General features: G+C 42.2%; 1 long non-coding RNA gene, 1 other non-coding gene and 1 pseudogene across 2 annotated transcripts; all 3 read right to left on the bottom strand.

The window, feature by feature from the left end:
* Positions 1-75,212: 75,212 nt before the first annotated feature.
* On the bottom strand, positions 75,213-102,645 carry LOC142436570 (uncharacterized). The gene is made up of 3 exons (XR_012782012.1): positions 102,583-102,645; positions 101,923-102,000; positions 75,213-75,262 (listed from the first exon to the last, which is right to left on the bottom strand). It is a non-coding gene; the product is annotated as an uncharacterized LOC142436570 (long non-coding RNA).
* Positions 102,646-107,117: 4,472 nt separating this feature from the next.
* Positions 107,118-142,020, bottom strand: LOC142436571 (ninein-like protein; annotated as a pseudogene).
* On the bottom strand, positions 111,327-111,458 carry LOC142436572 (small nucleolar RNA SNORA84). Its single transcript, XR_012782013.1, has one exon. It is a non-coding gene; the product is annotated as a small nucleolar RNA SNORA84 (small nucleolar RNA).
* Positions 142,021-144,179: the final 2,159 nt, after the last annotated feature.

Below are 144,179 nucleotides of genomic sequence, written 5' to 3'. Positions count from 1 at the left end.
CGTGCCATCCTTCAGGGGGCTCCTTACAGACCCAGCTTGGTTCTTCTCCAATGTCTTCTCTTGGAGTTGTACCTGATTTTATTACCGGTTTTCATTCGAATCCATTGGGGAATGGGCAGATTCTGCTTCTGTTTCTTGGCCAGGAATCTCTGGATCCTGAAAGTCTTATGAGATGACATGGTGAAGTCGGAGCACCACCACACTCGGGGTGGCAGAGAGACGGAGAGGTAGATGTATTTTTTAATATCATTTTACTAGGGGCTCTTACACCTCTTATAGCAATCCATATATCAATTGTATCAAGCACATTTGTACATATGTTGTCACCATTATTTTCAAAACATTTTCTAATTGAGGCCTTGGTATCAGCTCCTGTTTTATTTCCCTCCCTCCCTCCCTCACCCTCATGACTCCTTGTTAAATTATAAATTATTATTATTTTCATATTTTACACTGTCTGCAGTCTCCCTTTACTCTGTTGCTTGTCCCCTGCAGGTGGGGAGTGGCTTATATGTCGATCATTGTGACTGGTTTTCCTTTTCTCCCCTTCCTCTCCCCTCTTCCCCTTCCCCTCATGGTATTGCTACTCCCATTACTGTTCCTGAGGGATTTATCTGTCCTGGATTCCGTGTACCAAGAGCTCTGATATGTACTAGGGTACATGTTCCTGTCAAGCCAGATTTGTAAGCTAGAATTGGGGTCAGGATAGTGGGGTGCCAAGGTCAATTAAAGAGCTAGAGTAGTGTGTATTTTGTTGGTGCTAAACTTCACCCTGACTGACTTGACCCTTCTGTGAGGAGATGTCCAATTGTTTACAAATGGGCCTTGGGTCTCCACTCCAAACCCCCCCCTCAATTCATATCTATATGATGGTTTGTTTTGGGTCATCTGATACCTGATCCTGTTGACACCTTGTGATCACACAGGCTGTGTGCTTCTTTCATGTGGGTTTTATTGCTTCCCTGCTAGATGGCCGCTTGTTTAACTTCAAGCCTTTAAGACCCCAAACACTGTATCTTTTCATAGCTAGGCACCATCAGCTTTCTTCACCACATTTTCTAATGCACCCATTTGACTTTAGCTATCATGTCAGGAAGGTGAGCATCACAGAATGCCAGGTTATTAGAAGGAAGTGTTCTTACGTTGCGGGAGGACTTGAATAGAGAACCAATATTCATCTGTAACCTTGATATTAAACATAAATATATGAACATAGACCCATATCCCTATAATTATATAAGTATATTTTTATATATGTGTGTATATTTACACCTCTATAAATGTCTTTTGCCTCCAACAAACAATCCTTGAACTAACTACAAGTTTTCTTTCTTGATGTGTTTTGTTTTGTTCTTTGTCAGTGATTTGTTGTTGTTTTGTTGTCTAGTTGTATACTGTTGCTTTGTTTTCCTCTGTCTTATTTTCGTGCATGTTATTGTCTCCACAGGTCTGTCTAAATAAGACAGGCTGGATGAACTATCTGGAGGAAAAACAATGGACCGACAGTTCCGGGGGGGGGGCTTGGGATAGGGGAAGTGGGGGGGTAAGGAAGTGGTGTTAACAAACCCAGGGACAAGGGAACAACATGGGACCCAAAATGGTAGTGAGGAGGGAGTGGCAGGCCTGGTAGGGAATGATCAAGGGTAAGGTTACATAAAGAAGAGGTATAGCTGTAACCCAGGTGGGGATGGAGCTTGGTAGTAGGGCAGGAGGAAAGTCAAGGGAGATGGAGGAAAGAGCTAGGAGTCAAAGGGCATTTATAGAGGTCTAGACAAAGACATGTACATGCAAATATATATATGAAGATGGGGAAATATATCTATGTTTCTGTATTTATAGGTTTAGTTTTAAGGTGGCAGAAGGAACTTGGACCTCTACTCAAGCACTCCTTCAATGCATGAATACTTTCTTTTATTAAGTTGGCACTCTACGATGCTCACCCTCCCTACACAACTGCTGAAGCCAAAGTGTGTGAACAAGTAAATGTAGTGAAGAAAGCTGATGGTGCCCGGCTATCAAACGAGATAGTGTCTGGGGTCTTAAAGGCTTGAAGATAAACAAGCGGCCATCTAACTCAGAAGGCACAAAGCCCACATGGAAGAACACACCAGCCTGTGTGATCGCGTGGTCCTGAAGGGATCAGTTATCAGGTATCAAAGAACAAAAAAATCATATCATTGGATGCACACCTCCATGATACGATCACCAATGACAAACGGGTGCATAAGCAAATGTGGCGAAGAAAGCTGATGGTACCCGGCCATCAAAAGAGATAGTGTCTGGGGTCTTAAAGGCTTGAAGGTGAACAAGCGGCCATCTAGCTCAGAAGCAATAAAGCCCACATGGAAGAAGCACACCAGCTTGTGCAATCACGAGGTGCCAAAGGCATCATGCAAAATATATATATATATACGACAGTGAATGAAGGGGGAAGTGCAGAGTGGAGACCCAAAGCCCATTTGTCAACCACTGGAGATCCCCTCATAGAGGGGTTTAGGAGAGGAGATGGGTCAGTCAGGGTGCGATGTAGTACCGATGAAGAACACAGCTTTCCCCCAGATCCTGGATACTTCCTTCCCCCAACTACCATGATCCGAATTCTACCTTGCAGGACTGGATAGGGCAGAGGTTGTATGTACACTGGTGCATATGGGAGCTGGAGACACAGGGAATCCAGGGTGGATGATACCTTCAGGACCAGGGGTCTGAGGGGTGATACTAGGAGAGTAAGGGTGAGTGGGTTGGAAAGGGGGAACCGATTACAAGGATCCACATGTGACCTCCTCCCTGGGAGATGGACGGCAGAGAAAGGGAGGAAGGGAGCCTCCGGATAGGGAAAGATATGACAAAATAACAATCTATAAATTATCAAAGGCTCATGAGGGAGGGGGGACCGGGGAGGGAGGGGGAAAAAAAGAGGACCTGATGCAAAGGGCTTAAGTGGAGAGCAAATGCTTTGAAAATGATTAGGGCAAAGAATGTAGGGGTGTGCTTTATACAATTTATGTATGTATTTGTATGGATTGTGATAAGAGTTGTATGAGCCCCTAATAAAATGTAAAAAAAAAATGTCTTTTGCCTCCTTTCCTCCTCTATTTCCCTTTACTTTCCTCCTGTCCCACTATCATGTTTGACCTTCATTTGGCTCTCAGTAATTCCTCTTTCAGCTACATTGCACTTGATCTAACCCCACCAGGCATTCTACATCTTCCTCTCCATCAATTTTAGATCTCTTGTTGTTCCCTGTCCGTGGGTCTGTTGGCTCCCCTCCCCCTTCCCTAGCTCTCCCTTTCTATTATCCCCTGGAACCGTTGGTCCCATTTTCTTCTCAGGATTGTAGGATTTGAATTTTTCTAATATGGTTATAAAGTTCTTTCCTGTTGTTTTGTTTATATAGTGAATAACATTGATTTTTTTTCTAATATGTAACCATCATTGCACCCTTGTTATGAATTCATGTTGGTCATGATGATTTACTTTACTGAGATATTTATTGTTGGCTTTATTAGGTAGGGTTTTGTTGAGATATTTTTACATTTATGTTCATAAGGGATATTGCTGTATTATTTTCTTTCCTGGCTATGTTTCTGTCTGATTTGGGTATAATGATTTTACAAGTTTCATAAAATGAATTTGGGGACTTTCCATTTTTATTATGTCCTACAATGGTTTGAATAAAATTGGTGTCAACTCTTCTTTGAATGTATTGGGAGTTTTTAATTGCATGACTCGTTTCTCTTTTCAATATGTATGTTTACTTTTCCTGCTTCAGTGTGTTCGTGTATGATAGATGGTGGTGTTGTTGCTGTTATTGGAAGGTGCTGTGGAGTTATTCCAACTCAGTGTTCCTATGGACAATAGAGCAAAACCCTGCCCCATACTGTGCAGTCCTCACTATTGTTCTTATCTTTGAGCCCAGTGATGCAGCTACTGTGTCAATCCATCTTGTTGAAGGTCTTCCTCGGTTCTAAAACCCGGTACTTTTATCATGCGTGGGACACGTCTCCAAGGTCTGTCTCCCTGGACAACATGTCCAAAGTACATTAAACCAAGTCTCGTCATTTTCTGCTACAGAGCCTTCTGGATGCACTTTTTCTTAGACAATTTTTGTTTTCAGTTCCTCTTTTTAAGTAACTTATTTTTTCTCAATTGCTGTCAGGATTCCTGTCATTTGTAACTTTCATCATGATATGTCATGATTATTTTATTTCAGTCAGGCCTGCTTTTGGTTTGTTTAGCTTCATGAGTACATTTTTTACCATGTCATGATATATTAAGGAAGTTTCCTTCTCTCTGCTCTTTTGATTGTTTTGTTTGTTTCTTCCTGTTTTTTTGTCCAATCACACATAATGTACTTGATGTTGTCCCACAGAATTCTGTGATTTTCTCTAGATTTTCTTGTCTATTTTAAAAATTATTCCTTTACCAAATTAGGTTGAGAGATTTTCTTTAATCTCACTGATGAACTCTCTCTGATTCAATTCTAGTCCATTTGCTCTTTTTTAAAATTAAAAGATCATACTACTGGGGACTCAGTTTATTGTGCCAACCTGGCCGATAAACACATGTGGGGTTAATTGAAGGGCAGAGGGATAAATGGCTCAGTGAGCCTCACCTTTCTAGTTCTCGGGTCTCTTGCTTTGTGGTCACACCAGGGTGCAACTGCTTTCGCAGTTCCCTGCTACAGCCAGCTTGCAAGACAGACTTCCTGCAAGACATCCCCAGGGAGAAGCCACATGAACGTACCCCGATGCAGCCCTGGGTGCTGGAGCACCCACGTGGAGACCCCTGCCAGCGCTGAGATGCTTACATATTCATTGACTCAGCTTTCCTCTGCAGTCGACATCATTGTGTCTGTTTTGTGAGATGGAGCAGGACTTTGTGGACTGTTATTGGACTAATGGGTTAATGTTGGACTTGTGGGCTTGGGCAGCACTGGGTTGGGATATTTTCTTGATGCGCACTTAACCTTTACATACAACTCTCTCTTATACACAAGTTGCTGTAGATTTACTTCTCCAAAGTACCTAGACTAATAAAGGGGCTCTTAGAGCTCTTATAACAATCAATACATCAATTGTATCAAGCATATTTGTACATATGTTGCCAAGATTATTTTCTAAACATTTACTTTCTATTTGAGCCCTTACTATTAGACCCCAGGGACTCTCAAGGGGCAGGATTGTACTAGGAGGCCAAGAGGTGCAGTCCTTATGCCCTTGTGATGATACTGGCCTTGCTGTGCCCCAGGGTCAGTTAGCCCCTAGGGCAAGGCAGGGCATGAAGTGAGACCAGTGTTAAGAGCTCCGCTGGTGTAGGCAGTCCCCAAAGGAGAGAGGGCCACCGTTGATCCCAACCCTAGCGAGGTGATCTCCTGGCTGTCTTTTCAGGCAAGTGGGGGAGATATGTCAGTTACGTGGGCGCTGACAGAAAATGAACCACCCATGTGATGGACATGGGGCTTAGAGGAGCCAGCAGAGAGCAGGCTGCCACGGTCAGGCCTTATCAGGGGTTTAGAGGCCAGGGTCAAAATATCAGTCCCTCTTTTTCCCCTCCCTCCCCACCCCACCTTGACCCCTTGATAAATTATAAATTATTATTATTTTCATATCTTAACCAACCACTCTCTCCCGTCACCCTTGGTTTCTGTTGATCGTCCCCCTGGGGTGGGGGTGTGGTTATGTGTCAATCATTGGAGTCACCTTTCTCCTGCCCTCCTGGTATCACTACTTCCATTGTTATTTCTTGATTCAGTGTGTGTCGAGCTCTTATCTGTATCTGTGTACATGTTCTGGTCTAGCCCGCAGTGAAAGGCAGGACTGGAGTCATGGTAGTGGGGGGTGAGGAACCTCAAGGAACCAGAGGAATATTGTATATTTCATTGGTGTTATACTGCATCCTAGTTGACTCATCCCTTGTGACCCTTTTGCAAGGAGATGTTCCATTATCTACAGATGGATTTGGGGGGGGGGTGTGTGGGGTGTGTGTGTGTGTGTGTTTTGGGTCTTCTGATGCCTGTTACCTGATCCCATCTCATGATCACACAGGCTGGTGTGCTTCTTCCATGTGGGTTTGTTTATCAGCTAGACAGCTGCTTGTTTAACCTCAAGCCTTTCAGATCCCAGATGCTATATCTTTTGATAGACGAGGTACCATCAGCTTTCTTTTTTTTTTTAATATTAGCATGGTGTGTTTTATTTTTGCAGTACTTTCACATATCCTGCTCCAATTAGTGATACTTATTTTCCCCAGAGATAAAGAAAACAAGGGAATGGGTTATTAAGCTAAACTGAAATAAGGTATGAATAGCAAACTAGTAAATGTACAAGTAATTTTCTCACATAACACTTGATCACTAGAGTATGAATAGCAGCTTCTCCAACTCTGACACCAAGCGATTACATTTAATGCGATGGAAAGTTAATGTCCAAGCCTGGGTGAGCAGCATCTGACACTTGTCAGAGCCAGTCTTAGTTTTCTGTTGTTGTTGTGGTCGGGTGCTGTCGAACCAGCTCCACCTCACAGTGACCCTCTAGACAAGAGAGCACACCCCATCCAGTCCTGAACCATCCCCAGTATCGCTCTATTTTTGCATCATTGTTGCAGGCAATCCATCAGCTTTCTTTACCACATTTGCTTGTGCACCCATTTTGTCTTCACCGATCATGCCAGGAGGGTGAGCATCACAACATGCCAGGTTCTTAGAACAAAGTATTCTTGTATTGAAGGCAGGCCCTGAGCAGAGACCTAAAGTCCATCTACTACATCAATGTCTTGCCATATATGATGTACATAGACCAATACCTCTATTTTTATGAATTAATGTATTTACATAGGTACACACTTATGCTTATACTTGTATCTATAGCTTTGCTTCCTAGATCTTTCCTGTTTCTTTTTACCTTTCTTCTACCTCACCATCACACTCACCCTTCTTCCACCTTAGTAGTTCTTCTCAGCTAAATTGCTGTTACCCCAACACCACCAGGATCTCTTTATGTCCTCCTCATTGTTGATTTTAATTCCTTAGTTATTCCCCTGTCTTTGGCGTTGTTTGCTTACCACTCCCTTCCCCTGCCTCCTTCTACTCACAAAGTCCTTTGCTCTTCTAATGTGTTATCTGTTTCTCTCATCTTAGTATTAATCTTCTGAATTTCTCTTTGCTGTGGTGTACGGTTTCTAGTTTCAATTGATGTGTTATTTTAGTGCTTTCCTGAATTACTCTAAAGTGTGTGTGTGTGTGTGTGTGTGTGTTCAGTTTTTCTTTAGCTTCGCAATCTTTCCTTTCTCCCGGTTCATTGATAGTATAAAAGTATAATTTTTAATAGTTTATCAGGTAATTTCAATGCCTTTTCTTCCTGAAAAAAGGTCTTCTAGCTCTATATTGGTCATGTGCTTCAGCTGTTCTGTCTTGTTTCTTCATATAAACTTAAATTGCCTTTGCCACTGAGATGTTGTAGTATTAGTGTTTTTGTGTTTAATTGATCTTAGTATCTTGAGACTGCAGACACTCCACCTATCTACTGGTTGTTGTAAAGGATAATTTGAGAATGTGTGTGGTACTGTTTGTTGTTATTATAGCACAGTTAGCAATGGTTTGTTTGGTGGTCTCACTTACGTAAAGATGATCAGGTGGTACAGGAGTATGTAGTGTCTGTCACTGTATAGGTATGACTACAGGCATAGAGGTGGCTAGGCCTGCGATTGCTGTCCACTGTCAGGTAGAACAGGAAGGGACAAAAAAAATTGCCAACGAAGAAATAATTTTTGAAAAAGAAACCAGCAAGAGACAGCGGACAGACAAGAGCAAGTGAAAGGAATTTAATAACTAGAAGTGTGTGTGTGTGTGTGTGTGTGTGTGTGTCAAAAACCAAGGTAGAGAAAAATAAAAGAGAAGCTAATCAAAACATAAAAAAGGAAAGGAAGGGAACTGGAAAAGTAAATTAAAATGGAAAGAATAGAAGTAGAAGCAGAAATAAAGAAGAAAGCAGAGTGCAGAAGTGATTAAAATAAATAAAAGGAAGTGAAGGAAAAGGAAAAACAAAGAGAAAACTTGGGGTGAGGACCTTTTTGTATAGGTCACAGCCTCTAGGGGGTTGAATATTGATTCCAGATGGAGCTTGGCAGGCCTATCTGTTTTCTGTGGTCCACGCACCTGATCCAGTAGGGTGTTTTTACAGCTTAGGTGATAGCTGAGGGGAATCTTTCTGGTAGAGAAGCAGCTGGGTCAGAATGGCTAATCATGGGGGAACTTTCCACGTGTCCAAGAGCAGCGAGGGATCCAGCATTGTATTTTTTGCTAGTGCTATGAGGAGAATCTCAAGCATTTCTGGGCATGGGGGTGATAATCCATCTCTAGGCATGGGGATGTTAAACCATGAGGGCATAGCTTTGTCTTCAAGCAGAAATGGACTTACAAGGATATCTCTGTCTGGTGTATGGGTGAAGGTAGGGGCTGGCAATTGTGATATCAGGAGGGTGTGGGAAACAAGTGAGGATCCTTTCTTAGTGCCAGCTACCAATGTGCCAGGCTTCTGTCTGGATGGAATGCGTCAGGCTAGCTGACAATTCACCTGTCTGTTCTTGCACCACTTTTGTTTCCCTTCATCTTCTAGTTAGTTTTCAGTCCACTTTTCTATAATTTTTTCTGAAGCTCAAGGTTCCAAGATTACCTAGTTTTACTAGATCTCTTGTGTCTTTGTTGTAAGTTGTGTGTATAGTTATTCATTATACCTGATGTCCTTAATACATAAGTTCTTCTTTTTTAAAAAAAAATATATACTAGTTACACTCCTGGAAAATTCAGGGTTTATTAAAGTTGGGCAAAAAACCACTTCCGTGTTTACAAGTTTCTTATTGAATTTAATTTAAACTATACAATTCATTTAAGTAATTCTGATTAAAATACCAATAGCTTTAACAAAATTTGAATAAAGCAATAAATATAGTAAAGTTAACTTAATTCCCTATTAACTACTTGTTACTGTTGAGTTGATTATGATCTATCACTGTTGGAATTTTAAAATAAGCTATTAGTTTGTTTTTTATTGATGTAAAATATAATCCAAGAGGTTATTTTCCAATAATTTCTTTTCTGTGTCCCTTTTTTCCCTCAGCATTTTTTACCTCGTTGGAAGTGTGAACAGTTAATCAGACAAGGAATTCTGGAACATGTGCTGTCATAGCTTCACATTTAGACAGAGTCCAGCTCTTGGAGACATCTGTACATCTTTCCATCTACCTGACACCGCTGTTTAATTGTTAAAATTACAGGCATTCTTTATGTAAAACCAGAATTACTTGACTACATAGTTTTAGTGCTCATTTCTAAGAATTTATTAGAATCCTAAGAATTCTCATCCTTGCAGTAATCTCTATCCATATATATAACATTTTATATTAGTGGTTTGTTAATTACCTTTGAGTCTTTTTCCTCTTTTCCCCCCAAACACAGTTGCATTTGGCTGTACAAGAAGAAGGCAGACCCTCATGGGTCTTACATTCGGCAGGGATGCTGTAGCATTCCTGGTGAAGCCAAGAAGCCCAAGATTCTTGAATATTTATTAATGTTTCACACAAGCAAGTTACGATGATGTGTAAGACCTCTTGCTATATTTAATGTGTAACCACAATTGTTTATCATCTGATTTGCGAAGGCAGACAGTAATGGTTAGCCTGGCACATGACTATCAATAAACTTGTGCATCAGCAACAACTAAATGCCATAAGCAAGGTAGCTTAAAACAAAGGGAAGTTTATTCTCGGTTCTGGAGGCCAGAATTCTGAAGGCAAGTGTTGACAGCACCTTGTTCTCTCTCTGAAATAAGGGAGGTCCGTATATCGTTTTTCTCAGCTTTTGGGAACTGCCAGCAATTCTTAGAGTTGCTTAGCTTGTAGTCAATCATTCATTATCTATTTACTTGTGTTTTTGGATTCAAATGCCTTTTAAAGATACCAATCACCATTTTGAAATAACAGTGAAAGCAAATAATAATTTATAAGTGTATGTATATATATAGGTAGATATGAGTTGAACCGGTGGTCTGTGGGAGTATACCTGTGTGGCAGGGACTATTTTGATATACTTATTTGTACTGTAAATATGTCAATATGTCCACGTATGTGATAGAGCATACAGGGTACAAAGTTATGAAAACTTATTCATGTCCAAAAACACCTTCAAGTTCTGAGGCACTGGACTGGAAGGGTAAAGACCATAGTTTGGAGACTGTCTAGGTCAATTGGTGTAACAGTCTTTAAACCAAATGTTTTGCATTTTATTTGGATGAGTAGCAGTTACAGGGAGTCTTATAAGCTTGCGTGGTGACCAGTTAAGTTCCAACTGTTAGTCTCTTTCCATTTGGAAAAGAGTTGAAATCAAAGACCCAAACAATTAGGTTAAAGAACAATTGGACCACATGAACTCCTACCTCCTGAGGGGTACCAACTCCCACAATCAAACGGGTCCAGTTGTGTAATTGAGGGGTAAAATTAAAGAGACAACAGACAAAATAAAGTATACAATTGCTCACCTTCAGGACGGCCATGATCTCAACAGCCAGGTCCACACACAGAGAGAAAATGTATCATATTTCTAATCATGCTGTATATACATTTTGAGGACATTCAAGTCCCCTAGTGACAGGTAACCATATGCGTAACAGGAAGGGGCTGTACAATAGGTTTATGCGTGACAGAAAGGGGACGAGCTAGGAATACACACACAATAGGAAGGGGGAAACACTGGGGATACACCTGTGACAAGATACCCGCTAAGCAGCTGACCTCCAAGTGTACAGTCATTTACCATGTGTCATAATAAGGTTGTGACAACCTGGGGAAAACCTTTCTGTATCCCACAACCTCTCTAACCTTAAGACGAGGAGAACTGGAAGGTTCCTGGCTACCACTCTAGTAAAAATCGAAGATCCTGAACAGAGTAGGAGAGAAAAGACCAGCTTCACTGGTCTGATAAAGACAGGTAGAGAATCCCCTCTCCCCCTAAGACTATAACCCTTAAACATCCGTCAAACCTGAAAATGAACCTATTCCCAGAGATCATTTTTATGCCATACTGGACAGACCTGTAAAATAGTAACACTTGTGAGGACTCATGAGAACAAAGTATACTGACAATCATATGAGAAGAAATGTTGCTAAAAGCCAAGTTCAGAAGGCAGGAAGAGGGTGAAATGGGAACCCAAAAAGGATGTTTAAGGGATTACAACTAATGTCACAAAAGAAACAAATTAAGAATTGTTGAATGCGAAACTAATTCTGTAAACAGGTACAATGATGAAGTGTTCTTTAATTAAATAAAAACTTAGTATTAGATTGTTGTTGCTGTGCATGTTGGGTGCTGTTTAAGATTTTCAACTCAGCAACCCCATAAGTGTTTGTTGGGGCTGTAGTTTTGGTCATCTCTACTATATTTTAAATTATGAAATGATGAAATGTTAAGTAAGTGAGTAAAGCTTTTCCAAAAAGTCATGTGGAAATAGAACTAAAAGATAATCAAGAAGGACTTCTGCCAAGATTAAATAGACACCGAGAGATTGAGACAGAGTCACAGAACAGAGGCAGGGTTCAGACAAAAATGAGTGAAAGAGAAAGATTTTATTGAGGGAAAAGAACTCCCAGATGGATTCCGCAACCCAACAAGAATAGGTTAAGGAAGTCGCGCATGGTGCTAGGGTGGCAGGATATATACATATTATATGAGCTTAAAGGCATATGGGCCGGTAAGGGGAAGGGAGGTTCTTTGTACTGCGGCTGCAAGTTTCGGAGCAGGAGATGACCTGTCCATAAATCATCTTGTTCTCAGCAAACTTGCTTCCTGGCACGCTGGGGGGGAGTCTGTGTTCTGCCCGGGGGTAAGCTTTGTGACATGCTGGAGGCAGCTGCTTTGAAGTTCAGCAGGTCATTTGTCTTCTTGAGAGGCTGGTGCAAGGGGCTGCCTGGTCCGGACCTGGCCCAAACAGACACACTACCAAGATCCTGTACAAGAAATATGTGAAAGACCAAATAAAACACGAATGAAAATCCAGGGACCCTCAGTTTTAGAGGAGAGGATAGAGAGATTATTTGAATGCTGACTACAAGAAGCTGAATAAAATCTAAATATGAAGACACGAGACTAGTAAATTCTCAACTGACATTACAGCACATCCATTATGAAATTTGTGTTTAATGTGAAGTCATCACTATAATCAACATTGGAAGATTTTCTTCTTGTACCCATTGCTGTTGAACATTATGAAGTTTTGTGAACAGGGTTTGATCAGAACAATGAGCTGACAACTGCCCCATATCAATAGCTGGCAGCCCAGGTGCCCAGCCCTCCCCCTCCCCCCACCCATTTACCATAGGTGTTCTACCTACAGGTGGGGGCCACTTTTTGACTAATGATAGTGGCCAACATCTTCTAAATCTGTTCTCAACTGCACTCCGCAGTGAACAGAGAATTATAGTCATTCCCGTTCTGTGTCACACCCATAAGGAGACAGGTGCTTAGCACCTAACAACATATAATCACCAATTAAGTACAAATAGTACCATTACAGTACACTGAAAAATTCAATTTCATTTCACCCAAAGAAACAATTCACCAAAATAAAGATCTAGAAACCCTTTCTAAGGAAGAAATGTCATGGGAACTTCCTAATAGTTAATAATTGGGCATTTTACATAGAGAATATTGCAAGGCAAACAAAACTTTGGGAAAATTCAGGGACGACTACAATAACAAAATTAATGAAACATTAGAAATTATACCAACACAGCAAATTAAAATCCAAAAGATTACAGAAGTAGGTAGCATTGAAGGTAAGTCAATGAAATGTAATCAAGAAGAAACATTCATCAAGAGAAGACAAAGCTCATTAAGCTGATCATTTTTAGGTGCTATTTAGTTGGTTCCTCATAGCAACCCAGTGTACAAAAGAGCAAAATACTACCATCCTGTGCCTCTTCACAATTAGGTTTGAACTTGTAACCATTTTATCAGTCCATTGTGAGAATCTTTTTTACTACCCTATTTTAACAAGTCTGATGTCCAACAACTTGAGACAATATGTTCAAAGTATGTGAAATGAAATCTTGTCATCTTTACCATTAAGGATCATTCTAGCTGTATTTGTTCTAGAATACTTGTTCTGCCTGTCCCTGGTCTTCTCACTGTTCTTCATCAATACCATGATTCAAATGTATCCATTCTTCTCTGGTCTTAATGCCCAAATGCCACACTCTCTTGGGTCAGACAGGTCTCAGTCTCAAAGTGACTCCCTTGCTCTTCAACACTAAAATGTCTTGTGCAGCAGATTTGCCCAGTGCAATACTGTTTGTTTTCTTGACTGCTCCTTCCATGGGCATTGCTTGTCAATCCAAGCAGAATGACATTTTAGATACTATTAGTCTTTACCATAATGTTGACTACTGATTATAATGGTTTTGGTTTCCTTTGCATTGAGTTGTATTCCATACTGAAGTTTGCAACCCTTGATCTTCATCAGCAAGTGTTTCAGGTCCTCACCTGTAGCAGTTGAGGTGTCATCTGTATATTGTAAGTTGTTAATAAACACTCTCTCCAATCCTGGGCCTGTCTTCATATGTTCTTAGATTATTATTTCACCATACATTTTGATTAAATATGGCGAAAGAAAGCAGCTCTGACATGAATATTAGTTGCTTTTAAACAGCCCCATATTGTTCTATTCCAATGAATGCCTCAAATACCACTTGGTTTGTACAGGGATGATCAAGGGTTGAGGAATTCCCATTTTTCCAAATGTGATCAATAGTTATGATCTATGTACCCTGTTACCTTTACAACGCAAGTAGCAACAGTTGTTATCTTTGTTCAGCCAAGATCCATCTCATATAATCAATGATAAATCCTTTGTTCCACATCCTCTCCTGAATCTGACTTGAATTTCTGGCAGCACTCTGTTGATTGTAACCATTGATGAATTTTTTTCAGCAAAAGTTTATTTAACAGATATTAATATAAGAAGTTTGATAACTTCTGCAGTCTGTTGTGTCACCTTTCTTTGACGTAGGCACAGATTTTCAGTTGGCCTTGTAACCTTGTGCCAAATTTCTTAGGCATAGACGAGCCTGTATATTACTTCGCTGAAGAAACATTTCCATTGACCAATTGCAGGAACTTTATTTTTTGCGAATGCCTTTGATAGGGCTTGGACTTCTTCCTTCAATACCATTGGTTTTTGATCAGAAGTTACCTCTTAAAATAGCTGAATGTACTTTTCAGTACAGTGAGTGTTCTTCCCATCATCTTTGGGTACTTCCTGCTTTGTTCAATATTTTGCCCATAGGAATCCTTAATGTTTAACTCAAGGCTTGGATTTTTTTTTTCAGTCCTTCAGCATGAGATATGTTGAGTGTGTTCTTCCTTTTTGGTTTTCTAACTTCAAGTCTGCATATTTGATACTTTGTCTCATTAATCTGCCCTTTGTGATTTTCTGTGAACTTCATTTCTTAAATTTATTACAGTTGATCTATGATCAACTGCAAGTTTTAGGGTCTCTTCTGATATCTGCTTTATTTTCTTTTTATTGGCATATTGCTTTCTTATTATATAACCTTGTCATTTATTTCATCCCACAGCATATCAGTTGTCATCAGTGTTGTTAATATTTAATGCTGTTCTTGATGTGTCTATAAAATTGAGGTGGGATATATGCAAGGTCATATTGGGGCTTTTGTGGGCATGTTTTAATTTTCAACATCAACCTGAACTTTTTTGTGAGCAATTGATGTTCTGTTTCACAGTCAGCCTTTTGGCTGCTATTACTGAGCTTCTCTGTCATCTCTTCCCATGGAGGTAGTCAGTATGAGACCTATCTATACATTCTGTATGCTGTCTATCCAAGTACACATTATGTTGTTGAAAAAGGTATTGCATTTAAGTCCATCTCAGCAAATTCTATCATGCAATCAGCAACTTTTGTTTCTCTGAAGCCATAGTTTCAAACTATTGTCCCTCTTTGTTCCAGCTCTCATTCCAATTATCAATAATGCATCTTGATTATATTTGTGATCAGTTCAGACTGAAGTTGGTAGAATTCAATTTCTTTATTCTTAAATTAGAATAATAGTCATACTAATTGGGCTTCCTTGTAGGTATATAGATATTTTCATATTACAGAAAGCATTGTACTTTAAGTTTTGAAATTCTCTTTAATCCACATTCACACAATTCAATAGTTCAGTCATATCAAGAAGAATTGTACAATCATTACCACAATTTCAGAATATTTTCTCTATACCCCCCCACTCCCATGGTTAAATCATCTTTAAATTGAGTTGTGTAATCACCTTGAGTCCTAGTACTCACTCCCCCTCCCACCTTCATTGTTTACTCCCGAAATAGCCTCACCCTCCCCAATCCCTGCTCACCCACCCCTATATCTCCTAGAAACCCTTTCATCAGTTAACTATATTTATCCACTCCTGTGCTTCAACTGGTAAATCCAACAGAAATAATAACAAAAAATAAAATGATATGGATAAGACAATAATATATAAAGACAAATAAAAAGCACCAACATCATTTTTTTTTTCCTAACCCACCACCATCAATATTTTAAAGGCCAGGGAAGAAGTTTTTATCATGGAGTAAGCAAGAGATCCTTACACCTAGAACAAATTCAGGATGGATCTAGAAGGTCAACTGATCAAATCCCAAGTTTGATCCAGCATAATCAGGATGACAATGATTTTTGTTTGGTAGTAAGTATTTCAGACCTTTGCCTGTAACTAGAGATCTGCCAGTGGCTTAATTTGTCTTGATATTCTGCAGATGGATTTTGGGCTCCCACTGTCCTCCATAGCCTTCCACAAATTGGGTGTTCATAATTTTAGGTCTGATATTACTTCTTTCATCATATTTGAGTTTATTGTCATCTTTGACTCATACGAGCTGGTTTTCTTCCATGTTGGCTTAGTGGACTCCTTACTTAGATGGCTTTTTATTTGAATACACACCTTAAAACCACAAACACGATTCCACTTGAGAGCCAGGCACCATCTGCTTTCTCACCACAATGCATAGGACACTCTTCAGTGATCTTTTCATGTGAGTGAGTATTGAGCAGGGCCATGTTTTCAGAACTGACTATTCTTGGGCTGGAGCTAGAGTTCATTTGGGGCCCATAATCTAGCTGCTTCTCCCGGGGATATTCATGACTCAGGTTTACTGTGGTGGTTGTGTGTTAGTCCAGGTAGAGAGATCCAGGGAGACACTCGTGTATAAAAAAGAACTTTATATAAAAGAGCAACTATATATTGAGAAAACATCCCTGCCCAGTCCAGATCAAGTCCATAAGTCTGATATTAGTCCATATGTCCAATACCAGTCTATAAATTCCTCTTCAGACTCAAGCAACACATGCAATGATGTTGAATGAGGAAAATCACAGGCCAGTGGGTGAAAAATCCGGATCCAGTGGTGGTGGAAGCATCTGAGCGATGTCATGGGTCTCCATATGACTCCTCCATCTCCAGGGCCCTGGCTCCATCGGTGTAGCTCAAAGTGGCTTGTCAACAGGAATGTCTCACAGGGAGACAAACAGAGTGAATCAGATACAGAAAACCTTAAGAGTAGAAACAACATTGTCAGAGATGGTGCCAGAAGATGAGCCTTCAGTCCAGAAGACACTCAGTATGACTCCAGGAGAACTGCCTTCACAAAGTAGAGTCTATTGTGATGTGGGTGGAATACACCCTACATGAGTAAAGCCTTCAGGACCTTCATTTACTGATGGGACATGACTCAAAAGGAGAAGAGATAGCTGAAAACACCAATTACCATATATTCTTGAGTGTAAGCCACGTTTTTTGTTTTTTGTTTTTTAATTTTAACAATTTATTAGGGGCTCATACAATTCTTATCACAGTTCATACATATACATAAATCAATTGTATAAAGCACATCTTTACAGTCTTTGCCCTAATCATTTTTTCTCCTCTTTTCTTTTTTTACATTTTATTAGGGACTCATATAACTCTTATCACAATCCATACATATACATACATCAATTGTATAAAGCACATCCATACATTCCCTGCCCCAATCATTCTCAAGGCATTTGCTCTCCACTTAAGCCCCTTGCATCAGGTCCTCTTTTTTTTTCCCCACTCCCTCCCCTTTCTCCCCTCCCTCATGTGCCCTTGGTAATTTATACATCGTTATGTTGTCATATCTTGCCCTGTCAGGAGTCTCCCTTCCCCCCTTCTCTGCTGTCCCTCTCCCAGGGAAGAGGTCACATGTGGATCCTTGTAATCAGTTCCCCCTTTCCAACCCACTCACCCTCCACTCTCCCAGCATCGTCCCTCACACCCTTGGTCCTGAAGGTATCATCCACCCTGGATTCCCTGTGCCTCCAGCCCTCATATGTACCAGTGTACAGCCTCTGTCCTATCCAGGCCTGCAAGGTAGAATTCGGATCATGGTAGTTGGGGTGAGGAAGCATCTAGGATCTGGGGGAAAGCTGTGTTCTTCATCGGTACTACCTCACACCCTAATTAACCCATCTCCTCGCCTAAACGCCTCTATGAGGGGATCTCCATTGGCCGACACTTGGGCCTTGGGTCTCCACTCTGCACTTCCCCCTTCATTTAATATGGTATATATATACATATATACACATACATATACACATATATACACATACATACACACACTTACATCTTTTTTTTGCATGATGCCTTATACCTGGTCCCTTGGCACCTCGTGATCGCACTGGCCGGTGTGCTTCTTCCATGTGGGCTTTTTTGCTTCTGAGCTAGATGGCCGCTTGTTCACCAAGCCTTTAAGACCTCAGACACTATCTCTTTTGATAGCTGGGCACCATCAGCTTTCTTCACCACATTTACTTATGCACCCATTTGTCTTCAGCGATCCTATCATGGAGGTGTGCAATCAATGATATGATTTTTTGTTCTTTGATGCCTGGTAACTGACCCCTTTGGAACCCCTCGATCACACAGGCTGGTGTGTTCTTCCATGTGGACTTTGTTGCTTCTGAGCTAGATGGCCACTTGTTTATCTTCAAGCCTTTAAGACCCCAGTCACTACCTCTTTTGATAGCCGGGCACCATCAGCTTTCTTCACCACATTTACTTGTTCACCCACTTTGACTTCAGCCGTTGTGTCAGGAGAGTGAGCATCATAGAATTCCAATTTAATAAAAGAAGGTATTCATGCATTGAGGGAGTGTTTGAGTAGAGGCCCAAGGTCCTTCCGCCACCTTAATACTTGACTTATAAATATAGACACATAGATCTATTTCCCCATCCTCCTATATATATTTGCATGTACATGTATTTATCTAGACCTCCATGAATGCCCTTTGACTCCTAGCTCTTTCCTCCATCTCCCTTGACTTTCCTCCTGCCCTACTACCATGCTTCGTCGCCACCTGGGCTAGAGTATACCTCTTCTCTAAGCAACCTTACCCTTGATCATTTCCCACCAGGCCTGCCACTCCCCCTTCTCTACCATTTGGGGTCCCATGTTTTTCCCTTGTCCCTGGGTTTGTTAACACCACTTCCTTATACCCCTCTACCCCCCCACCCCAAGTCCCCCCGGAACTGTCGGTCCCGTTGTTTTTCCTCCAGATAGTTCATCCATCCTGTCCTATTCAGACAGACCTGTGGAGACACTAACATGCACGAAAACAAGACAGAGGAAAACAAAGCAACAGTATACAACCAGGCAACAAAACAACAAAAAGAAACCACTGACAAAGAACAGAACAAAACAGTTCACAAGAGAAAAGCTTGTAGTTAGTTCAGGGATCGTTTGCTGGCCCTTAGGAGCGTTTTCCAGTCCAGTCTTTTGGGGGCCATGGCATTTTTAATCATCTCATTCACATGTAAAAATTGGACATTGATTAAGGAAGATCAATGTAGAATGGATGTATTTGAATTATGGTGCTTGTGAAAAATATTGGAAGTAATTGGACTGCCAAAAAACAACAACAAATCTGTCTTGGAAGAAGTACAGCCGGAATGCTCCTTAGATACAAGGATGGCAAGATGTTGGACATTGGACAGGTTTTCAGGAGAGACCAGTCCCTGAAAGAATGCTTGTTACAGAAAAGGCACAGCAAAAAAGATGGATTGACATGACTGAAATCATAGGCTCAAAGAGAAAACGTGTGTAAGGATGACACAAGAAACAAGCACTGTTTCCTTATGTTGTCGATAGGGTCACCGAGTCTGAACTGACTGGGTGGCACCTAACAAAACAAGATTGAATATATGCCATCAGTTATATCTATTTTTTATGTTCAAATAAATCTTTATTTTTTTAAATCATTTTATTGGGGGCTCATACAACTCTTATCACAATCCATAGCACATCAATTGTGTCAAGCACATTTGTACATTCGTTGCCCACATCATTCTCAAAACATTTGCTCTCCACTTAAGCCCTTGGCATCAGCTCCTCATTCCCCCCCCCACCCGTCGCTGCCCTCTCTCTCATTAACCCTTGGCAATGTATTATTTTGTAATATCTTGCACTGTCCAACATCGCCCTCCACCAACTTTTCTGTTGTCCATTCCCCAGGGAGGAGGTTATATGTACATCCTTGTAATCGGTTTCCCCTCCCCCCCCTCCTTCCACCCTCCTGGTATCCCCACTCTCACCACTGGTCCTGAAGGGATCATCTGTCCTGGATTCCCTGTTTTTCCAGTTCCTATCTGTACCAGTGTACATCCTCTCATCTAGCCAGATTTGTAAATTAGAATTGGGATCATGATAGTGGTGGGGAAGGAAGCATTAAAGAACTAGAAGAAAGTTGTAAGTTTCATTGTTGCTACAATGCACCCTGATTGGCTGTCTCGCCCCACCCCCCAACCCTTCTGTAAGGGGATGTCCAGTTGTCTACAGATGAGTCTCTCTTGGTTCCCTAATCTGCACCCCCCTCGTTCACAATGATAATATTTTTTGTTCTTTGATGGCTCCTACCTCATCCCTTTGACACCTCATAATCCCACAGGCTGGTGTGCTTCTTCCATGTGGGCTTTGTTGCTCCTCAGCTAGATGGTCGCTTGTTTACCTTGAGTCTTTAAGACCTTAGACACTATATCTTTTGCCACCATCAGTTTTCTTCACCACATTTGCTTATGCACTCATTTGTCTTCATCGATTGTGTTGGGAAGGTGAGCATCATGGAATGCCAGTTTAATAGAACACAGTGTTGCATTGAGGCAGTACTTGAATGGAGGCCCAATGTCTATCTACTACCTTAATACTAAACTTTGAGGGCCCCCCAGTCCCTTCAAACCTTGTGGATCTGTGCCTACTTATCTTTATGATGCGCCTCCTGCGACCCAGCAGTGTTGAATTTCCCTCTTACTAGCTCTCCTGGGTTGATTTCTGTGGAGTCCCTCTGGTATGTGTTACTCAGTCACCATCTTCCCTCCAAGATAGTTTTTTTAAAAAACATTTTATTAGGGGCTCATACATCCAAGATAGTTTTTATTGATTGTGTTATTAAACTTTTTTTGGTCTTCATTGCCTTTTTCTTGACATTTTTTTTTCTTTGAGAGTGGTGTATTGAAGTCTTCTGTTCTTACTGTCGATGTGTCTTGGTCCTTTTTCAATTCTATGAGGATCTGATGTATTTCAAAGGTATTTCATTGAGTGCATAGATGACTATTAAAGTTATGGTTTTCTGAGCTATTTTTCCCTTTATCAGTATGTAGTATTCAATCTTTTCTCGTTATGTTGTTTACCTTGAAGTTTATCTTCTTGGAGATTAATATTGTTACCCCTGCTGAGTTTTGTTGCTGTTTGCTGGGTATGCTTTTGTTCCACCTCTGATTTTTAATTTCTTCAAGTCTCTGTTTGTGAGGTGTTTTTCTTGTAGGCAGCATATTGATGGGGCTTGCTTTCTTATCCATTCAGCTTCTCTCTGTCTCTGTACTGGTGTATTTAGTACATTAACATTCAGTGAAATTATTGACATGTATGTGTATTTGTTTCCACCATTTTGGTTTATATATGCGTGTGTTGTGTGTTTGGATGTGTATTGTGTTCAGTTTCTTTGTTCTTCCTGTGTCGTTCCCTTGCTCTGGGTGTTGTTCCGTGTGTGCTGGTTTTTGTGAGGAATTGTCTTGAATGTTGGTTTCAGGTTTGTGTGTTGTTGCTGTTGGTTTTTTTGGCCACAGTACTTCATTGAGTATTTTTTGTAATGGTGGTCTTGCTTTTGGCTTTTCTTGTCTTGAAATAATTGTATTATACCACCATATTTAGTTGCTGAACCTTTGTGTGTAATTGATCTTTTTCTCTAGGTGCTTTTAGATTGTTTGTTGTTTCCGTTCTGATGTTTGACATCTTGACTACAATATGCCGTGGAGTTTGCCTTTTAGAATCTCTCCTGGCTGGGGTTCTTTTGGCTTCCTAAATAATCGTCTTTTTCTCTTTTAGACATTGAGCAAAGTTCTTTGGCTGGCGCTCTTGGACTATTCTCTGTGTGGATGTAACTTTGTTTGTTTCTTCCTCTTCTGGAATTCCTACAAGATGCAGGTTGTTCCTCTTAATGGTGTCCCACATTATTATCAAGCTTTTCTCAGTCTCTTTTGCATTTTTTGGTTATTTGTCCTTCCTTTAGATTGGAATCTATAGATTTGTCTTTCAGTTCACTAATTTGGGTTTCTATCTCTTCAATTCTGTATCTCTATTTTTTTTTACAGCCTCCCGCTTTTCCTTTATAGCAGGGGTGTCAATCTGGCCCTGTCGGCCGCATGTAGCCCCTGAGGAGCTTTTTTTGTGGCCTGCGATGCTCTGAAATAAAATGAAAATAGAAAAAAATTGTTATGAAGAAAATAGCACTTAGGGGAGATCGAGGCAATACCGTACACACAATTCCCTCGTTAACCCTTTATCTGAAGATGAGTATACATGTGGCCCAGTGCTTTTTGGGGGGCCTGTGGATGTGTATAAATGCACTGACCTAGTTCCAGTGATGATTGGAAGCGATCTGTCTGCCACTCTCAGTGTCACATAATGTAAAGAGATCCCAATAGTGAAAAGGTGAAAAATAGCACTCTGGGTTGTGCTGTTATGATCATACCTAGCAGCAGTGCTAGTGACCATTTTTAGAGGGAAGCCATTACAATTGTGCATCACGTTTGTCAGCTGCCCAAATCTTGGTGTTTTTTATTAGTTACCTTGTTATATTTTCCGGTCACAACATAAGACGTAGTGAAAACTAGTAGAAGGAAAGCACTGTCAAGTTAAGGGTAAAACAATAATTTTAGTTTTATAAATACATTAAATAAAATAAATATTTAAATAAAAGCTATTATAGTATTTTAATTATCCTATCCATATTCCTGAATCCTCACTTCTAAATAGAAATTGAACAAAATTTGTAAATGTGATGTGGCCCATGTGAATCTTGCCTGTTGCACCAAATGGCCCGCTTTTTAATTGAGTTTGACACCCCTGCTTTGTAATTCTGCTATTTATTGTAGTGTTTGATTTTTGTGTTTCTGTTTGTTTCTCTAATGAGGTTATAGCTTTTCTATTGTTTTATTTTTCCTTTCAGACTTCTTTCAGCTGTTGCATGAGCACAAACATCATTCTTTACATTCTTTTTCTGGGAAATCCATAACTTGTACAGTTTCAGGTATTATATTTAAGTCTGATTGCTATTTGGTTATTTGTTTATGTTTCTATTGTTTTGTGTGTGTGTGTGTGTCTGTGTGTGTGACTAATATCTTCTGTTGTTTCCTTGTCATCTTGGAGTCTATTGGGAGTGTTATGTAGGCGATGTTATTTGGAACTGGTTAACTCTATTAGCTGGTGCAGTAGAGGGCTAATGGATAGTTTGTATTAAGTGTCTGAGGGAGGTTGCTAATTTATGTGTTAAGGGAGTCATATGAAATTTGGGGAGGAAATGTTATGAGTGTTGGGAGAGTGAAAGAAGCAGTAGGTTAAAAAAGAGGGTGGAGGATCAGGTAGTGTTATATAGTAGGTTAAAGGAAGGGGTATTTGGCCCTGAAATGCCTCATTTGCAACGATGGATCAATGGGTACTAGTATTTGAGAGCAAAAACAATTTTAAATATTGTGATAGTAGTATTAGTCTTTGGTTTTATGAGTCTGAAAATGTAAGAAAAATTTTGATGATCAGTACAGTGAAACTAAAAGACAGGTTAATGATGTTATGAAGTAAAACTTTGGATATTTAGACTAAATAAAGGAAAATGAAAGAAAAGGGGTAAGAGATGACAGTTTTAATAATAGTAATAGGAAAAATCATACTAGCATAAGATGCAGGAGAGCTGTTAATGTATGTTTGTCCGGGACACTAAGCTTCACACAGAGCTTAGTCTCTGTTGTGGGTGCGAACTAGTAGGTAGATGGGGTGTTAGGGGTCTAGGAAATAAACCAATGAGATCGGAAGGAAAAAACATAAAGTAATATATCATACAAATGATATATATAAACTCCCTTATATAAATTCCTTGCCTGGGCTTGTAAAACCTGTTCTGCCTGCCAAACCTGCTCCAGCTTCTTGTTTTGTGATGCAAATACTTAGTCAATGAGTCAGGTGTATGCAATCCAGGTATGTGTAACAAGTAATATGAAAATAAATCCTCAGAGTGGCCCAATTATTTAAGGTACCAGGCCTTTGGGGTGTCTTCCGATCAGGGGTTGTGCTGAGTGGTACCTCAGGAGGGGGCTGGAGCTCTTGGTGTTAATCACTTAACACCTGCTTTCAGCTGCCCTGTTCTCAGCCCTGTGAGGCTCAGTAAGCTGTGAAGTACCCACTACTAGGAGTGAGTCCTAGATGGGGGATCTCCACTGGCAGTCTTCTGGTCTTGGCAGGAAGCCAAAGAAATTTATATTTTTATTTTCCCTGGTCCCAGTCTGGTCACTTCGAATTATGATCCTTTTGCTCCATCACACCCCACTGGCACGTACCCCCCACCCCCTCAGCTAGCTTCCCAATTCAAAGACCCGGGAATCTCCCCTCAGGCGGCCGAGGAGATGCCCTAAGCGGTTCTAATTGGCTGGTGTTTCTGCTCTCTCGTTGTAGTCTATTTGTGTCTACCTATCTTTATGGTGACAATCCTGTGGTCTGGAAGTGCTATCCCTTTCAGTAACTCTTTTGCGCTGTTCTCTGCAGTGTGTGCTGCTTGGTCATCCTCCTCCTCCCAGCTGACCCTCAATCCCCGCTCAGGTGTTGCTTATCTCCTCTTGCTGCTCTCATTGTCTTTCTTATTTGAAAGTTCATATCCCCTAGGAGGAGTCATCAGGCTGTAACCTGTTTGATAGGTGGGACTAGTGCTACAGTTTCCCACAGGGTCACGTTGACATAACATCTAACTGCCACAACAGCTAAAGGCAAACTGCTTGTGCTGCTCCTTTAAAACTGGAATTGAGAAAAACACATTTGCCCAATTAGTAGCTGCTATCAGATACTAGAAGAGATATTAATCTACTCAAGCAATAAAACCATTTCTGGGACAGCAGCTGCAATTGGAGTCACCACCTGGATAAGTTTCCAGGCACCCCCTGCCATTCTCAAAGATCCATCTGATTTTTGCACTGACCAAATTGACAGGGACAGAAGAGGCATTTTCTGCCTGCAATATGGGAATTAACAGAAGACCTTGTGAGAACAGGTTAGTAAGCAGGTCAACCTTGAAGCTAGGCCCTAATGAATGTCCTCACACAGCAGTGCTGCTGGAGATAAATCTGACAGCACACTGATCCAGAGACAAAAGCTGAGATTGCAATTTAAAGAGCCTCAAGGGTGGTCTAAATAACTAATTAGAAAGCTAATTGTACATCTGTGGAGTGGCAAACTCCTCCCCTTTAAAACTGTCTTTTAGAAACTAGGAGTCTTCCCCTAGACAATGAATGACCCTTCTTAATTTGTGAAAGGGGCCCCCACTACATTCCGGGAGCAAAGCATATTTTATCTATGCTTAAGGTATCCTTTTCACCATGCCAGAAGGACTCACATACTTTCTTTGGAAATGATTCTATCTATGCTTTAATAAAATTGTTGCCCAGCCTGTGTGATCACAAAGTGTAGATGGGATCAGAAAGTGTTAGGGAGCTAGAGGCAGAAACCTCTACCTCTACCTGCCAAGGCCTCCCTCCACCCTTACAGACTGTGGGAAGCTGCTCCAGGCTGGATAGCATGAATAAATTCAGGCAGTTGAGACGAAGCTAGTACTCTTGGGAGGACCTCAATCTAGGCCAGGTGAGCTTAATTGAGTCAATGGAGTCAACCAGTACTGTCAACCACGCCTCCCAGTGGAGGGCCCTGAAAAGTCAGAATTGCAAGGAGATGACAAGCAATTCTCCAGGTCTCCAGACCCCATATGCTAATTGCCATACATTCCTCACTACCCCTGTAAAAACCCTCGCCCCCAGCTGCTGAATGGGACTTCCCTGACCTGTCCGCCTAGGTCACGAAACCTCGGCAGGGAGCCGCAGGAGCCGCCCTACTGCCCCACCTAATAAAGCTATTTCTGTTTCTGCTTTCCTTGTCCTGTCAGTTATGTCTGTCTTCCTCCCTGTACCTCAGTTTCACCTTTACACTTCTATCCTTTATAAAAATTCACTTGGATCACAAACCAGGCTTCGGTGTGAATTCATTCTCATGGGAAGCCAATGACCCAGGTATTTCCACCTGAGGAATCTAACAGTATCAGACATCAGGAGACCCCAAACCATCATATGATGTGAATGAAGGGAGTCGGATGGAGACTCAAAGCCCATCTGTAGACAATTGGACATCCCTCACAGGAGGGACAAGTCAGCCAGAGTGCAGTACAGCACCAACGAGACACACATTTCTTTAGTTCTTTAGTGCTTCCCGCACCCCACCCCACCCACCTATCATGACCCCACTTCTACTTTACAAATCCCAGTTCTAGCTTACAAATCTAGCTAGACCAGATGGTACAGATAAGAGCTCTTGTCACACGGGATCCAGGACAGATAAACACATCAGGAACAGTAATGGGAGTAGCAATACTATCAGCGTAGGCCACTTAGGGGGAATGTAGGGGGAGAAGGGGGAGAAACAGAGAATTGATTACAATGATGATGTAGACATAACCCCCACACCCTGAGGGGGACAAACAACAGCAATGTGGGTGAAGGGAGACAGAAGATGGTGTAAGATAGGAAAACGATAATAATTTATCAAGGGTCTTGAGGGTGGGAGGGTGGGTGAGGGAGGGAAAAAAGGAGCTGATATCAAGGGCTCAAGTAGAAAGAAAATGTTTTGAAAATGATGATGGCAACATATGTACAAATATGCTTGACTCCACTGATGTATGGATTGTTATAAAAGAGATGTAAGAGCCCCTAATAAAGTGATTAAAAAACCCCACACTAAAAACTGGCTTAACCGCTGCTGGTGCTTGTGTGTGTGTAAGCACAGCTTATACCTGGACCCTTACAAACCACATAGGTCTAGAGTTTGCTAGTCCCCCCCATAGACAACAGCTCAGTTCGGAAGTAATGGTCTCCAGCCCTATATTCTTCAATTCCTTGATGGTGCAATCTTTGCACCCTGATCTTTGCAATCCCTCCAGGAAAACATAATTGCGTTGGCTTTACCATTTTCCTAAGTAGAGGTAGCTTTACTAGCTTCCACTCCTGCCCCTGCCATAGTAGTCCATGTTCTAGAGTCAGGTAGCCATATGGGGTACTGGCAGTCAGTGAGTCTGTCTATTCCATTTATGTGTTCTAGAACAGGGAAATTACTATAGGATAGGTTTGGGCTCATACTGGATCCCCTGTGAGATCAACCTGAGCTAAGACTCCATTATAACTTGACCTTTATATGCTCCTAGTCTGATTGTGGGACCTTAAAATTTAGGGTCACTTAGATTAATGTCAGTTTGGAGCCAATGTCCAGTAACCATCCCCAACGTCTGATTATTTCCTTTCTCCAATGAATTGTCACTTATAAAAGGCGCAGTTTCCACTGGGCAGGCCTGGGAGAAAGGCTAACTATGCATTTTTTTTATTAGTGTAGTGGGTGCCTTCCTCAAAGGGACCTGGCTTCCCCGTAAATGAAGGGTTTGTGAACTGGCTCAATTTTTGGGAATTGATCGAGCATTTGCGACTCTATATCTGGCTATTTGAATTAGACTGCTATTCAACTGGCCTAGAATTTTTCAACTTGTACAGATCAATGATAGATTTGGTAGGTTTCTCATTTATTTCACTCCTAGGGACACTCTGCTTAGGTATCCAATGCCATACAAATCAGGCTATTCTGTTACTACTTTGACTCTGCTAACCATTTGGCAACCACACCCACCTTGTCTCTGTTAAATGCTACTGCTTACCGCCTACTACCATGGGACCCAATCAGCCATGTTATGTGCAAACGTCTTAATTAGGGTATTTTCCACTGTCAAAACTGGCTCAAAATAAAATATCAATCACAGCAGTCTTTAGAGATACTTAAGATCCCTTCAGAAATTTGTTTCCCACTGAGAGAAAAGGTGTGTCCTCAGTGCATTCCATTTGTGAGTCTATGGGTCTGCCCTGAAACACGCCCATTCCCTTAATCCTCTAAAGTATACCAAGCTAGGTCTGGTACTTCAACTTAACTTGCTCTAAGCCACTGCAGAAGCTTTGCTTCAGTAAACCAAACAGATAAACTATTAGATTCTGTCCTAACGTCTGGTGCTGAAACACTGACTGAAGGATCAGTGCTTAGTTGGTCCACGTCAACACATTCAGAGTGATGCAACCGTTCGCTCCTTGCATCATCATCTCACTCCCGCACACATTCCTCGGGTCTCTGCCTGTACATACTAGAAAATGCTAGCAGTCCTTTAAGAGGATAGCACAGCTCTTTCTGGATCAATATTTGGAGGTCACCTTTGGGATTACTGAGACAAGTTTAGAGGCAGTGTCGAAGCAGGCATGAGTGTCGAAGGTGTTTCCCAGCAAGTGTCAGCATTATCTTGCAAGGCATCTGCTGCAGGGAATGCTCCAGATACAACTCGAGGTTCCCTATCAGCAGGGAAAGTTGGGCTAAGCTCAAGTGCAGGTGGAGGGGACAATGGCTTTACTAATGACGGATTAAACTCTTCAGATGTGAGTGGTAGTGTTGTTGGCTGAAGTAACTCAATGGCATGTCAAGGATCCATGTTCTGATATTTCTGAGAATAATCTTTCCATGTGTCCCTATGATGGTTCGATTTTATATCAGTTTGATGCATCTGTGTGAAAGTATGGGTAGAGTTCAATCTCAATAAGGCCCTCTCCTTGGAGGAGGTGCCCAATTTAGAGAGATGCCATGGACAACTTTCCTTCCCTCTCCCTCCATCCTGCTTACCTTGATTCTGCATCTCTAGGATTCATGGCCGAGCCGGCCTGCTGATCATAGGAGCTGCAGTGCCCTGCCCTCTTCCTGCTGACCTTACATCCAGATGCTCTTGCCCCTACTGGCCTGTGATTTTCCCGATTCCTGCTTTGCCTTTGCTTCATTGGCTGGAAGCTGGGTGAGTCTAAAGGGGACTTCATCTAGCATCTGACCCATGGACTTGAGTTGAACTGGGCTGGGCTTCCTGATGTAAATTTATTTTTGCTATAAAGTTATTTGAGTGTAGTTTGATTTATTTCTCTAGAAAACTCAGCGTAGCACAGTCCTCTCCACCGTAACTTTCAGGTTCCCATTTAGTCCCAATCCATGCTCTCCTGTTAACATCAGAAAACATTCTAAGTAGAGGGTTCAGTTAGTGTTGTAATTCAGCCACTCTTTTTTTTTAGATTTAGTACTTTTTAAAAAAACATTTTATTAGGGGTTCATACAACTCTTATCACAACCCATACATATACATACATCAATTGTATAAAGCACATCTATACAATATTTGCCCTAATCATTTTCAAAGCATTTGCTCTCCACTTAAGCCCTCTGCATCAGGTCCTCTTTTTCCCCCCCTCCATCCCCGCTCCTCCCTCCCTCATGAGCCCTTGATAATTTATAGATTGTTATTTTGTCATATCTTGCCCTATCCAGAGTCTACCGCCCCCCCCCCTTCTCTGCCGTCCATCTCCCAGGGAGGAGGTCACATGTGGATCCTTGTAATCAGTTCCCCCTTTCCAACCCACTCACCCTCCACTCTCCCAGCATCGGCCCTCACACCCCTGGTCCTGAAGGTATCATCCACCCTGGATTCCCTGTGCCTCCAGCTCCCATATGCACCAGTGTACAACCTCTGCCCTATCCAGTCCTGCAAGGTAGAATTCGGATCATGGTAGGTGGCGGGAAGAAGCATCCAGGATCTGGGGGAAAGCTGTGTTCTTCATCGGTACTACATCGCACCCTGACTGACCCATCTCCTCTCCTAAACCCCTCTATGAGGGGATCTCCAGTGGCCGACAAATTGGCTTTGGGTCTCCACTCTGCACTTCCCCCTTCATTCACTATGGTGTGTGTGTGTGTGTGTGTGTGTGTGTGTGTGTGTGTGTGTGTATATATATATTGCATGATGCCTTATACCTGGTCCCTTTGGCACCTCGTGATTGCACAGGCTGGTGTGCTTCTTCCATGTGGCTTTTATTGCTTCTGAGCTAGATGGCCGCTTGTTCACCTTCAAGCCTTTAAGACCCCAGACACTATCTCTTTCGATAGTCGGGCACCATCAGCTTTCTTCGCCACATTTGCTTATGCACCTGTTTGTCTTCGGTGATTGTATCATGGAGGTGTGCAGCATATGATTTGATTTTTTGTTCTTTGATATCTGTTCCCTTCGGGACCATGCAATCACACAGGCTGGTGTGTTCTTCCATGTGGGCTTTGTTGCTTCTGAGCTAGATGGCCGCTTGTATATCTTCAAGCCTTTAAGACCCCAGACACTATCTCTTTTGATAGCCGGGCACCATCAGCTTTCTTCACATTTACTTGTTCACCCGCTTTGGCTTCAGCAGTTGTGTCGGGAGGGTGAGCATCACAGAGTGCCAATTTAATAAAAGAAAGTATTCATACATTGAGGGAGTGCTACTATCTACTTTTTTGCGACACTTCGCTGTAGTACCTTTATCTTCAGTGATCATTTCATGAAGGTGAGTACTGAGCAGGGCCATGATAATTCTTTTTAAGTGTGAGCCCCCAAACCATTCCTGAATCTATGCTTTTTAAAAAATTTGCTAACTTAGGAGTTAATACAAATGTCATATTATTCCATAGTTCAATCACCTCAAACAGAATTGTAAAATTGCTGCCACAATCAGTCTCCACACATACATTTCCCTCCTAGACTACTTGACATCATCTCCCTCTTACTTCCCCCGACCCTCTTTATCCTCGCCCCCCCACAAACTATTGTTATATTTTCTTTCTCAAAGTCTCTGGGTCTCATTTACTAAAAAGCAGAAACAAATAACAGCTTCAAGAAAGTGACCCCCATGGTGCTGCACCCCTGAGACACACCTTAATATACCCAAGCACATGCAACACACAGTAGAGGGGCTGTCACAAGATTTCCAGAATAATAGATATCTTAACCTAGCATAAAGGGGGTTGATATAACATGACCTTATTTGTCCACCAACCATCAGTACACCACTCTTGGTACAGCTGTTTTCTGCTTCCTCAGGCACCATGTATTTCCAGCTTAAGTCCTCATGTTACAAGTGTGTCTGAGGTAGAGTCTAGTTCACCCAGTGGGATTCCCATATGGGGCTCACTGATGTAGCCTCTGGAGCATGCATACACCCCAAAGATCCAGGATTTGGTGTCCCAGCATTTTATGGCACCTGGTCTGCTTTCCTGGGATACCCCCCCCCCCAGATGCCCTACACCAGTTCTGCCCACCCATTGCATGCCACTGAAGACACCTCCCATTTATTGTTGCCAAGAGCATCCTCAGTCTTTTGTCCCCCACCTGGAGGTTAGCTCTCCCTCCCCTCCCTTCAACAGGCATGCACCTATGTACCCCCAAATTTGACCATTCCCTTTCATCTCCTGTGCGGCACCTCTCATCAGTAAACCCCATTCCTCCGACGGGGCTACCTCCCTCTCTGGGAGACCTCACCACAGATCTAAATGGCTACTATTCAGCGAACAGCCACTACCCCCTCGCACCCTCCATTTGATCCCAGCTGTCGTGAGGTGACCTCCGGCCAAGTGACCTACACTATACTCACCAGGAGCAGATGAGTGGAGGTCACTGGCACTGGTCCAGCTCGTTAGCGGCCTGTCTGACCCCAGCCAGACGACTGCATGGCCTGCACGCTTGAGCTTGCGCCCCTTCTGCTGCTTGTTCCTGCTGCTCTGGACTCACACAGTGCTTGTCCTTTCGTGCTTCACTCGCTTCCCTCAGCATGTCTTCCAGAGCCCTCCACGACGTGAGGGGTCTCATTGCTGTTCTTCAGGCATGCGCAGTACTCATCATGTTTATGTACCAGAGGTTTTTTATCCATTGTTGGGAATGGAGGCCGCTTCTAGCAATTGTGAGCTGTGCTGTGATGAACATGGGGGAGCAAATGTCTGCTTATGATGTTTTTTATTTCTTTGGGGTATATGTTCAGTAATGGTATTGCTGGATCATATGGTAGTTCAGTTGCCATCTGTTCTAGGTATCGCCATACTGCCTTCCTGAGTGTCTGTACATATTATAAGTCCACCAGCAGAGGATAAGAGTTCCTATCTCACCACACACTCTCCAACATTTGCTGTTCTCAGCTTTTTTACTTTAACTGGGCTACAGTTATGGGTGTTAGGTGGTATCTCATGGTTGCTTTGACTTGCATTTCCTGGATAGCTAATGACTGAGAGAACTTACTCATATGTTTATTAGTTATTCGCGTATCATCCTTTGTGAATCATCTGCTCCGGTCCTTTGCCCACTTTTTCATAGGGCTACTAGTTTGTTTTTCTTGCCACCTTGTAAATTCTGTAGATTTTAGTAATTAGTCCTTTGTTATGTCATTACTAAATATCTTTTCCCAGTCTATGGGTCTTTTTACTCTTTCAATGAAGTCTTTTAATGTATGCAAGTTTTTTATTTTTTAATATGTCCCACTATTTTGTTTTCTATGGATTGTGTCAGCTTTGTTATTTCTGATAGCCCATCTACTGCACTAGGGTTCCTAGTTTTGTCCCAGTTTTCTGATCCTGAGAGCTTTGGGTTTTACATTTAGGAATTTGATCCATCTTGATTTTGTTTATGTGCATGGGTGAGGCAGTGGTCTTTTTTTGTTCTTCTGCAAGTGGATAGCCAGTATTTCCAATAGCATTTATTGAAGAGGTGTCTGCTTCCCATTTAATGTTTTTTAGGCCTTTGTCAACAATAAGTTCTCTGTCTGTGGAAGCTAGAGGGTAGACAGGTGTTATTTTTGTGAAGGGAAGACAATATAAAACAAGAGATTGGCAAAAAATATTGGAAATGAAAAGACAATGGTAGATTTAACGAGTTATTTAATGTAAAACTGATGTCTGCTCTATAAACCTTCAGCTAAGTAACAATAGAAAATATTTTTAAAAACTTAAAAAAATTCTCTGTCTCTGAATTCTATTCTTTAATGACTATTTTAACACAGACACACACACGTTCTATTTTGTTACCATTAGACTCACAGTTTAATGATAAAAATTACATTAAAACAGAACAGAAAAGTTGGTGAAGGGAGACGTCGGACAGTACAAAAAAAATAAAAGGAATTTTTTTTAATTTATTTTTTTAACAATTTATTGGGGCTGATACAATTCTCTTCAAAGTTCATACATATACATACATCAATTGTATAAAGCACATCTGTACAGTCTTTGCCCTAATCATTTTTTCTCTTTTCTTCTTTTACATTTTATTAGGGACTCAAACAACTCTTACCACAATCCATACATATACATACATCAATTGTATAAAGCACATCCATACATTCCCTGCCCCAATCATTCTCAAGGCATTTGCTCTCCATTTAAGCCCCTTGCATCAGGTCCTCTTTTGAAATTTTTGTTTTTTAAAAAAGTGACTTAAATAAGAAAAACTGTGCATGAGCAGCCAGTAGTAACTATTGGTCTCTCTGCACTCGGAGGAAACAAGAGTGAAGTCAAAAGACATGTTGAATACAATTATTACAATAGAATGATGAACAACCCAAACATTAGTCTCTATAATCTTGAGCTTGGAAAACCTAAATGGTGCCTGACTCCCGCTACCTATTACTCTGAACACAATCACATTAGAAGGTCCTCAATGGAATGGGGGTAAAATGAGGAACAGAACTCATGATCATAAAACAGACTGGGTTTACTGGTTGAATGGAGTCTAGTAGCATACCCCAAGAATATAACCAATGTCCTCTAGGCGTGGAACTGAAATGACCTTTTTTAAAACCATCAACAGCTTAAAACCCAAAGGGCAGCATTTACCCAATGACAAAGTCCAGAGGGTTACTAAAGAAGGAGTGATGGTAAGAGAAAGCCCAGTGGGGAAGTAGGATGGCACATGGAAGGTATTGGAGTGGATGTGCAAAATCAATGTGTATGAATTTTTCGATGTAAAACTGATGAACTTCTCTGTAAACCTTCACTTAATTGGTAATAAGTATACTTCCCTTCCCCCACCCTAACAGTTTCAGAGTCTCAAATGTTTTCGTGTGTTATATCTTCATTTTCATTTGACTCTAAATATTCACTGGTTGTTTGTATAATGGTTTAATTTCCATATAATTGTGTATTTCAGTTTCATTGTGTTACCAAATTCTGTTTACATTCAATTGTGATCAAGAAATATACTTTGTCGCAGTCTGCTCCAGCAAGGGGACAGCATGCCACCAGCTGTTGTCAGTTGTCCAGTTCCCTCTGTGTCCCATTAGCTTCCCCCAGGGACGCCATCCTCCGAGCCTGGCGTGCCAGCGTGGGGTCTAGTCCCGCTCTCTTTCTCTTCCTCTCTCCTGGCCTGCCTCTGTGTGGGTGTGGCATGCTGGCTCCTCTCCCTAGCCTGTAGCTCTCTCTCTTCATGCATCCTTCCATGTGACCATGCTGTCCTCATGGTTTGGTGCTTCATAGTAGGGTCTACATGCACTCCAGGCTGGGAGAGGCAGCTCCTGGACAGTCTTGAAGGCCAGCGAAGAGACCCAGGATTTTTGTATAGTTCTTTTCTCTTTTTAAAAATTTTTTCTTATTGATTTACTATTTTTATTTTAAAAAATCAATTTGGGCTATGTCATAGTCGGTGTACCTACCTATATAGGATAGGTATGGGAGGCATGCTTGAGGTGAGAGCATTGGGACCAACGGTTCCAGGGAGACCTGGGAGGTCAGAGTGGTGGAGGAAGGGGGTGCTGAGCAGGCTGCGCCATGGACAGGGGAACAACTGGGGTGTCAGAGCCAGTAATGAGGATATAGGGATCCAAGGTGGGGGTGGTGGTAATGTTGGAGCAACAGCAGACTAGCTAAGGGGGTTACCAAGAGGCAGAAATAAGGGGAAAGTGGCAGTGGGACATGAGGAAGGTAAAAGGCAACAGAGGAAGGACCAAGGAAGCAAAGCAATGGATAGAGGTATAAACATAGTGGTGTGCATATGTAAATACATTAATCTACAAAAATAGAGGTATTGGCCCATATACATATATTTATATGGCAATACCCTGAGGTAGGGGATGGACTTTGGGCATCCACTCATATCCTCCTTCCATTCAAGAACACTTTGTTCTATGGGGACCCAATGCCCATCTGTAGACAACTGGACATCCAGTTGCAGAGCGGTAGTGGGGAGATGAGTCACTCAGGCTTCAGTGTAGCAATAACGAAACTCACAACTTTCCTCTAGTTCTTAAACACTTTCTCCCCCCAACTATCATGATCCCACTTCTACCTTGCAAACCTGGTTAGACCAGAGGATGCACAGCGGTACAGTTGGGATTTGGAAACAGGGAATCTAGGACAGGTGAACCCCCTCAGGACCAACAGTGAGAGTGGTGATACCGGGAGGGAAGGAGGGGTAGAAAGGGGAAACCAATCACGGGGATCTATATATAACCTCCTCTCTGGGGAATGGGCAAAAGGAAAGTGGGTGAAGGGAGATGCCTGGCAGTGTAAGATAAGATAAAATAATAATTTATAAATTATCAAGGGTTCATGAGGGAGAGGGGAGCGGGGAGGGAGAGGGAGAGAAAAAAGGAAAATGAGGAGCTTATTCCAGGAACCAAAGCGGAATGCGAAGTTTGAGAATGATGAGGACAATGAATGTATAAGTGTGCTTTACACAATTGATGTATGTGTGGATTGTGATAAGAATTGCATGAGCCCCAATACATACATTTTTTTAAAAAGAGAAAGTTTTGTTCTAACCAGTCAGCAGCATGAGATGTTTACCCTCCTGACACAATCGCTGAAGACAAAATAGGTGCATAAACAAATGTGGTGAAGAGGGCAAATGGTGCCCGGTTATTAAAAGATATAGTGTCTGGGGTCTAAAAGGCTTGATGTCACACAAGCTGCCATTCAGCAGTGAAGCAACAAGTCCACATGGAAGAAGCACATCGCTGGTGCGATCATGAGGAGTCATAGGAACTGGGCATCAGCAGACACGTAACAAATAAAAACGAGAGGGCTGGAGCAGACATCCAAAGCTCATCTGTAGATAGTGGAACAATCTCCCCACAGAGGGACCACAGGGAAGGATGAGTCAACTTTCCTCTAGTTCTTAAATATTTCCTCCCCACCACTATCATGATCCCAATTCTATCTTAAAATCTGGCTAGACAAGAGGATGTACACGGGTACAGAAAGAAACACAGGGGATCCAGGACAGATGAACCCCTCAGGACTAGTGGTGAGAGTGGCGATAATTCAAGGGTGGAGGAAAGGTGGGATAGAATGGAGGAACCGATTACAAGGATCTACAATATAAGCCCCTCCCTGAGGAACAGGCAACAGAAAAGTGGGTGAAAGGAGATGTTGGACAGTGTAAGACATAACAAAATAATAGTAATTTATAAATTGTCAAGGGTTCATGAGGGAAGGGGGTGGGGAGGGAGGGGAAAAATGAGGAGCTGATACCAAGGCCTCAAGTAGAAAGAAAGTATTTTGAGAATGATGATGGAAATAAATGTACACATGTGCTTGACACAATGGGTGTAGATATGGATTGTGGTAAAATGATTAAAAAAGAGAGAAAGGAATATAGTCATTGTACAAAAAATAAGAAAAGAATATAAGCCAGGTGACATTCCACCATTTCCAGATCTAGCTCTTTCTTTTTTATTAAATCAGTTTTTGGGGGGCTCGTACAACTTAAAAAATAGTTTTATTGGGGGCTTGTATAACTCTTATCACAATCCATAAATATATCAATTTTCAAGCACATTTGTACATTTGTTCTCATCATTTTCCCTTTTGTGTTCAACTTTGAGTGACTTTCTAGTATCATTCCTTCACATTTCTCACGTTGGAGGACTGGCTTTAAGTTTTCTTGTATGGGAGTCTAATAGCTATGAACGCTCAGCTTTTATCTTGGAATACTTAACTTTTTATTGAAGGACAATTTTTACAGTCCTTAATTTTTGAAGGACCGCTTTACAACTTGTACAGTGTGAGCATTTTTCATAAAACAAGTATGGATAGATATAATCATATTTATCATATGAGCAAGGGGAACACTGCGGAGCATGTTTGGGAACATGGCAGGGCTGAAAGAGACAGGTTTTGTGCTACATTTTATTCATTCCTAAACAGTGTTATATGAAAAAAGAAACTTTTAATTAAAAATATCTTTTGAAAGAAGGGCTTGGCTCCCCTCCTTGACCCCAGTGAAAAAGCCTATCACTCATACCTGGCCTGCCCTCAAAAGATCAGGTGATATTTTTACATCATTTACCACAATTCATATGCATTCTGATTCAACCCAATAATTGCAGCAATACCGTCAATGTACCATTTGAGTTCAGTTCCCGATCTGCAGGGGAAGAGTGCAAATCTTGGAGGTCCTGCCTATCTCTGTTCGATCAGTAAACCTGGCATCCTTTAGGGTTATGTTCTTAACTTCTCCCCCACTCTAGACAGAACCTTCTGTTGTGATCCTTTTCATAACACTTGGTCATGGTAGCTGGGTGCCGAACAATGTTTTCAATTTCTAGGTTGTGAAGACTGACGTTTTCCTGGTCCTTCAGTCTGGGCACTTAATTCGGAGACCTGGGTTTGCTGACCTGGGTTTGACCAGAGCCTGAGCTGAATGTCTTTGGGTTGAGGCTCATAGCAGAGTTGTATGCCACTTCGGTTGTTTATTAGCATACCTGAAACTCTGTAATGTGTCCTGTTAAACACCTACCCTGAGCATTTCTCTTGGCACTATAACTTATTGAGTTATTAAATTCTTTCATCACACATTTTGTCTGTGAGTTTCTGTTTAGCCGTTGCAATGGATACATGCAAAAGTAAAAGAGTGGACACTAATCAAGACTATATAATGCATATATAATAAATGTACAAAGAGACCAGGAGACTTACTTACCATCTTTGGGATAGTGCGTGCCTTTAGGACGAGTAAAAGGTTGCAATCAATAGAATACGACCTTCACCTCTATCTAAAATATTTTATATCTTTTAAAAAGAAAAATTTCAAAATATTATATTAAATGTATCTAGTTGATGGGTATATGGGTTTTCTCCTAAAACTGTATTTTCTAATTATTTGAGATATTTTATAATTGAAGAACAAAGGACAAAATTGAAATATAGATATTTTTAATTGAAAAACTGCAAATACAGTGACTCATTTCACATTACAGTAGTACATTCAGATAAACAAATGACCATCAATTTTGGTATAAAACTATATTTTTATCTTTTTTTAACATATAGTTCAATTCCCAGTGCAAAAACACTCCAATGAAAAAAAGATTAATGTACAATAAATACAAGCCTACAGGTGTAACCACAGTACCAATATTTACATGTGGTAAAGTGGTTCCAAACGAACAAGAGTCCTCTCCTTTATTGTCTAGAGGACACTCTGCTTACAGAGGGAAGCCCTTCTGGAAAGTCTGCACTCAGCAGCCATTGGGAAGTGTAACAGAGGACAGAGCTGAATAACCAGACAGTAAAGCTCTTAGGTTCAGGGTAATGGTTTCATGGGACATACCATTATTTGGCTTATTAACATGTTTGGTGCTTCTGTTCTACCTCCTCCTTCAGTTGTCAGGCACAGTTGGTGTCGATTCATGTGGAACAACAGAATCGAATAGAGTAGGATTCTGGAATGCATGGCTAATTAGCTGCCTCCATAAACAATGCCCTCCTTTGTCACGAGTCCAAATGAACTGCATGGTGCCTGGCTACCACTGCTGAGCATTTTGATCAAAGAGTTCAGAGAAGGATCCTGAACAAAATGGGGCAAAAATACAGACAAGAATAGAAAATTCTCACAATTCCCAACTTTCTGGAGGCATGGAGGGTGGCTGACCTCCTAAAACTATTGCCTTAAACCAGAAATGTACCATAATGTCTTCTTGAAACCAAGTAATAGTTTGGCTTAACTAGTAAAAAAAAAGTCTGCTTTGAGCTTGATGATCTTTTAACAACTATGTATGTGGAATAAAATGGAAAACAACTTGAAGTATTTGCCTGGGACTTTAAACAAAAAAACAAAGCCAACCACACTGCCATGAAATCAATTCTGATTCACAATGACCTTACAGGACCGAGTAGACCTGCCCCTGTGCGTTTCTGAGACCGCAACTCTTCATGGGAGCAGACAGCCATGTCTTTCTCCCAAGTCTGTTGGATTTAAAGTGCTGCTTTTGTGGCTAGCAGCCCAGCGCTGTCATCACCATGCCACCTGGACTCCCCTGGAACTCTAAGGGGAGTGAATTTATGCTAACAGATGAGCAACAACTCAAAAAAGCTGAAAATGGCTACAGACCGGAGGAATATAATCCGTATCAGCAAACTGTATACATTAAAAACTGCTGAAGTGATGTATGTTTTGTTGTGTGTCTGCTTAAGAAAACATAAATGAAATTTAAAAGGAAAAATATGATAAAGCTGTCTAGAGCCCTACTTTACATTTTAATCTTTGAAGCCAAAGTCACTACGAATTGTAATTGACTCGATGGCAATGAGAGCTTAAGGCGAAAATGCAGTATTGGAACTGCATTATCTTAACCCACTTTCTCTGTCAGGCCTGACCAAGTGTTTCCATCATGTTTTCCCAGTGGTAAAATTGGGAGTTTTATAAAAATGTGCTCTTGTCCAACACGTGTATGTTCCCAGGATCTGGCACAGAGCAGATGCTGCTGGAACGAGCCAGACACCACAGTCGCCCTGTTTCTGAGGACCATGGCCAATAAGCTGCAAGTGATTAAGGCATCACAGTGGCTCAGGTTTTTAGATTTCCTTTTCAGAATGAATTCCAAGAAAGCAAGCAGTCTTTACACACAGAGGGATGCCGGAGAAATTTTACTGATTAATTTGTTGAGAGCTCTGAGTTTTTCTTCCAAGATGAGGCTGTTTTTCTCAGCTCCTCTTTGTCTCTCTTCAGTAACCTGGAGGGCTTTTAGCAGGTGTGCGTTCTCCACATAAAGCTCCTTGAGCAGCAAATTGGACTTCACGCTGTTTTCAAACTAGAGAGGGAAGAGAGCCACCCATTACTGTGAGTGCAGGGAAGGGGTACATGCGCCCGACCCTGTTCATTCCACGGTCGTTGAAATGATAACTTTAGGTTCTTAAGGATATAACAAAATTATTGCGTGTATGACACTTCTTGTTACCCTGAAGTGAGACCTCCAACTGAGGGTGTGATGAATTATGTACTGGAGAAAATTTACGGGAAATTGTGGGAATCAGTTTAACCGGAAGACCCAAGAGTCACAAATCAACAGTTCTCAGAAAGGCTATTGTACGATACAATAATGAATTGCAAAGAATGACAACAATTTTTGGTTCTTTACTGCCCCTTGCCCTAGGAATCACTGTGGCCCTGACCCCCACTGCTGTTTCCTGGGTCTGAGCTTTCTGCCAAACCCATACGGTTTCACAGATGTGAATGACAGGAAACACTAGCAATGACCTCATTCAAAATACAAGGGCACAAGAATCCCAGCATGGGGTCCAGTCAACACCAAATATCACTTGTAGAACATAGTCAGTAAGCGCCCACATGCCAGGTCTTGCTCTAGCACTAGCGAAGCAGTGGTGAACGTAGTCTCTGTGCTGTGCGCCACATATGCTAATGAGAACCAAACTTAGTATGCCATATGGGGGAAGTGCTGAGAAAACCAAGCAAGGAGCAAGAGGGGTGCAGCTAGTTGGTTGAGGGAACTGTAACGACTAATGTAAACCTCAATTTGACTAGACTATGATTCTCATCAGTCTGACAGGTGCTTTTTCATAATGGAATCAACTTTCATTTTTGTGATCTGATATGAACAGCCAATCAGTTGAAAGGGAAATTGCCTCGGGAGTGTGGCCAGCTTCCTTTATCGAAGTGGAAGTTGTGGCAAAGTTTGCTCTCTTTCTTGACCTGCACTCTAGTTGCCTGATCTGCAGTTCCTGTGTTATAAACCTGAAGAAGTCTCCAGCCTAACCAGCAGGTCGTGGATTCACCAGTCCTACAACCCCACAAGTCATCAGAAATCCTTAGCTTCCACTGGACACATACGGTAGGTTTGGGACTTGCCAACCTCTACAACTGCATAAACCCCTACCATGCAGCAAATCTCTTTATATGTATGTATGTGTGCATCTCATTGATGCACCCCTCTCGAGAACTCAGACTTAGCTATTTGGCACCAAGAGTGATTCTAGAAGAACAAAACTCAAAGAATAAGTGGTAGTTACATCATTTCATGTCAACTTGAAGATATATGAAAGTGTAAGGGTAGAGTTTAGTCTGTCAATCAGGTCACACCCTGATGGTGACTCTCTGTGGGCGAGACTTTCTCATAAGCAGGGTCCTGGGCACCTCCCCCACTCTCTGTGCCTTCACTTTCCTGGCTGCTGCAAGCACTACGATACGGTCAGTTGGATCCACATAACTACACCCACTGGCCTGTGATTGTCCTGCATTCTGCATCATTGCATGTGACTTAATGAGTCTGAAGAGCGACTTATAGACTGAAGAGCTGGACTGGGATGGAATGTTTTATTGATCCATAATTACTTCTTGAGATAAAACTTTTTCTTATACATATATGAGTATCTCTGGATTTGTTTCTCTAGTCAACCCGGCCCAACACAGAATGCTTTCTTTCTTTTTTAGTTATATACTTTCCTTGGGAACTCTTACATCTCTTATCACAATCCACACAATCATCCATTGTGTCAAGCACATTTGTACATCTGTTGCCATCATCATTCTCAAACATTTGCTTTCTACTTGAGCCCTTGGCATCAGTTCCTTGTTTCCCCCCTCTCCCCAGTCCCCCTCTCTTATGAACCTTTGATAATTTATAAATTGTTATTTTGTCATGTCTTACACTGTCCGACATCTTCCTTCACCCACTTTTCTGTTGTCTGTCCCCCAGGGAGGGGGTTTTATGTAAATCCTTGTGACTGGTTCCCCCTTTCTATTCTACATTCCCTTGACACTCCCGGTATCACCACTCGTCCTGAGGAGTTCATCCATCCTGGATTCCCTGTGTTTCCATTTCCTATCTGTATCAGTCTACATCCTCTGGCCAGATTTGTAAGGTAGCATTGGGATCATGATGGCGGGGGAGGGAGAGGAAGCATTTAAGAACTAGAGGAAAGTTGTATGTTTCATCATTGCTACACTGCACCCTGACTGGCTTGTCTCCTCCCCATGATCCTTCTGTGAGGGGATCTCCAGTTGCCTAAAGATGGGCTTTGTGTCCCTACTCTGCACTTCCCCTAATTCACCATGATAGGATTTTTTGTTCTTTGATGTCTGATATCTGATCCCTTCGACACCTCATGATCACACAGGTTGTTGTGCTTTTTCTATGTGGGTTTTGTTGCTTCTGAGCTAGATGGCCAATTGTTTACCTTCAAGCCTTTAAGACCCCAGATGCTATATCTTTTGATAGCTGGGCACCATCAGCTTTCTTCACCACATTTGCTTATGTACCCATTTGTCTTCAGCGATCATGTCAGGAAGGTGAGCTTCATGGAATACCAGCTTAATAGAACAAAGTGTTCTGACATTGAGGGAGTACTTGAGTGGAGGCCCAATGTCCATCTGCTACCTTAATACTAAATCTATAACTATATGCACATAGATCTATTTCCCCATCATCATATATAAATATATTTACATATGTACACACCTGTACTTAGACCTCTATAAATGCCCTTTGCCTTGTAGTTCTTTCCTCTTTTTCCATTTACTTTTCTCTTGTCCCACTATCATGCTCAGCCTTCATTTGAGTTTCAGTAATTCCGCTCAGTTACATTGTCCTTGATCAAGCCCTACTAGGCCTCTTACACCATCCTCGTCACTGATTTTGGAGCACTTGTTGTTCTCTTGTCCCTGGGTTTGTTAACTCCACTACAGCATGCTTTCTGAACTTATTCTCAAGTCTGGCTGGATTTAAAAGTACTAATTGCTCGACTTCCAATAGTAAAGAGGCATAGTAATCCATGGCATGAGGTGGCAATAAAGACAAGCATAATATCCCCACCATTAGATCAAACATCTGTGAGAGACAATGCTGTGAGTGACTACTATTTCATTATTATCTTTCAACATTTTTGTTACACCCACAAGCATAGTGAAGCTGGCTGGTTCAGCTTTCAGATACACAACGCGGAAAGAGAAAATGATGAGTCCAGAGCTTCAAAGTCCTGGCTCAAGCAGTACATAAAGGACCTGAAAGTTGCTATTTGGGTCTTGAAATAAAGTCTTATTTCTTGTAGCAGTGTTGAGATTGCTGAAAACCCATCCAGAGTCTTATCCTCACTACCACTGAGTTGGCTGCAATGCACAGTGACTGCACAAGCCAAAATCGAATGTCCTCGAGGGCTCTGGGGGCTATAAATATTTATCGGAGCACAAACTTCATCTTTTACCTGGGGCATGGCTGGTGCTTTTAAAATCGCTGACCTTTAGCTAACAGTCCAGTTTGTAACCCACACACCACCATCATTCCTGAGTCCTAGCTGAAGAATAGTTAATTACACCATCAACTGAATCCCTTATGTTGAAAGGTTTGACGGGGAAGATGTGAGATCCTGAAAATTGAGATGGGAAAATGTGGACAATAAAAGGATCAAGCTAGGGACATGGAGCCCTTATTGTTGAATTACCTTTTTTTATTTTCAGAAGGACCAGCCTCCTGCCCCCATCTGAAGGGATTAACCCACCTTCTTTGCCTGAATCACCTTCGAGAGTAAAATCAGCCCTCTTATCCTCATCTGACCATAGTCCCACAGCTGTGTCCCAGGAATCTTTGTATGAGGCAAATGCTTTGCAAGATGCACTTTTTGCTTTTAGAACAATAACTAGTGTGAAGTCCACTGTCCCGTGACACGACTTCTTTGAGGCATAAAGTGTGGCCCAGGAGGAGGTATGGCATACTCCAGACAGAGACTGCTTGCTTTTCCTACTGAACACAAGGAGAAACAAAGGCCTCGGGATTAGGTGTGGGAACTGTGTCAGTCTGAGTGTAGTGCTATGAGCCTGCCAAGTGGCAAGTCTTCATTCGATGTTTCAGCTCACGGCGTCAGAAAAGTACCTAGTAGTTCCATTGTTGCGGGACGACAATGAGGACTATGAAGTGGCCTATACTGAATGAAGTTGAATTGCTTTTATATACTGGAAAAGGGATCTAAAAGCTGAAGTAAATTGGAATGTTAGAGTAGATTTATCAAGATGGACATACCCACACATGCAGGGGATGCTTAGAGGGCTCTATCAATTCCAAGATGAGCAAGTGTATAGGCCCACAACTCCTATGAATCCTCTGAGGTAGAAATCCACTACACTGTCAGAATATAGATAGTTAATATTTCTCAAAGGATCCCTATGGCACTAAACTGACACTCATTCTAGGAGGCCCAAATGTCAGCTCATGCCTATCCAACAGTGGGTACAGTGGTCTCTGAAATAATCCTGTAATAATCTCTCCAGGTCCAGAATATGCAATTGGCAGAATTTTGGATCCCTGACACATGGAGAAAGGGTTATTACAGTAAGAAAGGCCAAGTGGAAGCCATTAGAACTTTCCTCAAAGAAATATTAGACCAAAAGCAGTATTACATTGCTGGAGAACCTGCAGAGATTAATGTCACCATAAAGACTTGAAGAATGGAGGGGGATGATTTCCACCACAATCTCATTCAACTTACCTATCTGTCTTGTGCAAAAAAAAAAAAAAAAGGATCTTAAGAGAGTGACAGTGAATTGATATAAACTTAACCAGTGGTGGCTCTGATTGTAACTGCTAATCCAGATGTGGTTTCACTGCTTGAGCACATTAGTACATTTCCTGGAAGACAGCACATAGCTATTGCTTTAATCAATGTCTTTTTCTTGATACCTGTCAGAAGCAGTTTACCTTTAGCTATCAAGGTCAAGAATACAAGGGGGCTTCAAAAAGTTCTTGAATGAGATCAGGTCCCTTAAGGGTAGCATTGGTGAAGAAATTAGATGGTGCCCCACTAATCAGACAGAACAGCATCTGGGATCTTAAAGGCTTGTTTCCAAACAAGCAGCCATCTAAGTGAGATGTCAACTAATCCACATGGAAGAAGCACACCAACATCTGTTATCCATGGATTGTAAATTATATAATCCAAATCGGAAGAAGGGAATAGTATCAAAGCTTAGCAGGCGAGATTCTGGTTTTCAGAAGGGAATGGATGAGAGCGGAAGGCCAAAATACATTTGCAGGAGCTACTCAGCGAATAAGTCTCCAGTGATTTTCCGATGAAACTGAGGAATGGGAAGAACCTGGTTACCAGATGAGAGTACTGAAGATGACTATAGGAAATTAAAATGATAACTCTGACTTGAATAGCTAAAATCTCGAACAGTTAAAACTATGGGGGTTTATTTCTGTTGTATTTTGTCATCGTGGTTAGCCGTCTCGATTCTTTGTTATGTTTTTGCTTAACGCCTGGCCTGCAGTTCTAGTTCATAAACCTGCAGACATCTGTTCCTCTGCTACCCCATGAACCAGCAGAGGTCTCCAAGTTGCCACTGGACCCATGGATATGGGACGTGCTAACCCCCCCATGTGTGTGAGTCACGAAGTACAATTTTCTCAATATATTTACATACATGTTTTACTGGTTTTGCTTGTCTACAGAAACCCCGAGGCTGTTCCTGTAAGATGACATGTGAACGGAGTTCTGAGTAAAATGAGAGTCCAGAGACTATCCCAGTTTTTCCCAAAGGGGGCAGTACTGCCCGTTGGGTAGCAGTGAAACAGTCCAGTGACGATGTCTGGGCCTCAAAGCATCCAGGGGCGCTACACAAGCAGACACCCAAACCGTATCCTGAATTAGGGGCAATAGTACAAAAGATTTTAATGGTCAGGTGGACAATGAGTGATTTTTTTTCCTGTAAAAAGGGGTGGTAGGCCAAGTAAGTTTAGGAATCTAGGGGCTATGTGAACACCAGGTAGCAAGAAGAGAGATTACAAAGACCTTGCAGCTGGTCAGGGCCTCGGGTGACTAGGTAGCAGCAGGCAGCCACCATAGCTGAAGGTGTGTGCTCCTGAGGAAACATAGACAGGAAGTCAGGGCAGGAGTGGACACTAAATCTAAGAGAGCCTTAAAGGACACCGTGACAAGGTTGACTTTTACTTTGAAGAAGATGGGAAGGTGTGAGGCGCGGCGAGCTGAGATCTCAGAGGTATTGCAGCGCCTGTGCTAAGAAGAAATCAAGGCCGGTATGCAAGGCAGAACCAGGAAGGCCAGAGAGAGGCCATAAAGTGAGGGGGTGTGGACCAGAGTGAGATCAGTGGGGTACGAGTGCTTGGAGTCTATATCCATTCTGAAAGCTGTGCTGCGAATTAGGTGTAGACCCAGGCAGGGGGGACGAACAGTGGCTGAGCCATGAGAGGAGCATGGAAGGGAGAGAAGCAGGGTTGTGAGCACAGAGTCTTTGAAGGGCATTTAAAGAGCAGAGAGGAGGGCTGAGGGCTAGGCCAGAGGGCCAGGCTTCTTTACAATGGGCTTACATACTTATGGCAAGGAGGGCTCCCAGTGAGTGGGGGAATAAAAAAGAGCAAGGCAGGATGGAAAGAAGAGGAGAAAGGGGACTTAAGAGGAGTAGGGGAGGGACAGGAGGAAGTAAAGGAACAGTAGAACAGTGACAGGCATGGTGCCTGGCACTCGGTAGAGCAAAACCTTTTACAGGGCCGAGACTATTTTCCCACAACCACGAACAGGGAAGTGTAAGTGTGTGGGTGCCTATTTATGGCTGTCTGGTGATCAGGAAATGTTACCGGTATTTAGCACCTGTCAGGAAGGATTCTCAAGTACAACACATGTGATATTCCACCAGTGAGCAACATGCTTCCCCCAATGCTAATCTGTTTTCTACTTGAGGTATACGATGGGGTACCCCGAAAACCTGGAATTTTGTTTCAAAGCTTTGTATTTAAAATTTTTTACAAAACAACCTTATCACCTTCAAAGTACTCTCCATTACACCTAATACATTTGTCAATTCTGCGCTTCCATTCTTGGAAACATTGTTTTTTTTTTTTCAAATTCAGCTGTTTGGACGGCTGACAGCACCTCTCTCATTTTTTTGCTTCATCTCTTCTATATCATCAACTAGCTGTCCTTTCATGTTCCTCTGCATTGGTGGAAACACAAAGAAGTTGCATGGAGTGAAGTCAGGTAAGGTGCATGGGACAAGAGAGGCATGCTGTTTCTTGTCAAAAATTGGCACACTGAGATGGCATGTGAGCAGTTGCATTGTCATGATGGTAAAACCAGTCCCCCATCTGCCACAAATCAGGTCTTTTTTGTTGCACATTGTTACACAATATTTTCAAAACCTCTAAATAGAAAGTTTGATTAACAGTCTGACCTAGTGGAAGGAACTCTAAATGCACTATATTATGGACATCAAAAAAATCAAATGAGCATAATCTTGATCTTTAATTTCACTTGACGAGTTTTTCTTGGGCAAGGTGATGACGGTGTCTTCCCCTGGCTTGACTGAAGTTTGCTTGTCACCAGTAATGACCTTGAGAAAAGTCTGGATCACTTCAGAGTTGTTCTTTCCAAGAATGACTTGTTTCCAGTTGACACACCTTCTTGGTGGCCTGTCACAAATCTTCTGTTAAACTTCACTGAACTAAGCTCCAAGATAGTCCAGATAACTTCCCCATCTTTTTAATGGTCCATCATTGGTCTTCAAGCAAAAGTGGATGAATTTTTTGGACATTTTTGTCTGTTTGGAAAGTTGATGGACATCCAGAATAAGGTTTGTTATCGATCGACATTTTACCTTTTTGGAAATAAGAAAACTACTGGTACACTTGAGTTTTTTTCAGAGTGCTATCCTTGTAAGTTGTATTCAACATCACAACAGTTTCTGTGACATTTTTCTGGAGCAGAAAGCAAACTTTCACAGCCACACGCAGTTCTCTTAAATGAGCCATCACAAAAAACAAGGTGTGAGCAAAACTGCTTTTATGAAAAAATTCACTGTGACCAGAGAACCTTCCCAGGTGACGCCGCTGGGTGCACTAACTCAGAACAAGTTGCTCGATGCTCAGCTAGTAGGAACAATGCATCCTATGAAAGCTCCACAGAGTGGAGTTTTCCTGTTTTTCTTTTTTACCCACTCATATATGTTAGGTCATGATTAAGGGGCTGCTCAGATACCTTATCTGTGCAGTATAGTCTCCCCTAACACCCTGACTCTACAGTCCAGGAAAATGTGTTTTCTTCAAAGCCCTTGGCCAACTACAATCTTATTATTAGCTCTCATCAGCTCTAGAATTTAAGTTCCATGAGGGCTTATTTATCTCAGGTCTACCTAGAAAAATGCTTTCCTACACAGTAGGTGCTCAGTAGGCAATGTGCTGAATGAAGGATGCATGAATAAATCCATAACCTTCCTGAGGTTATGTGGCCATCTCAAAAAAGAAACCTTAAAATGATACCCAAAAGAAAATAAGTACAATAAACAAGCTAGTTTTATATATATAATAGAATCTTTTATTGACTGCTATTAATTATGAATCCTGTGGAAAATTACTTCATGTTCAAGTATAAGGTGTTGACAGAGGCTCAGTCTGAGGGGTAACTAATGAACATGGCCTCTCGGAGTCTGTGACCAGACAGTCTCTTACTACACCAGCTGTGTGAATACCCAGGAGGTAGAAGTGTGCAGATATAAGATGTTTGTGAGGAAATGACAAGAACTTATCACTCACCTGGTCCTTCTGCTCATCTACTTTTTCTTGTAGAAGCATTTCCATATTCTTTAAGATCATTTCCACTTTATCCACTTGCTTTTCTGTGGTATTAAGTTGTTTTTCATGTATTTCCTGACAAAAGGAGGTTACCAATCAAAAAATTATGTTTTAAAAGAACTAACTTCAAGACATTTAAAATGGTATTTGGGCGAAATGTACACATCTACAAGTTACTAGCTACGAGCCTCTGTCTGAACATGGGATGCTAACAAGCTCTGTCAGGAGTATAGGTGTGGCGCAGGGCATAGTGTTTTGCATAGGAATCCGACAGTGGCAGTTTCTTACATAGGCTTACAAAAAAACAAAAACAATGCCATCAAGCCAATTTGACTCACAGCGTCCCTCTATAGAGTTTCTGACAGGATTTCTTTATGGGAATAGATAGGCTTATCTTTTTCCCTCGGATCATCTGGTGGATTTGAACTGTCAATCTCGCTGTCAGCAGTCCAATACTTATCTGGTAATGTAACCACTATTCCAAAGGCCTGTCATATGTTTTAGCAGTTGTGTTCCTAGGTATTTACTCAAATGAGTTGAAAATCTGTATCCACATAAAAGCCTGCATACAAATATTTATCGTAATTTTATTCATTATTGCCCCAAACTGGAAGTAATCAAGAGGTCCTTCAACAGGTCAATGGCTAAACAAACGAGCATATCTGTATCATGGAAATATTATCTAGCAAAAAAAATAAATGAGCCATCAAGCCATGAAAAAAATATGGAGGAAACTTAAGTACTTATTAAGTACAAGAAACCAGTCTGAAAAAGCTACATAATGCATGATTCCAATTATAAAGCAAAATTAAAGAGACAGAAACAAGGTCAGCGACTAGCAGGAGTTCAAGGAACAATAGAGGAACAAACAGGTGGAGCAGAGAATTTTAAGGGCAGTGAAATTATTCTGCATGAAACTTTAATCTTGGGTACAGGGCATGCCTACGGGCAACCCTAAGCGTCATCCTGAATGGGAACAAGAGACAGCAGTTAATAACGAAAACTGATGCTGTGGAGTTAGTTCTAACTCAGGGCAACACATGTATTTGTCAGAGTCGAAGTGCTCCATGGGGCTTTCTTGGTCATGATCTGACTCTGTAATTCTAACATCCCAGAAAACCTGATCTGATCTGTAACCACATGGAGTTTCTTTCTATCTCGTTATTTATTTTTCAATATGAAAACCGTTTGCAGTAGTGGTCTCATACAATATCTGTCTCTTGTGATTGACTAATTTCACTCAGCATCATGTTCTCCCGAATAATCCATATTATTGTTTTGCATCACATCTTTTAAAACAGTTGTATTAGCACTTCACCCACGTCATACAATTCAATCAGATCAAGAAAAGTTGTCCAATTGTTACAATATTTAATTCAAAACCTTTTTCTTCTTCCTTGTACTCATTGTAATTCATGTACTTATTTTTTTCTAACTGTGGCACAAATATACAGAAATATTTTCCAATTGCACAACTTCTAGTTGTATAATTCAGAGCGAGAAGAGGCTCAATAATATTCTTCATGTTGTACAACTATCATTGTTATCCTTTTTCAAACTATCGACCACAGTGACAGAAACTCAATGCTCCCTAAGCAACAGATCTTTCCCCTTCACCCATGGTAACTGTTGGTCAAGTTTGGTTTCTTTTTTTACAGTATTTTAAAAAATCATTTTTTAGGGGCTCATACAACTTTAAAAAAATTTATTATTATTTTTTAAACAATTTATTAGGGGCTCATACAACTCTTATCACAATCCATACATATACATACATCAATTGTATAAAGCACATCCATACATTCTTTGCCCTAATCACTCTCAAAGCATTTGCTCTCCACTTAACCCCTCTGCATCAGGTCCTCCCAAGAGCAACCTCACTGGACACCCCTCCCCCACAATGTCAGCCCTCCCTCTTCTCCCCTCAACAGGCATGCACCTATGTTCCCCCAAATTTGACCATTGCCTTTCTTCTTTCCTGTGCTGCCCCTCGCATCAGTAAGCCCCATTCCTCTGACAGGGCTGATTCCCTCTCTGGGAGACCTCACCCCAAATCCACATGGCTACCTCTCAGGGACCAGCATCAACCCCACCCCATCCATCTGATTCCAGCTCTCATGAGGTGACCTTCGGCCAAGTGACCTACATGATACTTACTTTGAGCAGATGATGTGTGGCTCTTTAGCGGCCTGCCTGGTCCCCAGCCAGACGACTGGATGGCCTGCACACTTGAACTTGTGCCCGTTCTGCTGCATGTTCCTATTATCGTGGACTCACACAGTGTTTATCCTTCTGTGCTTGACTAGCTTCACTCAGCATAATATCTTCCAGATGCCTCTACAACTTGAGGTGTTTCATTGTTGTTTTTAGGGATGTATTCCATTGTATGTATGTACCAGAGTTTTTATCCACTCTTGTACTGATGGTAATGTAGGCTGTTTCCAGCTTCTTCCTGCCCACCCACCAGCTTTTTGCTACTATGAACTCTGCTGTGATGACCATAGGGGAGGGAAACATCTGTCCGTGATCTGCTTCTTATTTCTTTGGGGTACATACCAGCAATGGTATTGCTGGATCATATGGTAGTTCAGTTGCCATCTGTTTTAGGTATCGCCATACTGCCTTCCAGAGTGCCTGTACATATTTACCAGTCCACCAGCAGGGGATAAGAGTTCCTATCTCACCACACACTCTCCAACATTTGTTGTTCTGTTTCTTTTGAAAAATCATTTTATTGGGGACTTGTACAACTTATTGTAATCCTTCCATTGTGTCAAGCACATTTGTTCATTTGTTGCCATCATCATTTTCAAAATATTTTCTTTCTACTTGAGCCCTTGGCATCAGCTCCTCATTCCTCCCCCTACCTCCGCCCTATCCTCCCTTTCACATTCTGTTTTTTTTAATTGGGCTAGTTATGGGCATTAGGTGGGATCTTATGGTCATTTTGACTCGCATTTCCTGGGTGGCTAGTGACAGGGAGCATGTATCAGTATACCAGTATCAGACTGTTTTGACAACTGTGGCTGTATAAGTAGGTTTTGGGGTCAAGTAATGTGAGATCACCTGCTTTGTTCTTTTTCTTGGGGAGTTCTTTGCTTATCCTGGGTTTCTTCCCTTTTTATATGGAGTTAATAATCAGTGTTTCCATTTCTTTGAAGAATGATGTTAGAATTTGGATCGGCAATGCATTTTATTTGTAGATTGTTTTAGATAGTATCAACATTCTCACAATACTGAGTCTTCTGATCCACAAACACGGAATATGCTTCCATTTGTGTAGATCCCGGTTGGCTTCTTATAGTAATGTTCTATAGTTTTCTTCGTACAAGTCTTGGTTTTTGGTTAAGTTTATTCCCAGGTATTTCAGCTTTTGCAAAGGATACTGATTCCTTGGTATCTTTTTCTGTACCCCCATCCCTGGTATAGAAGAAGTCAATTGTTACTCTTGTATACTGCTACTCTACTAAACTCCTCTATGACTTCCAGCTAGTCTCTTGTGGACCCTTTAGGATTCTCAATATATAAAATCATATTATTTGCAAACAGTGAAGTTTCACTTCTTATAATGAGATTCTTGAGGCTCTTGCTATCTATATTTTCAACTTGTCTTTTCAGAAAGGTTGTAGGAATTCACTCTCTTTTTAAGATTTAATTCCTTTATGCTACTCTTCTAAATAAAGCAGATTTATAAAAAACTATGATATTCCATGTTCTTTTCCCCCAGGCTTCCTGGCTATGTGTGGGGCAGTGTATGTCTCCATATCTTTAAGTTGTTGCTCTCATATTCCCACTCTGCACTGCCCACTCACCTGCTCTTTCACCTGGTGACCAGCCCGATCCATCTTCAGTGTCAGCAACTGAATGGGTACTTGATTTTTCTCATTTTGAGCCTTGTGGACAAAGGCCTCCTCACCCAGGTGAAGGATCCTATGGTTGAGCTGAGATAACTGATCCTTGTATTTCTGACTCTAGAGCAAAAAAGGGTAAAACAATGATTGAAAACAAAAACGAAGCCCCAGCAGATCCTTTCAGTGGTTAATGAGGGGTAATTTTGTCTCACTGTGGGACGTGGCAACATCTGGAGGCATTTTTCATTGTCATAATTGGGGTAGGTAGGGGTGGCTACTGACATGTAGAAATGCTACTAAATATCCTACAGTGTATAGGACAGCCCCTATACAGACTTATCCAGTCTCACACAGCAATGATGCTGAAGTTGAGAACTCTGCTTTATTCCTGAGAAGAAGTGAGAATACATCTAGACCATTAAGAACATTTAAACCACTGTTCTGAAGGCCTCCCACTTTTATCTAAGTTATTTAAAACATCGTGTTAAGGGGGGGGAGGAAGAAACTTAAAGCATATGAATCTCTTCAAAAGGACCTCTGACCTGTCCCTGATATCCAAATCTATCTGGCAGTAAGTTGTTGATATTCTCAGTACCACTGGGCCAGGAAATTAGAGTGTCTGACAGATGTCCTCTTGGTGTATACACAAATGGCCGTGTGTTCCAACAGTTGCTAGAAAATTTCTCAGTTTTTCACCATAGAGATTTCAGTTACTGTCAACCACTGGTCAGGAGCATCTTTCAATAAATTACAATTTAAAAGAATCAAATTACATTTTTGTTGGATTGCCTTTCTTTTTTTCTCACAACAATTAGTTTTCAGGGGAGAGATCAACCACAGTTCCAAGGTATTCCCACGTTGGTGTGAATACCTATGGTTCAGCAATGAGCAGAATCATATCATTTTTATCTTGTAGGTTTAATACGCACACACAAGGGTAAGTATAAAAGCATTTTATAATAGAAACTTGTTTAAAATGATTATGGAAACATATGTATGAATGTGCTTGACACAATGAATGTATGTATGGAATGTGATAAGTTGTATGAGCCCCCAATAAAATGATTAAAAAAAGAAACCTTAATTAAACAAAACTATCAAAATATGAACTACTGTTTCATGTCATATCTTTATCTATGCCTATATGCTTCTGAAGTGTTTTCATCTTTCTATTCATTTCCCAAAGAATTCTCACTCTTCAATTTATGTCATGTCAAATGGGAGTTTTGTCATGTTCAAGGGATGCAAATCATGTTCGTTTTAAATGTCCTCTGAGCTTGGGAACACAGAGCAGTGTGGAAGGCAGATAAGGCTGCGTCAGGTGGATGGGTCGTTCCCAATGAGGAGCTCGTCAGACAGTCCTTGCTACCCTCCAGGAGGAGCAGGTATGGCGCCGTAACAGAACACACGCCGTGGTACATTTTCCTGTCCTTCTTCCTCCTCCCCAGCGCAGCTTTCCATTCTCTTCAGATGTCTTCCTGAGAAGTCTCTGTGATCATCCTTGAGAAAATATAAAGAGGATTCCTTTGAAACCCAGAAAGAGAGTCTCCAAAGCCTTCTGAGGTGACTTGCCTTGAATTCATCTTTGAGGTCTTCCCGACCTTCATTAAAACGCTAAAAAGTATTGTGTTATGTGGAGCAGCAGCATTCCTGTAAACTTGTGGGAAAACTTAATTAATTTGGGAATATTCACTTGAGTTTTGTTAAAAATGTGATAGCCCTGATGTAAATGAAAATTGATTTTTTAAAATTTATGTTTTTCCCAGATCATTTTATTAGGGCATAATCCAGACATCATACCAATAGCTCTATCAGATCAAGCAGCGTTGTGCAATTACTGCATATAATCAATTTCTTCCTTTTCATACTACGTGATATCAGCTCCCCATTACCTCTTTCCTCCCCATCAATACACCCCAAGAACTCTTACTCCAGTTATTACCTCTACAGATTCACCCAATCTGGGTTTGATAAACCCCCAAACACAGAAAGATACATAACAGAGAATCAAGAAAGGTACCAAAATAACAAAATACAGCAGAGATAAGACCTAATCTAGAAAACAACAGCAAAACCCAGAAAATATTAAAAACTAGATAAAAGTCAAAGTGTATCTAAAGGGAGCTCAAATAACAAGATTTTAACCATTCAAGCCCTATTTATCATTTTAATTTACTATAATCGTCTTTCCAATACCAGCTGCCTGATAACCAGGTTATTCCTATCCCTCAGTGATAGTCAGAGGGGGGCCACTGGAGGCTTATTCCCTGTGGAGAACCTGAACATGTATTTTGGGCTCCCACTGTCAGCCATAGCTTTGTGAACACCAGAATTTCACAAATTTCAGCTCTGACAGCACGCCCTTCTTCAGATCTGGTTTATATAATTGATAATCCTTGGATCATCGATGATCGTGTGCTTCTTCCAGGTGAGTTTACTGACATCTCACTTAGATGGGTGCTTATTTGAAACAAGCTCCAATTATTTCCAACAGGGTTTTGTGGAGACCTTGGGTTTTTCTCTCTCTATAAAATCATACCATCTGCAAATAACTAGAGCTTAATTTCTCTTTGCCCAATTGCACTCCCTTAATCTCTTGTTGCCTTTTGATTCTGGCTAGGATCTAGCACAATGCTGAATAAAAGTGGGGATAATGGGCATCTTTGTCTGGTTCCCATTTTCAATTGCAATGATTTCAGCTTTTCTCCATCCAGTATGATACTGGCTGTTGGATATTAAGACATGGACTTTAGTATATTGAAGAATTTCCTTATATTTAATTATTGTTTTTATTAGGAATGGGTGTTGGATATTGTCAAATGCTTTTACTACATCCATCAATATGATCATCTGGTTCTTCTATATTTTGTTTATATGGTGGTATGAATCCCATTTGGGCATGAAGTATTATTATTATTTTGATATGTTGTTGAATTCTACTGGCCCGGATTTTGTTGAGAATCTATGTTCATGAGAGATATTGGCTTGTAGTTTTCTATTTGTGTGAGGTCTTCCTTTCATTGTCATTGGTTTAGTAATTTTTTCTCCATCTTTTGACTCTCAGTCTGTTTTTGTCTGTGAGTTTGAGGTGTGTTTCTTGAAGGCAGCAGATTGATGGATCTTGTTTCCTAATCCAGTCTCCTACTCTGTCTTTTGACTGGGGTATTTAGCCCATTGATTTTCATTGGTATTAATTCCAAATGCAGGTGAGTTACTATCATATTGTATTATCTGTGTTTGGGAGGGAGGAATCTATTCATGTCCTTGTTTCCCGTCTAGATCTACTGTTTTGGGTGTTGTTTTAGTGTGTTGACTTCTGGAAAGAAGCACGGACTGTGGCGATCTCATAATGTTTTTGTGCTGTTGATTTTCTGACCATAGAGATATGGTTAGTGTTTTCGGCAATGCTGGTTTTGTTTTTATGAATTCTCTATTTCCTTGTTTGGGAATACCTTTATTTCTTCTTTATATGTGATATATCGCTTTGCTGGATACAGGATTTTGGTTGGCAGGTTTTTACTTTGAAAGTTTGATCTATGTTGCTCCATTTTCTTATTTCCTGCATATTTTCTGCTGAGAGCTCTGAGCTTATTCCAATCTGATTACCTCTGAAGGTGACTTTTTCCCTCTCTAGCTGCTCTCAAGATTCTCTCCTTTTCCTTGAAGTTGAATATTTTGACTATCATATGTCCTGATGCCCTCCTATACATGTCCCCCACCCCCACCCCCCGGGTCTAACCTCCTTGGAGTTCTCTCTGTCTCCTGAATGGTTATTATCTCCTCCTTTATAGTACTGGGGAAAATTTCCTCCACAAATTCTCTTACTAATTTATATGTAGATTTGTTTGTTTCTTCCTGTTCCAGTATTCCAAACAAGACATTCATTACTTCTGTTCATGGTTTCTCACATCATCCTCAGGTTTACTTCAGATTATTTTACTCTTTTGTTTGTTTCTCTCATTTGCTGAAGTCTGCATGGTTGTCTTCAAGTTCATAGATTCAATTTTCATTTTCTTCCATTCTATTGTTCAGTTCTTTTTTGGGGGTAATTATTTTATTGGGGGCTCATACTACTTTTATCACAATCCATTCATACATCCATTGTGTCAGCACATTTGTACATTTGTTGCCCTCATCATTCTCAAAACATTGCTTTCTACTTGAGTCCTTGGTATGAGCTCATTTTTTACCCTCCCTCCCTGCCCCCCTTTCTCATGAACACTTAATAATTTATAAATTATTATTAGTCATGTCTTACACTGTTCAACGTCTCTCTTCACCCACTTTTCAGTTGTACATCCCCCAGGGAGGGGGTTATATGTAGATCATTGTAATTGGTTCTCTCTTTCTACCCCCACCTTCCATCCACACTCCCAGTATTGCCACTCCCACCACTGGTCCTGAAGGGTTCATCTATCCTGGATTCCCTGTGTTTTCAGTTCCTATCTGTACCAGTGTACATCCTCCGGTCTAGCCAGATTTGTAAGATAGAATTGGGATCATGATAGTGGTGGGGAGGAAACATTTAAGAAATAGAGGAAAGTTGTATGTTCATCATTGCTACACTGCACCCTGACTGGCCCATCTCCTCCCCGTGACCCTTCTGTAAGGGGGTGTCCAGTTGCCTACAGATGGGCTTTGGGTCCCCAATCTGCACTCCCCTCATTCACAATGATATTATTTTTTGTTCTTTGATGCCTGATACCTGATCCCTTTGACACTTCATGATCACACAGGCTGGTGTGCTTCTTCCATGTGGGCTTTGGTTGGCCTAGAAGGCCACTTGTTTACCTTCAAACCTTTAAGACTCTAGATGCTATATCTTTTGATAGCCGACACCATTGACTTTCTTCACCACATTTGCCTTCAGTGATTGTGTCTGGAAGGTGAGCATCATGGAATGCCAGTTTAATAGAACAAGTGTTCTTACATTGAGAGAGTACTTGAGTAGGGGCCAAATGTCCATCTGCTACTTTAATACTAAACCTATAAATATATGCATAGTTCTATTTCTCCATCATCATATATAAATATATTTACATATGTACATGCCTATATTTAGAGCTCTATAAATGCTATGTGCCTTGCAGTTCTTTCCTCTATTTCCTTTTATTTTGCTCTTGTTCATGTTCAGCCTTCATTAGGGTTTCAGTAATTCCTCTCGGTTACATTACCCATGATCAAGCCCTACCAGGCCTCTTACACGCTCCTCACCACTGATTTTGGATCACTTGTTGTTCTCTTGTCCCTTGGTTTGTTAACCACTTCTTTTCCCCAACCTTCCCCTCTCTCTTGTCCCCCTGGAACTGTCAGTCCCATTGTTTTCTCCTCCAGATTGTTTATCCCACCTATTTTATCTAGATAGACCTGCAGAGATAATAATATACACAAAAACAAGACAGAACAAAACAAAGCAACAAAAGAAAATAAAATAACACCACCAAAAAACAAATGACAAAAAAAAGAAAAGCCTGTCAATAGTTCAAGGTCTGTTTGTTGACATTTGCGAGTGTTTGCTGATTGAGCCTGATGGGGTGCCATGCTCTGAACCCAAAGTCTATTTTTGATAATGCCTCGGGACTTCCTTGCTCTGCTTCCCTTGCTGTTCTGTTGCATGCCCTTCATGTTTTGCCTCAGTGTGGTGGGGTCAGATCGGTCTAATTCCCACACTGTGTCTCCAGTGTTGTCCCCTATAGGGCTATGGGTCAGTGGGGGATGTCCTGTCTCATAGTGGGACCAGCCATATGGTCCTCTCTGTGCATTGGCTGTTCTTAGTGGGGATATTGTCCTTAAGGCTTGGTGGGCCAGGATGTGCTCCAGTCTCTCTTCCTCCCCCTTCATTTGCTTCGATTTGCTCTGATCAGACATGTCCCTCTCTCGGAGCTGTAGCTTCAATGCTATCCTCTGAAGTACTTTCTTCTGGGGGCAAGGGCTGCTGTCCATGTAGTTGGGATTGGGGCCAACCCCTCAGACCTCTCTACTGGTTCCTTGCTTCATGCCAGTATGTTGCATTCACATCTTGGAGCATGGGGTAGAAGTCTGGTCCTTCTTTCCCGGCGACGATATGAACAAGACCCTCCCTTTGGATGGGTTAGTTCCCTGTTCCCCAGCTACCCATTTATTTCATTTTCTTCCCCCCCCCCCCAACCTTTTTAATTGTCTAACATATGTATCCCTGGATTTGGTCTGGCCCCTGCCATACTACCACCCCAGGAATGTTTGTATACAGTAGCTTTTTCCTTATGTCCCTTTTGCATTTTTTTTAAGTTTACCTCAGCGGACTCATGTTGTATTTGTGTTTTGTGCTTGGCTTACTTTGTTTAGCATCATTTTCTCCAGTTTTTCCCATGTGGCAAGGTGCTTCATGCATTCATCACTGCTTTTCAGTGATGTGTAGTACTCCAGTGTATGTATGTACCATAGTTTTTATTTAAATCATTTTATTAGAGGCTCATACAACTCTTAGCACAATCCATACATACATCAATTATGTAAAGCACATCTGTACCATAGGTTTTTAATCCATTCATCTGTTGATGGAAATTTGGGTTGTTTCCAACTCCTTGCAATTGTAAACTGTGCTGCGATGAACACCGGTATTGCTCAGTTCTCATACAATGTTTTTTAATTCTGTTATCTCATTGTTTTGTTTCTCGGTTTCTTTGGGGTGTGAGGTTTTTAGTATCACACTTTCTTCCTTTTTTCAGAATTGATCCCCAAATCTCTTGTATGGTCACAAACATCATTCACCTGTATTCTCTTTCTGGTAATTTAAGGTCTTCACTTTCTGTGTATTCCAATGAAGTTGCGTAATCTTCAGTTGTTGACTTTTGTTTATCTTGATTTTTTGTGGTTACTACTGCTGACTGTTGTTTGCATGGCATAGTGATCCAACTGTAGATGGTATGTAAGGTTCTGGATTGTGTGTGAGTAGGTGGAGGAGGGAGGGGCAGGACTTGCTCTTTGGGTTAGTGGAGAAAGTTCAGATAGGGGCTGGAAATTGTATTCTGTTGAGATGAGGAAGAAATGATAGAGCTGACTGGGTAGAAGGAATAGGAGATAGGAATACATGAGTAGGATTTAGGTGACAGAAATAATCATAAGTGGTGTTCTGGTTATAGTGGTTTTCTGATAAATTAAAAAAGGGGATTTTAAGGGGTCTGCTAGTACTTGTTAGTTTATGTGAAAGTGTGTCTCACTGTTAAGATTCTGGCTGAGACTGGCTGAATTCCCAAGGAGGTTCTAACTGGTGGCAGTTTCTAACATTTTATATTTTCTTTTGGTTGAGGTTTTTCTCTGTTTTGCTTTGTCATTGTTTGTGCTTTGTGTGATTTTCTGTGTATGAAATCCAGGCTATGTAAATCTCTAGAGACAGTAACTGGAGTGATAGTTGGCTAGGGGCATGGCAGGAAGGTTGCGGGAAGTGGGAAGCTAACAATGAGTGGAAGAAGGAAGAGTTCTGACATTGATGGTGCTGATGACTGCACAACTCTTACTCTTGTACTTCTGCCAAAGAAGCCTCATCTCAATCTAATTATTATCAATGACTAGACAAACCCAAACTTCAAGACACGGAACAAAACAATTGCATGTAATATTCAAAAGTGCCATGGTCTCCAAAATAAAGAATAGACCGAGAGAAAGAGACAAGAAGACATGATATAAATGCCACATGTGATTCTAAGAATTATCAGGATGGCTGGCAGCACCAAAATGGGGTGTCCCTGACGGCAGTAATGTATCCACACGAACTTTCTGATTTTTGACAAGGGAGGTAGTTACTGCATTCTGAAATCGTTGAGGAACAAAGTCCTCTATAATATTCGAAAATAGTTTTTAAAGAAAGAAAGAAAGAGAGAAAGAAAAGTTCATTAGCTTCACATCAGGTGGTAATACTAAACCTGACTGTTGATCATTTCCATTTCAAGGCAGGCCTGATATTTCTCTTTCTTTAAAATATCAATTTCTTTCCTGTTGAAAAAGCAAAATTAACAATATCATTGCCAATTAATGTGTTTTCTTCTTCTAGTAACAGTCCACCATGGCTTGGACAAAAAGGCCCACCCCTACCTCCCCTCATATTCTACGGCCCAGATCCCTCTACACTACTGCTACTGCTATGATTGATAATAGTGGTGATGGTTCAATCTTGATCCCAAGCTCCTAAAGCCAGAAGAATTTAGGAAAGTTTACCCTTAGGACTTCAAACCGATTCATTCCAGTTCCAACCCCTGTTGATAATTTGAATTTTTGACCCAAATATACTGAATCACAATCAATATTTTAGCAAAGTTCTCAGGCGATTCTTTAATTTTTAAAAAAGTTCTATTGATACATAATTCACATATATACAATTCAATAGTTCAATCATATCAAGATTGTATAATCATCACCACAATCAGTTTTGGAACATTTTCTTCATTCTTGTACTCGTCGTTATTAGCTTTCCATTTCCTTCTAACCAACTGTGTGAAACTCCCAAAGAACCAGTAATCCAGTTAGGGTCTGTATAGATGCACCTATTCTGGACTTCATCTATAGGAAAACATACTTTAAAAACAACAGAAACAACTAACAATAACAAAGTAAAACAGACAAGAACATTTAGAAAAGAAAGCAGAAAGTATTAAAAACTGGAACAAATTAAAAATGGAACTTAAGAGAGATCAAAAGACAAGGTGCCAAATTTTAAACTAACTGCATCTCCAATAATCCCCTTTCCAATGCATTTTACATGCGAACAAGGCTGGTCCCATCCTTGGTCTAGGGTCAGATGGGATTCGTCAGGTGACTCTTTTTGAGGCGGAAATGAAAATTTTCAGCAGGGAGGGTGAAACCAAAGCCAGGTGTCACCTTGGTTTGTGCTGGTAACTGCCAAGGTCAATGGTATAGCCTCCCACACCCCTTAACGATTCAGTCTTAGAAACCCTCTACAGACTCAATGAGAGTGGGTTTAGTTTTCGCTTGCAAGATTTTGCCAGATTGTACAAAAGGAGCATTCTCCGTGGCAATCCTTAGTCAAGCAAATTACTACGGATTTAGCAAAGTATGGAACTAGCCACCCAGCAACACAAACACAAACCATCTTACCCTCACTGCGATCTGCTGGGAATGGAGTCTGGTAGTAAACTTAGGAGAAAATGGTTTCAAGGGAAGACCTCCTGGATTTCAGAACTGTAATGATGCAAATCCCCGCTGGTACCTTCCCCTGCCATCCATATTCTGACCGTCATGGCTACTCCATCAACTATGCTCCATGCTCGCAGCAGGTCAGAGTTGACTTTATCTTGAACTTCTTATTTGGAAGAAAAATCAAAAGGCAGACTGCCCTTGGATATGGCTACAGCAGTGAAAACTCACTGACCAGTGTTAGCACTCCACTCCCTGTCCCTTGTTCCTGCCTCAGTGTCCTAGGGCCCAGACCTACCCCTAATGCCGATATCTACATACAAATATAAACCGTGGTGAAAAGTCCACCTGAAATTATTACTGAGTCATGAACATAGATATTGTATTTGTCTAGGAAGGCCCTAGGATCATTTCACTGTACTAAACTATGTCCACCTGTCCTCACCATCAGGTGTGATGCGGAGTACTTTCATACAGGGAATAAGGTGGTATGCCACGATGGCAGAGGTAAGAAGGATGGGTGTAGCAGCTGCTCACTGTGGGGTGGTCAATGCTGCCACATACATACGTGTTCTACCTTTTACGTCTGAGACCAGGCATTCAGGTATGAGAGGGGCTGCCTGCATGTGGAGGTAGGCCAGGGCCCTTTACATATGTGTCATGTCATGGTCAGAGACCAATTAGGTTCATCCACTCTTGGCTTTCTGGAAAGTGAGGTTGATTTGAGAATACGCCCCACTTTCTATCTCAGTAACTTCTACACTCACTTTACTGAGAGGAAACCACTCATTCTGCTATGTGAAAACTGGGTCACAAGCTCAAAGGTCCTAAGTTGAACCTGGACAAGCCTTTACCTCTGTACATCATTTGTTCTTTCTGCAACTTTAAGTTCTTGCTGAATCCTTCCCAATTCATTTGTCAACGATGTGTTTTCTTCAGAAAGCCTCTGTAGCTCGGCTCTGCAAGCACAATTGACAATCAGAAGTAAGTTGGGAACCATGTGCCCATGGTTGGTATCAATGCGTAATACTGAATGTGAGACCTTGGGGCATTCCAAAAGCTATTCCCTGCTAGTGAATCCCGGCAGGGATCTAAGAAACAAGAATGACCAGAGCTTAAAATATATGCACACATTTTCCTCTTTAGTGAGACTGTCACCTGCTATACTCCAAGGTCATCACTGGAAGGAAAAACTGAGGAAGAAACACATATTGATTTATGGAGCGGCCTGATGCACAGTGAATACCTCAGCAGAGAAAGGCAGGTGTCACTATCTACTCCATGACCAAGGCTACCCTGGGCCACATTATTTCCTGACAAACAATTCTTAAAGAATCTCTGCCAAGACAACACAAGTGATTTATAACAGGCAAGTATTTTTACCAACAAAAAAATCCCTAATGAGCTTTGAACCCATACTTTCTGTCCTGAACACATGTCGATATTTATCCCCCCAACTACGTCTTTGTCTGGCATCTTGTTAGATTCTAATTTTCCCAATCTAAGTAATCAAGGTACTATATAACCTTGCCATGCTTATCTTATGCATTATGTTCTAGTATCAAGCACAAGTATGTCTCATCTGACTTCATTTGATCTCATGGGGCACTAAGGGAAAAATAGAGAAAAAGAAGTCATGGGAACTTTAAAAGCAGCAAAGGGTTTAGAGTAGGGCTGTCAAATAAATGGGACATGAAATTTGAAATGGTCACCCTGGCTCTAGTATGGGAAACAGACTGATTCTAGGTGTGTACACTGTGTTAGGTGGAGGTGTAATTCTACTTTTGGCTGCTTGGAGCGCAGATACACTGAAGATTGCTCATCCTATCTGCTGAACAATTAAGAGACTATGTGAAGCCAAGTATGTAACTGCCCTCACAGAAGTAATGGAGAACACACTCAGAGCAGAAGACAATGGATGACTAGGGGCTCCGAAAACGTAGACAATTGTGTGTGTCAAGAGATTCCACCAAGAGTTAAAAGAGAAGCTAAAGGCTGTGGAATTTCATATTGGACAATGACATACTGGACAAGAGACTCATCTCTAAAATTTACAGAAAATTGAGTATCTCAACAGAAAGAGATAGGCAATCTAATTTAAAAAATGGTCAAAGGATGTGAACAGATCCTTCACCAAAGAAGACATTCAGGGGGGCAAAAATATATGAAGAAATGCTCTTAATCATTAGCCATTAGAGAAATACACATCAAAATGAGATACGACCTCACCCCCCAAATTAACTGGAAGGTTAAAAAAAACAACAACAGATAACAACAAATGATGGTGAGGGTGTGGAAAGACTGGCACTTTCATACACTGCCGGAGGAACTGGGAAATGGTGCAGCCACTGTGGCAGGCAGTATGGTGCACCCTGAGAAAGTTGGGAAGAGAAATACCATGACACATCAATCCCTCTACTTGGTATGTGTCTTCGAGAAATAAAAACTATGACACAAATAAATAGATACAGACCCATGTTCATCATAGCATTATTCACAATAGCAAAAAACAGGAACAATCTAAATGCCCTGCAGTGGAAGAATGGATGAACAAACTTGGGTGCAATAAACACACAATGAAATGCTATGCAACGTCGAAGAATAACGATGCACCTGCAAAGCCCTCACAGAGGGATGGACACGGAGGACAGTACGCTGAGTGGAATTAGTCAAAAACAAAAAGGACAGATATCGTATGAGACCACCACTATAAAAATCAACAGTAAGTTTTCTTATGGAAATAAAAACATTCTTTGATGGTTGCAGAGGATGGAAAGGAGGGGGGGGGAGGTGCGGCTAGAACACAGGCAAGTGATAGCCTGGGCGGAGGGGAATGCAACACACAGGAGAAACGATGGAGGCAGGCAGGCGAGTACACCGGTAGTTTGCAAGAGTGAGAAACTACAGACGCAAACACTGTTAGATTCAAAGTCCTACAACAGTGGGGGATTGGGGAATCTACAAGTGAGTACTTGGACATACACACAGGCTGAACAGATAGGAGACTTTTACAAACATATATATGTGTGTGTGTGTGTGTGTGTGTGTGTGTGTTTAAAAGAGAGTATTTGTATATTTACTTTTACTGCAAATATATCCATGAATGTGGTGGGGCGAACAGAGGACAAAATTATGACAACTTCTTAAATATAAGCAGATACTCTGAAGGAATAAGGTACTGGGCTTTGGGGGAGTGGTATCACAATAGCTGCAGGGGACAAAATGATCCATTAGCATATCATAGTTCACAAAGACAGTGCTCTACATTCTAATCTGGTAAGTAGCAGCGGTCTTAAAGGTCTCTGAGCAGCCGTCTAGGGTGCAAGGACTGATCTCTCCCTGTCCAGGGCAGAGCAGCGGGGTGGCAGTTAAACAGACACAGGGAAAACACTTAGTTGAAGGGACAGTGAGAACACCGGTCTCCACAATCCTGGGCCCAGAAGAACGGGGTGATACCTGGCGCCACCACCACCAGCTCTGCATAAAATCACACTAGAGAGTCCTGGAAAGAGAAGAAGAACCTGTCAATCAAAATCCTAAAAGAAACCAGGCTTACTGGTCAGACAGCGTCTGGTAGGGCCCCTAAGACCGTGCTCCCTTGGGTCTGGACTTCAACTCACTACTGTGTTAGAAAAGTCAACCGTTAAAATGAGATGGGGAGCATTCACCCAAAGACAGAAGGCTAGGAAGGGAGGAGAAAAGGACACAGAAAACAGGGAAGTCGTGGACTAAGGGAGGGCATATTAAGGGGACTGGAATGAATGAATGGCATCAAAATATGTATGAATTGCAGAGTGTTAAAGTATGATCTGCTCTGTAAACCTTAATTCACAATAAAAACTTCATTAAAAAAAGAGTTGTAGTTGAGTTTTGCACAAGACACATTGTTTCTTATGTCAATAAAAAGGTAAACATTATTATATCTTAAAATCTAAAAAATTCCATTCCATACAAACATATTGCATTGACCCAGAACTTTCATAGCAGTAGAAAAATGCAGGCAAGAGAATGAAAAATAAAGTGCAAATGAAATAACTATAGCTCTAAGCAACAATATGGAAGAATCTCACAAGCAACATATGGTAACAAAGGACGGATGGTATGCTTCTTTTATATAAAGTGCAAAAACAGGCAAAATTAAGGAGTTAGAAGTCAGGATACTGGCTATGTGTGGGGAATCCAGGAGGGTTCTATTTCTTGTTTTGGGTGCTGGTAAAACGATCTGATCAATTTCTTATAAAATCATAGCAGTACACTTTTTTATTGCATATAACATTAGAATATTTTAAAAAATACACACCTAAATACACCAAAGATATGTGATCATGAATGTATCAGAGATAAAAAACATCCAGATCACTACTGTGGTTGGCAGATTAATGACCTCCTAAAGACTGTTCTGGGAAGCCATGGTGGTGCAGTTGGTATTGTATTCATCTGCATTTCACTCTAGGTTGCTAACTGGAAAGCCAGCAGCTAAAAGACCCACCCACTCACTGCTCTAAAGGAGAACGATGGGGCTTTCTGCTTCTATCAAGATTTATAGCCTCACAAACCCTAGGGATCAGTTTTACTCTGCCCTTTGGGGTGGATATGAGTCAGAATTAACTCGATGGCAGTTGGTAAAACATTATTCATGTTCTAATTCCCGATTGTGAATATTATGTTACATGGCTAAGGGGAATTACAGTTGAAGATGAAATTAAGTCTGCTGATCAGCTGACTGTGAGATAATGAGATTATTCTGGACTATTCTAGTGGGCCTATTGTACAGACTAGGGTCCTTTTAAATGAAAGAGGCAGAAGAGGCACAGCCTTAGATTCAGCCAGCCATTGGACGCTTTGAAAAGTGGAAGAGGCCACGAGTCAAGAAATGTGAGTGGCTTCTAGAAGGTGGAAAAAGTAAGTACATGGGTTCTCCTTAGAACCCCTTGGAAGGGGCACAACCCTGATGACACCTCGATTAGAGTACAATTTAGCTCTCAGTTCTAGCTAACATGCAACTAAGCTGTCAAGAAATTAGCTAAATTTTAACCTATTTCTGACCTGTAGCGTCTAGAACTGTAAGATATTAAATCTGTGTTGTTTTAAGCCACTCAGGGACATGGGTCCATCTATGGAAAATATTGGGAAAGGCCTTCCTATATCCCAGGCTTTTGAGATAGAGCATTTGCCAGCCAAAGTCCTCAAGCGAGAAGGCCAGTTCCACCTGTGGCCTTTCAAGCAGCCTGCCCAGCTGGTGGAATTAAGAACTCCCTCTCAGCTCAGCTTTCTCTAGAAGGCATTGGCTTCTGCGGCCAACATCCGAGTGTCCCAGTCAGTTCTTGGGGCTCTCACAGAATTCACGAAGCAGTAGATCTGCGCCAAGGACACTTTCAATAAATACACACAGTGGGACTAAAGGAAGGTGCTTGGAGCTGGCAGGCAGAGACCTTCAGAGACCCCAAAGGAATGAAATGGGGTTCAGGGCAGTCTTTCGTGGGCCCCGTGAGACAAGCACAGATTTCCTGCTGACAGAGATAGTGAAAACCTGAGTCTAAGCCACAGCAGTCCTCTTGGTGAAGTTCTGGGGGTTTCTGTATGGAAAATTTCTCTTTTTGCATTCACACAGCACCTAGCAACACCACGGCCCGAGTACAGGCCAGACTGGGCTTGTAAGCTTGGGCACACCTGGGCTACGTGGTATTCTCCTGGTGCCGAGTCTACCAGCCTGCTAGGAGGAAAGGGGGTTACGCAATCAAGTCATCAGGGACTGAGATGACTCAGTTCCACTTGTTTAAGAATGGATAGAGGGCAAACCTGTTATTCTCTCTCGAGTCTGCTTCTTTCTCCCTAGCCAGAAGCTTATCTTCCAGCTGTAGGAGCCAGGTTTTCATGTCATTCTTTTCTCTCTCCAGCACAGTTTCTACCTTCTGTTATCGGTACAGCATCTTCTAATTTCTGCTGTCCTGTCCTAGTGGTCCCTACCCCATGCTCACCTTCCAAGACACAGAGGCTCCTAGAGGGGCAGCTTGTGTCCAGCCATGTCCAGTAAGGGCTGCTCTGTGGCTTTGGACTCCTGCTGCTCAGATGATCTTTGCTTCTGACCAGCAAGGCTGCTAGCCAAAGGTACGGGTTTCTCCAGGAACATGGGCCTTGCCCCTCTAGGGGATAGCATAGATCACCCATGTCTCTAAAGGAGCAGGAGCCACCTCTATATCATTCACCAAGATGGGATGGCCCTGATAGTGAGCTATGCAGAGGGTCCTCTGGGCTGTGGGGCTGCTCTCGGGACCGGGCTCTGGACAGGATCTGCAGTGAGATGCCTCCCTGGCATACGCAGGAACTCAGCCTCTCCACGTTCTGACCCTGCTGGTCCCGTCTCCTTTCTGACTTCTGTGGACCTCAACAGGCCTGGAGGCAGTTGCCTTTCCCTCCTTCAAGAAGGCTTTCAGCCCCTCTGCCTCCAGGGAAAGCCCTTTTAATTGCTTCCTATATGTGGTATCTAACTTTTCAAGTGCAAACACTTTGCAAATTTTAGCTTGCTCTTTACTCATCAGCCCTCCCTGCCACCCTCCACCCTCCACCCCCCACCCAACTTGCGTTGCTGCTTCTTGCACTGGGCTAGCATCTCCTTCTGCCTCTCTTCTCTATCCCTTGTCCAAGTCCAGCTGGGCTCCCATGTCTGTCACTAGCTGCAGTTGCCTCTGAAGCATCTTTTTCTTTTTACAGTCCCATTGCTGTAACAAGTGCGCTGCTTCCATCCACAGGAGTTTCTGGCTCAGTTCAGCCTTTGCCCCCTTTCTACAGAAACTTTCACATGGACCTGGCTCAGAAACACGAATGTCACATGTATCACAGGGTTAGAAAGGCCTGCCCAAGCGCACGTTCTAAGTGCACAACTCCTCGCTACTCGTGCCAGCTGTGCTCAGAGAGTGCATGCACAGGATCTAGTTGATAATGCAGCAGACACGACTTGTCAAATGGGACTAAATTTACATTTAGACGGATTAAAATGGAATAAAATCAAAGCTCAGATTCTTGGTCACATCAGTCACTTTCAGTGACCCCATGTGGCCAGTGGCTCCTGTAATGGGCAGGCAAACACAAGATATGTCTATCACTACAGAAAGCTGTATTGGGCAGTACTGGCCTAAAGTTTAGTGAAAAAAAAAAAAGTACCTTTAGTCGAAATTACTCTAAAAAGTATTTTAAACATCTAGGAAAGAGGCCTTTAGAAGCCCCAGGAAAATAACACTGAGGTGGAGTGAGGCCCAGCTGAGAGCAGTCAGCCTGGGAGAACAAGAGTAACTCAGCTCATCAGAGTCATGCAATATGGCTCGACTCACAATCATGACATGGGGTGGGAATGGGGGTGGGAGCAGCCTTCCAGCCAGTTAAGGAAACTCCTGGGACCAGACATGTCCCTTTGCTGCTTCTTAGAGCCTGAAAGGGCTTGGGAATAGTGGCAATGGTCTATAAGTTGTTCTGGACAGTAGCCCGCCCTTTACCAGACAGTTCACAGGTTCAGATACTATGAAGCAAAATTCTCAGGAGGAAGCTCTGGATCATCCTAGCGGGCAGTATGTGTTATTGCAACGCCCAGGTCTGAGGCCACTGTGTGGTCATCTTTTGGGGAACAGAAAGGCAGGGTACAGAAGAGGGTACAATTCAGTAGTCCAGGATTTTCTTTACCGCCCATACTTAAGCTGCCTCAATTTCCTTGCACCATGACAGAAAGGCAGACTGGCTCTGGGATCATCAACCTCCCCAGGTCACAGGACACGGGAGATGGCTTGATCCACTGTGGTCATCGTAGTGCCACTTCTAACCCGAGCCATGTTCCCAGCTAAGAATGCTTCCCAAGGAGGCTTTGCAGGTCTGGTCAGCAGGGCTCTAGCCCGCTTGGTGTCCAAGTTGGCGAGGGCCAAGATTCTCTGTGGGAGAGTGAGGTCATGATAAATAGGCATGGGCTGGCAGCAACCAGTTATCATTCCACTAAGTGAAACCTACTTGATACGCTCAGTTTTCCAAAGAAATCTTTCATTGCTTTTCTTTGTGATGACACAGCAACTCGCTGCCATGAAACCGATTCTAACTCCTATGCTCTGCAGGATGGAGCAAACTGCTGCCGAGGCTCTCAGATGGTCCCTCTTCTTGGAGGAGCAAGTCTGTTTTTCTCTCACAAAGCAGTTGGGAGGTTGGAATCACCAATCTTGTAGTTAGCAGCCTGATGCTAACCCAAAGCCCCAGCAGGGCTCCTTTCGCTTAGGACAGCTTTGAAAAGCTACCTTCGCAGATAACTGGCCTCCCTATTGCAAAGGAGCTTTTAGCCTTTTTCTCCATTTGCCCACATACTACCGCGTGCACTGGAAAATTAGAACATGACATTAAATAAGGAAGATGCTTTGCTACTTTGTTCCTTTGCTACAGAGAAGTCTGAGGCAGAAAATAAATATGAATGTGTTAAAAGTAGTCTACATACTAAATTACTTCATAACTTAAGTTTTAATATATATATTTCTAATTTAAGTTAAAACAACTCATACAAAGCCCTATTTTTTCCTACCTTCCTCTCTGTGGCCAGAGAAAAACTACCCACTTAGCATGCACTGCAGTTGAGTCATTTCCTGAATTAAATATCTAATGTGGGTTTTTGGGAAGAACTTCAGACTGAAGGAGGACCCAGAAGAAAACAGGGCAGCAGACCTGATTTGTGGTAGTCCGTGCTGGTGTCTCAGGCGTAGCTTCTCGTCTGGCCACTGAGCTAAGGTGGCCAACTCCTTGGGGCAATGTGGGCCCCCACTCCTTATCTCCCACAGCTGCCCCTGCAGGCTGCAAAGGGCATCCTGAGACTGTGCATGGAGCGCCTCTCTAGCATGCTGACTTCACTTTTGAACATAAGCTCCATTTCCCTTTTCTCCTTCTCAAAGTTTTTCTTCATTAGTTCAATTTCCTGCTTGTAGTTTACCTGGAAAGAGAAACATTAGCCCCTGACAATATGACATGGAAACAGCAAGGTTGTCGGGCATGCCAAGGAGCTGAGGCCTGCAGAAGTCAGGGATGAAAAGGCAGCGGTGACATCCCCAAGACTCAGTGCTCAAGATGTAGGCACAGCCTTGTCTGGACCAGTTGGATAACCTCCCGTGGGAGAAGATATTGTCTGGCCGTTGGCTGGCAAGCTCCGTTTAGGTAAGTAACTTGCACCCAGGAGCTCAGAGGTCCCGGTGGAAACAGGGTGGCTGGCTCTCTGAGTCCTGAAAGTAGAAAGAACGCGGCACATGGCAACTGTGTGCGGACATTCTCTTAGTCACCATCTAAGGAGAGGCAGGAGCTAACTTCATCTGAGAAGACCTTGTCAGCCAGGGTAATCCTGGCTGAGAAACTATGCAGCATCCCACGAGAGGCAAAGCCAAGGATAAGTTATGCTAAGAATGAGGTAGGTGGTGTGAATTCCCACACAGCAGTTGGCAGGGCTGCACTCAGCATGCCAGCCCCCAGCGACTTTGGGCCAGGCACTGACAGTCATTTCTCTTGTATTTCCCTCAAACTGTCTTCTTAGTGCCCCCGCTCACCAACCAGAGAAATCCAAGGCAGCTGCCTGGAGAAGGGTCAGCACTAAGCACGGCTCTCTGTGCACAAAAGGAAGCCCCAGGCTCCCCCTCGGGCACCCCTCACACCTACCTTCATCTCCAGCTGGCTCTTGACATCTTGGTAACGTTCTTTCACCTGCTCCATCATGAGTTCCGTTTCGAGGCTCACTGGAGTAGGAGCTGTAACGCATGTGAAAAAGCCTGCGAAGAAGAGGAAATCTCAGCTTAGCTCAGTGAGGACATTACAGGTTTCTTACAGCTTTCCTATTCCCAAGGGACAACAAAGCACAGATTCTACATGTGCTTTTTCAAGGGAAAGGCAGTGATGGTGGAGTCCTGCCGCACTGGCGTACAACAGCACGCATCACTGGTGATCTGCTATGTTGTATCCATGTAGAATAAAGGATCTCAAACTTATTTGGTCAGCTGTCCAATTTTCAGAAAAATAGTTACCCAGCAACCCTCTGGCAATTAACTTTTATACAATAGCCCATCCCTAATCCAGGATAGGGTGTAGGTTATTTGCTTTGGCAGCTCCCACGGATTATTCCAGTGCCCCCCAGGGGGCAGCATTGCCCACGTTAGGAAACACTCATTTAGAACCATTTCACACTTTCACCAGAACAGATTGCTCAGGAGGCTCCTGCAGCCCATCACACCCTTCAAGTTCCTACAAAGTGGCAGTGATATCGTGTGAAGGGACTTCAAAAAACCTCCAGAACACGGAAGAAAAAGATAATGGAATTGTCCATGAATGTAAGGCCCCCTTGTACTTCACTTCAAGTTTATTCCCTGGTGATGCCAGGATCATAGAGGAGGTGGGGAGATGGAAGAAGTGGGGTGACCTGGTGACACATGCCTCTGGGCAGTGTGATGCCTGGGAATGAGCCTCACTGTGTATGAAGGTGGCCAGACACACCTCATGGCCTGTTTATTAGCTAAAGACTTCAAATTGGCCTCCTCCTCCTCACACAAATAATGCTGGGTTTCAGGATATGTAGGAGCTCTGGTGGCATGGTGTTTATGCATTGGACTGTGATCTGAAATGTCAGCAGTTTGAAACCACCATCAAGAGTTACAGTCTCAGAAACCCACAGGGGCAGGTCTCCCATGTCCTATAGGGTCATTATGAGTTGGCATCAACTTGATGGCAGTAAGTCTGTGTGTTGCTCGATAAACTGGTCAGATGATTGCTGAAGCCAAAATGGGTGCATAAGCAAATGTGGTTGAAAAAAGCTGATGGTGCCTGGTTATTAATAGCATATGGGGTCTTAGATGCTTTGCAATTAAATAAGTGCCCAACTAGCAGGTAAGAAACAGCCCACAAGGAAGCACACCAGCCTGTGTGATCATGAGGTGTTGAGGAGAAATGGTATCAGAAGTTCAAAAGATAAGCAACCAAATTGATGTGAAGGGGCATGGATGTAGTAGAGACCCAGAAATCACAGCCCCTCTGGTAGTTGGACAGTCACGCTCAGAAGGGACACAGGAAGGGATGATAAATCCAGGGTGTGGTATAGCACTGATGAACTACATAATTATCCTCTAGTTCCTTAATATTCCCTCCCCTTTTGATTATGGTTTTTATTTGTTTTGCCTCTTTAATCATATCAGATTTGATGTAGGTTCATCGTATATTTAATATCATTTGATACATGAAAGCTAAGATAGATAACCCTTCAGAAACAATAAATGGAGTAACGGTTCCCTGAGGGTACGGGAAGGGGGGAGGAGATAACAGGGAGCTGAGAGCACTGATGACTGAATAACCCCACTCAATGGGATCGAACAACAGAATTGTATGTGAGTGGATATATTGGATGTGCAAGATATGGAAAAAAATAAAGTAAGGTTTCCTGGGGCGGGGTATGGTGGGCAAAGGAGGGAATAAATGGGGAGCAGATATCAAGGAGTTCAAGAAAAAGAAAATGTTTTGAAACGGATTGTGGTAGCAACTGTACAACACTGTTTGATGTGATTTAACTATGGAATGTTATACTTGTAAGATGTCCCAACAAAATGATTTTAAAATACAATAATAATAATAATAATAAATAAAGCAGTCAGGCACATTCCATACGTGTGGAATGAGGAATGGTGCTTGAGAGCACTGCAAGGACTTGCTTTCCGACCTGAATCACCACTCCGCACACCAGGCACACAAGGCACATCTTTGAACTACGTGTGTTGCTAGGGCTTGGAAGAGAGCTGGTCTGAGACTCAGAATTGCATTTATGCCATGACTCAGTCTTCATTTTGCAGTGTCAAGGATGGGACGTGGCAAAGTCATCCTCTACTCTCATTGTCACCCTGAAAATGGTGACAAACTTTGACATAAGGGACAAGACAAAAACCTGAATGAGAACCTCTGGAAAGAATTACTTTGCCTTGGAAACTGAGAACTGTCAACTTGCGCAGTCACCTGGGCTGACAGGAGGTCCGTGAGGCTGGACAGTCCACATCACTAGGCTTACTGCAACCCAGCTTCTTACTATTCTCTCAGCAGCAGACAAACATCGGAAGGGTCAACTGAGCCTTGGTGCTGCTTCTAAAATGGTTTCCATCAGAGGGATGGGAGGACAGTACATAAAAAGGCCACATTGTGAAACTGCTAGGTTTCATTAGCGATGGCATGAAGCCTAGGTCTGTGATCTGGTGCCGCAGTCCCCAGTCTCGAGCAGACCCAAGACTTCAGGGCCCTGTCTCCCAGGTTTTGGGTCAGTGGTTCGTGCTGAGGGCCGTAAATTCTGTGTAGTTGAGGGGACACAGTGTCCATTTCCCTGGGGATGGCTGACCTGTCTGTTGTGTGGAAGAATACGTAGGATGCCTTAAATGGATGTCACAGCACCCTTGGCATCTCTGGATGTGGTGCAGCTGGCTGTGTCAGGCTCCATCCCACATTTCCCAAATGAGTCTAATGGCCTTTGACTGTTGACTCACAGGATTTCAAGACACCAATCTGCCATTTGCAGGTGAGCAGGTTATGTTGGGGTCCAAAGACGCTGTACCCACATTCAGAGAAAACTTAAGGTTCCCAGGTTGGCTCTTTTAGCTATAATTCATTTACATTTTATTAAATAAATAGCTTTAGAGCACTACAAAACTGGGAGGGAGGAGGATGCAAAATGCTCGACTGCCAAAGATCCACAGGTCAGTGTCCACAGATCTCCCTGGGGTGAGGGAATGGCCTGTCAGTGTCCACAGATCTCCCTGGGGTGAGGGAGTGGCCTGTCAGTGTCCACAGATCTCCCTGGGGTGAGGGAGTGGCCAAAACGTAGCACACAAAACCACTGTGTATCAGAGCTTTGGCAGCAGGGCTGAGAGACTTGCCACGGTGTCTGCTGATGCACAGTTGGGGGCACTGATCCAAGAACCAACCCCTGGCTATACAGGACTATGACAAAACTCTAGGGCAGCTGTGTTACCTCCTTGTTCTTGTCTTTTGAAGGAGCTGAGATTAATCAAACACAGTCTACACTGTAGGTGGAATTTGTCATAAACCTCAGCACTAAGAGGATCCTGAAGCCAGAGATATCTACTTTTAAGCAGATATGCACGCCTATGCACACAGGTCCCAACTGCTTCCAGTGCTTGACCTGTGTCCTGCGCAGGCGCCGCTGGCACAGGTCTATTCTGACGAATTCTGACACTCAAGGGGACAAATCTCAAGCTCTCTCTGAATATCAGGGAGTCATTAATATGTTTTAGATATAATTTATCTCTTTTATTAAAAGAGTTTTCACATCAACCAGCTTACAGCTCAGAGGACAATCTGTATAGAGACTGGTCTGTGACCTGGGCAAAGGAAATATAGCTCCTTTATTTACTGTCACATACCCTCACTCTCTCTGTCTCTAGCCTATGCTGAAACCTCACCACCAAGTCCCTTCATCTTAATCACAACTCTGGAGGTGGCTTTGGAACATCTACGAGTGATGGACATGCCTCTGATGAGGTCATTGTGAGATCACATAACTGCTGCCATTTCATTACAGTTGATAAAGCCCCCATCCCCTTCCATAAATTCCCAGCTACAAGGAACTCAGCCGGGTGGTGCCAGTGTGTCTGGGGCAGGTGTTTGTGCCTCAATATACCCTATGATGCTTGGAAGTGGCCCATGACACAAACTACGGGTAGGTCTGAGAGATAGCCCAGTTTGCTGGAACAAGGACTCCACCCTTTCCCCAAGAAGATCCTCTACCTTCGGAGCAATCTGCTGGTGGCAGGCATCCATCTGGCTGGAAACTAGATGGGCTACTCTGTGTCTTGTGCATCCATGTCTTGTAGGCCTTCCAGCGCAGCCTGCAACTCATCATTGCGGTCCTGCAGGTCCTATAAGCAGAGTAGAGATGGCCCTGCAATCCCCATGCTACACAGCAAGGCCCAAGGAACAATGCAGCACCGCAGGGTCTGCAGGATGCCCAGTGGAAAGGAAATTCAATTCCTGACAGCAAACATGTAACATTCAAACTATAAGTTTCCAACTATGCAGTGAGTTAAACATGACAGGGATAATTCAGCTTTCTTAAATCCTACATCGCCTTCAATCACTAGAATCATAGCAGGGGCTAAATTTTTTTTTTAAAGTGAAGTGAATGTGGAGGAGAAATGCAGATCACCAACACCTGACTCAACAGGAATGTGTGCAAGTCCACCACAGTGATGGGGTGTGGGCAAGAAAAGCAACTCACTGGTGTCCTTTCTCCAGAGGGTTCTGCAGCTTTGACTGTCAAGGCGTTGCCATCATCTTAAAACAAAATGCCACCCAGCAGAGCAGAAGGGCCACATGGATGGCTGAGGCCCAATGAGGCACATAGAGTGGGGGCTGCAGGACAGACAGGCAATGCTGGGAGGCTGCCCTGAATCTGCACCTGGCTGCAGTGGTCTGTCTGCACAGGAGTTGAGGAAATGCACTGTAAAAAGCACACTTGGTTGCCAGGGTTTAGAGGCGAATCTCCCAAGACACAGCTCTCACTTGTAGATTTAAGGGTAAGAAGGCAAGAAGTGCCTGTCTGTGGGACTATCGTGGTGTGAAGTCTCTTGGCATGGCTCTTCTGTCTAGGTCTTTGTGATTCCCATTGATGATTAGGTGGGACTTTGCAAATAGGGCATGTCTAACACAAAACAGAGTGGACTGGTTCATTTTCGTTGCCACTTCCCTGGCCATAGGGATGTGTTATCTTAGAACAGGAACAGAGAGGAATCCCATGAACTTAAGGGATAAAGAACTACCAGTGGAGAACAAATGAGATCTCTGTCTAAAGACAAGAGGAACCAGAGGCTGTGAAACAGAAATTACTGGACAGACTGAAAGAACAAGGCAAAGTCAGAGGCTGAGGCAAGGAGACACGAGACATTATTGAAGAGCAACACAGAGACTAAGGACTAGAGAAAGACTTGATTGAGGCGAGATGATACTGTGGACCAATGACTGTATCCTTAGTGTTTTCTGATCTTGGCTTGTAGTAACCCATTAAGTTCTCTAAAAAGCTCCCTTAATTGTGAGTATTGCCTGTGAGCTCTGTGCGACCAGTGCAATGGATTATAGAACACAGCACAAAAGTAGAATGCTGTGGAAGAAACAGTTACTATCAGAAAAGGGTAAAGAATGATGGAGGGTGGAGGCATGCCTGATCTCTATTTCGTGGCAATCAGCCTTGATTGATGGAGCTACGTAGGATTCTTCTCCTTGATGTAGCCAGAGGTCAGCTATGCACTCCATGTGGTTTACTCAGGGACCCTAGATCCCTTCGTGAAGGAATGTGAGGTGTGTGGTCACTTTCCCTTTTGTGCACCTGGGGATGGGGGACTTGGGACTCTTCAGACCTAATGAATACGGCAGCAGTGCTCCCAGGGACTATAGGAGTATGATTCTACCTGGTTTCTCCTTTAGGAAACGTACTCTGGAGGGACACTAGACATTGAACTGTGAAGAAGCCCAAACTGGCCCATCAGGCAGCCACATGGTAAGCGAGCTTTCAGACATTTCTGGTCTAGCCAGTAAGGTGTGTAGCTGAGGCCCTGGCATCATAGGGCAGAGAAGAAACATGTTTGTTATGCTATGTCTGAGTTCTTTCCCACAAAATATAAAATCTATGAGCATATTTAATTGCTATTTTAAGCCATTAAGTGTTGGCGATAATTTCTTATGGAGCCATAGTAACTGGAATAACATGTATGAGTGAGCCACAAATAACTCATGGAAATAGGATTAAAAGGTAAAGGAATTTTCCATGAATTTTTGAAGCCATTTTTCTGTAATTTACAAAGGTAAATTACAGTCTCTTGAGGGGAAAAGTATATTAATTTTAAGTGGGAGAGAAAAAAAAGTTCTCACAAAAATCTGTTAAGAAATGGATGGTAGAGACTTCCAGGAAGATGGCGACTGAGTAACACATAGCAGAGGAACTCCACAGAAATCTGTGCAGGAGAGTCACTAAGAGGGAAATTCCACACCACTAGGTCGCAGAAGGAGCATCAGAAAGATAAGTAGGCAGAGATCCAATAGGTTTTAAGGAGCTGGGTCTTTTGGCTTACCACAATGGAGGCCAGCTAGGGTTTGACCTTAGCCTAAGGTGACCAGACGTACCGCTTTTTAAACATTTTTTCTCGTGTCTATGGTGTTTTTAAAAAGTCCCAATTTTTGGAAAGAATGCACAACAAGTGAGGGTATATACGGTTTTCGGCTGCCATGTGGCAATTTCACCAGGATATGAGTTTTATCAATGGTGTCCCGCTATACCAATGTTAAAATCTGGTCACCTTACCTTGGCCCGGCCACTGTCTTGGCTGGAGCCAGGATCATTTGTAGGCAACACAGGGGCTTTATCTCAACACAGCCACAGTTTGACACCATCTCAGGGCAGGGATTAAACCCCTCCAGCCCCATGGTCAAGGATCAGGTTCATTTATATTGATGCTTCAGTTTCCCTCTCTTCTCTCTATTCCCCCCTATCCCCCTGTCTCAGTGGGCTGTTTTTTTTTCCTTCTCTTTTTCTCTTCCCCTTTCTCTCACACAGCACTGCCAACATCCTGACCACTACCCTTAGCCTAGGGCATTAATGCCTGCACTCAACCCTGCTGGGCGAGCTCCTCCCTCTGCAGCATAACCGGAAGCTGGGAAAGCCGACCCACACTCCAACAGGGGATATCCTGCCCAACTTCTTCCCTGGAAAAGCCCACCTGCCGGTCCTCTGTAGTGCTTAAGACATGGCTGGAGAAATTCGGCACCCCTTCTTTGGGGGAAATCCTGCCTGTGTGCCTTGGGGAGCTCCTATCCATCCTCTGTGGTCCCACGTTACTGAGGGAGCTTCCTCCCGCCTGCTGTAGTGCCTCACAGACTAAGAAAGCTTATCAAACACTCACCAGCTTTCCACGGAGCAGTGGGAAACTCTGCCTAACCTACGCAGTGATCTACCTGATCAGGGAAATTCCGCCCACCATTCACGGTGCTCTATACCAAAGCAGGCAACCAACCAGATTTCTGTGACACTCCTGTTGCAGCGGGCATCTTTGCATGCCACCTGTGACAACCCAAGCCGTCATGGGCCACACCATCATGGATTCTTGTGAGATCACCCAGTAAAGCACCATCCTCGTGGATCCACAACAACCCAACCAGCATCTCCGGAGAGGCCCATCCAACTTGTTGACTAGGGAAAGAGTGAAGCCACAGGAGGACAAAGTGGTTGGCTAATTCCATAGTGAAATTAGCTGTAGCAGTTCGAAGAAGCTTTCCTACGAGTCTCCCAGAGAGAGCCAGTGCTCTTTGACTCCCTGAAAAATGGCACCTGGCTCCTCTAAAACAAACAGCAATCAGGCCCAATGACCTCAACAAAAAAACATGAGAAACAAACTTCAATGGCAGAGATGTCCTGAACCGAACGACATGCATAGAAGAAGCAGATATTTATCTGCCACATAAAGAATTTTTCAGAATACTTCTTGCAGTAATACAGGATATGAGAAAAACAATACAGAAAAAAGATGAAATGAAAGAGGAGATTAAGTCCATACACCAAAGGGAAATACAAGAGATCAGGGAAGAGATAACAAAAACTAGTAGCAGACACACAGACCTCGAGAATCGACTAGAGGAGGCAGATAATTGCACCAGTGACCTAGAGGACAGCCAAGGAGACTTTAAATGCGAACAAAAATCTAATAAGATCATTAGTGAAGCTGAAGAGAACCTAAAAGCTAGGTCTGATGCTATGAAGTGGAACAACATTAGAATTATTGGATTACCAGAGGAAGACACCACAAAGAAGTCAACTGCAACAGAGAGGAAATTCTTGGAGGAAAACTTCCCGAGCTTAATGAATGAAAACCTGGCAACCATTCAGGAGGCTGAAAGAACACCAGTCAGATTGAAACCCAAGAAGAAATCAAGGCACATCATACTTACTATCCAACTTTGAGGAAAAGGAGAAAATCATGAGAAGAACTAGGGAAAAACAAGCAATCACATAGTTTCCCAAATAAGAATATGCTCAGACCTATCATGTTTCCCCAAAAGTCAGACATCCCCCCAAAATAAGACCTACTTACAGTTTTGCCTCGGGCTGAAATATAAGGCATCTCCCAAAAATAAGACCTCCCCAAAAATCAGCACCCCCGAAGCTACCGTAACTCTGGACTCTGGATCATAGTGGTGGGCACCACCACGCAGCTCACTATTGGCTGCAGCGCAGTCAGAGCAGACAGGTAGTACGAGGTCTCTTTTAATAAAACAATAAACAATAAACGTGTACCACATTCTTCTCCATGGAAAAATAAGATATCCCCTGAAAATAAGACCTAGTGCATCTTTGGGAGCAAAAATTAATATAAGACACTGTCTTATTTTCGGGGAAACAGGGTATCAGAGAACACTATGAAGATGAGGAGAGAGTTGTTGAGCAACATTGCAAAAATTGAAGTAAAATAATGCAAACCCAAGAATACTCTACACAGCCAAATTATTGATCAAGATAGATGAAGAAGTAATTGTCTTTTAGAGAAGGAAAAACTCAAAAAATACATTAGAAGAAACCCAGCCTGGATCCTTGTCGATCCAGTATAGGCAGAAGAACAGCACTCACCAAGCATAAGTAAGAGACTGCCACAGAGAACAACCTCACCCAGAGGGAAACAAAGAGAAAACAGCCCCCAAGATAGCATTGGATTAAGGGTGAAAAGAAGTCAAGAATGAAACACACACACACACACACACACACACACACACTACATTAAAAAGAAAGGGAGGTGGGAAAACACCCAACACAAAAGGTGTAAGATGACATCAGAGTCCACGGATGGAAATAATACCCCTGAATATCTATGAACTAAACTCAGGCATTAAAAGACTGAGGCTAGCAGACTAGTTTAGACTAGTTTAGAAATACAACTAATCAATCTGCTGCCAACAGGAGACACATGTCAAGACTACAAACAAAACTAGGCTGAGAATCAAATGCTGGAGAAAAACATACCAAAGAAACAGCAATTAAAAAAAAAACCAAGTGTTGCAATCGTAATCTTGGATAAAACTGACCTCAAAGTGCAAACCATAAAAAGAGATGAGGAACACTATATAATGCTCAAGGGAACAGTAGGCAAAGAACCACTAAGCATTGTAAACATATTCCCCAAATGACAGACCTGCTGAATACGTCAAACAAATGCTTCAAAATATGAAAAAGGAAGTCACAGCCTCAACAATTATAGTAGGTGACTTCAATACACCACTCTCTGAGAAAGAAATATCACAGGGAAAGAAACTCAACAAGGAGGCCAGAGATCTAAACACTACAATTAGTCAATTTGACCTGATATATATTTACAGAGCTTTTCATGAAAATACAAAATATTTCACATTCTTTTCAAGCCCACATAGCACATATTCGAAGATAGACGACATGCTGGGGCATAAGTCAAATCTGCATAAATTTAAGCACATTGATATCATATAGACTTCTCTCACTGACCACTGTGCCATAAGGCTGGAAATTAGCAAAAGGAAGATGAATAAAACAAGGCAAACAATTGGAGGATGAATAACTCTCTACTGAAAAAGGAGTGTGTACTGGCTCAGATCATAGATGAAATTAGGAAATTTCTAGAAACCAATGAGAATGAGAATAAGACGTACCAAAACTTATGGGACACAGCAAAGGCAGTTATCAGAGGAAGTTTCATAGCAATACATGCACACCTGAGAAAGGAAGAAAGCCATATGATTGATATGCTGGGACAAAATTTACAGCAACTAGGGCTGAGTCAACAGCACAATCATGCTAATAGCAAAAGAAAAGAAATAATAAAAATCAGGGCTGAGATTTAGGAGAGGGAAAATAAGAAAACTATGGAAAAAATTAATGCTGCTAAAAGTTGGTTCTTTGAAAAGATAAACAGAATCAACATATCGTGGGTAAACCTAACCAAAGAAAGACGGGAACAAATTTCAATAGCAAGAATGAGGGATGAAAGAGGGGACATTACAACAGACTCTAATGAATTCAAAATGATAATTAAAGAGTATTACGAAGGACTGTATTCCAATGAATTCAACAACTTGGAAGACATGGTCAAATTTTGAAAAACAATCCCTCCCTCGAATTTCCCAGAGGAACATCAAGAATGTCAATAGACCCATAGCAATAGAAGAAATAGACAAGGATATCAAGGGATTACCAACCCCAAATTCCCTGGACCAGATGGCTTCACAGGACAATTCTACCAAGCATTTAGGGAAGAAATGACACCAATCCTACACAAAATCTTCCAGAACATAGAAAAGACGGCAACCTCTTGAAGCAAGTATAAATATGATACCCAAACAGGGCAGGAATCCTACAAGAATTGAGAACTACAGACCAATATTCTTAATGAACACAGATGCAAAAATTGTTAACAAAATACTTGCCAATAGAATACAAATGTATATAAAACGAATACCATATATACTTGAATATAAGCCGACCTGAGTATAAGCCTAGGTACCTAGTTTTTACCTGGGAAACTAGAAAAACTGATGACTTGAGTATAAGCCTAGGGTGGGAAATGCAGGATGTGAATTAACACAGAGACCAGAGGGGAGAGACGGAGCGCAGCCACGGACACATCCTGACCAGTTCAGCTGCCAGCGTAAGTGAATCACTATGGGTGCTTCTGCAAATTGGAGCCTTCCACGTCATAGGATGGCTCTGATTGGTTAGATGTGAGTAACAAACATTCAAAGCCCTGCAGTATCAGTGGGGCTTTGAATGAACAGCGGAGGAACGACAATCACCTGTGAGATATTACACCTCGTATAAGTTAAACCCCAGTTTTTCAGCACATTTTTTGTGCTGAAAAATTCAGCTTATACACGAGTATATATGGTAATTCACCATGACCAAGCAAGATTCATACCAGGGATAGTTCAACATACGAAAGACCATTAGTATCATGTGCCACATTGACATGAAAAACTCTAAGAACCACATGATAATATTGATAGATGTGGAAAAAGCATTCGACAACATCCAACACCAATTCCTTTTTAAGACACGTCAGGAGATAGGAATGGAAGGACAATTCCTCAAGACCATACAAGCTATATATGAAGAACCAACAGCCAACATGGTAGTCAATGCAGAAAAGAGGAACACAATTCCACAGAAAAAGGGTCCAGACAAGGATGCCCCTTGTCCCCACTCTTATTTAACATCGTACTGGAGGTTTTAGCTCGCAGCATAAGGCAAAGGAGAGACATCAAAGGTATTCGTCTGGGGAAGGAGAGGTAAAACTATCGTTATATGTAGATGACATGATTTTATAAATGGAAAATCCCAAAAGATCCAAAAGGGGCAGAGTGGCAGGATACAAGATCAACAAACAGAAGTCCACTGGACTGCTATACATATCAGCTAAAATAACAGAAGAGGAGGTCAAAAAGGTGGTACCCATCACAATAGCCAAGCACAAATTAAAATATCTAGGGAAATAGCAGACTAAAAGAACAAAAGATTTATATGAGGAAAACTATGGAACACTATTACAAGAAACCAAGAGTGATTCAACAAATGGGAGAATATCCCATTTTTGTCGATCAGAAGACTCAATATAGTAAAGATGTCAGTTCTCTCCTAGGCACTATATAACTTTAATGCAATCCTGAGAGAATTACCCTCATCTTTCTTGAAAGAAATGGAAAAACTGATTACCAAATTCATATGGAGAGGGAAGAAGCCCAGAATTAGCAGAGACTCCCTAAGAAGGACACAGTGGGAGGGCTTGCTTTACCTGACTTTAGCACATATTATAATGCCATCATGGTCAAAACTGGGAGGTATTGGTATAATGACAGATACTTAGACTACTGGAAAAGAACTGAAAACCCAGAAATAAAATCATCAGCATACAGACAACTCACTTTTGATAAAGCCCCCAAAATATCAAAAGCAGGTACCCTCTTTAACAAGCGGTGTTGGAAAAAATGGATATCTACCTGCAGAAAAATGAAGCATGACCCTCATCTGACTCCATGCACAAGAATAAACTCAAGGTAAATCACAGACCTTGAGGTAAAACTCCAAACTATTAGGTCCATCAATAAGGGAACTGGGACCAATCTGAGAATTTTGGCACTGGGAATACATGGGATAGCAGAAACAGGGAAGGACACAAATGCACATGAGTCACAAATTGACATGTGGGATACACTGAAGATAAAACATCTGTGTACATCAAAATAATTCACCAAGAGAGTAATAAGAGAGCCCACGGACTGGGAAAACATCTTTAGCCTGACACATCAGACAAAGGCCTTATTACTAAAATCTACAATACTCTGCTAGTTTCCAAAGAGAAAAAAACTAATTGCCCACCGAGGAGGTGGGCAAAGGACCTGAACAGCAGTTCCACAAGGGTACAAATCCGAATGCAAGGAGTTGGAAACAACCCAAATTTCCACCAACAAATGATTGGATTAAAAAACAGTGGTATATACATACAATGGAGTACTACACATCACTAAAAAGCAGTGATGACAAATACTAAGAGGACGCCTGGCCCTCCCACCAGAAGAACTTATTTCAAAAGACGGCATTGAATCTGCAGCTCCAGGAGAGGGACATATCTGATGGGAGCACATGGGTGATGATGAAGGGGGAGGAGGAGAAAGTGGAGCACATCCTGGCCCACCAGGTCTTGAGGACGATTATCCCGATTAGAGCAGCCAGTCCACAGAGAGGACCACATGGCCAGCCCCACTATGAGACATGACGCCCCTCACTGACCCATAGCTCTACCGGGGACAACACTGGAGACACAGTGTGGGAACTACGCCTGATCTGATCCCGCCACACCGAGGCAAAACACTAAGGGGGTGCAACAGAATAGCAAGGGAATGGAACGGCGAGGTCCTCAGGGAATGATGAAGGTGGACTTTGGGGCTAGGGTGTGGTACCCCAATTGATTGAACTGGAAAACACTCCTAAAGGCCAACACACAATCCTTGAACTAACTACAAACTTTTCTTTCTTGTGCTTTTTTTTGTCATTGATTTATTGTTGTTGGTTGGTTGTATATTGTTCCTTGGTATTTTTATGTCTTGTTTTTGTGCATGTTATTATCTCCGCTGGTCTTTCTAAATAAGATAGGCTGGATGAACAATCTGGAGGATAAAACAACAGGACCGACAGTTCAGGAGGGACATAGGAGAGGTGGGGGAAAAGGTAGTGGTGTTAACAAACCCAGGGACAAGGGAACAAGTGATCTAAATCAGTGGTGAGGAGGGGCTGGGAGGCCTGGTAGGGCATGATCAAGGGTAATGTAACAAAGAGGATTTGCTGAAACCCTGGTCGGGACTGAGCATGATAGTGGGACAGAAGGAAAGTCAAGGGAAATAGAGGAAAGAGCTAGGAGACAAAGGGCATTTATAGAGGTTTAGATAAAGACATGTATATATGCAAATATATTTATATATGAGGATGGGTAAATAGATCTATGTGCATATATTTATACGTTTAGTATTAAGGTAGCAGAAGGACATTGGGCCTCCACTCAAGTACTCCCTTAATGCAAGAATACTTTCTTCTATTAAATTGACATTCTGTGATGCTGACCTTTTCAACGCAACTGCTGAAGACAAAGCGGGTGCATAAGCAAATGTGGTGAATAAAGCTGATGGTGCCCGGCTATCAAAAGATATAACGTCTGGGGTCTTAAAGGATTGAAGATAAACAAGTGGTCATCTAGCTCTGAAGCAACAAAGCCCACATGGAAGACGCACACCAGCTTGTGTGATCACAAGGTGCCAAAGGGATCAGTTATCAGGCATCAAAGAACAAAAAATCATAACATTTTGTGCTTGCCTCCATGATATGATCGCTGAAGACAAATGGGTGCATAAGCAAATGTGGCAAAGAAAGCTGATGGTGCCCGGATATCAAAAGGTATAGCGTCTGGTGTCTTAAAGGCAAACAAGCAGCCACTTAGCTCAGAAGCAACAAAGCCCACATGGAAGAACCACACCATCCTGTGCGATCACAAGGTGTTGAAGGGATCAGGTATCAGGCATCATCAGAACAAAAAATCTTACCATAGTGAATGAGGTGGGGGGGCGGGGTGCAGATTGGAGATCCAAAACCCATTTGTCAGTCACCGGAATCCCCTTGCAGAGGGGTGTAGGGGAGGAGGCGAGCCAGTCAAGGTGTGATGTAGCAACAATGAAAAATACAACTTTCCTCTAGTTCCTAAATGCTTCATCCTCCTGCACTATCATGATCTGATTTCTACCTTGCAAGTCTGGCTAGACCAGAGGATGTACACTGGTGCAGATAGGAACCAGAAACATAGGGAATCCAGGGTGGATGATCTCTTCAGGTCCAGTGGTGAGAGTGGCACTACTAGAAGCGTAGAGGGAGAGTAGGTTGGAAGGGAGGAATCGATTTCAATGATCTGCATTTGACCTTGTTACTAGGGGGTGGACAACAGAAAAGTGGGTGAAGGGAGATGTCGGACAAGGCAAGATATGACAAAATAATAATTTATAAATTATCCAGGGTTCATGAGGGAGGGGGAAGCGGGGATGGAGGGGACAAAATGAGGACCTGATGCCAAGGGCTTAAGTGGAGAGGAAATGTTTTGAGAATGATGAGGGCAATGAATGTACAAATGTGCTCTACACAACTGATGTATGTATGAATTGTGATAAGAGTTGTGTGAACTCCTAATAAAACAATTAGGCCTCCACTTACTCAATGCAAGAACACTTTGTTCTATTAAATTGGCATTCCAGGATGCATACATTCCCGACATGATTGCTGAAGAAAAATGTGTGCATAAGCAAATGTGGTGAAGAAGGCTGATGGTACGTGGCTATCAAAGCGTCTGGGATCTTAAAGCGTTGAAGATAAACAAGCGGCCATCTAGCTGAGAAGCATCAAAGCCAACATGGAAGAAGCACACAGCCTGTCTGACCACAAGGTGCAGAAGGGACTGGTTATCAGACATGAAAGAACTAAAAATCATATCAATGGGTGCCCACCTCCCTGATACGATCAATGAAGACAAACGTGTGTGTGAGCAAATGTAGTGAAGAAAAGTGATGGTGCCCAGCTATCAAAAGATATAGCGTCTGTGTTCTTAAAGGTTCTAAGATAAACAAGTGGCCATCTAGCTCAAAAGCAATAAAGCCCACATGGAAGAAACACACCAGCCTGTGTGACCACGAGCTGTCGAAGGGATCAGGTTTCAAGCATCAAGGAACAAAAGATCATATCATTGAAAATGTGGGTGAGTGCAGAGTGGAGACTCAAAGCCCATTGGTAGCCAATCGGACACCCCTTAGTGAAGGGTTGTGGGGAAGAAATGAACCAGTCAGAGTGCAGGGTAGCAGCGATGAAACATATAACTTTCCTCTAGTTCTTAAATACTTCCTCTCCTCCACTATCATGATCCCAATTCTACCTTACAAATCTGGCTAGACCAGAGGATGTACATTGGTACAGATAGCAACTGGAAACACAGGGAATCCAGGACAGATGACTCATTCAGGACCAGTGGTGAGAGTGGCGATGCCTGGAGGATGGAGAGAATGTGGGGTGGATAGGGGGAACTGATTACAAGAATCTACATATAGTCTCCTCCCTGGGGGAGGGACAGTTGAGAAGAAGGCGGTGGGAGACATCGGACAGTGTAGTATATGACAAAATAATCATAATTTATTAATGATGAAGGGTTCATGAGGTAGGGGACAGTGGGGAGGGAGGGGGAAAATAAGCAGCAGATATTAAGGGCTCAAATAGAAGGCAAATGTTTGGAGGATGATGATGGCAACAAATGTACATATGTTCTTGACACAATGGATCAAGAATATATTGTGATAAGAATTCTATGAGCCCCCAATAAAATGATTAAAAAAATAAGAAAAAAAGTAGTGATGAATGCATGAAGCACATTGGAAAGAATTGGAGGAAATTATACTAAGCGAAGTAAGCCAAGCAGAAAATGAGAAGTACTATATGAGTCTGATGAGGAAAGCTTAAAAAAAAAAAGTGCAAAACGGGCTTAGGGAAAAAACTATTGTATATAAACATTCCTGGTTTCAGGTTCAGGGAGTATGGCAGGGACCAGACCAAATCCAGGAATACATATGGTAGACAACTAAAAAGGAAGGGGAAAGAGAGAAAAAACAAAAACAAATGAGTAGTTGGGGAACAGGGCACTAACTCCCCCAAGGGGAGTGTATTATTCATATCTTCTCAGGGAAAGAGGGACCAGACTACAAAGCGGTGCTCTAAGATGTGAATGCAACATACTGGCATGAAGCAGGGAACCAGTAGAGGGGTCTGAGAGACAGGCCCCAATCCCAACTATGTGGACAACAACCCCTGCCCCCTGAAGAATTTACCTTAGGGGCAGCACTGAAGCTACAGCTCAGGGAGAGGGACATGTCTGATCAGAGCACACAGGAGCAAATGAGGGGGGAGGAAGAGAGAGTGGAGCACATCCTGGCCCACCAAGACTTGAAGATGATATCCCTGCTCAGAGCAGCCAATAGCTAGAGAGGGCCATATGGTCAACCCCACTATGAGACATGACATCCCTCACTGGCCCATAGCCCTATAGGGGACAACACTGGATACACAGTGAGGGAATTATGCCTGATCAGACCCCACCACACCGAGGCAAAACACTAAAGGCGTGCAACAGAACAGCAAGGGGAGCAGAGCAAGGACGTCTCGAGGGAATACCAAAAATAGACTTTGGGGCCATGGTGTGGCACTCCATCAGACTCCACCAGAAAACACTCCTAAATGTCAATAGACCTTGAACTATTTTCTTTTTTGTTGCTTTGTTTTGCTCTGTCTTGGTTTGTGCATAGTATTATCTCTGCAGGTCTGTCTAGATAAAAGAGTCTGGATAAACAATCTGGAGGAGAAAACAACAGGACCGAAGGTTCCAGGGGACATAGTAGAGGGAGAGGTGGGGGAAAGGAAGTGGTGTTAATAAATCCCAGGGACAATGGAATAACAAGTGATCCAAAATCAGTGATGAGGAGGGTGTAAAAGGCCTGGTAGGGCTTGTTCAAGGGTAATGTAACTGAGAGGAATTACTGAAACCCAAATGAAGGCTGAGCATGATAGTGGGACAAGATAAAAGTAAAAGGAAATAGAGGAAAGAACTAGAAGGCAAAGGACATTTATAGAGGTCTAAATACAGGCATGTACATATGCAAACATATTTATATATGACAATGGGGAAATAATCGATCTATGTGCATATATTTATAGTATTAACGTAGCAGATGGACATTGGGCCTCTACTCAAGTACTCCCTCAATGCAAGAACACTTGTTCTATTAAACTGGCATTCCATAAGGCTCACCTTCCCAACACGATCGCTGAAGACAGCACAGGTGCGTAAGCAAATGTGGTGAAGAAAGCTGGTAGTGCCTGGCTATCAAAAGATATAGCACCTAGGGTCTTAATGGCTTAAAAATAAAGAGGCCATTTAGCTGAGAAGCAATAAATCCCACATGGAAGAAGCACACTACCCTGTGTGATCATGAGATGTTGATGGGTTCAGGTATCAGGCATCAAAGAACAAAAATATTATTATCACTGTGAATGAGGGGCAGTGCAGAGTGGGGATCCAAAGCCCATCTGTAGGCAAGTGGCGATCCCCTCACAGAAGGGTCGCAGGGAGGAGATGAGCAAGTCAAGGTGCTGTGTAGCAATGATGAAACATACAACTTTACTCTAGTTTCAATGCTTCCTCCTCCCCACTATCATCATCCCAATTCTACCTTACAAATCCAGCTAGACCAAAGGATGTATACTGGTACACACAGGAACTGGAAACAGAGGCAATCCAGGACAGATGACCCTCTCAGGACCAGTGGTGAGAGCGGCGAAACAGGGAGGGTGGAGGGACGGAGGGGTAGAAAGCAGGAACTGATCACAAGGATCTACATATAACCACCCCCTGGGGGACAGACAACAGAAATGTGGGTGAAGGAAGATGCTGGACAGTGTAAGACATGGCAAAATAATAATAATTTATAAATTTATCAAGGATTCATGAGGGAGAAGGGTTAGGAGGGAGGGGAAAAAGGAGGAGCTGATACCAAGGGCTCAAGCAGAAAGAAATATTTTGAGAATGATGATGGCAAGAAATGTACAAATGTGCTTGACACAATGGATGTACGTATGGATTGTGATAAATGTTGTACGAGCCCTCAGTAAAATGATTAAAAAAATAAAAAGCAATGGATGGTAATTAAAATAGGAAAAATCCCACAAAGAATGGTGTCTTGCTAGGCACCCGGTTGAGTAGTACTACCAATCCCATGGGTGTCAGGGTAGAACTGTGCTTCACAGGGTTTTCGATGGTGATTTTTCAGAAGTAGATCACCAGGTCTTTCTTTCAATATCCCTTTCAATGTGGGTGGACTCAAACTGCCAGCCTCGCAGTCGGCAGTGGGATGCGTCAACTGTGTGCACTTGCAGCTCATTTCCCTTTCCACTGGGCAGCACGGATCTTGGAAGCAGCATCCACAGTCATTTTTATCTGGTGGCCTGCTTCTTGTGTGGTTCTTCTTATATTCCAAATATGTATTCTGAAAATGTCCACTGCTGATAACAAGTTGATTCTGACTCACAACGACCATATAGGGCAGAGAACTACTTCTTTCGGTTTTTGAGGTGGAAAATCTTTACAGGAACAGACGGCTTCATCTCGCTCCCACAGACTGGCTGATGGGTTTGAACGACTGACCTAGATTTTAACAGCACCCAAACATAGCCACTAAGTACCACTAGGACTCCTTTAGACACATCCCTACCACTCAGCAGTGTGAGAAAGCTGATGCCTGATATACAACGAGTCGAAGTCTCTCTGTCTTGAGATTTAGTAACACAAAACCTAGGAGCATAGTCCATTACAACTGGTAGAGATGTGTGGAGCCTGAGCTGGAGCAGCAGGGCCTTAGCACGTCTACTTGGTGGCTCTCTGGAAGGATGGAAGTCAGACTACTGTTTTTAAGTTATCACTTGCTTAAGTGGGTGGCTGTGGATGTTGAAGGTGATAAGGAATCTGGGGAAAGTCTTGTGAAGTAGCAAGTCCACTAAGGTCTATCACAGCATTAAGAACAAAGGACTCTGGGTTTCTTACAGAGGCCACAGAAAGCCATTATGGTGTCCAGCAAAATACACAGCAGAAAAAAGTATCAAACCAAAGATAGCGGGTTACCATCTTATATTTCCTTTTATCAAAGGCAGCCTCACCAGGAAAATCAAGATGGACAGTTGGGAAAAAAAAGAAAAAGCTGAAATGATGCTTAAAGAGAAAGAACATTTGATAAATCCATTGTAGTGTCCACAATAGCAGTAAAAACTGCCACTGAAAGCGATCTGACTAAAATCTTATATTTGCCAAGGGCAGCCTCATCGAGAAAACAAAGATTACCAGCTGAGAGAAAGAGAAAGAAAGTTAAAATGATAGCTAAATTGGAGGAAAATTCAGCGACAAAGGGAAGAAGCATGGTTGTTGTGCTTTGCAATATGCATTGTAAATTACAGTGAAACTTTACGCTAAAATTTGGAAAAGAATGGGCGCTACGCAGGGGGAAAGGTCATGCTATTTCTCCTTCTGTAGAATGAGTGTAAGACACTGAGTTCAGCCAACAAGCAAGGATATCCCTGTAGCAATGAGCCCATCTGGTAACCTAATCGACCTCAAGAATCATTCTCTTGTCAAATGAACCGGCAGTCATTGGAGAAATGGCAGATTCTGGGGTAAATGGCAGCAATGTACAAGGTAAATCTGGAGTATCTCAGGAACCACGTAATAAAACAACCAAAACAATGATGGTGCAGTGCAAAAACTTAGCAGATAGGTTGACCTGTCTGGCACAATTTGAACACCAGAAATCTAAGCACAGTAATGAATTATAAACCTTTGGTAATAAATCGGAAATTCTTTAATTCCATAACAACAGGTAAAAACCCACTGCCTTCAAGTTGATTCTGACTGTTCGTGTCCCTATGGGAAGAGTAAAACTGCTCCCCATGGTTTCTTGGTTTCTTTTTTTACCCTAGAGTTCTGAGAGCGTACATGTTTATGGGAGCAATAGCTTGATCTTTCCCCTACAGAGAAAGATGGATGTGAATTGCTGACTTGTGGTTAGCAGTATCACACCAATCTGCACCACCAGGGCTCCTTATACCAATATGTGACACACGCCAACCGATAGATGGCATCGTCCTACTTTAATTAAAAAGGAAACAACAGAAAAGCACTAAGTCAAGGCATTTCTTTGAAACAGGGAAGAAGAGTCCCAAATAACCAGAAGCCTTGGGAATTTGGCAATACCAGACCAGCCCTACATGTACTTAAGGAAGTTTTCTAAATGGAAAGGAAAGAACATTAATCAAACACTCAAATGTACACAAAGGGGGAGGAAGGAGTCAGACAGAGATCTCAGAAAATAAGTACATATTACGACTACTGGATGTAGGGTGTACATTACTGTCACTGGAGGTTCACCAACAGAAAAAGGAGAGGGAACAGTAAACCAGGAATACTTAATATTTCACATTCATTGTTGATTGCATGCTAAATGTTACTGTAATTGCATGTTGTATAGTATAATATTTGTAGTAACCACTAAGAGAATATGTAAAGAGGAATTAAAGCTCATAACAAAAGATGCTAAATACAAAAAATAACAGGAAAATTGATAAAAAGAGAAACCAGATAAAAGAAACTCAAAACCCAATTAGCTAAAAGAATGAAGAAAATGTAAATAGCCAAAATATTGACACAAAAGGCAGAGTGATAGACTGGATAAAAAACATGATTCATCTTTTGTTACCTACACAAAACACACATTCACATTAGGACACAAACTGATTGAAAATAAAGGATGGAAAAAATGTTCCGTGCAACCAGCACCCAAAAAAAGGAGTGTGGTCATACTGATAAAGGCTATTACATAATAAAAGGGCTAATACTTCAAGAAGATACAACAATTATTAGCATATATTCACCTAACCTGTCCAAAAACATGACACAAACACTAATATCAAAGAAAAAAAATTACAGTGCCGCTATTAATATTTGTAGATTTGAAACCTTCAATTTCAGTTCTCGACAGAACATTTAAAAAGTGAATCAATAAGGACATTAAGAACATAAAGAAAATCATAAGCCAATTTAACTTAGAACACTCCATCCATCATCAGCAGACATTTTCACAGGATAATTTTTCCAGAACCAACTACAGATTAGGCCACAAATCTCAAGTTTTAAAACATTAAAATCATACAAAGCATACTTTCTGACCATAATGGTATGAAGTAAGAAATCAATCACAGGAAGAATAAAAATGAATAATTATTATTATACCAAAATTAAATATTGTACGACTAGAAAACAATTTCTCTATGTAAGAAATTAAAAGTGAAATAAAAATATACTTGGTATCAAATATAAAGGAAAGCACAACATACCAAATCCTTTGGGACACAGCACAAACCATTCTCAGAGGGAAATTCATAGCAATACATGCCCATATTTAAAAAGATGGATGAAAATCAATTGTTTAAATGAAAACTTGAACAAAAAGGAAAGGAAGAGCAAGAGGCCAAAGATACTAGCTGAAATGAATAATAAATACCAGTGAGAAAGAAATGAAATAGAATACAGTTAAACAACAGAAAAAAATCAATCAAACCAGAAGTTGGTTCTTTGAAAAGGATCACTGAAACAAACTACTGGATATACTGGGGGGGGGGGGAGGGCAAATAATCCAAAGAAATGAATCTGGAGACAACACAACATATTCATTGAATAAAGAATCATAACACTATGAAAAAGAACTGCAACAGATTTGAAAGTGCAGATGAATGGGACAAATTCCTGAAAATATACGACATACCTAAACTAATATGAATAGAAATAGGTTTAAGCAGAGTAATTATGAAATAAGCAATTCAGAATGTGATTAACCCCCTGCTCCACCCCTTCAAAAAAGACCAAAAATATATATAAAAAGAAAAGTCAATGGCAAGATGGCTTCACTGGGATATTTCATAAAAAATTCAGAAGTGCTGACACCAGTTCTATAGAAACTTTTAAAAACATTAAAGAAAGGGGACTAGAACATGTCCAACTGAACACATACACACAGGTAGATCCTTATGTAACAACCAGGATAGACTAGGCCCTAAGAAAAGACAGGTGGCCTGTGATCTCAGACAATGGCTTGAAAGTGAAGTAAAAGGAGGCTTCCATATATCAGAGACTGTGGGAGCAAGCAGAGAAGGGAAGGAAAGAGCAGGTCCACTGAAGAGGCGCCCAGTGGTCTCCTGCTACCCATCTGTAGCTCCATTCTGCACTGCTGGCTACAGCAACCCAGCTCCACTCCTCAAAGACTATCATTGTGAGCAGGGTCCAAAGCTTCACGTGTAATAAGCACGCAGGTCCCATGTGGCTTCCAGCTCTCCAAGCAAGCTGGCCTGCACAGTTCCCGGAGCATAGGTCCCAAAGGACCAGCCTAGGCTATCCCAAGGATAAACTTGGCACCATGATAGTTTTCCTGAAGATTGCCTGTGCTTTGACGGACTATGTTAAGAAGCTCTTGGCCTTAGGGAAGAATACACTCAAGTACAGTGTTCCTCCCCCTCCCAACTTTTCTTAGTACAGCCTTTTACTGCCCAAAGCCTTTTTTCCCTCCCCCGTCCCTCTTCTATTATTCATTTCTGGCACTACTCAACAAAGTCATCGACTCCCACAAAATCTAGCAGCCCTCCCAACCGTAATACCCGGCCACGATGCTGCAGTGGCAGCAGTCACTCCTGATTCATCAGAAGAAGGATTAACAAATGAACAACACTCAGATCTCAAGGAATTTTCTTAAAAAGAACAGGCTCTGAAACTATCATAAATTGAATTCAGAAAAATGTTGTCATGTACTTTCAACAAAGAGTTTGCGAGAACAATGGTCAGAATAGAAAAGCTAGATATCTTCAACAAAAACCTCTAAAAAGAAATGCAGAAAATATTAAGATAAGAGAATTAGGCAACAATTTAGAAGAACAGAGTAAGAGAATTGAAGAAATGGAAAGCTGAATTGGTGAGTTTGAAGGCATATCTCTTAACTCCAATTTATGAGTGATACAATCAGCTAAAAGAACAAAAGAATCTGAAGAAAACATAAGAATGAAGTGGGATTCTATCCATATAAGAAATTCCGGAATAATACTTCCTTAACAGAACAGAGGAGGAGAAAATAATTCTCCAGGAAGCAGAGAGAACCCAAAACACCACAGATCCCAAAAGAAAACACTGGAACATATTGTCGTTGAAATTTCCAAGACAGAAACAATTAGCAGGCTGAGAACAGCTTGGAAAAATTGTTTTAATTCATTTACAAAAACACTTTTATTGGCATATGACTCACATGTCATACAATAGCTCAATTATATTAAGATAAATTGTAATAATCATTATCACCACAATCAATTTTAGAACATTTTTTCTTTATTGTATTCATGTTATTTCCCCCAACCTCCCCTGCCATAGCCCCCAAAACCATTGTCTATATAGATTTAGTTATCCTGGATTTCATATACAGAAAAATGTATTTTTAAAAGCCTAACAACAATAACAAAGAAAACAGATTAAAAAAGCTCTAGAAAAGAAAGCAGAGGTTAAAAGAACTGGAATATATTTAAAATGAGTCAAAAGGGAGATGTATAAATTTTAACTTAAATACATCTGTAATAACCAATTTTACAATGTTATCTGTCTGATAACAGGGCTGTTCACATCCCATGGCTCTGGTCAGAGAGGATTCCCCAGAGCTTGCAAATGTTATCCACAACCTTAAAACCAGGTGTTCATAATTGAAGCTGATATCATTCCCTCCTTCAGATTTGAATTTCATGAGTTAAAATCCTAGGATCTTACAGGCTGGTGTGCTTCTTCCACATGGACTTAGTTGATCCCTCACTTAGATGGCTGTTTAAGACCAGCTTTTAAGACCCCAGAGGCTATTTTTTTCTGATAGGTGGGCACCATCTAGTTTCTTCATTACACTTTCCTATAGCATTCATGTCTTGAGTGATTTCTTCATGAGGACGAGCATCAAATAAGGCCATTTCATAAGAACTAATTGTACTTAGATTGAGGCTAGAATTAAGTGCAAGCTCAAAATCCATTCACATATTTATGGTTCATCTGGCTCTGGTTCACCTCAGAGATATAATTGTTATTTTCTGTTAGAGAACATTATCAATCATCCCCTTGGGCATAAGGCAATTTTATTGATAGTGTAGTTAATTTAGCCAATGGTATAGAATTTAAAACAAAAATATGTCTTGTAAATTTAAATTTTATGTTTTCTTCCCATTGTCTCTCTTTTGTTGCCTTTAATAGATATTTTTATTAATTTATTTCTATTACCATCCTTTTTGTCTTTTTTCTCATATTTTTCTGTGTTACCAATGTTCTTAGGAACAAAGACACCGCTCCTCTATCTGTCTCTAGGTGGGTCCGCCCACATGCAGATACACCCACATGTGAGTACCGTGAGTGAACATTGTTACCCATGCTGCACCATGCTTTAAGACAAAATTTCATTTATTTGTCAACATAAATAAATATTTCAAACAAAACAAAACTGTAAACCAATATCCCTTATGAATATAGGGGCAAAATCTCAAAATCCTGGCCAACAGAATCCAACAATCTATCAAAAAGCTAAGCAAAAGAACCACAGCAGGTGAGATTGGTTCCAGGGATGCAAAGATGGTTTGAAATGAGAAAAATAATGAATGTGATCTACCATATAAAAAAGAAAAACAACCACATGAGCATTTCAATTGATTCAGAAAAGGTATTTGATAATATCTAACAGCCATTCTAGATACAAATACTAAAAAATAGGATTCGAAGGGAAATTCTCAATGAAATCAGGGACATATATGAAAAACCAACTGCCAGCATCTTACTCAATAGGGAGAAACTGAAAGCACTCATTCCTCTTTCAGATGGAAATACACAACAATGCTCCTTATTAACACTCTTATTCAACATTGTACTGGAAGTTAACCAGAGCTATCAGGACACAAAAAGAAGTTTCAAAAATCCAAATGGGCAAAGAAGTAAAACTGTCACTATTTGCAGATGATCTGATTCTATACATAGAAGGCACCAAAGGCTCAACAAAAATATTGCTAGAAAATATAAAAAGATTTGGCAACATGGCAGGAAACAAAATTGACATATAATAATCAACAGGATTCTTGCATACTAACAAAGATAACTCCGGAAAAGAAAACAAGGAATCAATACCATTTACAATAACCACATAAAGATGAGTCTCTTTAACAAATGGTGCAGGAAAAATTGGATTTCGACTTGCAGAATAATTAAATAAGACTAATGCCCCACACCCCCACAAAAACATATAATATGGATCAAATATCTAAAAATAAATACCAGAAAATCAATGAGAAAACATGGACAAACTTAAGAGTCCTATTGCAGGGGATACACAAAATGTCAAATATTAATGAAGGATGCACACGTAACAGAAGACAAAATTGAAGTCTGGGACTTAAGAAAAGTAAAACAAAAACTTCATCAAAAAAGTAAAAATGTTATCTACAGATTAGGAAAAAGATTTTGGCAATGATATACGTAATTGAAACACTTCAATAAGAAAAAGATGAATAGGTCTGTGTGGCAAGATGGTGATGGAGTAGCATTCCAGAGGGACTCTGCAGAAATCAGTGGAGGAGAGTCACTGAGAGGGAAATATCACTCTTCTGGGTCACAGGCAGAGCATCTTAAAGATGAGCAGACACTAGGTCTTGAAGAGCTGTGGGGTTTGGGCTACTACTGTAGAGGTTGGCTATGGCTTAGCCTTTCCCCTGCCACAGTCTCGGCTGGATCTGAGCTCTCTTGGCCAGCACAAAGGCTTAACTTCAACACAACCACAGCTTACTGCTGCCTTTCAGCAGGGTTTAAACCCCTCCAGCCCCACAGTCAGGTGACTGGGGCTGTTATTTCTCTCTCCCTTCTTCCACAGTCTAATTGGCCTCGGTACCCACCACCTGGTCTTTTTTCTTTCTTGTCTTTCCTTTCACATGTCACTGCTGGGCTCCAGGTCACTGCTCTTTGCCTAGAGCAACTGCATCCATCCTCCACTCAGCTGGGGCAGCTCCTGCCCACTTGCCCTCTGTAGCCTTACAAGCAGCTGGGGAAATCTTGCCTGTCTTCTGCCACACCTCAAATGGGGGAATCTCCCCTTAAAACATCTAGGAGAACTCCCATCAACCCTCCAAAGCCCTGTAAGCAGATGATGGAAATCCCAACCACCCTCCACGGTGCACCATGTGGCTGGGAGGGTCCCTGGGCCCCTCCCCGTCCTCTGTGGTCCCACATGGCTGAGGGAACTTCCTCCTACTTGCTGCCGTGCTTTACACAACTTAAGACAGCTCTGTGTGAGCCCTCTCCAGTGTGCCATACTGCTGTGGGAGCATCTGTGTGACCTATATGGGAGATCTTGCTACTAGAACAATTCCGTCTGTTATCTGCAGTGCTCTACACTAAAGTGGGCACACCCATCAACACTATGTGGCAATCCCGCTGCAGGAAGCACCCCCGCACTTCCCCTGAGGTGTTCCAAGCCGCTGTGGGCCACACCACCATGGCTTCCTGTAAGATCATCCAGTGCAGTGTCATCCTCCCCAGTCCACAATCACCCAACCAGAGTCCCATGAGAGGACCATCCAACGTAACCTCTAAATAACAGGATACGGGTTGGCTAGGTAAGGAGTAAAACCACAGGAGGAAAAAGTGGTAGCCTGACCTAGTACATTTAGCTGCAGGCAGTTCAATGACACACTCCAATGAGTTTTCCAAAGTAGGAGACCAGTGCTTGTTGACTTTCTGAAAAATGGCACCAGGCTCTTCTAAAACAACACAACACAAACAGCAACCAGCCACAAAAACCTCAATGAAAAAACAGGAGAAACAAAAGGCAATGCCAGAAGTCCTGAACATAATGACATGTATAGTAGAAGCAGACATTGATCTGCAAACAGAAAGCAATCTTCAGGATTTCTGCTTGGAGTTATACAGAATATGAGGGAAGCAATATAAAAAAAGGATGAAATGATAGAGGAGATAAAGGCCACGCACCAAAGGGAAATAAAAGACCTCAGGGACAAGATAACCAAATCCAGTAGTGAATTCACAGACTTCTCCAAAAGACTTGATGAGGCAGAGAATTGCACCAGTGGCCTAGAGGATAAACAGGCAGACTTCAGCAAATGGGAAAGGCAGTTAGCCAAGATAATCAAAGAAACTGAAGAAAAGCTGAGAGCCATGTTTGATGCTATGAAGAACAACATCTGAATAATTGAACTACCTGAACAAGGCACAACAAAAGAGTCAATGGCATAATAAATAGTGTAGAAATTCTTAGGGGAAAACTTCTCCAGATTAATAAATGAAAACTAGGCAACTATTCAGGAGGCCAAAATAACACCAGCTGGACTGAATTCCCAAGAAGAAATCACCAAGGCATATAACAGCTATTCTATCCAACTTAGAGGAAAAGGACAGCCTCATAAGAGCAGCAAGGGAAAATAGAAACAGTTACCTATAAAGGAACTCAAACAAGAGTCTGTTGAGACCAATCAGCGGACACTGTGAAGAGGAGAAATTGAAGAAAATAACACAAACCCAAGAATACTCTATCCAGCCAAATTATCAAGATAGATGGAGAAGTTAGAGTCTTCCCAGACAGGAAAAACTCAAAGACTACGATAAAAGAAACTAGCCCTACAAAAGATCCTTATCTAACCGGTATGGGCAGAAAAACATCACTCACCAAACAAAAACAAGAGACTGCCACATAAAACAACTCCACCCAGATGTAAACAAAGAGTAAACAGCCCCCAAGATAACAGTGGCAAAGAAAGGCAGAATGAACCACACACAAATGGACAACACACTGATAAGAAAGGGAGGTAGGAAAACATTCAACACAAAAGGTACAAGATGACATCACAGAGTCCACAGCTGGATATAATAACCCTGAATAACAATGGACAGAACTCAGCCAATAAAAGGCAGAGGTTAGCAGCCTGACTTAGAAAACACAACCCCTTGGGCTGCTACCTATAGGATACACATCTTATGATTACAGACAAAAATAGGCTGAAGAAAAATATACCAAGAAAACGGGCATTCAAAAAAAAGCAAAGGTTGCAATCCTAACCTCAGATTGTAAAAATAGTTCCCAAGGTACAAGCCATAACAAGACATAAGGGGTAGGGGCACTATATAATGTTCAAGGGAACAGTAGATGAAGAACCAGTGAACATAATAAATATATTCATGTTCAACGCGACGTCCACAAAATTTATCAAACACTCCAAAAGATGATAAAAGAAATCACAGGCTAACAATTATAGTAGGTGACCTTAATACACCATTCTCTGAGAAAGATCACAAGGAAAGAAGCTTAACAAGGAGGCAACAGATCTAAACATTATGATTAAATGACTTGACCTGATAGATATTTTCAGAACGCTCCACCAAAATGCAAAAACACCCTCATATTCTTTTTAAGCCCCCCATGGCACATACTCAAAGATAGACCACATGCTGGGACATAAGTTGAATCTGTGTAAATTCAAACATAAAGAGACCATACCGACTTCTCTCTCCGACCACTATAACATGAGGCTGAAAATCGACAGAAGGATGATGAAGAAAACAAGGGAAAAAATTGTAAGAAAAATAACTCTCTTTTGCAAAAGGAGTGGTTACTGGCTCAGAAAGATATGAAATTAGAAAATTTCTAGAAACCAATGAGAATACAGTTACCAAAACCTTTGAGACAGCAAAGGCCGCTATCAGAGAAAGTCTGATAGTAATATGTAAGCACATGAAAAAGAAAGAGACGTATGATTGATGTGCTGACACAAAACTTACACCAATTAGAGCAGTCAGCAGAATAATCCTACAAATTGCAAAAGAAAAATAAAAAGGGCTGAGATTCATGAAAGGGAAAACAAGAAAATTATGGAAAAAAGAAATGCAGCTAAAAGCTGGTTCTTTGAAAGGATTAACAGAATCAAAAGACCATGGAAAACCTAACCAAAGAAAGGAAGGAACAAATTTCAATAGCAAGGATGAGGAATGAAACAAGGGACATTACAATGAACCCTAATAAAATCAAAAGGGTAATTGCACAGTACTATGAAGGACTGTACTCCAATGAGTTCAACAGCTTCTCACTCCCCGCTATCACGACCTCAGTGCCGCTTCCCAATCTAGACTAGACGGGAGCATGCGCATAGGCATAGGCAAGAGATAAAACTCACGACACATGGAACCAGGAACAGGAATGGGAATAGAGACAACAAAAGGGTAGGGGGAAGGGGGCGAAGTGGGGAGAGAGGAGACACCAATAGCAATGAATAGCATATAATCCCGTACCCCCAGTCAGGGGGGAGAACAACAGAAACTAGAAGGGAAGGGAGATGGCGGTCGGAGTAAGATTTGAAAATAATTAACAATCTACAATGTATCAAGGGGCCACGAGGGTTGGGGTTGGGGGAGGAGAAGGGAGAGAAAAAAAGAGGAGCTGATCCCAAGGGCTCCATGGAAAGTAAATGTCTATAAAAGAAAGACAGAATATATGTACGGATATGTCAGATACAATTGATGTATAGATTGTAACAAGAGTTGTAAGAGCCCCCAATAAAATGATTAAAAAACACCCACACAACAACTTTGTTTTTAAAGAAAGATATACAGTAGAAGAATAGCAGCCGTCAAGTCTGGAGCACTGGGCCTGGTTTCTTGGGACATTCTTGTGGCTATAACATGAGGCCACTTTTAGATATCAAGTTGACCTTCCACACGCAGCAAGTAGACGTCATCAAATTTGAGGCTTTTCAGCAGAATCAAGGCTAAACGTAGAAGCCCGGTCTCTTCAAGAAGATACTCTCAGTGGTCTCCTCTTTCAACCTCCAAAAGGAGGGCCTGAACATGGCCTGCTCAAACCTCAGCCACTCTCATAGCCATCAGCTAGGTTGAGCTACACAGACACTGGTCACCTACAGTTCTGTCCATTCTAATGGTTGAACACCACCCTCTTAGCAGGTACAATGAGACAAGAAGTAGAGTTCTTTGGACTTTTTTGCACAAGAGGTCTAGAGACCTGCTGATGCAGCCAGAGGGTCATGCTTTTAGAGAAAACCCTAAGTTCCCCATAAGCTTTGACCCTGCCCCAGTGTAGAAATGGTTGGGGAAGAGGATGGGAATGAGCAAAGGTGAAGGTTTGGGTACCAACAACCAAAATGCTGGCATGTAAGACCCAATACAAGATTAATATGTGACTGCTCACAGCAGTCAAAAGAGTGAGTGCAGTAGAGCTGAGGATGGTGAGGGAACCCCCCCGCCCCAGCCCCCCAAACTTCCCTGGCACATACCCTGCACTTGAATTCATACTCCTTCAGGATCGCCATGAACTGTTCTTGAGAGAAGAGTGCAGTGCCATCTGGTTCCAGCTGATGTCAGACCCAGAAAGAAAGCAACAATACAGAGAATGGTAAGGCAGGTCCTCTTGGGCCAGGTTCCTGGGGCCACCTCCTCACTTTCCTTCTGGGAATCTAACTTCTACTTTCCAGTAGCTCTAGAAAAAAGCATCCAGTCTACCTACTTTCAAACTTGTTTAAAAGGTCTTGCCACCAACAGCGTTTTCTTAGGACCCGGAGCCTGTGGTGGCTGGGATGCACTTCTGCCTTGTCTCTGGTGCAACTTCTCCCTTCCCAGCAACGTCCTTAGGGTAGATGACATATGATGGCACCACGCTCTAAGTGCTCCTTTGGCCTCTCTGGCTAATCCCAAGTACTATTAGTGGGTCCTGGCTTTATCAGTACAGAGGCCATACTACGCGGGGTAGCACTAGGTCACAGTGACTTGTCATGAAAAGGGGAAAGAAAAAGATATTATATAGATTTCTCTCCATTACAGGATTTTTGTAAGGAAAAAAACCAAAGTTCTATCACCCAAGTATCATTTTCAAGACATGGCCCACACTACTGACCATGATTCTAGTTGAAAGACTCAGAATAAGCAGAAGCACTTGCCTTGTCCTTCAGCACAAACTCAAGGTCATTCTGCAGTTTCAGCACCAGCTTCTCTGAATCTGACTACTTTTCCACAACTTCAAAGATCTCCTTCTGCAATCGACTGTTTTCCTAAAAGATTCAGGCCAGTGGTTTAATAGCTATATAACGCAAGCAATGACGCAATGGTAAGTTTCTCACCTTTCCATAAGGGAGAGGTGTTACAGGGAGGCAAGCTGCTTTTCCTTGAAAGAGTTCCTGTAGTGGTGGAGGGTGTGAGGGCAGCTGTGTTGAAGTGAAATTACTTGGAATGGCTTTTCTATTCATGTCTTTGTAACTCCCACCAAATTTTGGGGCCATATCAAGCAAATAGGGTATGTGAAATGCTAACTGAGGGAATTTGTTGGTTTTCCCATTGCACTGTGTATATAAGAGTGAATGATAACAGTTGCAGACAGAAACATTCCATGTTAATCAAGATGGAAACACCAGGAGTGAGCACATGTAAGATCCTTGCCTGAAGTAGTGGAGGCACCAGAAGTATCAGAGGCCAAGGCACTGAGAACAGAAGACAAAGCAAAGGAGCAGTGCTAAGCTCATGAGGTAGAGGGCAGAGGTGCAACACTAAGAAAGAGATGCCTACCATCGTGGGTGAGAAGAGGCAATGCAGACCAAAAAACCTGTTTCCTTAACGTTCTGTAACTGGTTAGCTTCCTTAAGCAATTCTATAACCATGAACATTGCCTGTAAGTTTTTTTGAAGACGTTGCAATACATTATTGAACCCAACAGAGAGGTAGCGTGCCAACTGAGGGATGTTGGTATCAGATAAGGGTAAAAAAAGGATAGAGGGTCAAGGCATTCTGCCTTGTGGCAATTAGCTTGGGCTGGTGTGGCATTGGAATCTCCCCCTTCGTGTAGCTAGGAGGTCAGACGTACGGCATTTCATCAGTTGGTGTCAAGAGTGGAATTAACTGCAATGGCTCCAGGCTCATGAAAGCATGGGGTTTTACAAAAGAAAGGTCAGGGTAAGGGAAGTGAAAATTTTGATTCTTAGATTATTCCTTTGGTTATTCTTACTATGGACTGCTGAAAGGACAAAATGATCTGTCTTGGAAGAAATACAGCTATAGTGCACCTTAAGAGTCTAAGATGGGCACACTTTGGACATGTCAGGAAAGACCAGCCCCTGGGGAAGACATTATGTCTGATAAAGCAAAGGGACAGTGAAAAAGAGGAAGGCTCTCGATGCGATCGATTGGTACCATGGCTGCAACAGGAGGCTCAACGGGAAAAACTGTGAGGATATTGCAGAACCTGGCATAGATGCATAAGGTCGAAACCTACATGATGGTACCTACCTAAAACAATGGCAGTGCTTGAAAGAAATGTAAGAGGTGTCAAGGGCGTGAAAGTGCTCTGGAGTGGCCTGAAGGAAATACCAGGCTGGTTAAACAAAACAGTTAATAAGAAGGCCAGGGTTTCCTGGATGTACCCTAACAGAGGCCCAAGTCCGTAGACATACGAATGGGATAATCTGGGTGGAGAAAAGAACATTGAACTGAGTGTTTTTAAAAGGATGATGTATTTGGGTTTATGTGTTTAGCTGACTGTTGGATAGAGGTTTCTCCTGACTAGTGTTATAAATAGGTATCATGTGCGATAGAAACAAATACTCAGTTTTATGATTACAGAGAGCTTGTATGTTCACATTCAGCCTATTCTTATTGGATTTGTTAAAAGGGGAGTTAGGAATTTTCCCTGAAGAAATGGGTTTTTGTTTTAAGTCCAAGTAGAGTATTGGAGGCCTGTTGGTGTAGTAGTTACGCACTGGGCTTCTAACTGCAAGTTCAGCAGTTCAAACCACAAGACACTTCATGGGAGAAAGATGTGGCTTTCTATTCCTGTAAAGAGTTACAATCTTAGAAACCCACAAGGGCAGCTCTACCCCCTGCCCTATAGGCTGAATGGGAGTCAGAATTGACTTAACTGCAGTGAGTTTGGTTTGGTTTGGTTTGGAGAGAGCAGTGAAAACTCTCACCAGTGTGGATGGAAGCCTCACCCAGAACCTTTGCTACCAGTACTTTTGCACTTATTTGCAAAGACATGCAGATCCACCCAGAACAACTGAAAGAATGAGTAGGAGAAAAATCGGTTTGGCCTTTTGAATTTTGAGCTGCCTGCCTTTAGAGTCATCTTAGCAGGGAGAAGTGTGTTCCTCTCAGAGAATGGCTCCTGACAGACTGAAGTTAAGGGAGCTGGCGGCAGCCTAGTATGCTCACTGTGCTGACACTTGGGTCCACTTGGGTGGGAGTGGTGGAACTGCCGCACTGATGACACAGCCTGCATTTTGGCATGTTCTATTGGCACCTGCTGATCTGGCCCCAGAAGCTAGAGATGAGAGAGAGGGGCTGGCTGGTCTGAAGTTTGAAAATGTGAGTGAAGAGGGGAAGACATTGGGAGATTTCATGAGTTGTGAATTATAAAGCTGATGATCAGGACCTAGGCCATGGGGAGTTAGGGTTGATGAGAATATATGAATTGGCCAGTTAATCTAAAGTACAGGGAGGTGTGTGTGAACTCCCAAGCTTGATACTGGTACCTATTTGATCTACCTTGGATTCTAGGGCTGAGTTGACCAGAACCCAAATGAATGACAAGATAAATGTTGACACTATGATCTGGCATACATTGCTCTAATTTGATGGCTTTCCCTGGATTGGATTATATTTATGGAAACAGATGCTCAAAGTTTAAATCATAAATAAAGATTCTTCTGATCAAAAATTTGCTTGTCTCCTCAGAGGACTGGTTGTTAGGGATTGACAATTTAGCAATGGGATATCTAAAATAGGGAGTGGTAATGAAGTAGCTGGTTTACCAGTTTTTATGGGTGTATTAGTATCAATATGAAAAAGAAAAGAAAAAGAACAAGTCAAGGGAAAGTCCCCATTGAAGAGTGTCCTCTTTTCACCATGGGCTCAGGTAAAAGGAGGCGAGGAGAAGATGCTGGTTTGATGATATGACTGAAGTACGAGTGACTGTTAACAGGGTCACCACGACTGTGAAAACAAATCCTAGATGTCAGTGGGCAGGAGGCAATTCTTCATGTATTAAAGGAGCAATGTCTAGAAGAGCCAAAAGGTAGCCCGGGGTGAAGTGAAATGATCCAAAGGGCTCTTCTATCCATATCTTTGTAACACTCATCAAATAATTGGGTGGGACTAGGCAAATCGGGTATGTGAAACACTCATAGATGGGTCGGACAGTGATGCCCTTGCACGGCATCTCAGTAGCAGAGAGAGAGAATCCTGTGTCCATCAAGAAATAAGAGCCATCAGTGGGGCACATGTGAGATCCATGCCGTAAGTCGTGGAGGCAGCAGAAGCCCTGGCACTGAGCACATGAGACAGAGCAAGGAGCAACACTGAGACCACGAGGCAGAGTGGTAGGCTTCCTGGCCCATGGAACAAAGCAGAAGCCAAGGGACTATGCAACTGAGAGGCCTGGGACCAGAGAAAGAGGTGGTTATCAGCATGGTATTGTAGACAAAAGACCTGTATCATTAACATTTCCCTGATTAACTCGATAATTGTGAATATTGTCTGTGAATTGTATGTGGTCACTGAAATAAATGACCGAATCTAGCTAAGAAGAGTGTTATGGGAAGGTTAGGGATGGTTGGCGTTAGAATAGCATAAAGATGAATTGAGGTTTTTTGGTGTTTATTTTGTTTTGTAGGATTTTCTGTATATGAAATCCGGGATAGGTGATCTATAGAAACAGCAATTAGATTAATAGCTCCTTCCGGTTGTGGCAGGGGAGACTGGGGGCTATGGGGAGTTAATAATAACGGGTACCAGAATGAAGAAAATATTCTAAAACTCATTGTGGTGACGCCTACACAATTCTTTTAAAATATGTCTAAACCACTGAATTGTATGATACATGATTTATATGCCAACAAAACTGTTGGAAAAGTTATCTTTCTATAAAATACTATCAACTTTTGTCCCTGTGAATCTATTTAGCAGAACAACATGAATAACCCGTTGAGTGAAAGCAGAGCTCTGTTGTAATGGAACACGGTGCCAACTGCCACGTTGTGCTCAGTGAAAAGGTCTAAGAAGCAATTTTTTTTTGTGCGCTTTCAGTCAATTGGCTTAAGCCTGGGGGCCCCGTGGGCTGGTCTGGAGAACATTTGCACCTCCATAATAGCAAGAAAAATGTCAGTCACATAAGTTTTAAGTTGGATTCAGCTGCTTGGGATATTATTAAGGGGATTAGGTTAGGATTTTGAGATCTGGCTTTCTAAGCCTCTCACCAAGTATGCAAGACCTGTGACAAGAATAACCGTAGGCGGCCCCTTGCTCATTAGGCCCTATTAGGAAGAGGCAAAGCGTCTCTCCCTACACCAGAGACCCTTTTCCTTGTCCCATCACAAGTTGCCTATAGAGGGTGGTGGGGGCAGGCAAGGCAGCAGCCCAGACCCTTGCCAGTCCCGGACCCCTGAGAACAAACCACACCCCTAGCCTTGAAACAACCTCTCCTAGCCTCTTACTGGAGGTAGCTCAGCTCCTGGTGGTAGGAGGCCAGGGCCGCTTGCTGAATGACACCAGTGACCATCAGGAGCTTGTTGTCGATAGCCCAGGCCAGATCCAGAAGGTTCACCTTCTCATCCACACTGAATTCGAGGCTCTAGAAATAAATCCCAAGGGACATTCAAGATGAGTTTAAGTCTCTCAACAATTTGACTCCAGACTCCATTTTCCTTGGCTCTCCCATTTGCCTGAGACTTTTCCTCTTGGGGCCGCCCCCACTCCAACTCCTAGGCTGTCAATAGGAGATCCCACTGTGCCTGAGCCAGGGACACATGAGGAAGAATATGACTCCATGCATAGTACTTCATGGGGATTAATAGCAAGAGAGGGGCCCTTCCCCCCACCTAAACCCAATAATTATAAAGGCTGTATGGAGCTATAGAGAGGAGACTTTGCCCAAGGCTAAGGGCACTGGAAGGAGCTCTGGTGGTGTGGTGGGTAATGCAATAAGATGTTAACTTCAAGGTCAACAGTTTGAACCACCCCATTTCCCTGAGGAATAAAGTAGAGGCTATCTATTCCCATAAAGATTTAAATTCTTGGAAACCCAAAGGGGTAAGTCCATTCTGCCCCCTAGCATCATGATGAGTTGAAATTAACTTGATAGCAAAGGAAAATTTGGAAGCAGTTAGAGATGAAAGGGTACTGATACAGGCACTTACAGAGAGCAGTGGCTAAATTAACTCTGCCAACTGCCCACCACTGTAAGCCACTAACATTCTTTCTTTAAAAAAAATCATTTTATTTGGCTCATACAACTCTTATCACAATCCATACATACATCAATTGAGTAAAGCACCCTTATACATTCGTTGCCCTCGTCATTCTCAAAATTCGCATTCCACTTGGGTTCCTGGAATCAGCTCATTTTCCTTTTTTCCCTCCCCTTCCCTCCCCATTGCCCCCTTCCTCATGAACCCTTAATAATTTATAAATTATGATTTTATTTTACATTCTCCTTTTTTCTTATGCCACTTGGAGTTGAGTTTTTACCATTTCAAGCTAAAAGAATTCTGGGAGAGACTCCTAACGTAATATATGTAAAGAATCCTGACACATATTTCATATCTCCATAATATCTATCTATCTATCTATTTATCTATCTACACACACACACACACACTGATGATTTGTATTGGTAGAAAAATTATGTATCAGAGGACATGAGCCATGGTCAAAAGTATTACAGAAAATGAAATCTTCCTTCTCTCTCAGAATTTTGAAAAATAAACTTAAAAAGAGATGTTATGTGCATCTTACCACCCACATATACAGAATGAAACAATGAATGTTTAAAAATGAATCTTTGCTATATTTATTTTAAATTGACTACTGCACAGTGTGACACTAAGTCCAAGAGCAAGAGCTACACCAGGCTAGTCTCCTGGGCCAGTTGCAGAAGAAATGGAGGAGCATGGGCAGGAAACCCCCATGGCTTCCAGGAATGCGAGGCTGGCCTGTGGAGCCAAGTGGCACAGTTCCCACCTAGGTCTTTTTTGATCAAAGGACTTGGCAGAATGCATGCCCTTATGTAGTGGTCAGTGCTGACTATACACATGCACCTTCTCTGACTCTGATGCCACCACAAAAGTGTGCTTGTTCCAACGCCCATCGGAGTGCTGCCTTGTCCAAGCAACAAGCCTGAAAGGTTAGCATGGCAAAGGGGGAAGTATCTAATACATGAAAACCTACCTTCAGAGTGTTTTTATCACTGTTGTTTTCTCTGTATTTTATTTATGCTCTTTCAAAATTAAAATTTTTATATATTAATAGCCAAAAAGAAAAGTTTCCCGAGAATTTCCCTGTCTGGGATTCTCTGTTGCAGCAGGAGTAAGGAAGCCAGAGAGCAGAGGCCAAGCACAGTAACCCTCTCGGGCTCCCACCCCACCCTCAGCCCATTCTCAGCGGAGCAGCTGTGGCCATCCATTTCCAAACCTGCAAAATCTCCTTGCCATTTTGAATGCCCTCCTGGGCCCACAGAGCCACCACCTGCTCAGGGCATGCAAACCCAGTGCCGTCATCGATGCCGGAGAAGAGGTGCCGGTCTGAGCAGATGGACACGAGGGACGAAGTGGTCGTGTGGCAGCTGCTCTCCTCTGTGGCCTGTACACCAGGGACCAAGAAAGTGCTGTGAGCACGCACGTCTGTTCAGCCCAATCTCTTGTTTCTCGTGTCCCCCACTGCACAAACCTGCACGCTGCCTAGCAAGAACAACCTCACCAGTTATCGCTCTCTTCACTTTCTAGCAAAGGTGAGAGGGCTGGGCACAGCGACGTGATTCATCAAAGCAGCCATGACTGCTCTGGAGCCAGAAGGCAGCAGACAGGGCTTTCTACTCCCACAGAGAGCTACAGGCTTGCAAACTGCCAGGGCAGGCCTACTGTGTCCTGTATGGTCGCTATGAGTCCACACTGAGTCAATGGCAGTGAGGATGAGTGTGAGTTGGGTGTGTAAGTGCAGCCCGTGAACTATCCGCATCTCTCTGGCATGACGAACAAGGTACACAGGGCCTCACAAAGGAAGAGCCTAAAGAGGGGCTTGCCATCATGGAGAAATTCCTAAGAGGCTCCAAAAGCAGAGTGGGCTTCCCTGTGTGTGAAACTGCACATTACTGGGAATACAGAAGCAAGCAGCTTTCAGCTAAGCAAGCTAGGGGAGTCTTACGATGATGGTAAAGTCTCTCAAGCGGAAAGCTGACCTGCTACGTTCAGATATTCTATGAATCCACAAGGGCAAGAAATATTTCCCTTAAATTTTTTCTACCTCAGAGCCCTTTCCAGTAAATATGTGTTGTCAGGAATCCCTGGGAGTAAGAATGAGTGTTCTCCACGCCTTCAGGTCATCACATTTCTGCTCCAGGCATCCAGCGCTCCTGCCTCCCTCAGAGTAAAAACCACCTTGCTCCAACCGGCTCATGGCTCTTCAGCTACCCTCTCCTCACTGCCTTGCTGGCTGGGATCTGGATCTGGGACCCTCAATACCTTGCTCAATCACCCTTAGCTCCTCTTTTCTGACACACCGGCTCGCTGGCCTCCAGATAGAAGGATACCTAGCTATTTTTTAGCCCTTTCAAGTCCAGCCCCACAGCTTAAATCATGCTCCTCTTGCTCTTTCTGGCTCATCCTGGACTCTTTCCGGTCCCTTCTCTGATGACCACCAGGCTTGTCCTAGCTATACTCTCCACCCTTCATCCTTCATCTTCTCCCAGCAGTACACTTCCTGAGTCAGGCTCAAGGGAGCAGAAACCTCCTCTGCCTGTACTCACTGAGTCACCAATTCTCTAATGAAGGAGCTTGTTTACCGAGCTTACTAAGCTACGCTGGGTGCTCTGCGTGCCAACTGGACAACACTCTAGAGCAGGTATTTTACTCTGTTTGCAGGTGGAAGAGGGCACCATGGCTATCAATGGAGAGTCCCAGATACTCAAATGCATCTGGAACTGCTATGAACCCTCTAGCCACTTACTCTAGAAAATATGAGGCTCAGAATGGGTTTCCCCTATACCATGTCCACCTGATTCTCCTGCTGTCATATATATATATATATGACATCAGTACAGAGCTAGTATACCTGTTAGTAAGTAGGTTATCTATCTATCTATCTATCTATCTATCTATCTATCTATCTATCTATCTAACAGGTATACCACATGACATGGTCAAACATCACACTCTATAGCCAAACTGTGGAGACACACACAAGATATGGCACACTCTACTTTGAAATAATACAGAAGACTCTACCACCCTGGCCTCCTTCCAGTTTCTGCCCTAAAATGACAGTGCAAATGGGCAATTCTCAGGTGAGAGGTATCAAGAGAGGGGTAGGACTTTGTGCTCCACAAACGAAAGACTGAATCCGCCCACTCCTCAGTTTGACATTCTATGCCCCAAAGGTATTATATACTGTGTATACACTCATATCTCTGCAGTGAATTTAGTATGGGTGTGTAGAGAGTGCATGTATATGAATATACTGTGCATGAATGCATACAGAATGTATAGTGAAGGGATGTGTAGGCACTGTGTTTATGATGTTTACGTACACTAGCAGTGTGTGTGGTGGGCATGAGTTTGTGTGCCTTACAATTTGTGTGCATATAGTAGGTGGTACCCCCCCAAAAAAACCCTGGAATTTTTTTCAAAGCTATGTATTTAATTTTTTTCCATGTACCAGTGACCGGGCTATGGAGGCTGCTGAAAAGGAACAGCCCCATGCATGCATCCCAGGATCGCTCTGGCCCATTGCCATCGCTGGAAAGCTGTACCTGCCCAACAGTGCCCAGCAACCATGGGGCATGCATTTAAATTCTTTTACAAAACAAACTTGTCACCTACAAAGTACTCTCAATTACACTTGATACATTTGTAAAATCTGCAATTTAATTCTTGGAAACATTTTTCAAACTCATCTGTTTGGATGGCTGACAGCACCTCCCTAGTGTTTTTCTTCACTCTTCTATGTCCTCAAATAGTTATCCTTCCATGTCCCTCTTCTTCGAGGAAACAAAAAAAAGTCACACAATGCAAGGTCAGGTGAGTAAGGTGCATGGGGAAAGAGAGACATTCTGCTTTTTGCCAGAACCTGGCACACTGAGATGGCTGTGTGAGCAGGTGCATTATCATGGTGGCAAAACCAGTCCCCTGTCTGCCATAAATCAGGCCTGTTTTTGCCGCACACTGTTATGAAATCTTTTCAGATCCTCTAATAGAAAGCTTGACTAACAGTCTAACCTGGTGGAACGAATTCCAAATGCACTACAAATCGACATTTTTATCTGTTCGATAAGATGATGGACGTCCAGAATGAGGTTTGCCATCAATCAACATTTCACCTCTTTTGAAATGAGAAAACTACTCATACACTTAGAGTTTTTCCCATAGCACTGTCTTTCTAAACTGTATTCAACATCACAACAGTTGCTTTGGCATTTTTCCTGAGGAGGAAACAAAGTTTCATAGCTGCATGCTGTTCTCTTAAATTCGCCATCATGAAAAACAAGGTTCCAGTGAAACCGCTTTTACAAAAAATTCACTGTGACCAGAGAGAACCTTCTCAGGTGGCGCTGCAACTCGGAGCTCTCAAAGAGGGAGAAAAAGTCATATTATGAAAGGTCTACTCTGCCCAGCACAATTCCAGTTCTGGGAGGGTACCACCTTGTATCATGTGCATATATAGTGTGTGTGTATAGTTAAGTGTGTGTGTGTGTGTGTGTGTGTGTATGACAGACGCATCTATAGTTTGGGTGTATACATGTAGCATTGACTACATGTATCAGGTGTGTATATATAGTGGGTGTACATGTATACAGTGGATGGGTCCAAACTGTGTGGATATGTGTACAAGTGTGTGCTGTATGTAGAAATACACGTGACAGGAAGAGTAGATGGCTATGACAGCAGGATAATGGGTCAAGTTGCTGTGCTGAAAGACCTGTTAGTCTGGGTAGATTAGAAAAACAAATTCATAGACACTCATAGGTGTTAAGAGAAAGCTTTATACACAAGAGCAATTGAATATTGAGAAAAAATTTCACCCCAAGTCCAGATTAAGTCCATAAATCCAATATTAGCACATATGTCCAATCCCAATCTATAAAATCCTCCTCAGACTCACGAAACACATGCAATATGCCAAATGCAGGAAGATCACAGGCCAGTGGATGGAAAGTCTTGTGGATCCAGTGGCATTATAAACATCTCAGGGCTGGCATGAGTCTCCATGTGGCTCCATGGCTCTATCTGCCATCAGTCTAGCTTCATGTGGCTTGTCCGGAGGAGGATGAAGCACCTATCTGTATCTATCTGGCCTCTGTATCTATCTGGCCTCCAGTAAGCTATTTATCTCAGTGGCACGCCTAAATGAGGTTATCAAGCTGTGACCTGATTGACATGCTAGACAACACCCCTCAACAAGTTGACACCAGAATATGTAACTACCACAGACCAACCTTTGTCAAGTTGACACTTTTACACAACTTTTTACCCATACATAACTCTTAACAAAAAAATAATAAAATCATATCTGTAACTAACAAGATAAAACTAATAAGTGTACCATTCAGTATGTGCCATCCTCATTTAAACATATTATATAAGTGACAAAACAATATTCTATGCCTAAGCATCGCAGTTAAGGAACACACACTTAAACCTATAATCCTATGTACATATTCCAGCACCTATGAAAGTTTGTAGCCAACCACTTCATGCCTTTATCATCTCCATTTTAGGTATAAAATTTCTATACTGCCCACTTACATCAGCCGTGTTCTGAGGAACCTTCATCCCAGTTAGAACCTTGTGAACTCCCCATCCATAGTAAAGTCAAATCAGAACAGGCTATCCATGAAGTCTGCAGCAATATCTCTACTTCACAGGCTCAAACATCTCTTCATCTGGTCGGATTCTGGTCAACTCAATGTGGGCTGCTTCACTCAGCGTCCACATGGTGCCCATTGGTCACCTCGCTTCTAGACCATGGGCACTGTCACAAATTTTCAACAAGCCTAGCCCCCTTGCGCTAGATCATGAATTTCAGACCAGTCAACCCACCCTCGTTTTCTCTTCACGTTCCTGAAACAAGGTCCATGAGTGTCAGTGGCCAGACTCAATCTGTCTCTTTATTGCTGCATTTCGCCCACTTCCACTCAACAAGTGGATCTGGGTGGTCGCCTAGCAAGCAGTTCAGCCTGCCCACAGGCTCCCTGTAATATTCAGCCCCAGAGAGTAGTTTTCTTCATGGTTCCAGATTTTTTCCCAGCTTCTGACAAAACCACGAGTTCAAAATTTAAATATCCAAAGAGTTCCCTTTTTTCCCCCTGTCAATCTGTCAACAGCCCTTGGCAAGTCTCTTCACCCTTAAATGTCCTCAACACTGAAGACACTTTTCTTTTCAGAGCTTATTTTTTCAAAGCCTTCTTTGCGGGTGTGTCCTAAACCCATCTAACAATCCAGTTTTAATGACGAGAAACAAGTGGGCTTACAAGCTCTCTATTTTCAAATTTCCCAATAATCATTTCTATCAATCATATATCAATAATAATAAACAGAAAAAAATCAGTATAAACAGAGTAGCATCAGATCCTAAGCTCTATTCGTAAAACAGTCAAATTCGATGCTTATTTAGTTATCTTACTCATTATCTAAACGCTTCTATTGATAGAAAATACGGCATTAGGCCTCTGACAGCATCAAGCCAGAGCCAGGGTTCATTATTTATTTTTATTTTTTAAAATAATTTCATTGGGGCTCATACAACTCTTATCACAATCCATTCATACATCCATTGTGTCGGGCACATTTGTACATTTTTTGCCATCATCATCATTCTCAAGATATTTTCTTTCTACTTGAACCCTTGGTATCAGCTAAGCATTTTCTCCCTTCCTCCCCCACACTCCTGCCTTCACGATAATTTATAAAGTATTATTTATAAATTATTATTATTTTCTCATATCTTACACTGTTCAATGTCTCCCATCCCCCACATGTCTATTGTACGTCCCCCAGGTAGGGGGTTATATGCAGATCATTGTGATCATTTCTGCCTTCCCTCTTGTCCCACTATCATGTTCAGTCTTCATTTGGGTTTCAGTAATTCCTCTTGGTTACATTGCCCTTGATCAAGCCCTACCAGGCCTCCTACATATTCGTTGCTATCATTTTTGGATCACTTGTTGTTCACTTGTCCCTGGGCTTTTAACACACATGTCCTTTCCCCCACCTGTCCCTCACCCATGTCCCTGCAATACTGTCAGTCCCGTTGTGTCTTCCAGATGGTTTATCCTGCCTATCTTATCTAGATAGACCTACAGAGATAATAATATGCACCAAAAACATGACGGACCAAAACAAAGCAACAAAAGAAAACAACAACAAAAAAACAAATGACAAATTAGAAAAGAAAAACCTGTCAATTATTTATCTGTTCAAAGAAACAACTTTTAGCAGCACTAATTTTACCATAGTTTTCTTATTTTCCCTCTTCTGAATCTCAGCCATGATTTTTATTATTTATTTTCTTAATCTATTAATAGGTTTGTCCTGTTGACTCAGCTTTAGTTGCTGTAAATTTTGTGCCAGCATATCAATCATAAGTCTCTCTTCCTCTTTCATGTGTTCATGTATTGCTATGAGACTTCCTCTGATAACTGCCTTTGCTGTGTCCCATAAGTTTTGGTACATCATGTGCTCATTCTTGTTGATTTCCAGAAATTCCCTAATTTCATCTCTGATCTGGGCCAGCACACACTCCTTTTGCAAGAGAGTTATCATCTTCCAATTGTTTGTCCTTGTTTTCTTCATCTTCCTTTTGTTGGTTTTCCAGTCTTATGGCACAGTGGTCAGAGAGAGAGGTACATATATCAATGTGCTTAAACTTATGCAGATTCATCTAATGCCCCAGCACCTCTATCTTTGAATATGTGTCATGTGGGCTTGAAAAGAATGTAAATTCTTTTGTATTTGGGTGAATAGCTTTGTGCACATCTATCAGGTCAAATTGTCTAATTGTAATATTAAGATCTCTAGCCTCTTTGTTGAGTAAAAGCCCTAGGATAAGAGGAGATGCCTGGAGGTTGGCAGTGGTGTGTGAGATTAAAAGGAAGAGAAAGAGAGAGGAAAAAAAAGAAGAGCCTGTTGAAACTGTAGTGGGAAAGAAGGAAGAGTGAGAAACAAAAGTAACAATATAGCTTAACCCCATCCCTGACCCTGGGGCTGGAGGGGTTTAAACCCTTCCACAATTCGGAGTTGAAGTGTGGCTGTGTTAAGATAAAGCCTTTGTGCCAGCTCCAGATGATCCCGTCTCTGGCTGAGACAGTGGTGGGGCTAAGGTTAGACCTTAGCCAGCCTTCACTGTGGTAAGACAAAGCCCCCAGCTCCTCAAAACCGAGTGGATATTTGCCTGTTTATCTTTATGACGCTCCTCCTGCAACCAGGCAGTGCACAACATCCCCCTTAGTGACTCTCCTGCGCTAATTTCTGCAGAGTCCCTCTGCTATGTGTTACTCAGTTGCCGTCTTGCCTGAAGTGCTCCCTGCCCCTCCAGCCAGCTTTCTCTCAGCCATTTTGACCTTCTGTCAGCCATTTTCACTAAGCAACTCTGAGAAATTCAAGGGGTGATTTTGTCCCCTGAGCTCAAAATATACATTAATCACATTTTCACCATTTCACACAAGAATAACCAAAGACTACAACCAATGAAAAGAATCCAAACTTTAACTTCCCATGTTCTTTCCAGAAAACTATCCAGTAAACTGCATGGCCATATCTGACTTCTGGCTAGCCAAAGAAGCACTATCATGAAGCAGAGATCAAACAAACATCCACTCTCCATCTTTATGATTCTTTTATCTAGTACTCCACTCCCAAGGGACCATAATGTGTTAGTCTGAGTAGACTAGAGAAACAAATTCATAGACACCCATCTGTGTGTAGAAAGAGCTCTATATACAAGAGCAGTTGAATATCACAAAAACATCCCACCCTAGTTCAAATCAAGTCCCTAAGTCTGATATTAGCACATATGTCTGACATCAATCTATAAAGTCCTCTTCAAACTCACAAAACATATGCAATGATACTGAATGCAGGAAGATCAGAGAGTAAAATATCTTGTGGATCCAGTGGCAGTCTAAGCATCTCAGTGCTGGTGTGGGTCTCCACGTGGCTCCTCCAGCTCTAAGGCTCTGGCTTTCATCAGCCTAGCTCCATGTGACTTGTCCGAAGGAAGACGATGCAGAGACTGTGTCTATCTGGCCTCCAGTGAGCTATTTATCTTCGTGGTGGGTCCAAATGAGGTCATCAAGCTATGACCTGATTGATAGGCTAGACTCTACCCCTCCACAAGTTGACACCAGATTGTGTAACTACCATAGGACCCATACTTCAGTGGTATTCGAGGTTACAGAACTCTTAGGGATCCTGCCCTTGCAGGCTCAGGGGTGCCACTTTGAGATCCTTATCCTACACTAGCTTCCAGCAACACCTAGGTCTCCACATTTGGACATGAGTTACCCTTGTTTCTGTATCTTCCCTAGTTCTTAGCCTCAGTGCAACTTACCCTGGAGAAAATCCTTGACAAAGAAGAGAAACCCATTTCCATGTTCAAATCTTAATCCACAAACAGGGATCACACTTCACTTGATGTGGGTGTCTCCTGGAAGACATACCTGCCTGCCTAGGTCATTTCCCCAAGATTCCTCCTTACAAACTCACACCTCTGGCCAGAGAGCATCTGTTCAGGAAGGTGTGCATGGCACAAGAAGCGGTACGGCTCTATAGCCACTATCTTGATTCTTTAATGCCAACTATGCGCACATCCATCCCTAGTTCAGTGTCCACATTAGTCTATACTTCAGATGAATACAAAGGGAACATGGGGCTGCTTCTGCTTCAAGGAAGTCATATCTGCCAATTAACCCAATCAGTGACATATAAGGGCCATACTCTGATTTTTTTTTAACCTTATATGGCCTGAAATCTCTCCTTAATGCTCTTGAATATCTTCTTCCTGCATTCTTGTTGATTTTAGAATGAAAAACTTATGCTCTCAGAAGTACCTACTCAGTGGTGAAGAATATCACACTGGTTTTACTCTGCCTCCCACACAACATGGGAGTCAGCCACATCCTTGTGCAGAAAGCAAGAATTCCTTAGAGCAGTCTGCTCTGTGGTGGGAGAAGGAATTTCTTCTGTTCGGAAAGTGCTAACCCAGCAGTCACTGAGCAATGCTATGATTTAAGGAAACTGCCTAAATCTGTTCTGTTTAAAGCTGCACGGAGACCTGGTACTTCTGCAAGACATAAAACCCAGGGATAGGAGGGAGGAATCCAGACTCAGGACCTAAATCAAAAGGGCTGCCCGAGGGAGATGTTGCAGAATGCTCGTTGACATTGCTCTCCTGCTGCATCATGGTATGAGGGAAAAGGGATTTCCCTACTGAAATGTTCTCTATCCCACAATTAAGAATGGCTGAAGCTGTCATGTCAGACACTACTTGGTCTTGTAGAACAACACCTGGGAGGCAGGCATCACAATTGCCCCATTTTATAGATGAGGAGCATGAGGCTCAGAAATGAGCATGCCATCCAGGGACATACAGTTATGGAGGTCTGTGTGACCCCAGAATCTCAAACACATATCTCTGTTACTTATCCCTCTTGAACCCCTGGACAACAGTCAGGTGACTCAGAGAGGACAGGTTTGTGAAAGATGCTGACAGTTATGGTTGCAGTCATCAGAAAGATAATACTTAATGTGGTTCATAATTTATTTGTCCTATTTTACCTGGTAATGAGTCCAAGGATCACTCAGTTCGATGGGAGTAGAAGATTTCGGAAGTGAATTGGGTCTATGACTGAACAGGCTAAGCTGGAATTCCTCAAGACTTACTCTGCCATCTCCATCTTGATCCAATTTGTTAAACAAATCTTCCATTTCCTAAACAAAAGTCATACACCTGGATCAGAACACATGTTTTGCTTGATGCAGAGGTTCCACAAACAGGCAGCTCAACCCAGATGTCACCATTGGGCCTCCTGCTTCTCCAAACTTTTGGATCAAGCATTCAACAAGGGCAGCTTGCTCATCTTCATCCACATTCAAAATTGTCTAGGTCCCAACTGGCTGTATTTCCAAAATATTTTTCCTTATCAGTCTCAAGGGAAATCTATACTACCATGTCTGTTTTAGTTCCATAATCAGTAGCTGAGTCATTCAAACTGCCTGAACTCCATAAATAACTTATTTCCTATCTGCTGTGGCTGGGAACTTGCAGTATGTTGGTGGAAGATGTACCCACAAAAACCAGCCTGGCTCCAGTGGGTCACAGGATAACAGCAGCTAGGCCAAGAGCGCTTTAATGAAGAGTGAGGACTGCAATATAACACTCCACCTCTATTCCCATCTGATGAGACTACAGACAGGTTCTAAAGAGGCCTTACTTGGCCGTAGTACAATCAGCCTGGCAGGCAGGGAACGGTGATCTTGAGTGACTGTGTCTAAGAGTGCCTGGCACAACTGCCCTACAGTGGTGAGAGTTTATCACAATGGGGGGGGGGTCTGAGATATATTCTTTGACAGGAGTTTTGAAGCCAGTCAAGAGTTTTAATGAGAAATTGATATGTCTGAATCATAGTCTAAAAGAGGGTGAGAGTTTTCAGACCAAACATTTCAAAGAAAAGTGGTTGAGACAGGTCAGTCTCAGGCTTTCTCTCACCTCTTTCTCAAGGTCTTGTAGCCCAATGGTTTGACAGACCAGAGTCAGCTCTTGCATACTGAGGAAACCACTGCTGCCAACGCCAAGCTCTTCCCAGATTATCTGGGCTTGGATCTCAGGGGTATGAAAGGAGGGGCTGCTGAGCTCCAGAGGGCTCCAGACTTGAAGTTGGCCTGAAATAAAGGGAAGATAGTTAAACGTGGTACCACTTGAAGAATTTAGGAGAAGTGTACCAACACCAGTAATGTTTTCTAAATTAAGGAGGAACAACTGGATAGAGGGATGGATAGATACACGACAGGACATGATGGACATATATATATTAGGTAGAAAGACTCTAAACTTATTTTAGTTGTTGTTCAGTGCTACTGAGTCATTTCCAACTCATAGTGACCCTAAGTACAACACAACGAAACACTGCCTGGCCCTGTGCCATGCTCACAATTGTTCATATGTTCAAGGCCCTTGTTGCAGCCACTGTGTCAATTCATCTTTCCGAGGGCTTCCTCTTTTCATAGTTACTGGTCTCTCGTGATAACATGCACAGGGAAAGAAGATGAAGTCTTGGCATCCTTGCCTCTAATGAGCTTCCCTGCTCTACTTCTTCCAAGACAGATTTGTTTTTTGTAGTTTGTGGTACTTTCAATATCCTTTGCTAGCACCATAGCTCAAATGCATAAATTATTCTTCAGTCTTCCTTATTCAATATCCAATTTCCATGTGTACGCAAGGGAAGTGAAAAGGTTCATGAGGGAACTGAAATGATACAGTCAAAATGGTATCATGGCTTGGGTCAGGCACACATTAGTCCTCAAAGTAACATCCTTACTTTTTAACAGTTTAAAGAGATCTTGTGCATATTTATCTAATGTATCGCATCATTTAATCTCCTGACTGCTGCTTTCATGAGCACTGATTGCAGATCCAAGCAAGGCGAAATCCTTGATAACTTCAATCTCTACTCGATTTATCAAGTTACCTATTGGTCCAGTTGTGGGGATTTTGATCTATTTTATATTGGGATGTAATCTATACTAAAGGCTTTAATCCTCGATCTTCATCAGAAATTACTTCAAGTCCTCCTGATTTTCATCAAGTAAGATCATGTCATCTGCACATCACAAATTGTTATTATGTTTTTCTAATCATTGCCATTCTTCTTCATGAAATGCAGCTTTTCTGATGATGTGCTCAGCACACAGAGTGAAGAAGTGTGGTGAGAGGACACAGCCCTGATGCACACCTTTCCTGATTTTAAACTGAGTAGGATACCCTTGTTTGTACCCACAACTGTCTCATGGTCCATGCACAAGTTTTACATGAGCACAATGAAGTGGTCTGGAATTCCCATTCTTCTCATGGCTATCCAAACTGTTATGATTCACACATGAGATAGTTTAGCCTACTGAATAAAACACAAGCAACCTCTGGTGTACTCTGCTTTCAGCCAAGATCCACTGACATCAGCAATGGTATCCCTTGTTCCACATCCTCATTTAAATCTGGCTTCAATGTCTATCAGGGTCACATATGGGTGATCTCTTTAAAAAGACACAGTACTTATGGGTGGTATTTATTAGTTTGGGGGCTAATGTGTTATTTAGCTATAAAGAGACTTCAGGGTGAGTTTTGGTTCAAGGTTTAAAGATTATTTCATATCAATAATGTTAAGTCTTCCAGATCAGATCTATCTTTTATTGTTTTTATATAATAGGAATTTATGGTTTTATTATCAGGAGCCATCTACAATGGTACTAATTAGGTAATGGTAGCCATCTAGTTCTTCTGGTCTCAGGTAAATGTGGATGTGATTTTTGGATTGGATTCTTCTTCGGGTCTTTAGTTTCCATCTTACTCTTTGGTTCACTTTAAGTAGAACTCTAAGTTGTACCTTAGGTGACCAGTCATAAGCTTTTGAAACTCCAGAAAAAATTCAACAAACTAAAAAGTAGAACATAACTTCATAAACTAAATTATACTGAATGAATGAAATGTCCCAAAAGACTATGGCTTTAATCCTTCAAATCTAAAATTTATTTATCATTCTATTGGGGGCTTTTACAACTCTTGCAACAATCCATACAACCATTAGTTCAAGCACATTTTAGCACATATGTTGTCTTCATCCTTTTCAAAACAGTTTCTTTCTACTTGAGCCCTCGGTATCAGATCCTCCTTTTTTTCCCCCTCCCTCTTCCACCCTCCTATCCTCATAAACCCTTGACAAATGATAAATTATTGCTATTTTCATATCTTACACTGTCTGCTGTCTCCCTTCACTAATTTCTGTTGTTCCTCACCCTAGGGTGTGTGTGTGTGTGTGTGTGTTTACATTGATCATTTGGATCAGTTCCCCCTTTCTCCCTCTACTGTCCCCAACCCTCCTGGTATCGCTACTCTCATTATTGTTCTAGCCAGATTTGTAGGTAGAACTGGGGTCATGATAGTGGGGCTGGGGGAGGGAAGCATTAAAGAACTACAGGAATGTTGCATGTTTTATCAGTGCTATACTGCACCCTTGCTGGCTTGTTCCTTCCTTGTGAATCTATGGTGAGGGAATGTCCAATTGTCTACAGATGGGCTTTGGGTCTCCCATCCCTACCCCAGTGTTTGAATCAATATGATTGTTTGTTTGGGCCTTTCTGATGCTGGATACCTGATACTGTCTACATCTCATGATCACACAGGCTGGTGTGCTTCTTCCATGTGGACTTTTTTCGCTTCCCAGCTAGATGGCCGCTTTTTTATCTTCAAGTCTTTAAGACTCTAGGCACTAATATATTTTAATAGCTGGGCACCATCAGCTTTCTTCACCACATTAGCATATGCACCCATTTTGTCTTCAGCGATTGTTGTCGGGATGCTGAGCATCACAGAATGCCAGGTTATTAGAACAAAGTGTTCTTGCATTGAGGGAGGACTTGAGCCATGTTGAGTAATGTCCGTCTGCTACCTTATTATTTAACATATAAATATATGCACATAGATCTATGTCCCTATTGTTATATATAAATATATTTACACATGTACATGCCTGTATTTATGCATCTAAAATATCTTTTGCCTCAGTTATTTCCTCTATTTCCTTTTACTTTCCTCTTGTCCCACTATCATGTTTGACCTTCATTTGGCTTTCAGTAATTCTTCTTGACTACATTGCACTTGATCAACCCACCAGGCATTCTACAGCCTCCTTACCATCGATTTTAGATCATGTGTTATTCCCTTGTCCCTGAAAACCCCAAATCTTAATAATGAGTTATTGGGTTATATATAAGAAATATCCATACTTGTGTCTATGTGTTTTATTACACACATACAATCAAATACTTGCATTTATTTTAATTTTTAAAAATAATTTTACTGGGGGTTCGTACAACTCTTATCACAATCCATTGTGTCATGCATCCATTGTGTCATGCACATTTATACATTTGTTGCCATCATTATTCTCAAAGCATTTGCTTTCTACTTGAGCCCTTGGTGTCAGCTTATTTTGTCCCCTCCCTCCCCACCCATCCTCCCTCAAGAACTCTTCATAATTTATAAATTATTATTATTTTGTCATGTGTTACACTGTCCAATGTCTCTTCCACCCACTTTTCTGTTGTTCACTCCCCAGGGAAGGGGTTATATGTACCTTGAGATCAGTTCCCCCTTTCTACCCTACCTTCCACTTACCCTCCTGGTATCACTACTCTCATTATTGGTCCTGTGGAGTTCATCTGTCCTAGATTCCCAGTGTTTCCAGTTTCTATCTGTACCAGTGTACATCCTCTGGTCTAGCTGGATTTGTACAAGGGATCATGATGGGGGTGGGGGAGGGAAGCCTAAAGAACTAGAGGAAAGTTGCATGTTTCATCATTGCTATACTGCACCCTGACTGACTCATCTCCTCCCTGTGGCCATTCTGTAAGGGGATGTTCAGTTGCCTACATATGGGCTTTGGGTCCTCCTCACTCCTCCTCCTCATTCACAATATGATATTTTGTTCTTTGATGCCTGATACCTGATCCTATTGACACCTCATGATCACATACATGCATTTATATAAACACCTAGCTCAGTAGGTAGACCAACATTGACTTAATACTTTAATGCCTTACTTGCTGTATTAAGATATGTTTTATTCTGGCAGACCTGAATGGCATTATCAGTGAATATTATTGCAAGTTTTGCCTGATAACCAACTCTACTTCTTTAAGTAAATAGCATCCAGTCAGGTAAGGATTTATTCTATAAAAATGAATAATCTAGATATTGAGATATAGTTAGCCTACCCTTATTTAATCTCCCTCTCTCACTAGTGTTCAAAAAATTAGTACCATAGCTTAATTAATGACACTATAAACAAAAGGTCCTATGATACATGGAGAAGATTGATATCATTTGCTACCATAAACTAACAAGGATATCTCTAAGGTGAGCCAGAGGCAAATTAAAAACATAGATCTGGGAATGGATTTGGGGCTCGCACTTAATTTTAGCTCCAGGCTAAGAACAATTATTTCTGATGACATGGCCCTACTCATTACTCACCTTCACAAATGAAACACAGAAGATACGGTTGCATAGCAAAGTGCAGGGAAGAAATTAGATAGTGCCAGGCTATCATCATCTGGTTCTTAAAGGGTTGTTTTCAAATAAGCAGCAATTTAAGTGATATGTCAACTAAGCCCACATGGAAGAAGCACACCAACATCTATGACCTAAGGATTATAAATTATATAATCCAGATATTAAGGATGGAATACTATCAGAGCTTATATTGTGAGATTCTGGTGTGTAGAAGGCAATGGATGACATCAGAAGGCCAAAATTTATTTGCAGGATCTACATAGGAAATAAGCCTTTGGTGATTTCCTTCTGACCATAATTGAGAGATGAGAATAAGCTGGTTATCAGACAGAGAATATTGGAGAGATGACTGTTGTAGATTAAAATGATAAACCTGACCTGATTGGTTAAAACTTAGCCACTTGATACATTTGACCTTGATTTGGTTTTTAATATTTTCTGTGGTTTTTTTTAATATTGGGTTTTATATCTGTTGTATTTTGTCATTGTGGGTAGCCTTCTTGGCGCTTTTTATGTGTTTTTCAATGTTTTTTGGTATATGAAACACAGGATAAATGAAGCTAGAGAAACAACAATTAGAATAAGGGTTCCTGGGGGTGCAGTGGGGGAAGTGGTGGGTGGGGTGCATTAGTAGGGGGAACTGATATCAAGGAGGAAGAAAAGACTCTGAAGTGGATTTTGGTCACAATACCACAATGCTGTTTAATGAGATTGAACTATGAAATGGTATGATGTCTGTATTAGCTCCTAAGAGAAGATTGGGGAGGGGGGGAGATTAAAAAAAAAAAGCAACAACAGAGATTTCCGGCAAGATGGCGATGGAGTAATACATACCAGAGGAACTCTGCAGATTTCAGCCCAGGAGAGTTGCTTAGAGGGAATTTCAACACTGCTGGAATGCAGGAGGAGCATCATAATGATAAGTAGGCTCAGACCCACATGGTTTTGAGGGGCTGGGGGCTTTTGGCTTACCTCAGTGGAGGACGGCTGGATTTGACCTTGGCCCTGCCACTGTCTCTGCTGGAGCCTGGGACCATTTGGAGCCTGTACAGCGGCTTGGTCTCAACACAGCCACAGTTTGCCACCACCCACCTCGGGGCAAGGACTGGACCCTTGCAGCTCCTCTCTGTGCCCCCTCAGTCTTGGAGGGCTGCACAGGGGCCTTTTCTCAACACAGCCACAGCTTGCTGCTGCCGCCTCAGAGCAGGGACTAAACCCTTGCAGCTCCACTGGCGGGGGATCGGGACTCAGCTACATTTGTTACTTTGTTTCCATGTCTTCACTATATCCTCCCCTCCCCTGCCCCCCACAGGCTCAGCGGGCTTGATTTTTTTCCCTCCTCTTTCTCTTTCTTGGTCTCTCCAGACCACTCCCCTTAGCCTAGGGCATGTATGCCTGGGCCACACCCAGCTAGGTGAACTCCACCCTGTGTAGCTAGGGAGGCTGGGAAAGGGCCTGCCAACCTCCACCAGGGGATACTCTGCTAAAACATCTAACAGGGGAATTCCTACATGTGTGCCTGGAGTCCTAAGGTAGCTCAGCCAACACTCCTCAACCTTTCAAGCTGTTGTAGGAACCTCTGCCCAACCTCAGCAACACCAAAGCAGGCAACCCACCAGCCTTCTGGGTCACTTCCCTGAGAGGGAAGCTATAGGAGGATAAAGTGGTAGGTTAATTCCATAGTGAAATAAGCTATAGGCAGTTCGAAGAAGTTCTCCTGCAAGTCTCCCAGAGAGAGCCAGTGCTATACAACTCACAGGAAAATGGCACCTGGCTCATCTAAACCAACACAAGGCAAACAGCCATCAGCCCAAACGACCTCAACGAAACAACGGGAAAAACAAAAGGCAATGCCTGAAGATGGCCTGAACATAATGACATGCATAGAGGAAGGAGACATTGAACAGTCACAGAAAGGAATTTTCAGAATGCTACTTGGATTCATAGAGGATATGGGGCAACAATACAGAAAAAGGATGAAATGATAGAAGAGGTAAAAGCCATAAATAAAAGAGAAATACAGGAACTTAGGGAGGAGATAACAAAAACCAGTAGCAGACTCACGTAACTCAAGAATCGACTGGAGGAATCAGAGAACTGCATCAGTGACTTGGAGGGCAGCCAGGCAGACTTTAACAAATGCAAACAAAAATCTAATAAGATCATCAGAGAAGTTGAAGAAAACTTAAGAGTGATGTCTGATGTTATGAAGCGGAACAACATGAGAACTATTGGCTTACCGGAGGAAGACAACAAAGAAGTCATATGCAACAATAGTGAGAGAATTCTTGGAGGAAAGCTTCCCCAGCTTAGTGAATGAGAACCAGGCAACCATTTAGGAGGCTGAAAGAACCCCAGCAAGACTGTATCACAAGAAGAAGTCACCAAGGCACAAAAGAATTAAATTATGCAATTTAGAGGAAAAGGAGAAAATCATGAGTGCGGCTAGGGAAAAACAAGCAAGCAATCACATACAAAGGTTCCCAAATAAGAATATGCTCAGACCTATCAGCAGAATCTATGAAGAAGAGGAGAGAGTGGAATAACATATTCCCAAAATTGAAGGAAAACAATGCAAACTCAAGAATACCTTACCCAGTCAAATTATCTATCAATATAGATGGAGAAGTAAGAGTCTTCCCAGACAAGGAAAAACTCAAAGAATATGTTAGAAGAAATCCAGCCTACAAAAGATCCTTGCAAACCCAGTATGGGCAGAAGAACAACACCCACCAAGCATAAATAAGAGCCCACCACATAGAACAACCTCACCCAGAGGGCAAAAAGAAAACAGACCTCAGATAGCACTGACTTAAATATGGAAAGACTTCAAAGGCTGCTGAGGTAATCTTTAAAAAAAAAGGCAAAAGAGGCATAGGGAAAAAGCTACGGTATACAAACATTCCTGGGGCAAGGACCACATAATATGGCAGGGACCAGACCAAACACAGGGGTACACATGGTACACAACTAAAACGGAGGTGGGGTAAGAAAAAAAATAATAATAAAGAAAAGGGTAGCGGGGGCACAGGACACTAACCCACCCAATGGGAGGGTACTATTTTTGTCTCCATAGGGAAAGAGGGACCAGATTTCAACCCGGTGCTCTAAGATGTGAATGCAACATGCCGGTGCGGAGTAGTGAATCAGTGGAGAGGTCTGGGGGGCTGGCCCCAACACCAACCAAATGGACACCTGCCCCTCCCCTCAGAAGAATTTATTTCAACGGACAGCACTGAATCTACAGCTCTGGAAAAGGGACATATCTGATCAGAGCATATGGGAGCATATGAAGGGGGAGGAGGAGAGAGTAGAGCACATCATGGACCACCAGGCCATGAGGTTGATATTCCCAATTAGAGCAGTCAGTCGACAGAGAGGATCACATGGCCAGCCCCACTATGAGACATGACGTCCCTCACTGACCCATATCTCTACAGAGGACAACACCAGAGACACAGTGTGGGTATTGCACCCAATCGGATCCCACCACATCGAGGCAAAATAATTAAGGGGTGTAACAGAACAGCAAGGGAATAGAGCGGCGAGGTCCCCAGTGAATGCTGAAGGTAGACTTTGGGGCCAGGGCATGATGCCCCAACAGACTGGACTGGAAAACACTTTTAAAGACCAACAAACAATCCTTGAACTAATTACAAGTTTTCTTTCTTGTTGTGTTTTGTTTTTTCTCATTAGTATGTTGTTATTTTGTTGTATATTGTTGCTTGGTTTTGCTCTGTCTTGTTTTTGTGCATGTTATTATCTCCACAGGTCTGTCTAAATAAGATAGGCTGGATGAACAATAGGAGAAAACAACGGGACCAATAGTTCCGTGGGACATGGGAGAGGGGGAGGTAAGGAAGTGGTGTTAACAAACCCAGGGACAAGGGAACAACAAGGGATCCAAATTGCTGGTGAGGAGGGTGTAGGAGGCCTGGTTGGGCATGATCAAGGGTAATGTGACTAAGAGGAATTGCCGAAACACTGGTGGGGACTGAGCATGAGAGTGGGACAGGAGGGAAGTCAAAGGAAATAGAGGAAAGAGCTGGGAGGCAAAGGGTTTTCATAGAGGTCTAGATAAAGACATGTACATATGCAAATATATTTGTACATGAGATCTATGTGCATGTATTTATAGGTTTAGTATTAAGGTAGTAGAAGGACATTGGGACTCCACTCAAGTACTCCCTCAATGTAAGAATACTTTCTTCTTTTAAATTGGCATTTTATGATGCTCACCTTCCCGACACAACCGTTGAAGACAAAAAGGGTGAACAACCAAATGTGGTGAAGAAAGCTGATGGTGTCTGGCTATCAAAAAATATAGCATCTGGGGTCTAAAAGGTTTGAAGGTAAACAAGCGGCCATCTGGTTCAGAAGCAATAAAGCCCACATGGAAGAAGCACACCAGCCTGTGCGATTACAAAGTTTCAAGGGATCAGGTTTAAGGCATTATCAGAACAAAAATCTTACCATAGTGAATGAGCAGGGGAGTGCGGAGTGGAGACCCAAAGCCCATTTGTAGGTCACTGGACATACCCTTACAGAAGGGTCTTGGGGAGGAGACGAAACAGTCAGGGTGCGATGTAGCAACGTGAAAAAATACAACTTTCCTCTAGTTCCTAAATGCTTCCTCCCCCCACCCCACTGTCAAGATCTGAATCCTACCTTGCAAGCCTGACTAGACCAGAGGAGGTACACTGGTACAGATGGGAACTGGAAACACAGGGAATCCAGGGCAGATGATCCCCTCAGGACCAGTGGTGTGAGTGGCGCTGCTGGGAGCATAGAGAGAGAGTGGGTTAGAAAGGGGGAACTGATTTCAAGGATCTACATGTGACCTCCTCCCTGGGGGACATACAACAGAAAAGTGGGGGTAGGGAGATGTGGGACAGACCAAGATATGAGAAAATAATAACTTATAAATTATCAAAGGTTCATGAGGGAGGGGGGAGGGGGGAGAGAGGGTTAAAAATGAGGACCTGATGCCAGGGGCTTGGGTGGAGAGCAAATGTTTTGAGAATGATGAGGGCATTGAATGTACAAATGTGCTTTACACAATTGATGTATGTATGGATTGTGATTGGAGTTGTGTGAGCCCCTAATAAAATGATCTTTTAAAACAAATAAGTAAATAAATAAACAATCACTGACATTAAAAAAGAAAATAAATAAAAAACACATATAGATTACATTGCTAAATGTCATCAAGTCAGTTTTGACTCATAGTGACACTTTGTACAACATAAGGAAACACTGCCTGGTCCTGCACCATCCTAAAACTCATTTTACAGCCACTGTGTCAATTAATCTCAATGCGAGTCATCTTTTCTGTTTACCCTATACTTCACCAAGCACAAAAACCCTACTCTGGTGTAACTATAGGAAAAGAGCTCACAGGAAACTGGTGTTCCAGAGGAGAGAATCCAGATCTGGGTTCAGTATAGCAGTACACACACAAACACACACACACACACACACACACACACACAAACACACACCACAATTTTTGCTTCTCTGGAGAACCCGGTGTAAAACATTTCGTTCCAAGAGTGATTCTAGAGAAACAAAGTTGTACAGATCAATTTTCTCAATTGGTTCCCAAGTCTGATCAGGTTTGAAGGTACTAATAACTGCCCCCATGCGTATAAAGGGCACTGTGAAATCGTGGTGTGCGGTGTGCTGTAGTGGTTACGCATTGGGCTCACCTCAGTGTCAGCAGTTCAAAACCACCAGGAAGAGAAAGATGAAGCTTTCTACTCCCATAACTAGTCTCAGAAATCCACAGAGGGCAGTTCTACCCTGTCTGACAGTCACTACTCGATGCACGCAGTGTATCACCACCCGCACATCAGGAATTGGTGGAAATTGATGCTCTAAGTGATAGCATGTTTGATATTCTTCTGCAATTGTTTCGGGGTAAGCAGTATGGAGAAGCTGATTATTTATCCTACTTACAAAAGATAAATTGGTAGAAGGAAAGACACGAACTCAGGACTTCAGAGTCAAAGATCAAAAAATGCATAAAAGACTTCAAAGTTTACATTTATTCTTTAAAAAAAAGGTTTTCTTTTTGTGGTAACAGAGGTGATATTACTGAAAAAATAAACTCAAGAGTAATATCCTAAGAATGATGAATTATAGTACCAACTCAATTCTCAACCTCAAATGCTGTTAAATTGAGAATATTGATTGGGAACAAAACGGACTCTTACGCCTTGGGATGGGGAGATACAGGCAGATAATTAAGAAGACGGGTGGATTGAGCCCCCAATTTCCATAATGTTACTTTAGCTAAGAGCAGGTTGTTTCCATCTGAAGAGATTGCTCCATCTTAATTCATGATCAGTAAAAAAAACTATTATCCCTTCCCACCACATGAAAAGATTAACTCAATAGTGCATGCTGATATGAATCCTGGGCATTTACTGGAGCCTTGCTTGAGGAGATGCTTTAAAAGATACTGATAAATGTTTCCAGTTAATGAATTCACCACCCATTATTGCTTCTAGACCTAAGACTAGACTTATGTTCCAGCAAGCTCTAAAAGATGACATATACATGGTGACCCAGGCAGAGGTACACTATACTCCAAAAGAATTTCCAGAAACGTAGAGAATATAGATATAAGAATGGCTAATAATGGTGTGTAGAACATAAAGTTGGATCAGTCTTAGTTTACTGATATGGGCCCACTAAGTGCAGAATATAAATTTAATGTTTCAATCTAAGACACTTTTTGGTTGATTCAGTGAAGCTGATTCGTGGGTTGTATGATGGCATAAATAAATCATGCTCAATGACAAGTCCAGTCAAAGTATATTGTAGCAGAAGGTATCCACAAGATTAAGGAGTTGGGCATGCTATAATGGATTAATCAGGATGGGTCTACAGACGCACATGGAGTAGAACTCACACCTTTACTGCAAGAGGAGGGAGCCCAATTGCAAATGTAGTCCCAGCATCTCTGAAGATTGCTATTTTATGTAAGTCACATTTCACTGTGGAAATGGACTTATTGGAATAGTGACACCTAACTACACTTGGGCTGATTGGGTTGCAGGGAAGTAGGGGCCAAATGGCAGCACTTAATTGACAGAGACAGGTGGATGTGGCTACTGTAATGGACAGCTGAGTCAAAGTGGGAATCAGAACAGCTTGACTGTCATGGACTCATGGTATTGTCTACTCAGGCGGGAAGTCCTTGGGAGTGAAAAACATAGGAAACCTAATGAATATTTACTTGATCTGTCTAAGCAGAAAAAAAAATCTGGGTCAAGTGAACAGCAGTGAAACTCAAATGATTAGAAGAGTCATAATTGTTCAATCATTCCCTGAGGTGAGATAGTTTACAGACCCATAACCCATTAAAAAGAGCAGGGGCTATGTTTCCCTGTGGAAGGACCCCCACTATAATGACAAAATTTTCTGTTATTTTTTTGTCAGCCTTCCTCAAATGGATCATCAGCATTTTACAAGAGTGAGTGTTCACTGTGGGAAAAGAAATAATTAGATTTTTTTAGGGATTATTGGACACTGGCTCTAACTGAGACCAATTCTAGAAGGCCTAAAACATCACTGTGACCCACCATTTGGTGTGGGGGCACATGGAGGTCAATATTGTAACGGAGTCTCTTACTTCAAGTTCATCTTCAGGTGGGCTGGTGGCTCTCCAAACCCACCCTGTAGCAAATGAACCAGTTCCAGAATCCATTTTGTGTAAGTCAGATTTACATAACTGGAATACTCAGCAGCTAGCAGAACATCCACATTGGGTCCCTGAGGTGGGGAATAAGGCTAAAATGGTAGGAAAAACCAAATGCCAAGAAGACGCCATTTAAACTGTCTAGGAAAATGGTAAGCTAAAAACAATATTGTATCTTCCCCCACACTTTCACCACTTACTCATCTCTCTCCCCTTTCCTTCATTTCACCATATTTTCCACCTTCTATTAGACCTCTCCCACATCACTAGACAAAGCCAACTAAGTGTTCATATCACTGGCACTACTACTAGGATTCTGAGGAAACAGCAATCAACCACAGAAAACCCAAAACATCAAGAAAAACAAATGTAAACAAATGGAAATTGCCCAGATCCAATAGAGAATTCTGAAAAAGAGGCCCTGGAACTATAAGAAACAGGATTCCGAAGAATGATTTAGACATGTAGGGAATACTCAGGAAAACAATAGAAGAAATCTTAAATCAAAGGGAATCTAAGAATATAAACAATGAGATAACAGAATTAGGCAACACAGTAAATGACTTGAGGAATAGATTTTCCTTCTGAAAAGGAAAATCAAATCAGTGAGCTCAAAGACGATCACTCTGACTATAACTGACAAGAAAAACCACCACCAAAAAACAACAAAAGAATCAAGAGAAATAATCTATGTCTCATTAAAAACCCTGAAAAGGAAGTAACAAAAATACATACAAAGAAAATAGTTTTGACAAACTATAAAAGAAAATTTGACCAACAACACAGGAGTACATAATTATTCAAAAAGTTAAGAAAACCAAAATGAGATAGAAGCTAAAAGAAAACCACCATGAAATATCAGAGCCAAATTCTCCAATTTGAAAAAAAAGGATAGAATCCTGAGGGCAGTTACAGAAAAAAGATGGGAGGTGGGGTCAGGGGAATGTATGTCTTGAAGAAGGCGACTACATTTCTATCAATGGTTAAACTGGCTGGAGAAAAACAATGAACAATACTCGTAAAGAATCCAATGGGAGAAAATGCCCGGTATTATGTTCCTACTTGGTTTCTATTCATCTAGTTTCCATCCAGACCTTGGTGAACCAGGCTATGCGCTGTAGACTACTGGGACCTTGAACTGTGTTTTCAAGGCACACATCTGTCCTACTGCTCGAACTGTTCACACTCACCTGTAGCCGTTTTAAGGAACAGACAGACTTTCTTGGACTTAATATTTATATGACTTAGTGTGAGAAGAAGCAGATGACTGCTATCCCAAGGTTATGGAATTGGTGGTCTTTGGACTGTGGTTCAGCTCTCTTGCTCTCAGGGTGCTCTATTAATGATGCCCATTCAATGTGGCCCGGGATTACCATATATTTACTACTTAATGCCCTTCTTTTTTCTTATGAAATGTATTCATCTGATAGGGATGATTCTGCTTCTGTGAATTACTGCAAATTTTGTCTTATCACTGATCCCACTGCTTGTTTATAAATAGTGTCTTGTTATGTACATGTCATTAATTCATATTTTACAGTCTGAAGCCTATCTATACTTAAATAATTTTTCTTCAGCATTTTAAAATGCTATATAATTGGCTAAATAAAAGACATTACCTTATGCCCTAGGGGGATGATTTATAAAGTTCTCTATCATAAAATCATAATAATCTCTGAAGTTAACCAGAGACATATAAACTATAGATATATGAATGGATTTGGGGTTCGCACTTAATTGTAGCCCAATGCATCCTAGCCTGGCCCCGCTCAATGCTTGCCCTCATGAAGAGGTCACTGCTAATATGAGGGCTGTAACAGCATGTGATAAAAAAACCAGTTGGTGCCCGACTATCAGACAGAATAGTGGCTGAGGTTTTAAAAGCTCGTCTTCAAACAGGTAGCTATGTGAGTGAAGCATCAACTAAGCCCACATGAGGAAACACACCTGCCTTTATAATCCAAGGATTGTAAATAACATCCAAATCTCAGGAGAAAATAGTATCAGAGCTTGAATTCTGGACATGTGGTTTACAGAAGGCTATGGAAGACAGTGAAAGCCAAAAATCCAATTGCAGGGTCGCTTGGATGGATTAAGCCTCTGGGGAATCTTCTTGGACCAAAGTCCTGGGATATTAAGAGCCTTGTTAGAGACAGAACACTGCAAAGTTGATTAAGTCCGTTGTACTTAGGTTACATTTTAATATCTTGCTATTTGATCTCCCTTTTGACTCATTTTAAAGTTGTTTCAGTTTTTAATATTTTGCTTTTTTTCCTATGAAGTTTTTCTCTGTGTTCTAATCATTGTTTTCCAGTTTGTCTTTTCAATGATTTTCTGTATGTAAAGTCCAGGCTATGTAGATTCACAGAGGTAGTAACCGGCTTGATAATTGTGTAGAGCATGGTAGGAGTGATTGGTGGCAAATTAGGAACTAACAACGAGTTCATGAGAAAATGCGCTGAAATTCATTGTGGTGATAACTGCAGAAACGTTCTTAATAGGATAGAACAATTGAATTGTATGATAGGTGAAATATGAGGGAGTACCCCCCCCCCACCACCAACCCCAGACCAGAATTGCGCGGGGCAGAGTGGAGCTTTCATAGTACCCATGTTTCCTGCTAAGTATGCATCGAGCAACTTGCTCTGAGTTAGTGCACCCCGTGGCACTGGGAAGGTTTTCTCTGGTCACGGTGAATTTTTTCATAAAAGCAGTTTTGCTTGAAACCTTGCTTTTTGAGATGGCCAATTTAAGAAAACAGTGTGCAGTGGTGAAATTTTGTTTCCTACTCAAGGAAAAACACTGCAGAAACTGTTGTGATGTTGAAAACAGCTTACAAGGGCAGTGCTATGGGAAAAAACTCAAGTGTTTTTCTCATTTCAAAAAAGGTAAAATATTGATTGATGACAAACCTCATTCTGGATGTTTGTCAACTTCCTGAATGAACGAAAACGTCAACTCATCATGCATTTGGAGTTTGCTCCACCAGGCAAGACTGTTAATCAAGCTTTCTATTTAGAGGATCCGAAAAGATTGCATAATAGTGTGTGATGAAAATGGTCTGATTTGTGGCAGACAGGGGACTGGTTCTGCCACCACGACAATGCCCCTGCTCACACAGCCATCTCAGTGTGCCAGTTTTTGGTAAAAACCAGCATGCCTCTTTTGCCCCACACACCTTATTCACCTGACCTCACTTTGTGTGACTTCTTTTTGTTTCTTTGAATGAAGAGGGAAATGAAAGAACAGAGATTTGAAGACAAAAGCAGAGATGAAGAAAAAAATTGGAGAGGTACTGTCAGCCTTCCAAACAGATGAGTTTGAAAAATGTTTCCAAGAATGGAATCACAGGTGTGACAAATGTATGAAGTGTAATGGAGAGTACTTTGACGGTGACATGGTTGTTTTGTAAAAAAATTTAAATACATAACTTTGAAAAAAATCCATTTTTGGTAACTCCTTGTATCTTCCAATAAAACTATTTTAAAATAATAAATATGTAAATGGGGTTAGCCCAGATTCAGTTGTACACAGGTTAAGACTTGAGTCAGTGGTCTCCTGTATTGCTTGCTGTCCTTGGGAGTTATCAGTAGCTTGTCACCTGACTTACCAAGCTTGGACTTATTCGTCTCTTTAGCCACAGGCTTGATCTGCCAACCTTGAATTCATTTCCCTCTGTAGCCATAGACCTTTGTCTTTCAGCTCCTTTTGGGCCCATCAACTCCCAAAGCTATGACAGTCATGATAACCCTGCACCCTAACATCAGCATCATGGGCCTAGAACTTGCTCAACTTGGAATTTGCCTTCTTCTACATCTGTGTGAGCTATTTTCTTGATGAAACGCTCTCTATATAAGCATATCCGGAGAACAGGCTGTCCAGGGAGATTACCCACACTGCACTCTCCAGGAAACTATTCTTGTCACAGCAACACTGCTGACAATCCAGGTCCTGGATCTTTCAAAGTACCAAGCATGAGGTCATGGTTTTACCTTGTGCCTCAAATAACTCATTCTGAGGCTCTTTGGCACCATCAGGTTCTTCATCTGACTTGAAACTCTGTGGAAAAATGGAAAGGATACATAAATCCCTTGGAGAATATCAAAAGCAGTTGCAGAACACCAAACAAACATGTAGCACTGGAAAGCTCTTTTGTGTAACTGAAGTGGACATGCTATCTGTACACCAGCAGCACGTGGATCATAAATTCCTTATTGAAAGTGAGAATGCCAGAAGTGGCAATAGGGAGCATGTCGTACTTTGTGAAATCATACTTGGTGTTCCTACCCCCTAAGTCATCAGCACTTTAAGTGGGCACATGCAGTCAACTGTCTTGGTTACCTTACACCAAGAGAAAAGACGAGGACACCCAGAAGCATCTGATTCTGCCAAAATCTTATGGTGTATGTAGTGACCAAGTGAATACCCACATATGGAATCGGTGGAGTCCTGGTGACATAGTGCTTGAGCACAAGGCTACTAACTGGAAGTCAGTTGGTTTGAACGCACCAGCCTTGGAGACCCTTTGAAGCTGTTCTACTAAGGACGATGGGGTTGCTAAGAACCCAAGTAGGTTAAATGGTAGTGGGTTTGGGTTTGGGTTGGACCAAGACTCAGCATTCTAAGCAGGAGCAATCTTGAGGACTGAAAGCTGAGAGCAGACAACAGGAAGAGTCTACGGAAGCGATGAAAGAAAGAAGCATCGTGCTACCGATGGAGTCCAGCATGCGACAAACGGACAAGGTAGCGCCTTCAGCTCACACCCTGTCCACTGTCTCTCTGGGGTAACTGAGGTCTACAGTGCTTAGGTGTCTTGTCTACCAGAGGTCTAGGGCCGACCCTCCAATGCTCTCACACCCTTGAATTTAAATGACAAGTCAGAGCAACACCAGTAAATTCAGTCCCACTTCCCTAATGCCTTCCACTCACTGAAAAACTAAAAATACCCTTTCCATACCCAGTTTTGAGTACCAAAAAGGCCTCAAAAATCAGAAGAGCCACGATGAAGACAGAGTCTCATTAGCCCAGGAAATGATAATTCAACCCACACCATACTTCAGATCCAAATGTAAAGAGAACAGAAAGCAAATGTCCTGGGTTTATGGTGTAGCCCAACATAGCACATGCATCCATGAAAGAAAATTTAGGATTTAAACGTGTGCTTATTTGTTTCCCCCTGCCTTACAAATGTTTAAGATTAAAATCAATTCAGGACTCCAAGTTACCTTACTAAAGATAGGTTCTTGATATGGTCTCGTCTTTCAATCTGACAGCACATAAAGGAGGAACCAGTAACATTCTGGAATCCTTGAATACAGATCTAACAAGTATGTGATTTACTTAGGACATGTGATGCATCATCATGAATATGCTTCTTGACATGGAGTACAGTGAGGACCTGGCCCTTAGCAGGTGTCTGGGATTCACTCCAGGTACTTGAAGTGAGTAACTTAATGAACTGGGAGAAGGGAGCTGAAGCTAGCGCCCAAAGCGGCAGGGGAGTAGTAAGTATTTCCTGTCTTACAGTTTCGAAGCACTACAGTACTAGCGTCAGAAAGGAGTGAGAAACAAATGAAAACATTTCTGCTGGTGCAATGTCTGAAGGAGAGCACTCTTTGTCCAGGGTCACATGGAGACAACTAGACCCAGATCTTATTTAAAATGAGATCTTATTCCCCAATGGTAACCCTAGCACCTGTCTACTTAAAATTCCAGGGAATGAGACTCTCTCTGCTTACATTCTCTCACAACCATGTGAACTAAGATATTTACCTGATATTAGGCACTCAAGTTGGAGAAGGAAATTCTGACCCACCTCCACACTTTGCAGAGATGTTGCTCGGTGGAGCTGGCTGCTCAGGCTGCTCTGTCCTTGCTTATCTGCTGCATGCCTGACTTCAGTCTCCAGTGAGCACAACTCAGGCTGGGTCCGACGACCATACCACTTAGGACCACTCACATGCTTCGGTAGGACAGCTTGTGAGAGAGAGAGAAAGGAAGAGGGAAATTTGGTGAGGAGCCCTTTAAATGAGCTCTCTGAGATTTGAATGTGTCTACGTTATCATGGATGAACATTTTTACCCAACAGAAAGCATTAAAAAGAACACAAGAAGCTGCTTCTCTGTTAGGTGTGAATTGGGTCTGAAGGCTAGTAATAGTGGCTCAACTTTATGCACTGCTTGAAGTTTTCAGAGTCTGTTTTTGCTTTTGTTTATGCAATAAAAGGCTGAGGGGGGAAAAAAAACACCCCCAAACCCTCTAAACCTGAAGCCCTAACTTTTTATGCAAACAGTAGGTTCTCCAGTAGTCTAACAATCTAGGGCTCTGGAAGCTGAAGATCATCTTCCAAACCTAAATGTCCTCGGAGTACATCTTAGCCACCAACAGAGGAAGAGAGAGTGGTGCGTGGGATCTGTGGATGTGGGGCCAGGATACAGGCAGGCAGGTACCTCTGAAATTCAGAGCATGTCTGGTGAGTCTGGGACAGAAAGAGGCTTTTAACAGCTCTCTGCTTCCTTTTGAAATCCTTTCTTCTCTATATCTACAAAGAGTAGCTGGGACCTCTCAGCCAGAGAAGAAATTGATGCTGAATTCTCATGAAAATTGAAAGTGGAAGCTAGGAAAAAGAAATGGGGACTGGGGTGGCATGGAAGCCTGATCGAACAGGCCATGGCTTCAGAGCAGAGCCAGTTGAAGAGAAGGCAAAGAGACTTTCATGAGGTAGGGACGGGGCAACAAAACCAGATGCATATTACGGTGCACATGTGTCTTTTGTCTCCCTACACAGAAGTCTTGCTTCATAGGGTCATGCGCCACCTCACTTGTTTTCTGCGGACATTGACCTTGGGGTTATGCAGAGCAGGAATCTGGTTAAATCTGACTGCTGGTAGAATAGTGATACCACAGCAGATAGGAGTAAGGTGTTACGTTCGAGTTCTCATGTGTGAACGTATTAGGCATGGCACTATGCTGGTGTGGTGAGTTATGAATTGGACTGCAAACAGCAGTAAGAAACACTTGCACAACTACACAGGACAAAGATGGGGCTTTCGACTCCATTCTCGGAAACCCACAGGGGCCGTTCTCCTCTGTCTTATGGGGCCGCTATGAGTTGAAATCCACTCGATGGCAGTGAGTGCGTGTGACATCCAGGGCTTCCGACAGTGTGTGTGGTGGTGATATAACCTATCATACCACAAGAGACTTTTGAAGTAAAAAGATATTGTTAATAAGCATGATTGGATGACAGGTATCAATAAGGAATGGCTTGGGAAATTCTAAGGAAATGTGACTACAGCTTATAGGAAATACCAAGCAAGAGAGAAAAGTTTCCAAGTCAGTAGCTCCCTTCAAGGAGAAGTAGACAGGAGAACCATACCTTCCGAGAGAGAGACCACGAGTAAAGCGCTGCCCAAAGGGTGCGTGATAGAACACGTCTGACTCCCTACGAAGGGCTCTAAAGTGGGTTTGTGTGAGTGGGGAAGCATCGATTTTTTCTAGTATCCAGACAGGGATCCCTTGGTGGTACAAATCATTTATGTGCGTGGCTATTTACCAAAAGGCTGGAGATTTGAGTCCACCCAGAGGAGTTTCAGAAGAAAAGTTTAGTGACTATGCAAACAGAAACCCCTGCCACCGGAGATCCTGTGGACCGCAGTCCAGTCTGACACCCGTGGGCCACCGTGACTCCCAATCCAATAGACAGCAACTGGCTCCCCCCCACAATAGTTTTATTGAGATATAATTCACTTAGCACACACTTTCATAGTTCAGTCATAGTTTAAAAGAAGAGTTGTATACACATCAGCACAATCAGTTCTGGTGCAATCTCCCCACTCCCATATTCATGATTTGCTTCCCAATTCCCCTCGACACACCTGTATCCCCTTTAACGATTACATCATTTGTTGTCTCTATACATCTGCCCCTTCTGGGCTTCATAACTGGGACACATACTAAAAAAAAACACCCCAAGAATAAAACAGTGCACATTAAAAAGGGAAGAAAGAAAAGTCTACCGGCAATATTAAAATAAGCTAGAGCAAAAAGACTGTCATGAAACAAACAGGACTTCTTTAATTCAAGGACCCCTTCAGGGTGTGTAAGAAGAAGGGCATTGTCAGGGAGGGAAAAAGAAAGCTGGTGACAGAAAATACATTTCTCCCTGGACTCATCAAACCCACCACCGGAACAGACCATCTGCCAACATCCTGCTCCGAGAGCCCAGCCCACTGCTGCACGGCCTGCCTGTGAGAATTTCCATTTGCTCCTTCAGTGCTGGCTCCACAACATCATTCCTTCCTTTATAGTTGCTGCCAGCCAGCATTTTCCTTAGAATAGTAAGCTGTCCAGAAAAACATGCTTTTTTCACAAGCCTTTCTAATGTTCTCAGAAGAACATCCTAGGATGGAATCCATATAATCCGAACTTGACGGTGGGATAAGCATCAGAGCCTAAATTGCGAGAATCCTGTGTGTAGCAGGCAATGGGAGATAGTGGAAATCCAAGATCCACTGGTGGAACTCCGTAGGAAGTAAGCCTCCAGAGACCTCCCCTATCTAAAATTGAGGGAAGAGAGGAGAGTGGTCACTAAACAAGGTGCTTGAAGAGAGGAGATAGAAAACCAAAGGCATAAATCTGACCTCAACAGTTAAAACTTCGTTAGTAGGTTCTCCGCCCCGCCCCCAACACCCACCCCTTTTGATGCAGGCTGGACCTGATCTGATTCCCAAAATTTTCAGTTTATATTGTTTTCTTCAGTTTTTGTTTGCTCATATTAGAGTATATCTCAGAGGAGTTATTCAATGGAGGTCACCTTCTTGAAGCTGTGTTATATGCGTTTCTGTTTTTCAGTACTTGAAACCTAGGATCAATGAACCTAGAGGGAGAGCATGTAGGATAAGGAGTTTGGGGGGAGGGAGTACAGTGGTAGATATGGGGTAAAAAAGAGATGATGTCAAGGAGTCCATAGAAAAAGAATGCTTGGAAACTGATTGTGGTAACAATTGTACAATTCTACTTAATGTGATTGAAATTTGGAATGATATATGTATTAAATGCCAACTAAAAAGAAAATGAACATCCTAGGAACTTACCACCTCCAAGAAGAAGAAATACAAAAATAATATCCACACAGGCCAGGAAGAAACAAGAGTAGCAAACGAGTGATCAAAATACAAATAAATGTGTCAGCTTCCCAGTATGTGATATTATGAGACTCAAACTCTCAGGTTTGGAAGGACCATAAGCTATTGCACCAAGTACTTTTTTTTTTTTGAGTCTGAGCAGTGGCTTTCCTTTTGCTACACACACGAGAATACCAAGAGTTCAGGTAATGGTGCTTTAACATTGAGACACTGGTTTGCTTTCTTTTTGTTGTTGTTGTTCAGAACACAACTGGACTTTTATTTGACACAGAACATAATACAGTTGCATGAGCACAACAAACTGAAAAGCCAAAGGAACAAAGACGTGGTTCTAGCAAGTCTTTTAATGAATAATAAAACATTTAAGCTTGATAGAAGAATTCATTTTTTCTAATGCCCATATGTGGCAGTTACATAACTTCCTGTCAACTTGCGAAGAGATGGAGTCTATACTGTCAACCAGGTCACAGCCTGATGACCTCATTCAGAGGCCCGAAGGAAATAAATAGTGCACTGGAGGCCAGACACATTCTTTCTGCTTCATCTTACTGCTGACAAGCCACATGGAGCTACACTGAAGGAGACAGAGCCCCAGAGCTGGAGGAGGCACGTGGAGCCCATGCCAGCGCTTAATGCTTCCACCACTATTGGATCCACAAGACTTACCGCCACTGGCCTGTGATCTCCCATTATTCAGCATCATTGCATGGCTGTGTGAATCTAAAGAGGAATTTATGGGCTAGTATTGACGTATGGGGTAACATTGGACTTATGAACTTGATCTGGACTGGGCTGGGATGTTTTCTTAATGTACAATTGCTCTTTGATATAAAGTTCTCTCTTACACACATATGAGTCTCCTTGGATGTGTTTCCCTAGTCTACCCAGACTAACACATCATACTTTTGGAATTCCCACTCTGTTGTTCAATGGACACACCTGCCATGTTTTGAGTCAGAGAGAGAGGCAGTGGAAATAAAAAGCATGCTTAGACTCCCAGATAACAGTACACTCTTCTGACGTGGCAAATGCCTGGTTATCTTGTCATTCTCTAAAGAGATCCATCATGTGGTTCCTACAGATGGCACAGTTATCAATCACAATATCCCAGACCCAGAGGGCTACTGCATTCCACTTTTTTACTTCGAAGCGGTTCTTGCTCGCACCACCGGTGGTGCTGCTCGGGTATCCACATCCATCACTGCTGCCATTTTGGAAACGCACGGTCTACTGGCTTGGTTTGACAGGAAAAGATTTACCAAGGGTAATGATAAAAATATATTGACATTATGTATTTAATAATGGTCTTTAATGGAAAGAGAAAAAGGCAGGGGATCAGGGTTGTTCTTAAAAATTCAGGACATCTGGGCACTTAATGAAAGTAATTAACTCCAAGAGAGAAGTAAAATAATGTTGACCCGACAGGACTCATTCAGCTAGAGCTCCTGCTGCCAGACCAGAAAATTGGGAGGTAAGGTGAAGGAAATGGGCAGGTGGAATCCTGAAATTAAAACCAGGGCACTAGGGTCTCTCCTAAACCCCTTTTTTTGCATGTGATTTCCACTCACAAAGCAAACCAAGGATGCTTTAAAGTGCTCTAGCTTTGGCGAGCCCATGGGTACCAGCTGCACCCTTGCTGGGAGCAGCGATTTCTCCAGGGCTGAGTCCTAAAGGGGACAGAATCCCAAACACGAGAACCCCATGCAGGAGCGGCAATGGCAGGTAGCCAGAATTTAAAGTAGAAGAAAAAACAGGTATTTACCCCAGGTAGATAGATTGTGGTGTGGAAGAAAATAGGCAGATAGTCGGAGTCCAGGGAGCAAATTTAGTTCCAATTGGCAGAGAAGGAAACATCCCCCCTGATAAGCTGGATCTCCCCGTCTGGGGGTCAGCCTGACAGCCCCCAAATCGGAGTACATCACAAGCATAATAATAACAAAAGAGTCAAATATATATTTTTGGTTTAAAACTCAAACCCAAGTCTGGTTGCTCAGCTCCAAGGAGCACATGGGCAGTGGGGGATTGGGGGGCTTAACATAAATCAGCATAAGAAGAAACCTAGCTAAGGAATGCCAGAACTCAGCTAAGAGCTGGGTGGCTTTTTGCATATCAAAGACATGCTGTAGCAAGTGTCAGCTTCAAACAGCACATAAGTACAGCCCAGAGACTTTGGGAGACAATTCAATTTGATTTTATTCTAGCTGGCCAGGGTAATAAAATAAAATAACAGAAAAAATAAAATCCATTGATCTAGTAGGCACCAGTAGACTAGATAGGACAATAAGCCCAACTTCCCTCTTAGTGATTCTACACATAGCTGGGGAGGCCCTGCCTGTCCTGGGGCCCTTGACAGGGCGGTGGAACACTCCAGCCCTCAGCCCTACTGCAGTGCTACACACAGCACAAGGCAGGTACACCAGTGAACTCCAGCACTCAACTGACGCCTGGCCACGGGTGCGATCTTGTCTTTGAAGTAAACCCACACAGCATCTGTGGAACCCTACATCAAACAAGTACACCACCCCGCTACCTTGAGGAAGAGTTGGAACTCCTCCAGCCTCAAGGACAGGTGATCAAGTCCCAGTTACCTCCTTACCTACTACTCTATTTCTTCTCTCTCTATTCACTATCCCATATTTGCCACTGCAGTCAGTCTCAAAGAGCTCAGGTTTGTGTTGGGTTTTTCCTTTCTTCCTTTTCCCTCTTTCTCCTCTTCTCTCCCACTCTCTCCTATCATATATCCCTACTGGCTTCCAGGTCACTATCCTCCACTTAGGGCAAATCAACCCAAATAGCAGGAGGAACTCCAGCCTGCCCACCGTGGGAGTGCTGTACATCACACAGGGCACCTGGGACAAACATCTACAACACGCTGCTGAGGAAAACTCAGTTGGGGCTCTAAGGTGATCTTGTCAACTAGAGCAATTCTGCTCAGCATCACTGGGTCCCGGCATTGAAAGTAACACCAACCTGCCATTGTGGCGCAGGGTCTAAGCCCCTCTGGACACACATTCAAGCAATTAGGGATCAGCTATCTATTTATTCTCGGTCTCCTCCTTCTCTCTCCTCCCTCTTTACCATCACTGCCAATATTAGTGAACACAATTGGGGTTTTCCCCCCTTCTCTCTATATTCTCTTTTTCCTCTTTCTTTCTTTGTTCTCTTCACTTCTCTCTCTGCTTGTATGATTCTCACTTCGCCCTCTCACTCCTTTCACTGCTGGTTCACAGACCCCTACCTAGGGGAACCCTGTCCTCCCAGTGGGCTTTCTTTACAGATATTTCTATGAGCGTTGGTTGTGGATGGGTCCAAGTAAGATGAAATGCTTCATCATTTAAATCTTTTCTCTGTTTATCATGTTGCTTATTGG

Source organism: Tenrec ecaudatus, unplaced genomic scaffold (assembly GCF_050624435.1).
Source record: "Tenrec ecaudatus isolate mTenEca1 unplaced genomic scaffold, mTenEca1.hap1 Scaffold_419, whole genome shotgun sequence".
Lineage (NCBI taxonomy): Eukaryota > Metazoa > Chordata > Mammalia > Afrosoricida > Tenrecidae > Tenrec > Tenrec ecaudatus.
Note: the sequence above shows the minus strand (reverse complement) of the source record. Positions and strands in the feature narration are given on the sequence as shown.